This window comes from Triticum aestivum, chromosome 7D (genome assembly GCF_018294505.1).
Source record: "Triticum aestivum cultivar Chinese Spring chromosome 7D, IWGSC CS RefSeq v2.1, whole genome shotgun sequence".
Taxonomy (NCBI): domain Eukaryota; kingdom Viridiplantae; phylum Streptophyta; class Magnoliopsida; order Poales; family Poaceae; genus Triticum; species Triticum aestivum.
Window position 1 is genome coordinate 464,588,024 of NC_057814.1, and position 144,179 is coordinate 464,732,202.

The following is a 144,179-nucleotide window of genomic DNA, read 5'->3' on the forward strand; positions in this document are numbered from 1 at the left end:
TGATATCCGCCACGAGCCTCAATATTCATCGGACCACATACATCTGTATGTATGATTTCCAACAAATCTGTTGCTCTCTCCATAGTTCCGGAGAACGGTGTTTTGGTCATCTTGCCCATAAGGCACGGTTCGCAAGTACCAAGTGATTCAAAATCAAGTGATTCCAAAATTCCATCAGTATGGAGTTTCTTCATGCGCTTTATATCGATATGACCCAAACGGCAGTGCCACAAATAAGTTGCACTGTCAGTATTAACTCTGCTTCTTTTGGCTTCAACATTATGAATATGTGTATCACTACTATCGAGATTCATTAAAAATAGACCACTCTTCAAGGGTGCATGGCCATAAAAGATATTATTCATATAAATAGAACAACCAATATTCTCTGATTTAAATGAATAACCGTCTCGCATTAAACAAGATCCAGATATAATGTTCATGCTCAACGCTGGCACCAAATAACAATTATTTATGTCTAAAACTAATCCCGAAGGTAGATGTAGAGGTAGCGTGCCGACGGCGATCACATCGACTTTGGAACCATTTCCCACGCGCATCGTCACCTCGTCCTTAGCCAAACTTCGCTTAATCCGTAGCCCCTGCTTCGACTTGCAAATATTAGCAACAGAACCAGTATCAAATACCCAGGTGCTACTGCGAGTATTAGTAAGGTACACATCAATAACATGTATATCACATATACCTTTGTTAACCTTGCCATCCTTCTTATCCGCCAAATACTTGGGGCAGTTCCGCTTCCAGTGGCCAGTCTGCTTACAGTAGAAGCACTCAGTTTCAGGCTTAGGTCCAGACTTGGATTTCTTCTCCTGAACAGCAACTTGCTTGCTGTTCTTCTTGAAGTTCCCTTTCTTCTTCCCTTTGCCCTTTTTCTTGAAACTAGTGGTTTTACTGACCATCAACACTTGATGCTCCTTTTTGATTTCTACCTCCGCTGCCTTTAGCATTACGAAGAGCTCGGGAATCGTCTTATCCATCCCTTGCATGTTATAGTTCATCATGAAGCTCTTGTAGCTTGGTGGCAGTGATTGAAGAATTCTGTCAATGACGCAATCATCCGGAAGTTGGACTCCCAGTTGAATCAAGTGATTATTATACCCAGACATTCTGAGTATATGCTCACTGACAGAACTGTTCTCTTCCATCTTGCAGCTATAGAACTTATTGGAGACTTCATATCTCTCAATCCGGGAATTTGCTTGAAATATTAACTTCAACTCCTGGAACATCTCATATGCTCCATGACATTCAAAACGTCGTTGAAGTCCCGGTTCTAAGCCGTAAAGCATGGCACACTGAACTATTGAGTAGTCATCAGCTTTGCTTTGCCAGACGTTCATAACTTCTGGCGTAGCTCTTGCAGGAAGCCTGGCACCTAGCGGTGCTTCCAGGACGTAATTCTTCTGTGCAGCAATGAGGATAATCCTCAAGTTATGGACCCAGTCCGTGTAATTGCTACCATCATCTTTCAACTTAGCTTTCTCAAGGAACGCATTAAAATTCAACGATACAACAGCACGGGCCATTTATCTACAATTAACATAGACAAGCAAGATACTATCAGGTACTAAGTTCATGATAAATTTACGTTCAATTAATCATATTACTTAAGAACTCCCACTTATATAGACATCTCTCTAATCATCTAAGTGATTACGTGATCCAAAGCAACTAAACCATGTCCGATTAACACGTGAGATGGAGTAGTTTCAATGGTGAACATCACTATGTTGATCATATCTACTATATGATTCACGCTCGACCTTTCGGTCTCTGTGTTCCGAGGCCATATCTGTATATATGCTAGGCTCGTCAAGTTTAACCTGAGTATTCCGCGTGTGCAACTGTTTTGCACCCGTTGTATTTGAACGTAGAGCCTATCACACCCGATTTACACGTGGTGTCTCAGCACGAAGAACTTTCGCAACGGTGCATACTCAGGGAGAACACTTTTGTCTTGAAATTTTAGTGAGAGATCATCTTGTAATGCTACCGTCAATCAAAGCAAGATAAGATGCATAAAGGATTAACAGCACATGCAATCAATATAAGTGATATGATATGGCCATCATTATCTTGTGCTTGTGATCTCCATCTCCGAAGCACCGTGCTCGTGATCTCCATCTCCGAAGCACCGTCATGATCACCATCGTCACCGGCTCGACACCTTGATCTCCATCGTAGTATCGTTGTCGTCTCGCCAACTTATTGCTTTTACGACTATCGCTACCGCTTAGTGATAAAGTAAAACTATTACATGGCGATTGCATCTCATACAATAAAGCGACAACCATATGGCTCCTGCCAGTTGCCGATAACTCGGTTACAAAACATGATCATCTCATACAACACATTATATCACATCATGTCTTGACCATATCACATCACAACATACCCTGCAAAAACAAGTTAGACGTCCTCTACTTTGTTGTTGCATGTTTTACGTGGCTGCTACGGGCTTAGCAAGAACCGTTCTTACCTATGCATCAAAACCACAACGATAGTTTGTCAAGTTGGTGCTGTTTTAACCTTCGCAAGGACCGAGCGTAGCCACACTCGGTTCAACTAAAGTGAGAGAGACAGACACCCGCCAGTCACCTTTAAGCAACGAGTGCTCGCAACGGTGAAACCAGTCTCGCGTAAGCGTACGCGTAATGTCGGTCCGGGCCGCTTCATCTCACAATACCGCTGAACCAAAGTATGACATGCTGGTAAGCAGTATGACTTATATCGCCCACAACTCACTTGTGTTCTACTCATGCATAGCATCAACGCATAAAACCAGGCTCGGATGCCACTGTTGGGGAACGTAGTAATTTCAAAAAAATTCCTACGCACACGCAAGATCATGGTGATGCATAGCAACGAGAGGAGAGAGTGTTGTCCACGTACCCTCGTAGACCGACAGCGGAAGCGTTATCACAACGCGATTGATGTAGTCGTACGTCTTCACGATCCAACCGATCAAGTACCGAACGTACGGCACCTCCAAGTTCTACACACGTTCAGCTCGATGACGTCCCTCGAACTCCGATCCAGCCGAGTGTTGAGGGAGAGTTTCGTCAGCATGACGGCGTGGTGACGATGATGATGTTCCACCGATGCAGGGCTTCGCCTAAGCTCCGCAACGGTATTATCGAGGTGTAATCTGGTGGAGGGGGGCACCGCACACGGCTAAAATATCGTATATCAAGTGTGTTCTTAGGTGCCCCCCTGCCCCCATATATAAAGGAGCAAGGGGGAGGCCGAATGCCCTAGGCGCGCCAAGGAGAGAGGGGGAGTCCTCCTCCTAGTAGGAGTAGGACTCCCCTTTCCTAGTCCTACTAGGAAAGAAGGGGGGAAGGAAAGAGAGGGAGAGGGAAAGGGAAAGGGGGCTGCGCCCCCCTCTCCTAGTCCAACTAGGACTCCCCTTGGGAGGGGGCGCGCCACCTCCTGGCTGCTGCCCTCTCTCTCCCCTCAAGGCCCACCAAGGCCCAATACTTCCCCGGGGGGTTCCGGTAACCCTCCGGCACTCCGGTTTAATCCGAAACTTCTCCGGAACACTTCCGGTGTCCGAATATAGTCGTCCAATATATCAATATTTACGTCTCGACCATTTCGAGACTCCTCGTCATGTCCGTGATCACATCCGGGACTCCGAACAACCTTCGGTACATCAAATCACATAAACTCATAAGATAACTATCATCGTAACTTTAAGCGTGCGGACCCTTTGGGTTCGAGAACTATGTAGACATGACCGAGACACCTCTCCGGTCAATAACCAATAGCGGGACCTGGATGCCCATATTGGCTCCCACATATTCTACGAAGATCTTTATCGGTCGGACCGCATAACAACATACGTTGTTCCCTTTGTCATCGGTATGTTACTTGCCCGAGATTCGACCGTCGGTATCTCGATACCTAGTTCAATCTCGTTACCGGCAAGTCTCTTTACTCGTTCCGTAATACATCATCCCGCAACTAACTCATTAGTCACAATGCTTGCAAGGCTTATAGTGATGTGCATTACCGAGTGGGCCCAGAGATACCTCTCCGACAATCGGAGTGACAAATCCTAATCTCGAAATACGCCAACCCAACAAGTACCTTTGGAGACACTGTAGAGCACCTTTATAATCACCCAGTTACGTTGTGACATTTGGTAGCACGCAAAGTGTTCCTCCGGTAAACGGGAGTTGCATAATCTCATAGTCATAGGAACATGAATAAGTCATGAAGAAAGCAATAGCAACATACTAAACGATCGGGTGCTAAGCTAACGAAATGGGTCAAGTCAATCACGTCATTCTCCTAATGAGGTGATCCCGTTAATCAAATGACAACTCATGTCTATGGCTAGGAAACATAACCATCTTTGATTAACGAGCTAGTCAAGTAGAGGCATACTAGTGACACTCTGTTTGTCTATGTATTCACACATGTATTACGTTTCCGGTTAATACAATTCTAGCATGAATAATAAACATTTATCATGATATAAGGAAATATATAATACTTTATTATTGCCTCTAGGGCATATTTCCTTCATTTGTATGAGTAGTTTATCTTGTGAGAGAAAAGGTTGAACGAGGGAAGGCCTTATTTGCGAACGTGGAGAGACGTGTGGGTATATTTTTGCAAAATTGCCATAGTTTCTTTCCTATCCGTTAGATATAAATCCGACGGCCTATATTGCAGGATGGCACGCACACCAGCATCACCAACTCTGTTTTCTACTCCCTCCGTCCGAAAATACTTGTCATCAAAATGGATAAAAAGAGATGTATCTAAAACTAAAATACGTCTAGATACATTTCCTTTTATCCATTTTGATGACAAGTATTTCCGGACAGAGGGAGTATTTGTCTTTTTAGAGATCTCAACAAGTGACTATGACCGGACCTTACCAACATACTCAAAAAAGTAGTCCATAATTTTGATGTTACCCTCTTTTCTTGGCGGTGAAGTGCCATCTGGATACCTCATAAATAAATCAAGGACAAATCTGACCCCTTCCTGAAAAGACATACGGAGCAAAATGAGTGAATCTACACTCTAAAATATGTCTACATACACATCCGTATGTGGTAGTCCATTTGAAATCTGAAAAAGACAAATATTTAGGAATGAATGGAGTATATATAAGAGTAGACATGGAGATATATCTCCAGCATGGTCTACAACAAAAATGTGCTGGGCTGGTTAGCGCCGGATGCTCGCAACGCGATGACATGAGTTCGAATTATGTCTTTTAACTTTATATTTTTATATTATATATTACTCTACTTATTTAATATATACTTCTTTCGCTACTGTACTGACAGTGGAACCCACAGAGTACTTAGAATACAAGATTAAGGATGGACTTGTTTCTTTTAAACTTTCTGTACGAAGCTGTAGCCACCCTGCAAGTCATGTGTACACTGTACATGCAATTAACTTTTTATAGAGGGACAATCATACAGGCAATTAACTCAAATGGATTGGATGTCACTCTATTATTTCTAGCATAAAGAGCATCTCCAATGGCAGCCAGCAAATTTCCTCCCGCTTCCTTAAGCGGAGGACGACATCAAACGCCAGCGGCATACATTTTTACAACTCTAACCAACCAGATGAAATTCGTGCAAACACGGACTGATTTCATATAAGCATGAAGGATTTCGTATAAAAAAGCCGGATCTTCATATAAACATGATGGATTTCATTACATTTACATGAACTAAGAGGTGCCAATCCGGCTCTCTTGTATAATTAATACTCCCTCCGTCCGGAAATACTTGTCCTAGAAATGGATGTATCTAGACTTATTTTAGTTCTAAATGACCGCCCGCGGATCCCTTTGTCTTCCTCATGTCCGTCAGACACTTGCGAGGTCGACGAAGGTCCTCGGAAGAGACGAAGCAGCAAAGAAACCACCTGAATCCGCGGTCGTCGCCTCGGCGGTGGCCTTCATGGGTCCCAAGTGGCGGCGGCCTCCCGTGTTCTACTTCTCCTCGATGATGGCGGCGGACATGGAGAAGCTGGCCACCGACTCATTGCTCTCCACGCACCCGGCTTCTGTATCTGCCTGCATGGCGCTGCCGTAGGCACGGGAGCCGCGCCCACAGACACGGGAGGCGGGGCCACCGCTGACACAGGTGGCGCGGTATGACGCGGCAGCGACGACGCCCGTACCGGCGTGCTAGCCGCCGTGCCGGCGTGGAGCAACTCGCCACTCCTCATCGAGCTGAACTGGAGCGGGAGTTGCTGAACCACGCGCCTGCTTGGGGCGGCAACTGGCTCCGTCGGGCCAAGCGAGGTTGGTGAAGCACCGAGCTGCCTCGCCCGTATCCGGAGGGCTCGGCGGGCCACCCAGCCGGGTAATATGCCGGAGAACGGCTCATCGGAAGCCATCGGAAGAGTGGAGAAAATGGTGAAGGAGGAGATGGGGGAGCGGCAGAGGGGTGCGATTCTTGCCTGCCGTCTGTCTGGCCTCGTGTAAATAGAGGGCGGACGGTAGGAGCTTGGCCGGCGTCTGGCCTCGTTTAAACTGAGGGCGGACGGGAGGAGCTCGGCCGGTGTTGCGCTTAATTCCGGCCTGCTCATGAACAGACGTGTGGCAGGAGTAGGATTCTCGGTTTGCATGCGGGTTTAACGGAGGGGTTTAATGGAGGCACCGGGCGTGCAGCGGGCGGCGCAGTACTATTCGATTTGACAGCAGTAATGAGCCGTCAAATCGCAAAGGCCCTCGCCTCTCATGAAACCGACCGAGCTAGACTGCCCCGCCCTCTAGCCTTTAAAAAAATGTATATACTCCACTTTGTACAGTAGTAGTATCGATGGATTGCGCCATGGAGCAAAACTTGAAATTACAAAAAAGGTGGTACATATAGAGAGCGCTCGTCGCCAAATTATGCATATAGTACTATTAAAAAGGCTTGTCACAATAATGGTGTCCAGCACAAGTGCACAACCCACCCCTCAAATAAAACTAAGCACCCTGGTATTCTTTGACAAAACTAAGCACCCTAAAATTCTTTGACAACTAAACTGCTGGCTATATGATGTTGGCCATATATATTGTACGTATATAATGTGAAGAAACGAGTGGTAGTACTATACCAACTAAAAGATGAAATGTAAGAAATACTAGTATGTACGTACTGAAGAGTTAAAGTAACAAGAAGAAACATAACATAGTTCTGCTGGGGGCTCAGCACAACACACCCCTCGAATTAAATTAAGCACGCCTGAAATTAAACTTTGCAACTATTCCGGTAGACACTGCATTAGAACCACCATGAGCAACGACACTGCCACCTTACTCGGAGTCCTCGTCCACGTCCTCGACTTCGTGCTTGTCCCTCTTCCTCTTGGCCGATACTTCTTTGCTTGAACCGCACACTTGGCTGTTGCTCTTCATCCAACCCTTGTAGATATTGAAGCAAAGGTAGCCATCCATTGCAGCATAGTGGATGTGGTCTATATCTAGTACATTCCGCTGCCATGCATGACGATGAAACATGTATGGAGGTTTCTCCAGTTTACCGTACGAAGGATGAACCATGGCTCCTGCCAGGGTCAGCATTGAAGGCTGACGAGAGGACACCAGGCGATTCTTCTGGAGGTCGAAGGTGTTGCCTACAACGAGGCCTATCCGATGCAGGACTTCTTTGTCGTTACCAAAGTCTACAGTAACGAATTTGACAAGGTTGCTCTCGAGGAAGTCCTTAAAATCCTGGCACTCAACGTCGGCATGGCATATGTGGTAGACCAAGCATAAGTCATGCACGCAAACCTGGATCACGGCGGGCTTCTTCCTCTCTTCGTCCTTTAGATCCTTCTCTCGTCCCAGGACTGTGGTGTACTCAACATCTAGCCCAGCGACCCACTCATCATCTGAGTCTTCAAACATGCGTCTGAAGCGAGAAAGGCATCCTTTCACCGTCGCGGAAGAATGGGTGTAGATGACGTCGAACTCATCGCTGGTGATGGTTCTAACCTTGTACTCACCGCCGGTCGGGGATATTTGGGACGCCATGGATTTGGGAGGAGGGTTAGGATTAGTGGAACTGCCGTAATGTGAATGGACGGGACGACTAGGAGCGAATCGTCGTAGTATTGAAGGACGTGCGGGGATGAGTAGGAGCGAACTGCCAGCGTGCGAACGGCAGGGTAGTGGCTTTTCATTCTCCCATGATACAGGCTTCCGAGAGCCCTTGGATCTGAGATCGAACGGTTGCATGGCGTGATTCTAGTCCTATGGGTGAATATCCTATCCTGGAGGGTTATTCTGCAAATTTTCAGCAACTTAGCATGCGACCGTTTGATCTCAGATCCAAGGGCTGCCAGCAGCCCGTATCGTGGTCGCGCCTACCACGACCGTCGCGTCGCTCGTGCGGTCGCGCCCTTGGAGATTTAACACGGTGCGTTAGGCTATCTGATGTTGGCATGTCATACATAGTCATCACTTAGTCACTCATACTACAACAAGGTTTTGGCTATAAGGTTGGCTATAAGTGTATTTTTTTTTACTTCTCTCTATCTCTTTCTTCATACTCCCTCCGTCCCATAATATAAGAACGTTTTTGACACTAGTGTAGTGCCAAAAACGTTCTTATATTATGGGACACAGGGAGTACTAGTATTTATTTCATTGCCAAGGAGTGACCTCTTCCAATGAAATGGTGTTGCTATGTTTGCTTCATTTAATTAGCTATAGACTCAAAATTGTCTTTTCACCTAGGTACACGCACTTAGCACCGTTTCTTCCTTGGGTCACCAAACTAGTCTCTCTCTTCTTGATTAACTTGCCACATCAGACTTTATGCCTATGTGGCAAGCTTATGCACCTGTAGGAGCAAGTAAGTACAATAGTGCGCTTTACATGGCATTTTTGCATATGTGGAGGAAAGAGAGGCAAGGAAAAAGTGGAGAAGTGGGCTCTCATGCAAGAGCCAGCCTCTACTACATGGTGGAGCATTGGGAGAGGCACCTGTATGGAGGTGGTCAGGAATCAGGAGACTCACGCCGGTCGTAGCACCGCAGTTAAAATGATAATGGCAAGTCAAATCACGGGTCCCCACCTGTCCAGCAGTAACTCGCTGTCAAATCACACAGCCCTACGTTTGCAGCAGCCTACTCCCTCGTCTTCTCGCGTCTCTGTCGAACCGACTAGGCGGAACTGCCCCGCCTACCGCGCAGGAAAAGCCCGCGCAGTATACTCTCTCTATCTAGGTGACCAAGGTGGAGAGGAAAACGAGAGAACTTAATGTTTAGTATTTGCTAAGGCTGGTTGTAATGGTACTAGCCTTAGCAATTTTGATGAGGTATCATAGAATTAAATGAAGAATGAGAGAGAGTTGAGTACTATGTGTCATACATGGCAATAAATAAAGTACTACATGATACTAATATATGATACATGGCGCAGGAGTACTAAGTATTATTAATACAGTTTTTCTAGAACTCATCTAGATGAGATATAATTTGGTCTCATTTATCTTTTATAGCCATTGGATGTGATGCTATATAAGATGCGTGTGTGCTGACGTGGGTTGTATTTGTTCTTGTGCAACGAACTGACCACTGCATGTCATGTTTGATAGTCTCAAGTCATTAAAAGCATACAAGCCCCACATCTCTTCTTGGTTGATTCCTCTATTTATGTCAAAAAATAAGAAACAACGTGAGAGTTAATGCACCACGCCTATGTGTTTACTATTTGGTTTTCGTAAGATGACTTAATACTCACCTAGACGGAGGGAGTATTCGATTTGACAGCGGGCGGCGTAGTTCCCGATACGACTTTAATGCAGACGAGGGAGGGAGTAGCGGTTCCCGATATGTTGAACGGCCAATGCATCCTCCTTCAATTAATGCATGAGGGAAGTAATGGGAGGATGTCCGGGAAAAGAGGTTGCACGATGTGAATGCAACGCAGTTTGCCCTCATTGCCCTCATATAAAGGCGCCCCTCCATTCCAATGCATCTACCACATCGTACGCACCTAAGCATTTGCCTAAGCACCTACACTAAGCGCAAAAGAGCTCACTCCAGACCCATGGCGGCGATGCGCGTGAGCAGCCAGCGGCTGCACCAGATGGTCCATGACGCCGGCCTGCTGCATGCCGCCGAGGATCGTCTCCAGACGGTGTTGGAGACCGGCTGGTGGATGGCCGCCGTCGACGCCAACTACGACTCTCAGTTGGACCAGATGATCGTTGCCACCAGCAACAAGTTCACCATCCTCAAGAAGCTCGCGGACGACATCGCCGTACTCCTCCAGCCCGCGCACCCGGGCTCCTCATTGTCTGCCACCCTAATCGGCCTCCATGGCCGGAACCTCTTTCAAGCACTGGTGGCCCTACGACTGCCCGCCGATGCCACGAAGAATGTCCACCTGGAGGTCGCGCTCGCCGCGAGGCACCTCGCCCTGCAAGAATTCGTCGACCTACACATCCACGTGTACGAGCAAATCATGTACATAGGTATCTACAAGGCCAGTGAGGACGCTACGACGTTGGCCTTCCTCAACTGGCTGGAAGCCTTGGATGCCTTTGCTGAGAAGCACCTCGACCTCGCCACAAAAGTCGCCGCTCCTTAGCCGCCGGTCGGTGGCCCGGCGCACTAAGTTGAGGAGGAGGAGGTCGTACGTTCGTGGATCCATCTTTCTTCTTGCCTTCTGTAACCACCACTGCGATCGCATCATCGTGGCCTTAATTCTTATTGTGTTGTTGCATTCTCGTTCCAGTCAATACCGACATGTGCGTTCCCTTTGCTTAATTATATGCATCACTGTAACTAGTACTCCATCCGTCAATTTATAAGTTGTGCTTACCTTTTCCATCAACTTCGTGCAAGCGCGGGCATCTTGCTAGAAACACTAGAATATGTCTATATAATCCGTATGTGATAGTCCATTTGAAATCTCAAAAAAGACAAATATTTAGGTACGGAGGGAGTAATATATTAGGAGTATATCAAAACAATAGTGATTTCTTTCAAGTTTGTGAACAAATACTACTATTCTACTACTTTGGATCCGTCGCAATGCACGGGCACATTGCTGGTAAAAGGAAAAGGCATGCCGCATTCGCGTCGCACCCCCACACGCCCGGGAATCGGGAGTACAACACGGCCACGTCCGGCACGACACATAGCTTAGGGAAGGCGTGTTGCCTAGAATTTTCACTTTCATGTGGGATCGCCGTTGAGCAAACCAACACCCCGCCCGCCGCCAGGTTGGAAAACAGAAACGAGGGGAAGATCTAGCTGTAGCACGAAAGCCAGGAAATTTGGTGTCAGACGGGGCTCGTTGATAGAGTAGGAGCATTCCCTACTAGTACTACTCCTACTAGTACCAAGTTTGTACTCCTAATACTATATTACTAGTACTACCACTATACAACTAGTAGGTACATGCACGGCACAACATCGTAGGAACAAAAAACGGGAAGATCTTGTTTTGGGTGATTTATCTTTTTTTCAATCAACGTAGTATGAATAATATGATGTGGGGGGCACCCATGAAGCTTATGTGGCTTGGTTGCATGGCTACGGAAGGTTAGAGAAAAATAAATAGATAATGTGTTTAGAGTGCACTCCACTAAATAGATATACTTTGGATCCATTGCAACGGACCGGCACATCTATATCTATACCCCCTATATAGTGTGTGAAAAACTTTGAAAGTTGGTCGTTGGATGAAGCCAATCCGACGGTACAAAGATGGCAAATCCGAGCACTACTGGCCGTTGGATATCATCCACCAGATTCTGCCACATGTATAATCTAGAAGACTCCATGGTTGAACTTAATTCATGACTAACTTTGCCACAACTAAGCTTAGGCAAAGTTATTAGTTCTTCAAAATGAGAGCCACAAGTTGGCAAGCCTAAGGGAATCTTGCCACATTTTGTGTGTGTATCTCATGTGGGGCCTTAGTGTGGCTTGCCTAAGGTGTGGCTTGAACCAAACACTCACCTAAGTTAATCAAACTTGCCTAACCTTACATTCCACCGGATTTTGCCACATGTTAGAATCCAGAAAGCTCCACATGTAGAAGCATAATGCACAAACCACCAGAATCTCATGCGTGCAATGCACGTGTACCTTACTAGTTCTAGTTGGTAGTAGTAAGAAACAAATTCCAGTTTTGGCACGAGCTCGTACTGCGGGAGCACCACAAGGCCTGCTGCAGGAGTTAAATTTCCCTCTCGGGGCCCACGGGACCGAACTTCAGTGGCTTAGTGCCCGGCCTATGAGTCAATGACATGCGGACCTTAAATGCGGCTGGCCCACATGTCATTCTCATGGTGGTGGCGTGGTTCGAGACTCACTCGTTCGAGATGAACCGGCCGGTGGTGGCGTGGCCGTGGCGAGGGTGCCACAGCTAGGCGTCGGGGCGTTACGAGGCGTAGATGGCCACACTGGCAGGTACTACCTGTAGTACATAAGTACTCCAGCTGAGGATTGATGACCGGGACGAAATGTGTCACAGCCGCTGGATGAAAATTCGATGGCGCGGGAGTACGGATCGGAGCACAGCAGCGGAGCAGGCAAACCGCGTCCAATCAGGTGTGTCTGTGGTAGAAAGTTGATGGTCGCCGCAGTTCAGCTGGCCCGCATGTCATGCACACAAAGGCAGAGGAGCGGTGGGGCCGAGAGGGATGAGGGGCACGTCGGGGGGATGAGGATCCCCTGACGCGAACAATCCTACCATTCTGTCACTGACATGTGGGACCCATAAGTGTGGGTCCCACCTGTCAGCGAAGGAAAGGCAGGGCAAGGCAGTGATAGCCATGTCAGAGGATCCATGTCCACGTCGGGGGACGTCGTGCCGTGGGTTGGAGCGGCGTCGTGGGAATCGCGTGTGGGTGTGGCAGTGGTAGAAACAAGAAACGTGATGGTCGCCGTGGTTCAACTTCCATGGACAAGCTGTCATGTCTGCTGACACATGTATATCAAAACTAGAGTGTTTATATTTCAAGCACGTGAACAAGTATTATTCTACTACTTTGGATCCATTGCAACGCACTGGCCAGCACATTGGTAGTAGTAGTGTCCATCTCTATCTCTAGAGGCCTTCCCTCGTTCATCCTTTTCTCTCACAAGATAAACTACTCATACAAATGCATCTTGACGTTCCATGGAACACACGAGGATGTTTCCTTGGGGGTCTCTCCAGCGCAGCGTGGCCGTAGTTGCAAGTTGACGCCCCTTGAGATGCCGACGTTGAGGGGCACTCGGATTTCCTCCGATGAGCAGGTAAGTTGAGTTTGATCACGTAGTAAATGCATTCTAAAGACTACTTCCGTGTCCATTTCCTAATTCTCCCCCTGCCCACTGTTTCACAGGTTAGGCTCGGTGCGAGTGGAGATTGGCTTGCATATGTATGGGAGGGTACCAACATCAATTTGCACAACATTTACAACAGTGACACCGTTCCCGTAGAACCTTTGTCCAACATTGGGATCATCCATGCAACGGGCCACCGCATGAATTGGTACGATGGAACCACGGTGAGATTGAATAAGATAGCACGAACCTTACACATGGCGGTCAAAGGCGGACCATGCTGTCTGCGGCTGATTTGTTGTCGTACGAGTAGGAAGACGTTGTGCTCCTTTCTAACCGCATCTTCGCGGTGACAAACCAGGGGACTTATTTTGTATGGGACACATCCTACGATATACTCCCTCTCTCCCAGTTTATTTGTTTTGAATCTTTTTGTTTTATAAGTTTCAAATTCAAATTTAGAGCTCCCCATCCCATGTTGAGATTACAATGTCCATTAAATCGTTGCGTGCATGTATAGTAAATATACAAATCTCGAGTTTGGCACGAGTTCATGCTGCGGGAGCACCACAAGCCCTGGCGCAGGAGTTACATTTCCCTCTCAGGGCCGTCGGGACTGAGCTTCAGCGCCTTACTACACCTACCTTTGAGTCAATAACATGTGGACCCGATAGGTGACTGGTCCACATGTAATGCTCCCGTAGGCAGAGGGGCAGTGGGGCCAAGAGGGGTGATCCGCAGGTCGGGGGACGTGTGGTTTCATGGGTTCGAGCGGCGTCGTGGGAATCGCGGGTTGCTGTGGTAGAAAATTGATGCCTGCCGCATTTTAGGTGGCCCACATGTCATGCACACAAAGGCAGAGGGGCGGTGCGGCCGAGAGGGGTGAGGCGCACGTTGGGGGGCGTGGTGTCGTGGGTTGGAGAGGCGTCGTGGGAATCGCGAGATGAAATGTGATGGTCGTCGTAGTTGAACTTCCATGGACAAGCTGTCATGTCTGCGGACACATGCACTGCATACCGATCACTGGAAGGAGTAGCAGAGAAAGCTATATATGCAGATAAATAGTTCCTTATAGTCGGACCCACGCTACTACTCTGTTCCAAAGACATGCACACCATCGAAATAGTCCATCTATATCAATATACACCGAGAGGGAATAAATTTTTTTACAAGAGAGGAAATAGTTCATCCATCCATAATGCCCTCCTGCTGGTGCAGCCTTTTCTTCTTCTTCTTCTTCTTCTTCTTCTTCTTCTTCTTCTTGTTCTCATTCTCTATGGGAGACGGCTTCGCAACAAGCTCTTTGGACCTTGCAGCTATCTCGAAACTCACACGGGCATCGAGGGCAGCATATTTTATCCGCTCGTACATCAAGGGATAATTCTCCCATCCAGACGACCTTAATGCCACCGTCTCATCACCCTTCTGAAGATTTGTACCGAGCACAAAATTTGCTATGTCGAATAGGGATGGTGTCTGTTTATCACAATCTTCTACAGGAATTTTGATTCTGGTTTGTAGGTCAGCGATGCTTTTCAAATCAAGGTTGTACGGCTCCAGCTTCTGTTTGTCCCCTTCGATGGCTGCCCCACAGAAGTATACATCCTCCCGAGACAAGAAATCGTGAAGCTCACCTGGTATGGAGGGCGAGTGTATGATGTGGTACACCAAAACATCATCTTCGAGGCACAACTGAAGGACGGCGGCGCGCTGGATCTTCCCAGGGGCACGCTCCGTGTACTCTGTGTCGAGACCGATGACCCTCGTCTCTACCTTTTTGAGGGAGTTGGATACATTGTTGATCCACTGCCGAACAACCCTTGGGTGGACGGTGATGGTGGCAACGATGCGCATCGAGCCTTCGACGAGGACATGTTGGACGCTAAAAACCTGCATCTCGATCTCTTTCACCATTTGGAACCGCTGGAACGGAGGGCTATGGTTTGGAGAATTAGGATTAGATGGCTAGTCTAACTGAAGTAGTAGATGATTATTTAAAGAGGTTAAAACAATGTGAACACAGTGGGGTTTGGATGCAAATGAAGACGAAGGGGAGGTGAAGAAGCCGAGGAGAATTGGTTCCCGATGGAGAAGTAAATGGGAGAAGTGGCGTGCAGGCAGTTGATTAGACGGCTAGGTAGACTAAACGAAAAGGCTATGTGGGTAGACTGATGAGTCGTACCTGTTCGTGTACGTGCCCATCCTTCCTGATAGGTGGGACCTATGCAAACAGATAAAAAATGTGTCGTAGTTTTTTTTGAGCGCGTGAGTGGGAGACACAACATTCTCTGGTTAAGGAATACTCCCTCCGTTTAGGTGAGTATAAGTCACCTTATGAAAATCAGGTTTTCCCAAAACCTTTAGGCGTGGAGCATTAACATCCTGCTCGATCCCCTCCCAGCCTCGTTAGCCAGCATTCTCTTCCTCTGCTGCCGTGTTCTACCTTTCCATTTTTCCTCTTCTCAAGTGTGGAACGATCTGCATGCCGTCCTTGATGCACCAGAACGACCACTGCATGCATCACGGTAGGGCGTTGATTGGGCATGCACGAGAATTTGGTTCTGCTCGCAATATGGATGATACCTGAACGATGAAGTGAACAGGCATGCTAGCACAGGAGACCTATTTCCGCTATACAATACTGGAGTACTCATGTTCCTACTACTACTAGTAGTAGTAGTAGTAGTACAACTGTGGTACACTTGATGGTCAAAATACTATTCATCCGGTCCTCACAGTGAAGTGACAACACCCTGCGCCTCACACTAGTCCAAGCGGCGTGTTCGGGTTACCAAAGTCAGCCTCACCCTATGCACTGTGCAGTCTGTCACCGCCGCTGTACAGCACATTGGCGCCTCGCCTCGTCTCCCTCTCCGCTCCCATAGCACCACTCCATCTCCATCTCCTTCTCCGTCTCCGTCCCCGTCTCCATCTCACTGTGCACCCGTGTACCGTCGCCTCACTCGCCTCCCCCAGTACCACTATTCCCTCGCTAGCCGCTCCAGCACCGACATCCTTCTCCCCCGTAAATCAAGCCCCCTTCCAAACTCCACCATGGCCGAACGCGAACCGTGCAGCATCCATATGAGCCGCGATTGGAGCAATCTCCCCAGTGACATCCTCGACCTCCGTTGTTCGTGTATGGATATGTTGAGTGCCCTGCGGCTGGCTGCATGCTCGAGGGACATGCACGCGACCATCGTCGAAGCGAGGCCTAAGCTTTTCAAGACACCCTGCTTGTTGCTATCTGGTCTTGCGAGATTGGCTCACCATGATACGGAGGCGTGCATGATGCCCCTCGACTTCAATCCGATCTCCATTAGCTGAAACTTCTTTGCAGGTATGTAGTGGGTCACCGTACATCATTTCCCTCGACATCGATCCGATCACCATCGCCCGAAACTTCTTGGCAGGTATGTACTGGGTCGGCATGAACTCCCACTGGATGGCTGCCTTCAGAGAAGACGGTAAAAAGTTGGTACTCGTAAACTTCCAGGCCTCCCATGTGATTATCCTTCCTCCGTTGGATTATATAGAGTATTACCATCGCGGTCCAAGTCATCTAGATTACTACGTCAGTTGGACGGACCTTGTTTTGCAGAAGATTGTAATCTGCCAAGTGCCCACACGACATGCGCATTACGCAGACTTCAAGCTAATTGCCTTGTTCGACCGCGGACTCGCCTATCTTTATGCCGGTGCCTTCTTTAGCTGGAGACAACTTGGCTCGTAGTGGATCATCGTCAAAGCTGATACACACTTCTGTGATGCTATTGAACACAATGGCATCATCTACGCGATCGACAAAGCAGATGGCACCACGTATTGTTGGGACGGCGCGTGTAAGTTGTTTCCGTCTCATGTTAATGATGATGCCATGACACTGTTTGAACTTTTTGTGATGATTGGCATATCCCTGTTTGAGCAGAATTTGAGTAGAACTATGGCAATGTATTAGAGACGCCGTAAATCAGCTATATTTGGAATGAGTTAATTCATGCGATTGTGAGCATGTCATTACAGCCAATTTGTACCTTGAATACTCAAACGGTTAGGAATATATGGATATTATCCTTGTTTTACAGTAATCTATATACTACTACTAAATATGAGTGTGTATCAATGGCCATGTTGGTTTCCTCATTTTCATGATGTAGAAACATGCACCACACTGTTGGTTTCATCTAACCATACATTAGGGAAGTAAATGTGCATATGGAGAACTCTATATTTGGAAGTAGTGAAATCCTGCAATGCTTACCATGTGTACATACCTATATTCGCCCTTCAGCACTAGAATAATATCCTCACAAAAATTTTGCCCACAGAACACGAGTATATAACAATGCATGGTCTGTTAGTTACCTTGAAGAATTTGTTTGTGAGGACAGAACATGATTACTCCCTCCGTTCCCAAATATTTGTCTTTCTAGATATTTTAACAAGTGACTACATACGGAGCAAAATGAGTGAATCTACACTCTAAAATATGTCTACATACATCCGTATGTTGTGTCTATTTGAAATGCCTAGAAAGACAAATATTTAGGAACGGAGGGAGTACATAACATGCGTGACATGGTAGTTTCCTGTGAAGAATCGATTGCGAGATAACATGAGTATAACCATGCATGGCACTTCTATATTTTCGAACCCAGTATACATTTCCCTGTATTTTCCTCCCAGTTCTAACAGGGACATATCAATGTTGTTTCTTGCATTATCCTACTCATACTCTGAACAATGCTGATCTTACATTAACAATCCTGTCCTTTTTGATATGATGCAGTGTCCCTATAGTTACTGCCCTTTGTAATCACACCACCTTTGCCAAAAACAGGGAAGCACAACTGGTTCCTCGCTCGATGAGACGACGGCAAAAGACTGATGATCATTCAAACACATGAGCTGGAAAAGTTATATTGCAAAAACCCCACTGTATACAAGCACCGTGTAATACGTGAGTATCCGGACAGTGGCTGTTACGTCTATGAGTAGGATACCAGCTTGTTGGGGCCTTTAGGATTTTTTAGTTGGAGGCGGGTAAACAGCCTTGGTTCACACTCTCTGTTTCTCGAACTCAATTATCCGATTAACCAGGAGATCACCATTGGCAAGGACCTTGATGGCAGAGAGGCTCTGTTTGCTATGGAAAACTGTGTCTACACGGCGAGCCCTAGGAGTTCGGGAGCAAACTCCCCTGATTGTCAACGATACAGCCTGCAGCCAAAAGAAGGTGAGAATGACAAAGGCATCCAGATTAACTTTGATCCTTGGATGTCTCAATTACGACAGACAGTGATGTGGTTCAAGCCTTCAGGTTGATAGGTAATTGGGTTGTTGCATCGAAAGGGTGGAGTACTGGTGTCTCCGGATCACTAGTCACTGAAGCGGGGCTGCAAATTATGATGGTGTTGGATCATCTCTTCGAATGACTTTGTTGTCTTTGCTGCTGGTTCTGGATGGGTAGTTCTTTCTTTTGTTATGCATATTCCTTGTCATTTGGTCATCCTCGTCTATGTCACTCTTACTATGTAATAGTTGCTTCTGTTTAGAATGTCATTCTCGTCTGGATCACGAGAGTCTGAGCGCTGCAGATGGGTACGTTTTGGTGGTGTAGTGTCGGAGTAAATGGCCACGGGTAGCCTAGCCGACTACCCCTGGCTCTTCAGAAAATTTATCAGGCCTTTGGGCCTTCAAGCACTCCAAGCATTTGGGCCGCCTTCCCCGGCCGGCTACCACTAAAGCCGACTCCCGGAAGGCGACCCAGCCTCACCGACTCCAAGAAGCTGGCCAAGAAGGACGCCGACTCGTAGGAGCCAGCCAAGACCACAACCACTCCTACATAACGGCGACGTGACGGGGTGTGGCCACAGTGCGGCCCACGACCCCCGAAGCCCGATGCGGGCATGGCTACAGGAGGCCGTACGGGAGGGACGTCTCCCGTGCGGCTCGGCACTGTAGCCACGCTAGCCTCGACGTCATCCACGACCCACTCCTGTACGGCCCAAGGACTGTGGGCCCCTTCAGCCAGAGAGAGGCGTGAAGGCGGCCCGGCTTTTCCTAGTCGGCCAGGAGTATAGCCGGCCTCCAGAAGCCGGCTACTCCCTTCCTCGAAGCAGGAGCCCCATTAAGGAGACAAGACGAGGTGAGGCTACAGTGATAGCCCCCGAGGCGGCCCACTGTAGCCACGCTCACCTCGACAAAGCCCTCATCATCAGAGGCGCGGCTACAGTAAGCAGCCGCCGACAAGACCCTAGGCGGTGGGACCGGCCTGTCGACCAAGTAGCCGGCAGCCGGCAGGACCCACCAGCCGGCGGGACCCAGCAGCCGGCGGAGAAGCCGGCGAGCGTAGACACTGACGGCTGGGACCAGTTCCCAGTCGGATTACCATTGTACCCCCGGGGGGTAGGCCTATATAAACCCCCCGGAGCACCCATGCAAAGGGTTCGCTTCTGGATTGGCCACTGAGCATAGTTGGCTTCTAGGTTAACACCCACACATAGCACACACACCATAGATAGAGAGAAGCAAGAGCTAGCCTTGTTCTACTTCTCCCTTGATCCCAACAGCTCTAGGAGCGATTGTAGCTACCCTTTACCGATCTAGTGATCATGCGGAGACCCCGCAGAGCAGGACTAGGGGTGTTATCTCCTTGGAGAGCCCCGAACCTGGGTAAGATTCGCCGGCGTGCATGTCTTCACCTCATCTCGTTTCCAGGCACCGGCGACGTTTTATTGGCTCCCACAATGATAAGCCATCCCTTGGCATATGTCGCACCAACCACCCGACATTTGGCGCCCACCGTGGGGCGAGGTGCACCGTCATCCGGAGACCTGTTCTGGACGGGAACCCTCTTCCTTCCCCGCGAGCGCAGCCAGCCTGCTGCGCCCGATGGCGTTTGCCCCGACGCGCTGCAAGGCGTCGACGACGCCTGCGCAGCGAGCCGCCTCGCCGATCTGCTCGGCGAGACTCGCATCTCCGACGAGCCTGCGTCCGACGCAGGCACCGACTACCCCGAGAGCCGCCTCGTCAGCCTCCTCGACCAACTTCACGTCTCCAGCGAGCCTGCTGCGGACATGGAGTCGGTCGGCTCCACCGACCCGATGCTCATCGACTCCGACACCGCGTCGCTCGACGCCTACCCCTCCGACGTGGTGGTCTTCGACGACCCCCTCCCTCGAGCTGACAGCGGCAGCAGCGCTGTCACCGAAGTGCTGGTCATCAGCCACGTCTCCAACTCGGGCGAGAACGCCCGCGACGCTCAGCAAGCGGCGATGCACGACCTCTCCGTCCCCATCCCGGCCGACGCCGACGCCGAGACCCTGGAGGCACGCCGCCTTGCCCTCATCGCGGAGGGCAAGAAGATAGCCTCGATGAGACGCCTCACCGAGGCCCACCAGCGCGAAGTCGACCGCGCCGCCTTCGGGACGCCGCCGCCTAGCGGCCCGAGCCGAGCCGGCTTCGTCCAGAAGCGCGGCGCAGCCGTTGCCAGCATGCTGGGCGCAGATCGCCCCGTCTACGCCACCCCGCTCGAGAATCTGCGAGCCGCTCAGGCGGCTGCAGAGGAGCTCAATGGGCTGGGAGCCGATGAGCTCCCCTACATGACAAGACGGATCCAGCAGCTGATCGACGCGGCTGCAGAACGGCACGAAGCCGGCGCCCGAGCTGATAGCCATCCCCCGCGCCGGGAGCACGCTGCGACGTCCCGCTCGCCGACTGCGAGCGGTGCGCGCCAGAAGAAAGACAAGGAGCCGGCTGCCAGCCGCAGCCGGACTCGCATTACCATCGAGCGCGACGCGGATGGCCGCCCTCGAGCTGTAGAGCACCAGGGAAACCTGCCTCCTCCCCCGCCTCGAAGAGAAAGACGCCTCACTCCACCGCCTGTCACCCATCCGACTCTTGGCGACCGACTCGGCCGCCGAGAAGGAGTCGGCGAGAACGACGCCCGCCACAGGATCGACCGCCTTGCTCGATCCTTGGCGTTAGAAGAAGAAGACGATGTCGGCCCGCCATGCTTTGGCCCCCGCATCCGCGACGAGCCCTTCCCCAAAGGGTTCTCGCTCCCCAGAGACACGCCCAAGTACAACGGCTCAGTGAAGCCGGAAGATTGGCTCATCGACTACTCCACAGCCGTCAGCATCGCCAACGGCAATCGGCGCGTCGCCGTGAAGTACGTCCCCTTGATGCTGCAAGGCACGGCGCGCACATGGCTCAACAGCCTCAAGCCCTACAGCATCAACAGCTGGCTGGACTTCACCGAAGTTTTCGTCCGCAACTTCACCAGCACCTACAAGCGGCCTCCCAAGCCTCGCCAGCTCTCCCTCTGCGTCCAAGGGCCCAACGAGTCGACCCGCGACTACCTCACGCGATGGGCCGAGCTCCGCAACTCCTGCGAGGGAGTGCACGAGGTCCAGGCCATCGAGTATTTCACCGCCGGGTGCCGAGAGGGCACCCTCCTCAAGCACCGACTCCTCTGCGACGAGCCGGCTACCCTCGATGAGTTGCTGATCACCGCCGACAAGTATGCCACTGCCGACTCCTCCATGAAGACCGAGCTCCGAGTGGACGCCTCGGGGAAAGTAGTTGCTCCGGCTCCCAAGACGCCGGCTGGCGACCCTAACCGGCGCCCCTACCAGAACGACCACAAGCGCAAGGGCCCCATGCCGACTTCCTCCAGTCGGCAGGTGGCCACCATTGAAGACGAGCAGCCCGAAGAGCGGCCCGCTCCCAAGAAGAAGGGTGGCCGGCCGCCTTGGCAGCCGTCTTTCTCCTACGAACAAGCACTCGATGCTCCCTGCAAGTTCCACAGCGGCGCGAAGCCGTCCAACCATACGACACGGAAATGCCACTGGCTCACCCGCATCACCAAGGGCGAAGGGATGGTGCCGCCTCCGCCTCCCGGCCCGCCGCCTCCAGCTCCCCAGCAGCCGGCGGCCCGGCCGGCAGTCGGCGCCATCCAAGACGAGTTCCCCGAAGCGCACGACGCCTACGTCGTCTTCACAAGTCAAGTCGACGACAAGCGCAGCCGACGCCGGCAGCACCAAGAAGTAAACGCAGTCGCCTCTAGCACCGCCGAGTTCATGCACTGGTCGGAAAAGCCCATCAGCTGGAGCCAGGCCGACCACCCAGAGGTGATGCCTTCGCCTGGCTCCTATGCTATGGTCTTGGACGTCACCCTTGCGACGGAGAGGCGAGCTGCCAGATTTTCCCGCGTCCTGATAGACGGCGGAAGCAGTATCAACATACTGTACCGCGATACCATGGACAAGCTGAACATCAAAGCAAAGCAGCTCATGCCGAGCCGCACCGTCTTCCATGGTATCGTACCCGGCCTATCTTGCTCTCCAATCGGCAAGATCAAAATGGATGTTCTCTTCGGAGACAAAGATCACTTTCGCCGGGAAGCAATATGGTTCGAGGTGGTGGATTTGGAGAGCCCCTATCATGCACTACTTGGCCGACCTGCTTTGGCCAAGTTCATGGCTGTGCCCCACTATGCCTACCTGAAGATGAAGATGCCGAGCTCGAAGGGGATCATCACGGTAGCCGGCGACTACAAGAAGTCCATCGAGTGTGCCATGGCCAGCAGCCGGCTGGCCGAGTCCCTCGTGGTGGCAGAAGAGAAGAAGATGTTGGAACGGGTTGTGGCCATGGCCGGCAAGCAGCCGGCCTTGTCCCCCAACCCCAAGGACTGTGATGCGCAGGGCTCCTTCCAGCCTGCCAAAGAGACGAAGAAGATACCTCTAGACCCGGAGCACCCGGAGAGGTTCGCCGTGATTGGGGCGAACTTGGACAGTAAATAGGAAGGCGAGCTCGCCGACTTCCTCCGTGAGAATCGAGACATCTTTGCATGGTCCCCAAAGGACATGCCGGGTGTCCCGAAGGATTTCGCCGAGCACAAATTACATGTCCGAGCTGATGCGAAGCCGGTCAAGCAACCCCTCCGCCGACTATCAGAAGAGAAGCGAAGAATCGTGGGAGAAGAGATAGCCCGGCTCCTTGCAGCCGGCTTCATCATGGAAGTGTTCTTTCCAGAATGGCTTGCCAATCCAGTTCTGGTTTTGAAGAAGAATAACAAGTGGCGCATGTGTATAGACTACACAAGTTTGAACAAGGCCTGCCCAAAGGATCCGTTTGCTTTGCCACGGATTGACCAAGTGATAGACTCCACAGCCGGATGCGAGCTGTTAAGTTTTTTGGATGCATACTCAGGGTATCATCAGATCAAGTTGGACCCGGCTGACCGCCTGAAGACTGCCTTCATCACACCCTTTGGAGCTTTCTGCTACCTGACAATGACATTCGGCTTGAGAAACGCCGGTGCCACTTTTCAGCGTTGCATGCAGAAATGTCTCTTGAAACAACTCGGCAGAAATGCCCACGTCTACGTAGACGACATTGTGGTGAAGACAGAGAAGCGCGGTACCTTGCTGGAAGACCTGAAGGAAACATTTGCCAACTTGCGCCGATTCCAGATCAAGCTCAACCCCGAGAAGTGCGTGTTCGGAGTGCCAGCCGGCCAGCTGCTAGGCTTCCTGGTCTCCGAACGCGGCATTGAGTGCAACCCTGTCAAGATCAAGGCCATCGAGAGGATGGAGATTCCCACCAAGCTGCGAGATGTGCAGAAGTTCACTGGCTGCTTAGCCTCCCTGAACCGTTTTATCAGCCGACTAGGAGAGAAGGCTCTCCCCCTGTACCGACTCATGAAGAAGTCCACTCACTTTGAGTGGAATGATCAAGCCGACCAAGCCTTCCATGAGTTGAAGAAAATGTTGACCACTCCGCCTGTCCTGGCTGCGCCGACTGAGAAGGAGCCCATGCTCCTCTACATCGCCGCGACAAGCCGAGTCGTCAGCACTGTTGTTGTGGTCCAGCGCCCGGAGGAAGGCCGAGCCCAGCTGGTCCAGAGGCCGGTCTACTATCTCAGCGAAGTACTGTCCAGCTCAAAGCAAAACTACCCGCACTACCAGAAGATGTGCTATGGGGTGTACTTCGCTGCCAAGAAATTGAAGCCCTACTTCCAAGAGCACCCCATCACGGTCGTGTGCACTGCCCCGCTCGCCGAGATCATAGGCAGCCGGGATGCATCCGGCCGGGTGGCCAAATGGGCCATTGCCTTGGCGCCCTACACGATTTTCTATCAACCCCGCACCGCCATCAAGTCGCAAGCATTGGCCGACTTCCTCGTCGACTGGGCCGAGACCCAGTACTTACCGCCGGCTCCCGACTCCACCCATTGGCGGATGCACTTTGACGGGTCCAAGATGCGCACCGGCTTGGGAGCCGGCATCGTCCTCACCTCTCCCAAAGGCGACAAGCTCAAGTACACGCTGCAGATCCACTTCGCCGCCTCCAACAACGTGGCCGAGTACGAGGCGCTCGTACATGGGCTCCGGCTAGCCAAAGAACTCGGCATACGCCGGATCCTGTGCTACGGCGACTCAGACTTGGTGGTCCAGCAATCATCTGGCGACTGGGACGCCAAGGACGCAAACATGGCAAGCTACCGTTTCCTCGTCCAGCAGATGAGCGGATACTTCGAAGGGTGCGAGTTCCTTCACGTGCCAAGGGCCGACAACGACCAAGCAGATGCCCTAGCACGGATCGGCTCCACCCGACAAGCCATACCGACTGGCGTCTCCCTCCAGCGCCTCCTCAAGCCGTCCATCAAGCCGTCTCCAGAGTCGGATTCCATCTTCGTACCGCCTGCGCCAGAAACAGCCGGATCCGGCTCAAGAAATCCCGCAGGCGGCACGGGGACTTCGACGACTGCCCCGGGGACTGACGTAGTCGCACCCGGCCCAGGGACTTCAGAACCCGGCCCGGGGACTGCAGCAGTCGGCCCGGGGACTGCAACGACACAAGAAGCGGTGGTCGACTCCAATGCAACACCCAACCCACCCACCCGAGTCATGGTGGCCACATTAACAGCAGAAGAAGTCACAGCTCCCTCATGGGCCCAGCCCATCCTCAAGTTCCTAGTCAGCAGAGAGCTGCCGGCTGATGAGATCGCAGCAAGACTAGTGCAACGACGAGCCGCAGCATACACAATAATCAACAGGGAGCTTGTGAAGCGCAGCGTCACTGGAGTCTTCCAGCGTTGCGTCGAGCCAGAAAAAGGAGTGGCAATCCTCAAAGACATCCACCAAGGCGAATGCGGCCATCACGCCGCCTCAAGATCCCTCGTGGCCAAGGCTTTCCGCCATGGGTTCTTCTGGCCGACTGCCTTGGAGGATGCTAAAGAAATAGTCAAGAGCTGCAGAGGATGTCAAGTCTTCAGTTCCAAACAACACCTGCCGGCTTCTGCCCTCAAGACCATTCCCCTCACCTGGCCTTTTGCCGTCTGGGGACTGGACATGGTGGGCCCTTTCAAGACAGCCCGCGGTGGCTTGACACATCTACTCGTTGCTGTGGACAAGTTCACAAAGTGGATTGAAGCCAAGCCAATTAAGAAGCTGAACGGGCCGACTGCCGTGACATTCATCACCGACATCACTACTCGGTACGGCGTGCCGCACAGCATCATCACCGACAACGGCACGAACTTCGCCAAAGGCGCACTGGCACGTTTCTGCGCGACACAGGGCATCCGACTGGACTTAGCGTCCGTTGCCCACCCGCAGTCAAACGGCCAGGTCGAGCGAGCAAATGGACTTATCCTCTCCGGCATCAAGCCCCGACTGGTTGTACCACTGGAGCGATCGGCCGGCTGCTGGCTCGAAGAGCTGCCGGCTGTCCTCTGGAGTCTGCGCACTACACCCAACAAGTCAACCGGCTTCACTCCATTCTTCCTTGTGTACGGTGCCGAGGCTGTCATCCCAACAGACATCGAGTTCGACTCGCCTCGGATCACCATGTACACGGAGGAGGAAGCCAAAGAAGCAAGAGAAGACGGCGTCGACCTACTGGAAGAAGGCCGGCTGTTAGCCCTCAGCCGGTCCGCCATCTACCAGCAAGGCCTGCGCCGCTACTACAACCGCAAGGTCAAGCCAAGATCCTTCCAAGAGGGCGACCTTGTGCTCCGGCTGATCCAGCGAACAGCCGGCCAGCACAAGCTCTCGGCCCCTTGGGAAGGCCCCTTCGTCGTCAGCAAGGCACTCGGCAACGACTCCTACTACTTGATCGACGCGCAAAAGCCAAGAGCACGCAAGAGAGACGACTCCGGCAAGGAGTCGGAGCGACCATGGAACGCAAACCTCCTAAGACGATTTTACAGCTGAAAAGCAGTATGTATCACGCTACCCCTTTTGTATTAAGTTACAAACCAACAGGCCCCCCGAACAGTACTCGGGGACTGCCTTTTATTTATCTATGAATGACGAGTGTCATATCCATGAATGTATTATTACATTTTGAATTCTTGTCCGGCACCGGGTCCGACTAGTCGGCCCGGGGACTGGCCGCCTTGAGCTATATTCTAAGTTCTTCCCGAAGTCAGCAAAGTAGTGCGCCGGCTCCCAAGTCCTCTCTTGTTGAAAGTCGCAGCTCAAAGAACTGACTGTCCGACTAGCAAGAGAGAAGACAGAAAGGACGCCCACACGAAAAACGGCTAAGGAACAACTAACCTATATGGCAAAAAGACGGCCTCCATATATGCCTGCCGGCTGTCACAGCAGCCGGCTGGCCGGCTTCCTAAAAAACTTAGCTTAAGTCCGGCAGAGCTAAAAGTACTTCCCCCTCCCCAATCGGCCAGGCACTCCCCGGCTACAGATTGCAGAGCAACTGTTTGACTAGGGAGGCGGCAACCAAGGGAGGGCGGCAAAGGAAAAAAAGCAGAAGGACAAAAAGCAAAAGTACAAGGAAAGACCGATTGCATAACTTATATACATAAAGCCGCCCACAGGCCGGCAACAGACTTAAGTTTGAATACACCCAGTGGGTGGAATTGTGCAGACTTAACCAAACATTGTTCAAAAGTAACAAGACAGGAAAACAAAAGAAAGAAGACTAAGGCGCGACTTGGAGGCCGAGCTGGTCGGTGAAGGCAGCTCGCCGGCTGAAGGAGTGGCCGCCTAGCTGGTCCCGGCTTGACCACCTCCCGCGGCAGGAGACGCACTCGCACGCGACGTAGTGCTGGAGGCGTTGTCAGGCTGGCCGGCTACTCCACCAGCCGGTTCGGCGTCTTCACCCTTCTCCTCCTCCTCTTCGCCCTCGTCGCTGGAGTCGATCTCCTCCGCCGAGTCCTCGCCGTACGCCGGGTCCAGCCCGAACCAATCTTCCGGCTGGGCGACTCCATTGTCGTCCACCTCGGGGGTGAAGACGTTGGTGTCGGTGTAGTCGGCGATCGCTGAAGCCCGCCGAATGATGGCCGGCCGCACCGGCTCCAGCTCCGTGTCGGCTTGCTGCCGCCAGGTCGCCAGCTGGTCCAGGTTCAGGCCGGGATACCAGGCCCTGGCGCCGGAGCGAGCCACTGACGCCTTCCAAGCCTCGAAGCGGCCGACTGCCACCTCCAGCCAGTCGGCGGTCCGACTGGGGGTGCGAGGGACCACTTGGCCGGGCCAGAGGGCGGCCAAGACCTGCGATCCCGCGCGCTGAAGCCGGCGGAGTAGCCTGTGAGCCGGCTGGATGTGAGCCTGGATCGCCAGAAGCTGTTCCTCCAGCGAGTTGCCGGCGGTTGGAGAGATCTCGAAGCCGGCTTGCCTCTTCGCCTGGCGACGGGCTTTGATGGCCTGGCTGGCGGCAGTGGAATAGCCGGGGAAGTACTCTGCGCGAAGAAGAAAAGGAAAGAAAAACACCAAAATCAGAAAAACGAGTCAAAATGGCAGATGGCAAGAAAGGACGAAGGGGTAGACGACTTACCGGCAACCAGATCCTCGATCTGGCCATAGCCGGAGACCAGAGTCTGCCTGGCCTCTGCCCAGCCGGCTGCCTCCGTCTCGAACTCGTCCTGGAGGGTGGCTTCGCGATCCTGCGCCGCCTGGTGGCCTTCCTCCTGGTCGGCCAACTTCTTGACCAGGCGGTCGCGCTCCTGCACCAAGGTGGCGAGCTCCGCCTCCTTGGCACGAAGAGCAGTCTGGGACTCCCCCAGCTGTGCCCTCAGACTGGCGTTGGCCGCTGCAGAGATAGAAGAAGAAGAAGAAGAAGAAGAAGAAGAACAATGAGAAATCATCAAGGAAGATCCGAGCCGACTGCTCAGCAGTCGACCCGAATCTCGGGGACTACACCCAGTGGGTGCGCTGACGCGCCCCCACATGAGATAAAGATCAAGTCACATACCTCGGCTTTCAGTGAGATCGGCGGTCTTCTGAGTCAGCTCCCGAGCCTGGGAGTTGAAGGCGGCCGCTCGGAGGTTGTGGTAGTCCTGCAAGACGGACAGAAGACCGAAGTGAGAACAAAAGCAGCAAAAACAAAATCTCCAAGAAGTTCCAAGCCGCCTGCTCATCAGCCGACTCGGAACTCGGGGACTACACCCAGTGGGTGCGTTGACGCGCCCCCACGAGAGAAATCAAGATCAAGAAAGAACAAGATGAGAATACTAACCCGGATGGCTGCCCGCGTGGCGAGGAATTCGTCGGTGAACTGCCTCAGCGCCGCGGCTTGGCTTTGGAGCCGGGTCCGGACGTCTTGTGCAGCGACGTTCACCACGGCTGTCCCTCCGCCTGGTGTCCACCCCGAGGTAGCGCTGGCCGCCTCCGCGTCTCGGGCCGACGAGCTGGAGCCCACGGCCGGCTGTGGCTCCGACGCAGCCTTCTGCGGTTCAGACGCGGCCTTCCCTGCACGCCGGCTTGGCGGAACCCGGACCGCCACCTCAGCCCCCTCGGCCGGCTCGCCCTCCGCCGACTGTGCGGGCGCAGGCTCAGGCTGGCGGCCTTGGGTCGCCCTAGTCGGAGGAGTCGCCCCCGGCGCCTCCCCCAAGATGACGACGTCGTCGCTGCTTCCTCCCAGCCCCGGCTGGGAACCGCTGGCTCCCCCTGGCGAGGGATCCACGTCCCCGGGCGCCATGGTGCGCAGGGGGGTGACCATCAAAGCCTCCCCTGCCGCCGCTTCGGCCTCGGCCTCTGCCTGGGCCTTGGCTGCGGCCTCGGCGAGCGCCTTCGCCGCCTCCTCCTCCCGAGCTGCCTGGGCGGCGGCTGCCCTTCGTACCTCCGCCTCCCGCGCTTCCTGCTCCTCCCGCGCCTCCCGCACGTTCCTTTCCGTCGCCTCCGATCATGTAGCAAGACTTCTTATGAACTATCATGTCTTGTTGTTTATGTCAGTAGTAGTCACTAGTCAGTGTTTGAATGTTGTATATATCGTTGTTTCGAACTGTTTATTGTCTCGAACTACTGGTGGGCTAAATGAGGGCATCACCATTCTCCAGTGTTCAGAGTATATCTCCTTTTTTCAAGTTATATAATTTGAGCTCGGTGTCTTTTCGATGATGTACACTGGTTTGGGCCAGTGAGGTGTCGTTGAATATGGGCCGAGTAGTAACGCAATGCCAAACAGGTCAATTGTGACTCTCAGGCCGGGCTCTCAAAAGATCCTGAAAAAAAAGAGGTCGGGCTCTCCAAAAAAGAAAGAATAAGGACTCTTAGGCCGACATGTGGGCGCCACCGGTGTTTTCGTGCGCTTGCACGCCGAGAGCATATTGGCGCGTGCTCGAAATTCATGCTACCTTTTCATCCCCAGTCTCCCGCCCCTCCCCCACCTCTGGAATCTTGATTCCTACTCCAGTTCTCCCAAATCCCCCTCCTGTACTCCCTGTACTCAAGCGCACTATCATGTCGCCGGTCAACGCGGATCTTCGAGCCGGAGATCCTGAGGTCCGTCCTGCCTTTGGTCGCTGCGTGTTGTCGCTCAACAGTGGCATGGCGGCGCTTGACGACCAGTTTGCCGGCAAAGTGCTGATGGTAACCATCAACGGCGACCGGCCTCCCGTCTCGCCGGACGACCTTGTCAAAGCTTTTGGCATTGCGCACGGCATCCAAATAAGTGACTTGCTCGTCGAAGTTTGTCCGCCACCGGCTGATTTCTTCGTCAGGTTCCGGACAACTTTCGAATGCAGTCGTGTGTTCGAATCTTCCCGGCGTTTGTTCTGCGATGGCGCGCTGGTGAGCTTTGATCGGTGGCACCCAGGATGGGGCTCGGTGCCCTCTGAGCTTGAGTTTTTAACAAAGCTTACCTTCCACGGCATGCCTCGACGTGCTTGGAACAGCGAGTCCATGAACGAGCTTATCAACAACCTTGGATGTGAGCTCGTAAGTATGTTTGTTCCTCCAGACTGCTGGGCTCTGACGGTTATGGCATGGATGAAGAAGCCGTCCACCATACCGAAGGTGATTGGTGTTGAGACACCGGTGCAGGAACCGGGGTTGTACTATTCATCGCCACCAAGGCCGCCGCGGACCACGTTAGGGATGTACCTATATCGAGTGTTCATGCATGTCGAAGAAGTGGTCAATCCATCAATCGAAGTCCTGCTGCCGCCGCTGGTGCCAGGGTCCGTCGACGACGTCCATTACAGGAGTCAACGCCAGACTTTCCCCGTGTTGCTCGGAATGATGAATGGCACAGGGCCTACTCCATCGCGCGGCGGAGGCCACTGCTTCTTTGGGAGAAGAGGCAGGGCTGGCTGCCTGTGTGCTCTAATTTGAGGTAACAACTGAATCTTGTCAGATACTAGTTAAATCCGAGCTATGGTTGTGAAGCACTGATATGCCAGTACATTTGATTGTGACCTGTTCTAATTTTGTACCTGAACTTTTTTTAGAAAGGGCTGTACGTCAACTTAATGTGCTAGCAGAACTTATTGTGTTGTCTGTCTGTTTTCTTTGCACAACATTCAAGATATTTCCCCGTCATTGATAAAGACGATGAACCGTTATGTACAACTTCGTTGGTTTCAACATAGCCCTTCCCGTAGCGATCCACTGCTTCCATCCTGATTGTGCCGCCTGCGTGAAATTTTTGTATGCAAGTTCAGTGTGCTATGATGTTCTATATGATTGTGTCAACTATATAAGTTTTTACTGAGCATCAGCAATGCATATGGCTGAAAGATGTATTTACGAGCATCGACCGATGGGTCTCTCTCTATCTCTCTCTCTCTCACACACACACACACACACGCGCGCGCACACACGCGCACACGCACAAGTGGGACCCGTTGAATTATTTATTTGCTCGTGACAGCTTTTAATTAGGTTCCACTGTAATCTAACTTTTTTCTTAAGTTATTAATTGAGCTCAGTGACTTCAAAAAGTTGTACAGAAGCCTTGTTTGGGCCTTTCCGGCGTCGCTGAATGTGGCCTGAGTAACCATGTTAGGTTGTACTTTACTACACAGGCCTTTTTTCAACATCAGCAATGCAACTGGGCCGACAGTTGTACACAATATCCGGGTCAACTTGTTATTCTCCGCCCCGCTGGGCTGCAAACTTTCCTAGGAGGTATGCATTAGGCTTAACAAGAATATGGACTTTAAGAAATAATAAATGGGATGTAATTATAATAACTGGACAGTTACTATGCACCAAACACGTAATTAGTTTGAAAAATATATTATTTTTGGAACTTGAAATTTTTAATTTCATTACTTGTTGCGCGCGCAATATTTCGCTGGATTTTAACGTAATACAACTTTATTTTGAAATTATATTTAACCTGACTAGAAATTTCGGATAAACATATTTCGGATCCCATCAAAATGTGGGAATTTTTTTTTAATTCTGTTTTGAGCAGTTGTTTGAAATTATTAATCGTTGTCCTAGCTAGAAGTTGGGCTGTACTTTTAACAGACTGTAAATGGGCTGTAGTAAATTCCATTAGAATTAAAAATGGGTTGTACATTCTTACAAATCGCAAATGGGCTATATGTTCTCTGCCAAATCCGAGCTGTGGGCCTACTAAGTTGACGCGTACCAAGGGCTTTGTCAACTTAGTCAATATAAACGATTCTAGCTGCAGTGATCATACGATGTCCATCCAACGGCCGTAGTGCTTCCTCAACCTCTGGTCTTCTTGCTCCAGCCGCCCAAAGCAGCGCCGGTCGTGTCGCGTGCTCCTGCCTCCCGTGGCCGGCTGTGATGCCGCGGAGGCCCCATCGCCCCGTACTACTCCCACCGCTGGCCAGGCCATCCCTCTACTCACCCACACCCCTGTTATTCTGTGGCGACGGCAGCCTCACACCACAGCCGAACCAGTGAACCCTCATACTCCTCTCCGCGCGGGCTTCCACTGCTGCGTCTTCCCCGGCTCCGTGTCATCCCCTTCCTAGGCCTCGCCGTCGTCCAGACCACCGCCCTGGTCCTCTCGGCGCGGCGTGGTCAACGTGGTCAACGACCGACTTCCATCGAAAGAGTACTGTACGTGGAGAGGCTGACAGCTGGGTCCAGGCGGCCGCAAGGAAGTGCCTCCTTATTACGCGCAAAATAATTATTCCTCCACCTCACAGCAGGGACCCACCGGACGGGCCACCTTATTTTGCGAAAAAACATTTCCCCCTGACTGCTGGGACCCACCGGACGGGCCAGCGTATTTCGCGAAAAAAACGTTCCCCCCGCTGTCAGCTCGGACCCACCGGAAGTGCCTCCTTATTACGCACAAAAAAATGAATACTCCCCCTGCTAGCTGGGACCCACCATGGTGGGAGGCTGACTTGTGGGCCTACTAAGTTGACTGGGACGGGGGCCTTTGTCAACTTTAGTCAATATGAACGATTCTAGCTCCAGTGACCGTACGATGTCCATCCAACGGCCGTAGTGCTTCTTCAACCTCTGGTCTTCTTGCTCCAGCAGCCCAAAGCAGCGCCGGTCGTGCCGCATGCTCCTGCCTCCCGTGGCCGGCTGTGCTGCCGTGGAGGCGTCACCGCCCCCTACTATTCCCACCGCTGGCCACGCCCTGCGACGACGGCAGCCTCACAGCGCATCCGAACCAGTGAACCCTCGTACTCCTCTCCGCGCGGGCTTCCACTGTCGCGTCTTCCCCGGCTCCCCGTCGTCCCCTTCCTAGGCCTCGTCGTCGTCCACAGCCCTGGTGCTCTCGGCGCGGCGTGGTCAACGTGGTCAAGGAACGACTTCCATCGGACGTGGAGTGTACGTGGAGAGGCTGACAGCTGGGTCCACGGCCGCAGCAAGGAAGTGCCTCCTTATTACGTGGAAAATAATGGTTCCTTCACCTGACATCGGGGACCCATCGGACGGGCCACCGTATTTCGCGAAAAAACGTTTCCCCCTGACTGCGGGGACCCACCAGCTACATCTTCGCGCGCAAGGAAGTGCGTCCGGGCAAAAAAACGATTCGCCCCCCTGACTGCTGGGACCCACCAGCTACATCTTCGCAGGCAAGGAAGTGCCTGACAGTTGGGACCCACCTGGTCGAAGCGTACGTAGCATTGTCATTCTGGTCACGAACATGTACGTACATACTGGTCGATGTAGAGGCGCGCACGTGTCGTAGTAGAGGCACGCACGTAGCATTTACACGTATGTACAGCGGCCAGTGTGCAAGAAAGAAAATACGGCCACGTACGTACATACGGGCAGGGTCTCGAATGCCTACTCGCGCATACGTACGGCCAGGGCTCGTGTACATGGCTGGGTCGGAACGGAGAAACAGCGTCGTCGTCGTGTTCATGGGGAGCCAACCGGCTGGGTCGGAACGGAGAAACAGCGTCGTCGTCGTGTTCATGGGGAGCCAACCGGCTGGGTCGGAATGGAATGCGTCGTCGTGTTCATCGGGAGGGCTTGGACGGAACAGCCGATGGAAACGAGGCCTGGTGTACCGCAGAACGGAGGAAACGGCCTTGTGTTCGACCGGCCACGTTTGAAACGGGATCCTGTTCATTGGGAGGGGTCTGGCGTACCGCAAACGGAGGAAACGGACCTCCTACGGTCGAAACGGGGGTCCTGTTGATCGGGAGGGGTGTGGCATACCGCAAAACGGAGGAAACGGACTTGTGTTGGAGCGCTACGGTCAAAACGGGAGTCCTGTTCATCGGGAGGGGTGTGGCGTACCGCAAAACGGGACTCCACGGGACACTGTTCATCTCCACCGTCGACCCCCTCCAGCCTCCACGGGCTACTGTTCATCCACCGTCGACCTCCACCTACGACTGTTCATCCACAGGCTCCTGTTCATCTAGCCTCCACCACGCGCTACTCCACCGGCTACTGTTCAACCAGCCCTCTCCACGGGCTCCTGTTCAACCACCCCTCCACGGGGTGGTCCTGTTCATCCTGCCCTCCACGGGGTCCTGTTCATCCAGCCCCAACCGGCTCGATCGATCGGGGTCCTGTTCATCCAGAGGCAACACCACGGGGTCCTGTTCATCCACCCCCACCGGGAACTGTTCATCCAACCCCCCCCCAGCAACGCTCACTGTTCATCCAGAGGCAGCATCGATCGGCTTCAGTTAGCAGCAGTAGCGAAGGAATCGCTTGATCGGGTTCAGTTAACAGCCATCGATCGGTCGCTCGGGTTCAGTAACGCGTAGCCTGCAGTGCAATCACTCGGGTTCAGTTAGAGCCCAACGCCTCGCTCGGGTTCAGTTAGATCCAACGCCTCGCACACACGCGCGTACGTGTACGAGAGAAACGCGCATCGCTCGGCCCCCGACCTCCCACCGTAACCGGGAACTCCCCGAAATTTTCCTCGCCCTTGCTTCTACCACATTTTTTTCCGTCATGGACGGCCCAAAGAATGTCATGCAGCTGCGTCTCCGGCCCGCCCAGGACGAAAAGCCCATTTTCTGTCATGATTTTTTGTCATAGAAGTAGGAGCCCACCACATCTATGATGATACCGGGTTTTGTCACAATTATCGTCATAGAAGTGTCATATGTATGACAGAAAAAAATTCGTTCGGCCCAAAATGTCACGGATGTGTCTTTTTTTGTAGTAATAGGATAAATTTTTTGGTGGAAATCCAATTTCAAACGATTCCAATTCCATGATCCAATATCATCACATAGCCTATACCATGCCAATGCTTTTCCCTTCAAAGATAAAGGGAAAACCTTTTTCATCACTTCATCCCTGGGTAAACCTGCAAGCTTAAACAATCCACAAATTTCTTCCACATATATCAAGTGCATATCAGGATGTTCGGTTCCATCTCCTGCATAAGGATTAGCTAGTAGTTGTTCTATCATACTCGAAGGAATTTCATATTCAATATTTTCAGTAGGTGCAGTAGGTTGAGGGGTAGCTAATTATGGTTCCGGACAAGGTGAAGATACCCCGAACAAACCCCTCAAAGGATTGTTTTCCATAGTAACAAGTGACAATAAATTTCAGCACACTATATAAATGTTTCCTTACCAAAGGCGCTTCACTCCCCGGCAACGGTGCCAGAAAATAGCCTTGATGACCCACAAGTATAGGGGTTCAATTTTAGCTCTTTTCGATAAGTAAGAGTGTCGAACCCAACGAGGAGCAGAAGGAAATGACAAGTAGTTTTCAGTAAGGTAATGTCTGCAAGTGCTGAAATTGTAAGTAGCAGAGTAGTTTGATAGCAAGACAATTTGTAACGAGCAAGTAATGGTAGTAGGAACAAAAGTTCAGCAAGGTAGCCCAATCCTTTTGAGGCAAAGGACAGGCCAAAACGGTCTCTTATGATAAGCAAAAATTCTTGAGGGTACACGGGAATTTCATCTAGTCACTTTCATCATGTTGGTTTGATTTGTGTTCGCTACTTCGATAATTTGATATGTTGGTGGACCGGTGCTTAGGTGCTGTTCTTACTTGAACAAACCTCCTACTTATGATTGACCCTCCCGCAAGCATCCGCAACTACGAGAAAAGTATTAAGTATAAATTCTAACCATAGCATTAAACTTTTGGATCCAATCGGTCCCTTATGAAATAGCGCATAAACTGGGGTTTAAGCTTCTGTCACTCTCGCAACTCACCATCTAATGCCTTCTCCACAATGCATTCCCTTAGGCCCAAATATTGTGAAGTGTCATGTAGTCGACGTTCACATGACACCACTAAGGGAATAACAACATACATACTATCAAAATATCGAACACATATCAACTTCACATGATTACTTGCAACATGATTTCTCCTGTGACCTCAAGAACAAAAGTAACTACTCACAAATGATAAACATGTTTATGATCAGAGGAGTATTAAATGGCATAATGGATCTGAACGTATAATCTTCCAGCAAATAAACCATATAGTAATCAACTACAAGATATAATCAACACTACTAGTCACCCACAAGCACCAATCTATAGTTCCGGTAACAAGATTGAACACAAGAGATGAACTAGGGTTTGAGAGGAGATTGTGCTATTGAAGATGTTTATGGAGATTGCCCTCCCCAAGATGGGAGATTTGTTGGTGATGATGGTGACGATGATTTCCCCCTCCGGGAGGGAAGTTCCCTCGGCGGAATCGCTCTGCCGAAGGGCAAAAGTGCTCCTGCCCAAATTCCGCCTCGAGGGGGCGGCACTCCATCCCGAAAGTCTCCCCCTTATTTTTTTAGGTCAAATGACTTGTGTACCAGAAGATGGGCACTGGAGGTGGGCCGAGGAGGCCACAACCCACCAGGGCGCGCCTGGGGGGCCTAGCGCGCCCAGGTGGGTTGTGCCCACCTGGTGGCCCCCCTCTGGTGTTTATTGGCTCAAATATTCCTCAAATAATCCATAAAAATTCTCCGTAAAGTTCCAGCTAATTTGGGGTTGTGCAGAATAGGTGACCTGATGTAGCTTTTCCAGGTCCAGATTTCCAGCTGCCGGAATTCTCCCTCTTGGTGTGTTCCTTGCAAATTATGAGAGAAAAGGCATTAGAATTACTCCAAAAAGCTTTATTATTGATAAAACATTATAAATAACAATAAGGAAACATGATGCAAAATGGACGTATCACTATGTCACAGGTTAAGTGGCCCACCCCCAACCCCTCGGGTTCAACCAACGTCGATCTCATCCATGGCCCCGCCGCTGATCTCCTCTGGCTCGTTCTCAACAATTTGCCAGCCTACATCGCCATCGAGCCCCTTTTGTCATTTCTGAAGGACACGATCTGCGACACTGGCTTGGGATCCACAGCTTCCAAGTCAGACCTCATCGACGGCGACCACGAGGAGGGCACCCTCTCCGGCTCTTCCAAGGGGAAAGCACCCGTCTGAGACATCAGGGAGGGCACCCTACAACTGTGCTCTTCCAAGGGGAAGGAGCCCATCTGCGACAACATGGAGCGCATCCAGGGTCCGTGCTCTTCCCACAGGAACGAGCCCATCTGTGAGAAGTGAGGAAACCCATGGTTTGTTTTGCCATGCCTCTTCACAGGGGGAATCCATGATTTGTTTTGTCGAGTCCCTTTTGTAGTGTCATGAGAATATGTCCAGTTTTAATTGCTATATCTGGTTGTTTGCAGTATGCCTTGTTTATTTCAGTTGTTCACAATGTGATGCTCTATATGTGCAATTATTTACTGTGCAGTACATTTCATCAATCCAGTTGTAAACATACCAATTGGAATGCATATATTTGCTTGCCATTAAGCCTGTTATAGCTAGCATATGCCTCTTTTAAAGTTTTTTGATTGTTCGATTGTTTGTAGTTAGCATATGTCCAGTTTCAAATGCTATCTTTGGTTGTTCGTAGTATGCCTTGTTTGTTCCAGTTATTCACAACGTGATGTTCTATATGTGCAAGTATGAACTGTGCAGTTCAATTTCATCAGTACCAGTTTCAACAATACCACTATGAATGACTACATTTGGTTGCTGCATCTTGTAGTTAACACGCCTTTCCATTTTTATTTAACAATAACCAGTGTACTTAGACTGGCACAATACCAGTTTGAATGACTATGTTTGCTTGTTGTTAAATGTTAGGCCTGTTGCAGTTAACACACCTTTCCACTTGTTTTGCTTTACTAGCATGCTTAAACCTGCACACTGAAGCTATCTTTTGGAGATTATTTTGTCTGCCATGGATAATTTTGGTTGATGTTTAGCCTGTTGTGCTTAACATGCTTCTCGATGTACCTACACAGGACAATTTTGGGAACGACTGCTGTTTTCCATCGAGGTTAGTTTCATCCCATGGCTTATATCTACTCACTGTTCAGGATATCGGTAGCTGGTACTATATAGGCCGGGGGCTGATAAGGGACTAATCGGTGAATCGGACTTTTAACTATACATATCTGCAACCCATTTATCGTTGGGTTAACTAGGGCCATATGTAATATATCTGAGGCTACATAGCAACATGCACTGTACTTAATGTCTAAATATGCAATCCTAGGCTACATAGCAACAAGGAAGAGTATTACATTAATGTTCTAATGATGTCTAGATATATGTAGAAGAGCAGCAACAACAACAACAACAACAACAACAACAACAACAACAACAATAGCACAACCATGTTTGGATACTCAACTTAGCTAGAGGTTAGAGTTAGTTTCTAGCTCATGACTAACCCTGAACTAACTCCATCCAAAGAGTTGTTTGGATGGCAGGGTTAGATTGACAATAAATGCACTAGGAGAACTAGCTCCAATTAGCACCTCTTGGGTTGGATAGTTTTTTTGGGTGGGTTATAGATGCAACTAGCTCAAACTAGCCCTCATGTTTAGATATACTTTAGGGCTATTTGAGCCCGAACTAGCTCAAACTAACTGTAACCCATGGACACAGCAGCAGTTAATCAGCCGATAATTTGTAAGAATGCACTAAACTCCTTCCGGCCCATAATATAATATGTTAATTCATCTAATATGTGAGTATATTGGATGTTATAAGATACTCCCTCTGTTCCTAAAATTATCTTTTTAGAGATTTCAAATGGACTACCACATACGGATGTATATAGACATATCTTAGAGTGTAGATTCACTCATTTTGCTCCGTATGTAGTCACTTGTTGAAATCGCTTGAAAGACAAATATTTAGGAATGGAGGGACTATTATAAAAGAGTGTTGTACTGCATCATTGTGCAATTGCTGTTTAGCTTCTAATATTAACTTGGTGCTTTTAGGTACATATGTCATTGGTAAAGATCCACGCTTCGACCCTTTCTGCGTATGGGGCAATGAGATATCGATGAACCAGCATCAAGTGAGGAAGCTGATAAAGATTGTTAGTAAAATGGGTCCAAGGATGGCAATTAAACTATTTGTTTACACTTTATCCAAGACAATAGTGAACTACAGGATGGTAAGTAAGAACTCTGCAGCCTTCTTTTTACCGGCCATAATGAGTTGTGTTAGAGACAATGTCTGAATCTTTTTCTTTGCAGTGGTTGCCAAAGCAGTTTACTCAACATTACCTCTCAAACTACATGATTGGTGGGCATGCATAGGTTAAAGTATTTCTACCAGAACACGATGATTATCTAGATGTTGTCATGAAGACTGTGAAGTATGGGCGGTCGGCCATCACAAGGGGTTGGATTAGAGTCGTGCGTGCCTTCTGCATGGAGGAGGGCACAATATGGGCATTCCGCTTCACCTTGTTCAGCAACCAGAATGTATTTCGCCTCTTTCTTTACCGTCTTTAATAGTACAAGTATACAACTGTGGTTCATCATTCTTTATTTCGTTCTTATGCAATTCTTGAACATATGTACCTATGAATCAAATAATGCATTGGTTGTTTGAACATATGTACCTATGAATCAAATAATGAATTGGTTCTTAGGCTCGACAAGTTTAACCCGAGTATTCCGCATGTGCAAAACTGGCTTGCACCAGTTGTATGTGAACATAGAGCTTATCACACCCGATCATCACGTGGTGTCTCAGCACGATGAACTGTCGCAACAGTGCATACTCAGGGAGAACACTTATACCTTGAAATTAGTGAGAGATCTTCTTATAATGCTACCGCCGAACTAAGCAAAATAAGATGCATAAAGGATAAACATCACATGCAATCAAAATATGTGACATGATATGGCCATGTTCATCTTGTGCCTTTGATCTCCATCTCCAAAGTACCGTCATGATCTCTATCATCACCGGCATGACACCATGATCTCCATCATCTTGATCTCTATCAACATGTCGTCACATGGTCGTCTCGCCAACTATTGCTCTTGCAACTATTGCTATCGCATAGCGATAAAGTAAAGCAATTATTTGGCACTTGCATCTTATGCAATAAAGAGACAACCATAAGGCTTCTGCCAGTTGCCGATAACTTCAACAAAACATGATCATCTCATACAACAACTTATATCTCATCACGTCTTGACCATATCACATCACAACAAACCCTACAAAAACAAGTTAGACGTCCTCTACTTTGTTGTTGCAAGTTTTACGTGGCTGCTACGGGTTGTGAAAGAACCGATCTTACCTACGCATCAAAACCATAACGATTTTTTGTCAAGTATGTGTTGTTTTAACCTTCAACAAGGACCGGGCATAGCCACACTCGATTCAACTAAAGTTGGAGAAACTGACACCCGCCAGCCACCTGTGTGCGAAGCACGACGGTAGAACCAGTCTCGCGCAAGCGTACGCGTAATGTCGGTCCGGGCCGCTTCATCCAACAATACCGCCGAATCAAATTATGACATGCTGGTAAGCAGTATGACTATTATCGCCCACAACTCACTTGTGTTCTACTCGTGCATATAACATCTACGCATAAACCTGGCTCGGATGCCACTGTTGCGGAACGTAGTAATTTCAAAATTTTCCTACGTACACGCAAGATCATGGTGATGCATAGCAACGAGAGGGGAGAGTGTTGTCCACGTACCCTCGTAGACCGAAAGCGGAAGCGTTATGACAACGCGGTTGATGTAGTCGTACGTCTTCACAATCGACCGATCCTAGTACCGAACGTACGGCACCTCCGCGATCTGCACACGTTCAGCTCGGTGACGTCCCACGAACTCAAGATCCTGCAGAGTGTCGAGGGAGAGCTTCGTCAGCACGACGGCGTGATGACTGTGATGATGAAGCCACCAGCGCAGGGCTTCGCCTAAGCACTACGACGATATGACAGAGGTGGATTTATGGTGGAGGGGGGCACCGCATACGGCTAAGAGATCAATGATCAACTTCGGTGTCTATGGGGTGCCCCCTGGCCACGTATGTAAAGGATGGAGGGAGGAGGAGGCTGGCCCTCATAGGGCGCGCCCAAAGTGTGGAGTCCTACTAGGACTCCCTAGTCCTAGTAGGATTCCACCTCCCACATGGAATAGGAAAAAGGGAAGGGAGAAGGAGAAGGAAGGAAGGGGCGCCCCCTTTCCCTAGTCCAATTCGGACCAGTCCATGGGGAAGGGGCGGCCACCCTTGAGGCCTTTCTCTCCTTTCCTGTATGGCCCATTAAGGCCCAATACGAATTCCCGTAACTCTCCGGTACTCCGAAAAATACCCGAATCACTCGGAACCTTTCCGATGTACGAATATAGCCTTCCAATATATCGATCTTTACGTCTCGACCATTTCGAGACTCCTCGTCATGTCCCCGATCTCATCCGGGACTCCGAACAAACTTCGGTCATCAAATCACATAACTCATAATACAAATCGTCACAGAACGTTAAGCGTGCGGACCCTACAGGTTCGAGAACTATGTAGACATGACCGAGACACATCTCCGGTCAATAACCAATAGCGGAACCTGAATGCTCATATTGGCTCCTACATATTCTACGAAGATCTTTATCGGTCAAATCGCATAACAACATACGTTGTTCCCTTTGTCATCGGTATGTTATTTGCCCGAGATTTGATCGTCGGTATCCTCATACCTAGTTCAATCTCGTTACCGGCAAGTCTCTTTACTCGTTCCGTAATGCATCATCCTACAACTAACTCATTAGTCACAATGCTTGCAAGGCTTATAGTGATGTGCATTACCGAGAGGGCACAGAGATACCTCTCTGATACATGGAGTGACAAATCCTAATCTCGATCTATGCCAACTCAACAAACACCATCGAAAACACCTATAGAGCATCTTTATAATCACCCAGTTACGTTGTGACATTTGATAGAACACAAGGTGTTCCTCCGATATTCGGGAGTTGCATAATCTCATAGTCTGAGGAACATGTATAAGTCATGAAGAAAGCAGTAGCAATGAAAGTGCAACGATCATAATGCTAAGCTAACGAATGGGTCTTGTCCATCACATCATTCTCCTAATGATGTGATCCCGTTCACCAAATGACAACACATGTCTATGGTTAGGAAACATAACCATCTTTTATAAATGAGCTAGTCAAGTAGAGGCATACTAGGGACACTTTGTTTTGTCTATTTATCACACATGTACTAAGTTTCCGGTTAATACAATTCTAGCATGAATAATAAACATTTATCATGAAATAAGGAAATAAATAATAACTTTATTATTACCTCTAGGGCATATTTCCTTCAGTCTCCCACTTGCACTAGAGTCAATAATCTAGTTCACATCGCCATGTGATTTAACACCAATAGTTCACATCACCATGTGATTAACACCCATAGTTCACATCGCCATGTGATCAACACTCAAAGGGTTTTACTACAGTCAGTAATCTTAGTTCACATTGACATGTGATTAACACCCAAAGAGTACTAAGGTGTGATCATGTTTTGCTTGTGAGAGCAGTTTAGTCAATGGGTCTGCATATACAGATCCGTATGTATTTTGTAAATTTCTATGTCAACAATGCTCTGCATGGAGCTACTCTAGCTAATTTCTCCCTCTTTGAATATGTATCCAGATTGAGACTTAGAGTCATCTGGATCAGTGTCAAAACTTGCATCGACGTAACCTTTTACGACGAACCTTTTGTCACCTCCATAATCCAGAAACATATCCTTATTCCACTAAGGATAATTTTGACCGCTGTCCAGTGATCTACTCTTAGATCACTATTGTACTCCCTTGCCAAACTCAGTGTAGGGTATACAATAGATCTGGTACACAACATGGCATAATTTATAGAACCTATGGCTGAGGCATAGGGAATGACTTTCATTGTCTTTCTATCTTCTGCCGTGGTCGTGCTTTGAGTCTTACTCAATTTCACACCTTGTAACACAGGCAAGAACTCTTTCTTTGACTGTTCCATTTTGAACTACTTAAAAATCTTGTCAAGGTATGTACTCATTGAAAAAACTTATCAAGTGTCTTGATCTATCTCTATAGATCTTGATGCTCAATATGTAAACAGCTTCACCGAGGTCTTACTTTGAAAAAATCCTTTCAAATACTCCTTTATGCTTTCCAGAAAATTCTACATTATTTCCGATCAACAATATGTCATTCACATATACTTATCAGAAATGTTGTAGTGCTCCCACTCACTTTCTTGTAAATACAGGCTTCACCGCAAGTCTGTATAAAACTATATGCTTTGATCAACTCATCAAAGCGTATATTCCAACTCCGAGATGCTTGCACCAGTCCATAGATGGATAGCTGGAGCTTGCACATTTTGTTAGCACCTTTAGGATTGACAAAACCTTCTGGTTGCATCATATACAACTCTTCTTTAAGAAATCCATTAAGGAATGTAGTTTTGACATCCATTTGCCATATTTCATAAAGTGTGGCAATTTGCTAACATGATTCGGACAGACTTAAGCATCGTTACGAGTGAGAAAATCTCATCATAGTCAACACCTTGAACTTTGTCAAAAACCTTTTTCGACAAGTCTAGATTTGTAGATAGTAACACTACTATCAGCGTCCGTCTTCCTCTTGAAGATCCATTTATTTTCTATGGCTTGCCGATCATCGGGCAAGTCAACCAAAGTCCACACTTTGTTCTCATACATGGATCCCATCTCAGATTTCATGGCCTCAAGCCATTTCGTGGAATCTGGGCTCATCATCGCTTCCTCATAGTTCGTAGGTTCGTCATGGTCAAGTAACATGACCTCCAGAACAGGATTACCGTACCACTCTGGTGCGGATCTCACTCTGGTTGACCTACGAGGTTTGGTACTAACTTGATCTGCAGTTACATGATCATCATCATTAGCTTCCTCACTAATTGGTGTAGGAGTCACAGGAACAGATTTCTGTGATGAACTACTTTCCAATAAGGGAGCAGGTACAGTTACCTCATCAAGTTCTACTTTCCTCCCACTCACTTCTTTTGAGAGAAACTCCTTCTCTAGAAAGGATCCATTTTTAGCAACAAAGATCTTGCCTTAGGATCTATGATAGAAGGTGTACCCAACAGTCTCTTTTGGGTATCCTATGAAGACACATTGCTCCGATTTGGGTTCGAGCTTATCAGGTTGAAGCTTTTTCACATAAGCATCGCAGCCTCAAACTTTAAGAAACAACAACTTGGGTTTCTTGCCAAACCACAGTTCATAAGGTGTCGTCTCAACGGATTTAGATGGTGCCCTATTTAACGTGAATGCAGCTGTCTCTAATGCATAACCCCAAAACGATAGTGGTAAATCGGTAAGAGACATCATAGATTGCACTATATCCAATAAAGTACGGTTATGACGTTCGGACACACCATTATGCTGTGGTGTTCCAGGTGGCATGAATTTGTGAAACTATTCCACATTGTTTTAATTGAAGACCAAACTCGTAACTCAATATTCGTCTCCGCGATCAGATCGTAGAAACTTTATTTTCTTGTTACGATGATTTTACACTTCACTCTAAAATTCTTTGAACTTTTCAAATGTTTCAGACTTATGTTTCATCAAGTAGATGTACCCATATCTGCTCAAATCATCTGTGAAGGTCAGAAAATAACGATACCCACCGTGAGCCTCTACACTCATCGGACCGCATACATCAGTATGTATTATTTCCAATAAGTCAGTTGCTCGCTCCATTGTTCCGGAGAACGAAGTCTTAGTCATCTTGCCATGAGGCATGGATCGCAAGCATCAAGTGATTCCAAAAACCCATCAGCATGGAGTTTCTTCATGCGCTTTACACCAATATGACCTAAACGGCAGTGCCACAAATAAGTTGCACTATCATTATTAACTTTGCATCTTTTGGCTTCAATATTATGAATATGTGTATCATTACGAACGAGATTCAATAAACCATTTATATTGAGTGTATGACCATAGAAGGTTTTATTCATGTAAATAGAACAACAATTATTCTTTGACTTAAATGAATAACCGTATTACAATAAACATGATCCAATCATATTCATGCTCAACGCAAACACCAAATAACATTCATTTTAGGTTCAACACTAATCCCGAAGGTAAAGGGAGAGTGCAATGGTGATCTTATCTGTAAGTGCATCTAGTGCCACCCCTAGTTGGTTTTGGAGTATTGACGACAAACCTGGTTGAGGGACTAATGTGTTTGTGAGAATTGCAGGATAACACAGGTAGTAGTCCCTAATTGATTCGGTTTACCTACCGGAGATGACCCCTAAAAATGTGTGAAGACATTGAAGACAATGGTGGTATGTGAAGATATTCACAACGAAGATTATGACTCGAGAAGACATTCACGTGAAGACTATGGAGTGCGAAGACATAGCTATTTTGTAGTTTCCTTTTCTTCTTTGTTGAATCATAGGAACCACCGTACTGTTAAGTGGGGTCCAAGTGAACAAAGTCAGAGTGACTAAAGTGATGTTCAACCAAATCCTAAATCTTCGAGCGAAGACAATGAGAGCAAATCTTATCCAGAGCTGGATGAGTCAGCTTTACTTGTAGCCCAAGTCAAGCTGCCGCGTGTGTTTGTAATCTGACCGTTGGACACGTGTCAGTTCCTTAGTGACCCAGGGTCATTTCGGACAAATCAGGTCGGGTTGCCTAGTGGCTATAAATAGCCCACCCCCTACACCATAAATTGGTGGCTGCTCAGAGTTAGTGCACGGCTTTTGTCATTTGAGAGCAACCCACCTCGAAGCCTTTGAGAGAAAGATTCTTGCGAGGACAAAGCCCAAAACACCCAGAGCCAAAGAGTGTTAGGCATCACTGAAGTCTTTCTGTCTGCGTGACCTGAAGACTTGTTACACTTGAGGACTGTGAATCCTCCAGCCGGTTAGGCGTCGCGTTCTGAGCATCCAAGAGTCATTGTTGATTGCCGGTGAACGAAGTCTGTGAAGGTTTGGAAGTCTACCTTGAAGACTTACCAGAGTGATTGGGCGAGGACTAAGTGTCCTTAGCTCAAGGGGAATAAGGTGAAGACGCGGTCTTCTGAGTTGAATCTTAGCCTCCCTAACCAGACATACAGTTGTCACAGCAACTGGAACTGGTCCAACAAATCCTTCTCCTCACCAAGCAACTGGTTCTGTCTCTTCCCTCACTTATTTACAGTTTGTCTTCGTGAAGTCATCTGCTTGCTTGCCTTATCTGTTTGAGTTTACTATGTGACGACTATTGTTGTTTGGCTTCATACTATCTTCCATCTTGATCCATACTACCTAGTTGCTAATAGTCTTCGTGCTTTAGCTTCATTACTTGATTGACAATGGCTTGTCTAGTGTAGTCTACCTTCCGCTGCATGTCAATAGGTTCATTTCTATTGTTTGTCTTCAAATCTCCCATGTTTTTAAGACTTTCATTAAAATCGCCTATTCACCCCCCTCTAGTCGATAACTAGCACTTTCATTATCAACCTTGGAATCACTTCCAACACACATCATCACCTCACCTTTAACTAGTCTCTGTTTATTTTGCAACTCCCATTTCGAGTTTCTACTCTTAGCAACTGAACCAGTATAAAATACCGAGGGGTTGCTATAAACACTAGTAAAGTATACATCAATAACATGTATATCCAATATACCTTTGTTCACTATGCCATCCTTCTTATCCGCCAAGTATCTAGGGCAGTTCCACTTCCAGTGACCATTTCCTTTGCAGTAGAAGCACTTAGTTTCAGGCTTGGGTCTAGCTTTGGGCTTCTTCATGGGAGTGGCAACTTGCTTGCCATTCTTCTTGAAGTTCCCTTTCTTTCCCTTGCCCTTTTACTTGGAACTAGTGGTCTTGTCAACCATCAACACTTGATGCTTTTTCTTGATTTCTACCTTCGCTGATTTCAGCATCGCGAAGAGCTTTGGGAATCGTTTCCGTTATCCCTTGCATATTATAGTTAATCACGGAGTTCTAGTAACTTGGTGATAGTGACTAGAGAACTCTGTCAGTCACTATCTTATCGGGAAGATTAACTCCCACTTGATTCAAGTGATTGTAGTACTCAGACATTCTGAGCACATGCTCACTCATTGAGCTATTGTCCTCCATCTTGTAGGCAAACTACTGTCAGAGGTCTCATACCTCTTCACACGGGCATGAGTATGAGATACCAATTTCAACTCTTGGAACATCTTATATGCTCCGTGGTGTTCAAAACATTTTTGAAGTCCCAGTTCTAAGCCGTAAAGCATGGTGCACTAAACTATCAAGTAGTCATCATACCGAGCTTTTCAAACGTTCATAACATCTGCATCTGCTCCTGCAATAGGTCTGTCACCTAGCGGTGCATCAAGGACATAATTCTTCTGTGCAGCAATGAGGATAATCCTCAGATCATGGACCTAGTCCGCATCATTGCTACTCTCATCTTTCAACATAGTTTTTCTCTAGGAACATATCAAAATAAATGGGGAGCTACATCGCGAGCTATTGATCTACAACATAGTTATGCAAATACTATCAGGACTAAGTTCATGATAAATTAAAGTTCAATTAATCATATTACTTAGGAACTCCCACTTAGATAGACATCCCTCTAGTCATCTAAATGATCACGTGATCCAAAACAACTAAACCATGTCCGATCATCACGTGAGATGGAGTAGTTTTCAATGGTGAACATCACTCTGTTGATCATATCTACTATATGATTCACACTCGACCTTTCGGTCTCCAGTGTTCCGAGGCCATATCTGCATATGCTAGGCTCGTCAAGTTTAACCCGAGTATTCCGCGTGTGCAAAACTGGCTTGCACCCGTTGTATGTGAATGTAGGGCTTATCACACCCGATCATCACGTGGTGTCTCGGCACGACGAACTGTCGCAATGGTGCATACTTAGGGAGAACACTTATACCATGAAATTTAGTGAGAGATCTTCTTATAATGCTACCGCCGAACTAAGCAAAATAAGATGCATAAAGGATAAACATCACATGCAATCAAAATATGTGACATGATATGGCCATGATCATCTTGCGCCTTTGATCTCCATCTCCAAAGTACCGTCATGATCTCTATCGTCACCAGCATGACACCATGATCTCTATCATCTTGATCTCTATCAACGTGTCGTCACATGGTCGTCTCCCAACTATTGCTCTTGCAACTATTGCTATCGCATAGCGATAAAGTAAAGCAATCATTTGGCACTTGCATCTTATGCAATAAAGAGACAACCATAAGGCTTCTCCCAGTTGCCGATAACTTCAAAAAAACATGATCATCTCATACAAAAACTTATATCTCATCACGTCTTGACCATATCACATCACAAAAAGCCCTGCAAAAACAAGTTAGACGTCCTCTACTTTGTTGTTGCAAGTTTTACGTGGCTGCTACGAGTTGTGCAAGAACCGAACTTACCAACGCATCAAAACCACAACGATTTTTTGTCAAGTATGTGTTGTTTTAACCTTCAACAAGGACCGGGCGTAGCCACACTCGATTCAACTAAAGTTGGAGAAACTGACACCCGCCAGCCACCTGTGTGTGAAGCACGTCGGTAGAACAAGTCTCGCGTAAGCGTACGCGTAATGTCGGTTCAGGCCACTTCATCCAACAATACCGCCGAATCAAATTATGAGATGCTGGTAAGCAGTATGACTATTATCGCCCACAACTCACTTGTGTTCTACTCGTGCATATAACATATACGCATAAACCTGGCTCGGATGCCACTGTTGCGGAACGTAGTAATTTCAAAAAAATTCTACGCACACGCAAGATCATGGTGATGCATCGCAACGAGAGGGGAGAGTGTTGTCCACGTACCCTCGTAGACCGAAAGCGGAAGCGTTATGACAACGTGGTCGATGTAGTCGTACGTCTTCACGATCGACCGATCCTAGTACCGAACGTATGGCACCTCCGCGATCTGCACACGTTCAGCTCGGTGACGTCCCACGAACTCACGATCTAGCAGAGTGTCGAGGGAGAGCTTCGTCAGCACGACGGCGTGATGACGGTGATGATGAATCCACCGGCGCAGGGCTTCGCCTAAGCACTACGACGATATGACCGAGGTGGATTTATGGTGGAGCGGGGCACCGCATACGGCTAAGAGATCAATGATCAACTTCTGTGTCTATGGGGTGCCCCCTGGCAAGGTATATAAAGGATGGAGGGAGGAGGAGGCCGGCCCTCATAGGGCGCGCCCAAAGTGTGGAGTCCTACTAGGACTCCCTAGTCCTAGTAGGATTCCACCTCCCACACGGAATAGGAAAAAGGGAAGGGAGAAGGAGAAGGAAGGAAGGCGGCGCCCCCTTTCCCTAGTCCAATTCGGACCAGTCCATGGGGAAGGTGCGCGGCCACCCTTGAGGCCTTCCTCTCCTTTCCCGTATGGCCCATTAAGGTCCAATACGAATTCCCGTAACTCTCCGGTACTCCGAAAAATACCCGAATCACTCGGAACCTTTCTGATGTCCGAATATAGCCTTCCAATATATCGATCTTTACATCTCGACCATTTTGAGACTCCTCGTCATGTCCCCGATCTCATATGGGACTCCGAACAAATTTCGGTCATCAAATCACATAACTCATAATACAAATCGTCACAGAACGTTAAGCGTGCGGACCCTACAGGTTCGAGAACTATGTAGACATGATTGATAACCCAAAAGTAAGAGTGTCGAACCCAATGAGGAGCTAAAGGTAGAACAAATATTCTCTCAAGTTCTATCGACCACCGATACAACTCTACGCACGCTTAACGTTCGCTTTACCTAGAACAAGTATGAAACTATAAGTACTTTGTAGGTGTTTTTGGATAGGTTTGCAAAATAATAAAGAGCGCATAAATAAAAATTAGGGGCTGTTTAGATAAAGAAGCAATAAAGTTAGTATAGAGAGTGTGTAAAAGTGGTGGTAGGAGTTGCGAAATTGTCCCTAAGCAATTGACTACTTTACTAGACCGATAGCAAGTTTTATGTGGGAGAGGCCACTGCTAGCATGTCATCCCTGACTTGGAATTCTATGCACTTATGATTGGAACTATTAGAAAGCATCCGCAACTACTAACATTCATTAAGGTAAAACCCAACCATAGCATTAAGATATATTGGTCCCCCTTCAATCCCGTATGCATCAATTTCTATGCTAGGTTGAAGCTTCTGTCACTCTTGCCCTCCAATACATAGTCCTATCAACATACAACTAACCCTATGGTGTGATCCACGCCCGCACTCATATGATGGGCACCAAAGGACAACAACATAACCACAAGAAAATTAAATCAATCATAGAAATTCACCAATTACCGATAGGACAATGAAAATCTACTCAGACATCATAGGATGGCAACACATCATTGGATAATAATATGAAGCATAAAGCACCATGTTCAAGTAGAGGGTACAGCGGGTTGCGGGAGAGTGGACCGCTGTAGATAGATGGGGGAAGGTGATGAAGATGTTGGTGAAGATGACGGAGGTGTTGGTGTAGATCGCGGTGACGATGATGGCCTTGGCGGCGTTCCGGCGCCACCGGGAGAGAGGGGGAGAGGGCCCCCTTCTTCTTCTTCCTTGAACTTCTCCCTAGATGGGAGAAGGGTTTCCCCTCTGGTCCTTGGCTTCCATGGCATGGGAGGGGCGAAAGCCCCTCCGAGACTGGATCTGTCTCTCTATCTCTCTCTGTTTCTGCCTCCCTGATTCCGCCCTTTCACCGTTTCTTATATTCCCGGAGATCCGTAACTCCGATTGGGTTGAAATTTGGACACGATTTTTATATGGATATTAGCTTTCTTGCGGCAAAAGAAGGGCACCAACCGCCTTACGGGGTGGCCACGAGGGCCCAAGGCGTGCGTGACCCCCTGGGGCGCGCCCCTCACCCTCGTGGGCCCCTCGGGCATCGTCTCGCATTGATTCCACTTCCCAAAATTCACATATATTCCAAAAAAAATCTCCGTCAGTTTTTATCCCGTTTGGACTCCATTAGATATGGATTTTCTGCGAAACAAAAACATGCAACAGACAGGAACTGGCACTGGGCACTGGATCAATATGGTAGTCCCAAAAATAGTATAAAAAGTTTCCAAAAGTATGTAAAAGTTGTAGAATATTGGCATGGAACAATCAAAAATTATAGATACAACGGAGACGTATCAGCATCCCCAAGCTTAATTCCTGCTCGTCCTCGAGTAGGTAAATCATAAAAAAAGATATTTTTTGATGTGGAATGCTACCTAGCATAATCTTGATCATGTAATCTAATCATGGCATGAATATTAAGACACGAGTGATTCAAAGCAATAGTCTATCATTTGACATTAAGACAATAATACTTCAAGCATACTAACCAAGCAATTATGTCCTCTCAAAATAACATAGCCAAAGAAAGCTCATCCCTACAAAATCATATAGTTTGGCTATGCTTCATCTTCGTCACACAAAATGCTCCCATCATGCACAACCCCGATGACAAGCCAAGCAATTGTTTCATACTTAGCCTTTTCAAACCTTTTCAACTTTCACGCAATATATGAGCGGGAGCCATGGACATAGCACTATGGGTGGAATAGAATATGATGATGGAGGTTGTGTGAGAAGACAAAAAGAGAAAATCTCACATTGACGCGGCTAATCAACGAGCTATGGAGATGCCCATCAATTGATGTCAATGCGAGGAGTAGGGATTGCCGTGCAATGGATGCACTAGAGCTATAAGTGTATGAAAGCTCAAACTGGAAACTAAGTGGGTGTGCATCCAACTTGCTTGCTCATGAAGACCTCGGGCATTTCAGGAAGCCCATCATCGGAATATACAAGCCAAGTTCTATAATGAAAATTCCCACTAGTATATGAAAGTGATAACTCAAGATTTTCAGATTTATAAAGAGTAGCATCATACTTTCCAATCAAAGAAGCAATTTCATAAGCACCCTTAAAAGCAACAAATTCTTCAATTTGTTGAACATCATAGTAATTATAAACACCCTTAGCATACGAAGATACGATTCCATTATCACTAAACTCACATTGGTAGGGAAGGTGTTTCTTAGGGTCTTCAGAACAACAAGTAAAATCATATATTTCACATAAATTCCAAGCATAGCATTGCAAACAATGAATTTGATCCAGTAAAAGTTTCCCTTTTTCAGATATGCGGTGTCGCACATAACAAGCATGCTCATCTAAAGATTTGCCCTCAACTAAGCTAGTTGGGGTTTCAGCCCGAGCACATAGGGATCGAAGATGATCCAAGTAAAAAGCTTCAGTAGTGTGATAGATTTTGAGTGGTTCTTCAACCATTGGTTCAGTAGGTACCACTAATTTTTTTGGTATTTTGCGTTTCCAACCCATAACTAAAGATAGAAAACAAGAGCACAAAATTAAAACTACTTAGTGATAAAGCAAACAAGCACACATGAGAATATTCACCCCACGCTATAACTCCTCGGCAACGGCGCCAGAAAAAGGTCTTGATAACCCACAAGTATAGGGGATCAATTGTAGCCTCTTTCAATAAGTTGTCGAACCCAAGGGAGCTAAAGGTAGAACAAATATTCCCTCAAGTTCTATCGACCACTGATACAACTCTACGCACGCTTAACGTTCGCTTTACCTAGAACAAGTATGAAACTATAAGTATTTTGTAGGTGTTTTTGGATAGGTTTGCAAGATAATAAAGAGCGCATAAATAAAAAGTAGGGGCTGTTTAGATAAAGAAGCAATAAAGTTAGTATAGAGAGTGTGGAAAAGTAGTGGTAGGAGTTGCGAAACTGTCCCTAAGCAATTGACTACTTTACTAGACTGATAGCAAGTTTTATGTGGGAGAGGCCACTGCTAGCATGTCATCCCTGACTTGGAATTCTATGCACTTATGATTGGAACTATTAGCAAGCATCCGCAACTACTAACGTTCATTAAGGTAAAACCCAACCATAGCATTAAGATATATTGGTCCCCCTTCAATCCCGTATGCATCAATTTCTATGCTAGGTTGAAGCTTATGTCACTCTTGCCCTCCAATACATAGTCCTATCAACATACAACTAACCCTATGGTGTGATCCATGCGCGCGCTCATATGATGGGCACCAAAGGACAGCAATTTAACCACAAGCTAATTAAACCAATCATAGCAATTCACCAATTACCGATAGGACAATGAAAATCTACTCAGACATCACAGGATGGCAACACATCATTGGATAATAATATGAAGCATAAAGCACCATCTTCAAGTAGAGGGTACAGCGGGTTGCGGGAGAGTGGACCGCTGTAGATAGATGGGGGAAGGTGATGAAGATGTTGGTGAAGATGACAGAGGTGTTGTTGTAGATCGCGGTGACGATGATGGCCCCGGCGGCGTTCCAGCGCCACCGGGAGAGAGGGGGAGAGGGCCCCCTTCTTATTCTTCCTTGACCTTCTCCCTAGATGGGAGAAGGGTTTCCCCTTTGGTCCTTGGCTTCCATGGCATGGGAGGGGCGAGAGCCCCTCCGAGATTGGATATGTCTCTCTGTCTCTCTCTGTTTCTGCCTCCCTGATTCTGCCCTTTCACCATTTCTTATATTCCCGGAGATCCGTAACTCCGATTGGATTGAAATTTGGACACGATTTTTATACGGATATTAGCTTTCTTGCGGCGAAAGAAGGGCACCAACCGCCTTACAGGGTGGCCACGAGGGCCCAGGGCGCGCTTGACCTCCTGGGGCGCCCCCTCACCCTCGTGGACCCCTCGGGCATCGTCTCGCGTTCATTCTACTTCCCAAAATTCACATATATTCCAAAAAAATCTCCGTCAATTTTTATCCCGTTTGGACTCCGTTTGATATGGATTTTCTGTGAAACAAAAAAATGCAACAAACAGGAACTGGCACTGGGCACTAGATCAATATGTTAGTCCCAAAAATAGTATAAAATGTTGCCAAAAGTACGTAAAAGTTGTAGAATATTGGCATGGAACAATCAAAAATTATAGATATGAGGAGATGTATCAATGACCGAGACACATCTCCGGTCAATAACCAATAGCGGAACCTAGATGCTCATATTGGCTCCTACATATTCTACGAAGATCTTTATCGGTCAAACCGCATAACAACATACGTTGTTCCCTTTGTCATCGATATGTTACTTGCCCAAGATTCGATCGTCGGTATCCTCATACCTAGTTCAATCTCATTACCGGCAAGTCTCTTTACTCGTTCCGTAATGCATCATCCTGCAACTAACTCATTAGTCACAATGCTTGCAAGGCTTATAGTGATGTGCATTACCGAGAGGGCCCAGAGATACCTCTCCATACACGGAGTGACAAATCCTAATCTCTATCTATGCCAACTCAACAAACACCATCGGAAACACCTGTAGAGCATCTTTATAATCACCCAGTTATGTTGTGACGTTTGATAGCACACAAGGTGTTCCTTCGGTATTCGGGAGTTGCATAATCTCATAGTCTGAGGAACATGTATAAGTCATGAAGAAAGTAGTAGCAATGAAACTGCAACGATCATAATGATAAGCTAACGAATGGGTCTTGTCGATCACATCATTCTCCTAATGATGTGATCCCGTTCATCAAATGACAACACATGTATATGGTTAGGAAACATAACCATCTTTGATAAACGAGCTAGTCAAGTAGAGGCATACTAGGGCTCTTTGTTTTGTCTATGTATTCACACATGTACTAAGTTTCCGGTTAATACAATTCTAGCATGAATAATAAACATTTATCATGAAATAAGGAAATAAATAATAACTTTATTATTGCCTCTAGGGCATATTTCCTTCATGGAGTCCCGGATGAGATCAGGGACATGACGAGGAGTCTCGAAATGGTCGAGAGGTAAGGATTAATATATTGGACGATAGTATTCGGACACCGGAATGGTTTCGGAGAGTTTCGGATATTTATCGAAGTACCGAGGGGTAACCAGAACCCCCCGGGGAAACTAATGGGCCACATGGGCCATAAGGGGAGAGAGAGGGCAGCCCACAAGGGGTGGCGCCCCCCCATGGGTAGTCCGAATTGGACAAGGGGAGGGGGCGCGGCCCCCCTTTCCTTCTCCCTCTCCTCTCCTTTCCCCTTTCCCCTTCCGAAAGAAGGAAGGGGGAAATCGACTAGGACTAGGAGTCCTAGTGGGTTCCTCCCCCCCCCACTTGGCGCGCCTCCTAGGGTCGGCCTCCTCCCCTCTCCTCCTTTATATATGGGGGCAGAGGGCACCCCAAAGCACATCAATTGTTTCTTAGCCGTGTGCGGTGCCCCCCTCCACCGTTTACTCCTCTGATCATATTGTCGTAGTGCTTAGGTGAAGCCCTGCGCGGATCACATCACCATCACCATCACCACGCCGCCGTGCTGACGAAACTCTCCCTCGACACTTTGCTGGATCAAGAGTTCTAGGGACGTCATCAAGCTGAACGTGTGCAGAACTCGGAGGTGTCGTACGTTCGGTGCTTGATCGGTTGAATCGCGAAGACGTTCGACTACATGAACCGCGTTAAGCTAACGCTTCCGCTTTCGGTCTACGAGGGTACGTGGACACACTCTCCCCTCTCGTTGCTATGCATCTCCTAGATAGATCTTGCATGATCGTAGGAATTTTTTTAAAATTCCATGCTACGTTCCCCAATAATTACGTATGTTGTAATAACAGTTCGACCGATAAAGATCTTCGTAGAATATGTAGGAGCCAATATGAGCATCCAAGTTCCACTATTGGTTATTGACCTAAGAGGTGTATCGGTCATGTCTACATAGTTCTCGAACTCATAGGGTCCGCACGCTTAACGTTCGTTGACGATATAGTATTATATGAGTTATGTGATTTGGTGACCGAATGTTGTTCGAAGTCCCGGATAAGATCATGGACATGACGAGGAGTCTCGAAATGGTCGAGAGGTAAATATTGATATATATATATATAGGACGATGGTATTCGGACACCGGAAGCGTTCCGGAAGGTATCGGGTATTTATCGGAGTACCAGAGGGGTTACCGGACACCCCCTAGGGAATATATGGGCCATGAGTGTGGAGCACACCATCCCACAAGGGGAGGCGCGCCTCCCCTATTGCAGGAGGCCGATTGGGAGAAGGAAAAGAGGGGGCTCCCCACCCCCTTCTTCTCTCTTCCCCCTTCCCTTTTCTCTCTGGTGTTTTATGGAAGGGGGTTGCGCTACTTGGGGAAACCCCAAGTAGGATTCGGATCCTACTTGGGGCGCACTCTGTATGCCTCCCTGATAACCCACAAGTATAGGGGATCGCAACAGTTTTCGAGGGTAGAGTATTCAACCCAAATTTATTGATTCGACACAAGGGGAGCCAAAGAATATTCTCAAGTATTAGCAGTTGAGTTGTCAATTCAACCACACCTGGATAACTTAGTATCTGCAGCAAAGTATTTAGTAGCAAAGTAGTATGGAAGTAACGGTAACGGTAGCAAAAGTAATATTTTTGGGTTTTGTAATGATTGTAACAGTAGCAACGAAAAAGTAAATAAGCAAAGAACAATATGTGAAAAGCTCGTAGGCATTGGATCGGTGATGGAGAATTATGCCGGATGTGGTTCATCATGTAACAGTCATAACATAGGGTTACACAGAACTAGCTCCAATTCATCAATGTAATGCAGGCATGTATTCCGAATATAGTCATACGTGCTTATGGAAAAGAACTTGCATGACATCTTTTGTCCTACCCTCCCGTGGCAGCGGGGTCCTAGTGGAAACTAAGGGATATTAAGGCCTCCTTTTAATAGAGTATCGGACCAAAGCATTAACACATAGTGAATACATGAACTCCTCAAACTATGGTCATCACCGGGAGTGGTCCCGATTATTGTCACTTCGGGGTTGCCGGATCATAACACATAGTAGGTGACTATAGACTTGCAAGATAGGATCAAGAACTCACATATATTCATGAAAACATAATAGGTTCAGATCTGAAATCATGGCACTCGGGCCCTAGTGACAAGCATTAAGCATAGCAAAGTCATAGCAACATCAATCTCAGAACATAGTGGATACTAGGGATCAAACCCTAACAAAACTAACTCGATTACATGATAAATCTCATCCAACCCATCACCGTCCAGCAAGCCTACGATGGAACTACTCACGCACGGCGGTGAGCATCATGAAATTGGTGATGGAGGATGGTTGATGATGACGACGGCGACGGATTCCCCTCTCCGGAGCCCCGAACGGACTCCAGATCAGCCCTCCCGAGAGAGTTTAGGGCTTGGCGGCGGCTCCGTATCGTAAAACGCGATGAATCTTTCTCTCTGATTTTTTTCTCCCCGAACACGAATATATGGAGTTGGAGTTGAGGTCGGTGGAGCTCCAGGGGGCCCACGAGGCAGGGGGCGCGCCCCCACCCTCGTGGCTAGCGTGTGCGCCCCCTGGCCTTGATTCTTTCGCCAGTATTTTTAATATTTTCCAAAAATAAGTTCCGTGGAGTTTCAGGTCATTCCGAGAACTTTTGTTTCTGCACATAAATAACACCATGGCAATTCTGCTGAAAACAGCGTCAGTCCGGGTTAGTTCCATTCAAATCATGCAAGTTAGAGTCCAAAACAAGGGCAAAAGTGTTTGGAAAAGTAGATACGACGGAGACGTATCAACTCCCCAAGCTTAAACCTTTGCTTGTCCTCAAGCAATTCAGTTGACAAACTGGAAGTGATAAAGAAAAACTTTTACAAACTCTGTTTGCTCTTGTTGTTGTAAATATGTAAAGCCAGCATTCAAGTTTTCAGCAAAGATTATGCACTAACCATATTCACAATAACTCTTAGGTCTCATGTTTACTCATATCAATGGCATAATCAACTAGCGAGCAATAATAATAAATCTCGGATGACAACACTTTCTCAAAACAATCATAATATGATATAACAAGATGGTATCTTGCTAGCCCTTTCTGAGACCGCAAAACATAAATGCAGAGCACCTTTAAAGATCAAGGACTGACTAAACATTGTAATTCATGGTAAAAGAGATCCAGTCATAGTCATACCCAATATAAATTAATAGTAATGGATGCAAATGACAGCGGTGCTCTCTAGCTGGTGCTTTTTAATAAGAGGGTGATGACTCAACATAAAAGTAAATACATAGGCCCTTCGCAGAGGGAAGCAGGGATTTGTAGAGGTGCCAGAGCTCGGTTTTAAAGTAGAGATAAATAATATTTTGAGCGGCATACTTTCATTGTCAACATAACAACCAAGAGATGGCGATATCTTCCATGCTACACACATTATAGGCGGTTCCCAAACAGAATGGTAAAGTTTATACTCCCCCTCCACCAACAAGCATCAATCCATGGCTTGCTCGAAACAACGAGTGCCTCCAACTAACAACAGTCCCGGGGGAGTTTTGTTTGCAATTATTTTGATTTGATTTGCATAAAGCATGGGACTGGGCATCCCGGTGACCAGCCATTTTCTCATGAGTGAGGAGAGGAGTCCACTCCTCTTGAGAATAACCCGCCTAACATGGAAGATACGAACAGCCCTAGTTGATACATGAGCTATTCGAGCATACAAAACAGAATTTCATTTGAAGGTTTAGAGTTTGGCACATACAAATTTACTTGGAACGGCAGGTAGATACCGCATATAGGAAGGTATAGTGGACTCATATGGAATAACTTTGGGGTTTAAGGGATTGGATGCACAAGCAGTATTCCCGCTTAGTACAAGTGAAGGCTAGCAAAAGACTGGGAAGCGACCAACTAGAGAGCGACAACAGTCATGAACATGCATTAAAATTAATAAACATTGAGTGCAAGCATGAGTAGGATATAATCCACCATGAACATAAATATCATGAAGGCTATGTTGATTTGTTTCAACTACATGTGTGAACATGTGCCAAGTCAAGTCACTTGAATCATTCAAAGGAGGATACCACCCTATCATACCACATCACAACCATTTTAATAGCATGTTGGCACACAAGATAAACCATTAAAAATTCCTAGCTAATTAAGCATGGCATAAGCAACTATAATATCTAATTGTCATTGCAAACATGTTTATTCATAATAGGCTGAATTAGGAACGATGAACTAATCATATTTACAAAAACAAGAGAGGTCGAGTTCATACCAGCTTCTCTCATCTCAATCAGTCCATCATATATCGTCATAATTGCCTTTCACTTGCATGACCGAACGATGTGAATAATAATAATAGTGCACGTGCATTGGACTAAGCTGGAATCTGCGAGCATTCAATAAACAGGAGAAGACAAGGCAATATGGGCTCTTGGTTAAATCAACAATAATGCATATAAGAGCCACTTCAACAATGTAATCATGGTCTTCTCCTATCGACCCCCAAAGAAAAGAAAAGAAATAAAACTATTTACACGGGAAAGCTCCCAACAAGCAAAAGTAGAACGGGAAATCTTTTTGGGTTTTCTTTTAATCATTACTACAGCAAGAAAGGTAAACTAACTAAAAGCTACAACTAATTTTTTTCTTAATGTTTTTCAAACACACAAGAAGAAAGCAAGAAAAAGAAAATAAACTAGCATGGATAGTACAATGAAAGAGTATGAGCACCGACAACTAGCATGAGTGTGTGAACATAAATGTAATGTCGGTGGGAAATACGTACTCCCCCAAGCTTAGGCTTTTGGCCTAAGTTGGTCTATTGCCACGGATGGCCTGGCGGATATCCAAAGTTATAACTGGGGTCGTACTGAGATGCATCGGCTATCGCATCGTGGGCTGCAGCTTGGAGACGAGCTGCCCTCGTCCTCCTTTCTTACTCATTTGCCTCCTCCCTAGTTATAAAATGTCTCCCCTTTTCCTGAAAGTCAAAGAGAGTAGGGGCAGGGAGAACAATATTGACGGCGTGACGCCTGTCAAAGACTAGTCGGTACTGGAGAGGTGGTTCATTCCTCTCGACAACCTGATGGTGAACCATAGCATTAAAGTCTAGATAAGTAGGAGGCAATTCAATATCATCATCGCGTATGGTTACACCAAGAAAATCAGCTAAGCGGGTTGCATAAATTCCACCAAAGAAATCTCCATTAAATCTATTATTATGCAACCTACGTGCAACAATGGCTCCCAAATTATAACGTTTATCTCCTAACACAGCGCTCCTGAGAACACTGAGGTCAGGGACACACATATGACATGCTTCATCTTTACCATTTATGCACCTATCTATAAAAAGAGCAAAATAATGTATAGCAGGAAAATGAATGCTCCCTATGGTAGCTTGTGCTATATCTCTAGATTCCCCCACAGTTATACTAGCAAGAAAATCTATAAATTCAGATTTGCGAGGTTCACTAGTACTACCCCATTGTGGAAGTTTGCAAGTAGTGGTAAAATCATCTAAGTCCATAGTATAAGAATTTTCATAAAGATCAAACAGGACAGTTTGAGAATTGCGTGAAGATGAAAATTCAAACCTCCTCACAAAGGAACTAGTGAGATAGTGGTACTGACGGCACTTTTCTGCCTCGAAGCTCACAAGATCAGCGTTACGCAAATATGCGTTAAATTCTTCCTTGATTCCCACTCGATCCATAAAGTCTTCTGAAGGCCATTCACAAGGCCGCACTGGAGCATCCCTTGGTGGTTCATCATCGGCATCGCACATTGCGAGCCTGAGTCCTTGCTTCCTTGAAGGGACACCTTGGTACATTTTCCTAAACATATTTCTTCCTCTGAAAAATTTCTGAAATTTTTAGTAACTTCAAATAAAAGTGAACCAAGCTCAACAAAATTGATAGCAACTACTCCTACAAGTGCCTAGAGCCTATATCATGCATTAGAACTACTTGGAACCATATAAATTTGACATGCAAGCTCAAGAACATGGTCACCTAGGCAGCACAAATTTGCAATGAATAAAGCACTAGAACAAAAACTAATTGGACCAATGGAGGAGTCACATACCAAGGAACAATCCCCCAAAGCAGTTTTGTGAGAGGTGCTTTGAGCAAGGAGATCGAAAATCGCAGCAAAATGAGCTAGAACTCGTGCTTGAGATGGATGGTGATTTTTTTGGGAGGAAGAAGAAGTGTGTGGGTGCAGGAATAAGTGGAGGGGAGCCACCGTGGGCCCACGAGGCAGGGGGCGCGCCCTGGACCCTCGTGGCCAGGTGCTTGCTCCCCCTGCTGTGTTCTCAGTGCCAGATATTCTCAAATATTCCAGAAAAAATCATATTTCAATTTCGGGGCATTTGGAGAACTTTTATTTTTGGGGTATTTTTATAATGCACCGATAATTCAGAAAACAGACAGAAAATACTATTTTTACTTTATTTCAACTATATAACAGAAAGTAGAGAGAGGGTACAGAAGGTTGTGCATTCTAACTTCATCCATCTCATGCTCATCAAAAGGAATCCACTAACAAGGTTGATCAAGTCTTGTTAACAAACTCATTTCGAGTAACATGAAACCAGAGAAATTTCAAATAACACTATGTTACCTCAACGGGGATATGCACATCCCCAATAATAAGAATATCATATTTCTTCTTAACAGTAGGAAGAGGAAATTCAAAACCTCCAAAAATAATCGATGGAATTTTTCCAATAGAATTGATGCTGTGGACTTGAGGTTGTTTCCTCGGAAAGTGTACCGTATGCTCATTACCATTAACATGAAAAGTGACATTTCCTTTGTTGCAATCAATAACAGCCCCTGCAGTATTCAAAAAGGATCTTTCAAGAATAATAGACATACTATCGTCCTCGGGAATATCAATAATAACAAAGTTCGTTAAAATAGTAACGTTTGCAACCACAACAGGCACATCCTCACAAATACCGACAGGTATAGCAGTTGATTTATCAGCCATTTGCAAAGATATTTCAGTAGGTGTCAACTTATTCAAATTAAGTCTACGATATAAAGAGAGAGGCATAACACTAACACCGGCTCCAAGATCACATAAAGCAGTTTTAACATAGTTTCTTTTAATGGAGCATGCTATAGTTGGTACTCCTGGATCTCCCAGTTTCTTAGGTATTCCACCCTTGAAAGTATAATTAGCAAGCATGGTGGAAATTTCAGCTTCCGGTATCTTTCTTTTATTAGTGACAATTTCTTTCATATATTTAGCATAAGGATTCATTTTGAGCATATCAGTTAATCGCATACGCAAGAAGATAGGTCTAATCATTTTAGCAAAGCGCTCAAAATCCTCATCATCCTTTTTCTTGGATGGTTTGGGAGGAAAAGGCATGGGTTTCTGAACCCATGGTTCTCTTTCTTTACCGTGCTTCCTAGCAACAAAGTCTCTCCTATCATAACGTTGATTCTTTGATTGTGGGTTATCAAGATCAACAGCGGGTTCAATTTCTACATCACTATCATTGCTAGGTTGAGCATCGACATGAACATCATCATTAACATTTTCACTAGTTTCATGTTCATTACCAGATTGTGTTTCAGCATCAGAAATAGAAATATCATTGGGATTCTCAGGTGTGTCAGCAACAAGTTCACTAGAAGCATGCAAAGTCCTATCATTTTTCTTTTTCTTCTTTTTAGAAGGACTAGGTGCTTCTATATTATTTCTCTAAGAATCCTGCTCAATTCTCTTAGGGTGGCCTTCAGGATACAAAGGTTCCTGAGTCATTTTACCAGTTCTAGTAGCCACTCTAACAGCATAATCATTATTCTTACTATTCAATTCATTGAGCAAATCATTCTGAGCTTTAAGTACTTGTTCTACTTGAGTGGTAACCATAGAAGCATGTTTACTAATGAGTTTAAGTTCACCTTTAACTCTAGACATATAATCACCCAAGTGTTCAATCATATAAGCATTTTGTTTTAATTGTCTACCAAAATAAGCATTAAAATCTTCTTGCTTAACCATAAAGTTATCAAACTCATCCAAACATTGGCTAGCAAACTTAGTAGGAGGGATTTCAGCTTTATCATATCTATAGAGAGAATTTACCTTTACTACCTGTGTCGGGTTATCAAGACCATGTGTTTCTTCAATAGGTGATGGATTAAGATCATATATTTCTTCAGCAGGCGGTAAATTAAGACCATGTATTTATTCAATAGGAGGTAAATTCTTAACATCTTCAGCTTTAATACCTTTTCTTTCATAGATTTCTTTGCCTCTTGCATATCTTCAGGACTGAGAAATAGAACACCTCTTTTCTTCGGAGTTGGTTTAGGAATAGGCTCAGGAGCTGGCTCAGGAAGTGTCCAATTATTTTCATTTGTCAACATATTATTCAATAGAATTTCAGCTTCATCCGGTGTTCTTTCCCTGAAAACAGAACCAGCACAACTATCCAGGTGGTCTCTGGAAGCATCGGTTAGTCCATTATAAAAGATATCAAGTATTTCATTTTTCTTAAGAGGATGATCAGGCAAAGCATTAAGTAATTGGAGAAGCCTCCCCCAAGCTTGTGGGAGACTCTCTTCTTCAATTTGCACAAAATTATATATATCCCTTAAGGCAGCTTGTTTCTTATGAGCAGGGAAATATTTAGCAGAGAAGTAATAAATCATATCCTGGGGACTACGCACACAACCAGGATCAAGAGAAACCATATCTTAGCATCACCCTTTAATGAGAACGGAAATATTTTAAGGATATAAAAGTAGCGAGTTCTCTCATCATTAGTGAACAGGGTGGCTATATCATTTAATTTAGTAAGATGTGCCACAACAGTTTCAGATTCATAGCCATAGAAAGGATCAGATTCAACCAAAGTAATTATATCAGGATCAATAGAGAATTCATAATCCTTATCAGTAACAAAGATAGGTGAAGTAGCATAAGCAGGATCATATTTCATTCTAGCATTCAGAGTTTTTTGTTTAAGCTTAGCTAATAATTTCTTAAGATCACTTCTATCATTGCAAGCAAGAAAGTCTCTTTTAGTTTCTTCATCCATAACATAGCCCTCAGGCACAACAGGCAATTCATATTTATTGGGAGAGCCTTCATCATCACTTTCATCAATATTATCAGTTTCAATAATTTCATTCTCTCTAGCCCTAGCAAGTTGTTCATCAAGAAATTCACCAAGTGGCACAGTAGTATCAAGCATAGAAGTAGTTTCATCATAAGTATCATGCATAGCAGAAGTGGCATCATCAATAACATGCGACATATCAGAATTAATAGCAGAAGCAGGTTTAGGTGTCGCAAGCTTACTCAAAACAGAAGGTGAATCAAGTGCAGAGCTAGATGGCAGTTCCTTACCTCCCCTCGTAGTTGAGGGATAAATTTTTGTTTTCTCGTCTTTCAAGTTCCTCATAGTGACCAGCAGATATAAATCCCAAGTGACTCAAAGAATAGAGCTATGCTCCCCGGCAACGGCGCCAGAAAATAGTCTTGATAACCCACAAGTATAGGGGGATCGCAACAGTTTTCGAGGGTAGAGTATTCAACCCAAATTTATTGATTCGACACAAGGGGAGCCAAAGAATATTCTCAAGTATTAGCAGTTGAGTTGTCAATTCAACCACACCTGGATAACTTAGTATCTGCAGCAAAGTATTTAGTAGCAAAGTAGTATGGAAAGTAACGGTAGCAAAAGTAATATTTTTGGGTTTTGTAGTGATTGTAACAATAGCAACGGAAAAGTAAATAAGCGAAGAACAATATGTGAAAAGCTCGTAGGCATTGGATCGGTGATGGAGAATTATGCCGGATGTGGTTCATCATGTAACAGTCATAACATAGGGTGACACAGAACTAGCTCCAATTCATCAATGTAATGTAGGCATGTATTCCGAATATAGTCATACGTGCTTATGGAAAAGAACTTGCATGACATCTTTTGTCCTACCCTCCCGTGGCAGCGGGGTCCTAATGGAAACTAAGGGATATTAAGGCCTCCTTTTAATAGAGTACCGGACCAAAGCATTAACACATAGTGAATACATGAACTCCTCAAACTATGGTCATCACCGGGAGTGGTCCCGATTATTGTCACTTCGGTGTTGCCGGATCATAACACATAGTAGGTGACTATAGACTTGCAAGATAGGATCAAGAACTCACATATATTCATGAAAACATAATAGGTTCAGATCTGAAATCATGGCACTCGGGCCCTAGTGACAAGCATTAAGCATAGCAAAGTCATAGCAACATCAATCTCAGAACATAGTGGATACTAGGGATCAAACCCTAACAAAACTAACTCGATTACATGATAGATCTCAGCCAACCCATCACCGTCCAGCAAGCCTACGATGGAATTACTCACGCACGGCGGGGAGCATCATGAAATTGGTGATGGAGGATGGTTGATGATGACGACGGCGACGGATTCCCCTCTCCGGAGCCCCGAACGGACTCCAGATCAGCCCTCCCGAGAGAGTTTAGGGCTTGGCGGCGGCTCCGTATCGTAAAACACGATGAATCTTTCTCTCTGATTTTTTTTCTCCCCGAACACGAATATATGGAGTTGGAGTTGAGGTCGGTGGAGCTCCAGGGGGCCCACGAGGCAGGGGGCGCGCCCCCACCCTCATGGACAGGGTGTGGGCCCCCTGGCCTTGATTCTTTCGCCAGTATTTTTAATATTTTCCAAAAATAAGTTCCGTGGAGTTTCAGGTCATTCCAAGAAATTTTGTTTCTGCACATAAATAACACCATGGCAATTCTGCTGAAAACAGCATCAGTCCGGGTTAGTTCCATTCAAATGATGCAAGTTAGAGTCCAAAACAAGGGCAAAAGTGTTTGGAAAAGTAGATACGACGGAGACGTATCACTCCCCTCTCCTTCCCACATATATATATGAGGGGGGTGCCCCTTGCACACCCCAGACAATTGCCTAGCCGTGTGCGGCGCCCCCTCCACCTTTTACGCCTCTGGTCATATTTTCATAGTGCTTAGGCGAAGCACTGCGGAGATCACTTCACTGTCACCGTTACTACGCCATCGTGCTAAGGGAACTCATCTACTACCTCGACGTCTTGCTGGATCAAGAAGGCGAGGGACGTCACCGAGCTGAACGTGTGCAGAACTCGGAGGTGCCGTACGTTCGGTACTTGATCGGTCAGAGCTAGAAGAAGTTCGACTACATCAACCGCGTTGTCAAACGCTTCCGCTTACGGTCTACGAGGGTACGTAGACACACTCTCCCCCTCGTTGCTATGCATCTCCATGGATAGATCATTGCGTGTGCGTAGAAAAAAAATTTGTTTTCCATGCAACGATTCCCAACAAGATGTTGTAGTATTTTGAGGGGAGGAGTATTCCGAGGTGCCCTATCTGTATACCGATGTGGATCTTGGGATGGCCCATCTGTCAGTGAGCTCGGGGTACCCCGGTTTTTATTATCCTAGCGGATTCCTCCACTTGTCCGTCTTCATGGCCGCCACGTCGTGGGTCATGTTCATCAGTGCCTCCTCCTCATCCGTCGTCACTCCTGGTTGAGAGTGAAGGAAATATGCCCTAGAGGCAATAATAAAGTTGTTATTTATATTTCCTTATATCATGATAAATGTTTATTATTCATGCTAGAATTGTATTAACCGGAAACTTGATGCATGTGTGAATACATAGACAAAACAAAGTGTCCCTAGTATACCTCTACTTGACTAGCTCGTTAATCAAAAATGGTTAAGTTTCCTGACCATAGACATGTGTTGTCATTTGATGAACGGGATCACATCATTAGGAGAATGATGCGATGGGCAAGACCCATCCGTTAGATTAGCATAATGATCGTTAAGTTTTATTGCTATTGCATTCTTCATGACTTATACATATTCCTTTGACTATGAGATTATGCAACTCCCGAATACCGGAGGAACACCTTGTGTGCTCTCAAACGACACAACGTAACTGGGTGATTATAAAGATGCTCTGCAGGTGTCTCTGAAGGTGTTTGTTGGGTTGGCATAGATCGAGATTAGGATTTGTCCCTCCGAGTATCGGAGAGGTATCTCTAGGCCCTCTCGGTAATGCACATCATGATAAGCCTTGCAAGCAATCTGACTAATGAGTTAGTTGCGGGATGATGCATTACATAACGAGTAAAGAGACTTGCCGGTAACGAGATTGATCTAGGTATGAGGATACCGACGATCGAATCTCGGGCAAGTAACATACCGATGACAAAGGGAATGCCGTATGTTGTCATTACGGTTTGACCAATAAAGATCTTCATAGAATACATAGGAACTGTCGGGTGGTTGGTGCGACATATGCCAACGGGTGACTTATCATTGTGGGTGCCAATAAGACGTCGCCGGTGCCTGGAAACGGGATGAGGCGAAGACATGCACGCCGGCGGATCTTAGCAGGTTCGGGGCTCTCCGAGGAGATAACACCCCTAGTCCTGCTCTGCGGGGTCTCCGCATGATCACTAGATCAGTAAAAGTAGCTACAATCGCTCCTAGAGCTGTTTTGGGTTCAAGGGAGAAGAAGAACAAGGCTAGCTCTCACTTCTCTCTCTCTATGGTGTGTGTGCTATGCTCAGAAGCCAACCCTTTGCATGGGTGTCCCGGGGGGTTTATATAGGCCTACCCCCCGGGGGTACAATGGTAATCCGGCTGGGCACTGGTCCCAGCCTTCAGTGTCTAAGCTCGCCGGCTTCTCCGCCGGCCGTTGGGGCCCACCGACTGGTGGGTCCCGCCGGCTGCCGGCCTCTTGGTCGACAGGCCGGCCCCACCGCCTAGGGTCTTGTCGGCGGCTGCTTACTGTAGCCTCGCCTCTGATGACGAGGGCTTCGTCGAGGTAAGCGTGGCTACAGTGTGCCGCCTCGAGGGCTCTCACTGTAGCCTTACCTCGTCTTGTCTCCTTAATGTGGCTCCTGCTTCGAGGAAGGGAGTAGCCGGCCTCTGGGGGCGGCTATGCCCTTGGCCGACTGGGGGAAGCCGGGCCGCCTCCGCGCTTCTCTCTGGCCGAGGGGACCCGCCGCCCGTGGGCCGTACGGGAGTCTGTTGTGGATGACGTTGAGGCTAGCATGGCTACAGTGCCGAGCCGAACGGGAGACGGCCGTCCCGTACGGCCTCCTGTGGCCATGCCTGCCTCGGGCTTCGGGGGTAGTGGGCCGCACTGTGGCCACACCCCGTCTTGTCACCGTTATGTGGGTGTAGCTTTGGTGGTTGTGGTCTCGGTCGGCTTCTTGGAGTCGGCGCTCTTCGAGGCCGGCTTCCTAGAGTCGGCCACCCCGCGGATATCCTGGGGGGGAGGTTGCTGAGGCTGAGCCGCCTCCCGTGAGTCGGCTTCGGGGGTAGCCGGCCAGGGGAGGTGGTCCAATAGTTGGAGTGCTTGGAGGCCCAAAGGCCTGGTAATTTTTCAGAAGAACCAGGGGCAGTCGGTTAGGCTACCCGTGGCCATTTACTCCGACAGGAACCAACATGAGCATCCAAGTTCTGCTGTTGGTAATTGATCGGAGATGTGTCTCGGTCATGTCTACATAGTTCTCGAACCCTTAGGGTCTGCACGCTTAACGTTCGATGAGGTTTTGTATTATGAGTTATGTGTTTTTGTGACCGAAGATTGTTCGAAGTCCCGGATGAGATCACGGACATGACGAGGAGTCTTGAAATGGTAGAGAGGTAAAGATTGATATATTGGACGATAGTATTCGGACACCGGGATGGTATCGGAGTGCTTCAGATATTTATCGGAGTACCGAGGGGTTACCGGAGCCCCCGGGGGAAAGTAATGGGCCTCATGGGCCATAGGGGATAGAGAGGGCAGCCCACAAGGGGTTGGCGCCCCTCCCCATGAGAAGTCCGAATTGGACAAGGGGAGGGGGCACGGCCCCCTTTCCTTCTCCCTCTCCCTCTCCTTCCCCCTTTCCCCCTTTGAAAGAAGGAAGGGGGGCGAATTGGACTAGGAGTCCAAGTGGGACTCCTCCCACTTGGCGCGCCCCCTAGGCCGGCCCTCTCCCTCCTTTATATACGGGGGCAGGGGGCACCCCAAAGCACATCAATTGTTTCTTAGCCATGTGCGGTGCCCCCCTCCACCGTTTACTCCTCCGGTATATTGTCGTAGTGCTTAGGCGAAGCCCTGTGCGAATCAGATCACCATCACCGTCACCACACCGTCGTGCTGACGAAACTCTTCCTCGACACTTTGCTGGATCAAGAGTTCGAGGGACTTCATCGAGCTGAACGTGTGCAGAACTCGGAGGTGTCGTACGTTCGGTGCTTGATCGGTTGGATCGCCAAGATGTTCGACTACATCAGCCGCGTTAAGCAAACGGATCCGCTTTCGGTCTACGAGGGTACATGGACACACCCTCCCGCTCTCGTTGCTATGCATCTCCTAGATAGATCTTGCGTGATCATAGGAATTTTTTTTGAAATTGCATGCTACGTTCCCCAACAGTGGCATCAGAGCCTGGTCTATGCGTATATGATATGCATGAGTAGAACACAAAGAGTTGTGGGCGATCATAGTCATACTACTTATCATTAACGTCTTATTTTGATTCGGCGGTATTGTTGGATGAAGCGGCCTGAACCAACGTTACATGACCACGTTCATGAGACCGGTTTCACCGACATAAATGCAACTTGTTTTGCATAAAGGTGGCTGGCGGGTGTCTGTTTCTCCAACTTTAGTTGAATCAAATTTTACTACGTCCGGTCCTTGTTGAAGGTTAAAACAGCACACTTGACGAAACATTGTTGTGGTTTTGATGCGTAGGTAAGAACGGTTCTTACTAGAAGCCCGTAGCAGCCACGTAAAACTTGCAACAACAAAGTAGAGGACGTCTAACTTGTTTTTGTAGGGCATGTTGTGATGTGATATGGTCAAGACATGATGTGATATACGTTATTGTATGAGATGATCATGTTTTGTAAAAGTTATCGGCAACTGGTAGGAGCCTTATGGTTGTCGCTTTATTGTATGAAATGCAATCGCCATGTAATTGCTTTACTTTATCACTATGCATTAGCGATACTTGTAGAAGAAATAGTTGGCGAGACGACGACGACGCTACAATGGAGATCAAGGTGTCAAGCCGGTGACGATGGAGATCATGATGGTGCTTTGGAGATGGAGATCAAAGGCACAAGATGATGATGGCCATATCATGTCACATATTTTGATTGCATGTGATGTTTATCTTTTATGCATCTTATTTTGCTTAGTACGGCGGTAGCATTATAAGATGACCCCTCACTAAAATTTCAAGGTATAAGTGTTCTCCCTGAGTATGCACCGTTGCAACAGTTCATCGTGCCGAGACACCACGTGATGATCGGGTGTGATAAGCTCTATGTTCACATACAACGGGTGCAAGACAGTTTTGTACATGCGCAATCGGGTTAAACTTGACAAGCCTAGCATGTACAGACATGGCCTCGGAACACTGAGACCGAAAGGTCGAACGTGAATCATATAGTATATATGATCAACATAGAGATGTTCACCATTGAAAACTACTCCATCTCACGTGATGATCGGACATGGTTTAGTTGATATGGATCACGTGATCATTTAGATGACTCGAGGGATGTCTATCTAAGTGGGAGTTCTTAAGTAATATGATTAATTGAACTCAAATTTATCATGAACTTAGTCCTGATAGTTTTTGCATATCTATGTTGTAGATCAATGGCCCGTGCTACCGTTCCCTTTAATTTTAATGCGTTCCTAGAGAAAGCTAAGTTGAAAGATGATGGTAGCAACTACACGGACTGGGTCCGTAACTTGAGGATTATCCTCATTGCTGCACAAAAAAAATTACATCCTTGATGCACCGCTAGCTGCAAGGCCTGCTGCAGGAGCAACTGCTGACGTTATGAACGTCTGGCAACTAAATCTGATGACTACTCGATAGTTCAGTGTGCCATGCTTTACGGCTTAGAATCGGGACTTCAAAGACGTTTTGAACGTCATGGAGCATATGAGATGTTCCAGGAGTTGAAGTTAATATTTCAAGCAAATGCCTGAGTTGAGAGATATGAAGTCTCCAACAAGTTCTATAGCTACAAGATGGAGGAGAATAGTTCCGTCAGTGAATACTCGGAATGTCAGGGTACCATAACCACTTGACTCAGCTGGGAGTTAATCTTCCGGATGATAGTGTCATTGACAGAGTTCTTCAATCACTGCCACCAAGCTATAAAGGCTTCATGATGAACTATAATATGCAAGGGATGAACAAGACAATTCCCAAGCTCTTCACAATGCTCAAGGCTACGGAGGTAGAAATCAAGAAGGAGCATCAAGTGTTGATGGTTAACAAGACCACTAGTTTCAAGAAAAAGGGCAAAGGAAAGAAATGGAACTACAAGAAGAATGTCAAGCAAGTTGCTGCTCCCGGGAAGAAGCCCAAGTCTGGACCTAAGCCTGAAACTGAGTGCTTCTACTGCAAAGGGACTGGTCACTGGAAGCGGAACTGCCCCAAGTATTTGGCGAATAAGAAGGATGGCAAGGTGAACAAAGGTATATGTGATATGCATGTTATTGATGTGTACCTTACTAATGCTCGTAGTAGCGCCTGGGTATTCGATACTGGTTCTGTTGCTCATATTTGCAACTCAAAACAGGGGCTACGGATTAAACTAAGATTGGCTAAGGATGAGGTGACGATGCGCGTCGGAAATGGTTCCAAGGTCGATGTGATCGCCGTCGGCACGCTACCTCTACATCTACCTTCGGGATTAGTTTTAGACCTGAATAATTGTTATTTGGTGCCAGCGTTGAGCATGAACATTATATCTGGATCTTGTTTGATGCGAGACGGTTATTCATTTAAATCAGAGAATAATGGTTGTTCTATTTATATGAGTAATATCTTTTATGGTCATGCACCCTTCATAGTGGTCTATTTTTGTTGAATCTCGATCGTGGTGATACACATATTCATAATATTGATGCCAAAAGATGCAAAGTTAATAATGATAGTGCAACATATTTGTGGCACTACCGTTTAGGTCATATTGGTGTAAAGCGCATGAAGAAACTCCATGCAGATGTACTTTTGGAATCACTTGATTATGATTCACTTGATGCTTGTGAACCATGCCTCTTGGGCAAGATGACTAAAACTCCATTCTCCGGAACAATGGAGCGAGCCACTGACTTACTGGAAATAATACATACTGATGTATGCGGTCCGATGAGTGTTGGGCTCGCGGCGGGTATTGTTATTTTCTGACCTTCACAGATGATTTGAGCAGATATGGGTATATCTACTTAATGAAACACAAGTCTGTAACATTTGAAAAGTTCAAAGAATTTCAGAGTCAAGTGGAAAATCATCGTAACAAGAAAATAAAGTTTCTACGATCAGATCGCGGAGGCGAATATTTGAGTTACAAGTTTGGTCTTCATTTAAAACAATGTGGAATAGGTTCGCAGCTCACGCCACCTGGAACACCACAGCGTAATGGTGTGTCCGAACGTTGTAATCGTAATTTATTAGATATGGTGCGATCTATGATGTCTCTTACCGATTTACCACTATCGTTTCAGGGTTAGGCATTAGAGACAGTTGCATTCACGTAAATAGGGCACCATCTAAATCTGTTGAGACGACACCATATGAACTGTGGTTTGGCAAGAAACGTAAGCTGTCGTTTCTTAGTTTGGGGTTGCGATGCTTATGTGAAAAAGCTTCAACCTGATAAGCTCGAACCCAAATCGAAGAAGTGCGTCTTCATAGGATACCCAAAAGAAACTGTTGGGTACACCTTCTATCACAGATCCGAAGGCAAGATATTTGTTGCTAAGAATGGATCCTTTCTAGAGAAGGAGTTTCTCTCGAAAGAAGTGAGTGGGAGGAAAGTAGAACTTGATGAGGTAGTTGTACCTTCTCTCGAGTTGGAAAGTAGTTCATCACAGGAATCAATTCCAGTGATGCCTACACCAATTAGTGAGGAAGTTAATGATGATGATCATGAAACTTCAGATCAAGTTACTACCGAACCTCGTAGGTCAACCAGAGTACGTTCCGCGCCAGAGTGGTATGGTAATCCTGTTCTGGAAGTCATGTTACTAGACCATGACAAACCTTCAAACTATGAGGAAGAGATGATGAGCCCAGATTCCGCGAAATGGCTTGAGGCCATGAAATCTGAGATGGGATCCATGTATGAGAACAAAGTATGGACATTGGTTAACTTGCCCGATGATCGGCAAGCCATAGAGAATAAATGGATCTTTAAGAAGAAGACTGACATTGATGGTAATGTTACTGTCTACAAAGCTCGACGTGTTGCGAAAGGTTTTCGACAAGTTCAAGGAGTTGACTACGATGAGACCTTCTCACCCATAGCGATGCTTAAGTCTATCCGAATCATGTTAGCAATTGCCGCATTATATGATTATGAAATTTGGCAAATGGACGTCAAAACTGCACTCCTTAATGGATTTCTTAAAGAAGAGTTGTATATGATGCAACCAGAAGGTTTTGTCGATCCTAAAGGTGCTAACAAAGTGTGCAAGCTCCAGCGATCCATTTATGGACTGGTGCAAGCATCTCGGAGTTGGAATATACGCTTTGATAGTGTGATCAAAGCATATGGTTTTATATAGACTTTCGGAGAAGCCTGTATTTACAAGAAAGTGAGTGGGAGCTCTGTAGCATTTCTAATATTATATGTGGATGACATATTATTGATTGGAAGTGATATAGAATTTCTGGATAGCATAAAAGGATACTTGAATAAGAATTTTTCAATGAAAGACCTCGGTGAAGCTGCTTATATATTGGGCATCAAGATCTATAAAGATAGATCAAGACTCTTAATTGGACTTTCACAAAGCACATACCTTGATAAAGTTTTGAAGAAGTTCAAAATGGGTCGGTCAAAGAAATGGTTCTTGCATGTGTTACAAGGTGTGAAGTTGAGTCAGACTCGATGCCTGACCACTGCAGAAGATAGAGAGAAAATGAAAGTCATTCCCTATGCCTCAACCATAGGTTCTATCATGTATGCAATGCTGTGTACCAGACCTAATGTGTGCCTTGCTATAAGTTTAGCAGGGAGGTACCAAAGTAATCCAGGAATGGATCACTAGACAACGGTCAAGAACATCCTAAAGTACCTGAAAAGGACTAAGGATATGTTTCTCGTTTATGGGGGTGACAAAGAGCTCGTCGTAAATGGTTAGCTTTGACACTGATCCGGATGAATCTAAGTCGCAAACCGGATACGTATTTATATTGAATGGTGGAGCTGTCAGTTGGTGCAGTTCCAAGCAGAGCGTCGTGGCGGGATCTACGTGTGAAGCAGGGTACATAGCTGCTTCGGAAGCAGCAAATGAATGAGTACATATCCGATCTAGGTGTAATACCTAGTGCATCAGGTCCAGTGAAAATCTTTTGTGACAATAATGGAGCTATTGCCTTAGCGAAGGAATCCGGATTTCACAAGAGAACCAAACACATCAAGAGACGCTTCAACTCCATCCGTGATCAAGTCAAGGAGGGAGACATAGAGATTTGCAAAATACATACGGATCTGAATGTTGCAGACCCGTTGACTAAGCCTCGTCCACGAGCAAAACATGATCAACACCAAGACTCCATGGGTGTTAGAATCATTACTATGTAATCTAGTTATTGACTCTAGTGCAAGTGGGAGACTGAAGGAAATATGCCTTAGAGGCAATAATAAAGTTGTTATTTATATTTCCTTATATCATGATAAATGTTTATTATTCATGCTAGAATTGTATTAACCGGAAACTTGATGCATGTGTGAATACATAGACAAAACAAAGTGTCCCTAGTATGCCTCTACTTGACTAGCTCGTTAATCAAAGATGGTTAAGTTTCCTGACCATAGATATGTGTTGTCATTTGATGAACGGGATCACATCATTAGGAGAATGATGTGATGGACAAGACCCATCTGTTAGCTTAGCATAATGATTGTTAAGTTTTATTGCTATTGCTTTCTTCATGACTTATACACATTCCTTTGACTATGAGATTATGCAACTCCCGAATACCAGAGGAACAACTTGTGTGCTATCAAACGCCACAACGTAATTGGGTGATTATAAAGATGCTCTACAGGTGTCTCTGAAGGTGTTTGTTGGGTTGGCATAGATCGAGATTAGGATTTGTCACTCCGAGTATCGGAGAGGTATCTCTGAGTCCTCTCGGTAATGCACATCATGATAAGCCTTGCAAGCGATGTGACTAATGAGTTAGTTGCGGGATGACGCATTACAGAACGAGTAAAGAGACTTGCCGGTAACGAGATTGAACTAGGTATGAGGATACCGACGATCGAATCTCGGGCAAGTAACATACCGATGACAAAGGGAATGGCGTATGTTGTCATTACAGTTTGACCGATAAAGATCTTCGTAGAATATGTAGGAACCAATATGAGCATCTAGGTTTCGCTGTTGGTTATTGATCGGAGATGTGTCTCGGTCATGTCTACATAGTTCTCGAACCCGTAGGGTCCGCACGCTTAACGTTTCATGATGATTTGTATTATGAGTTATGTGTTTTGTTGACTGGAGATTGTTCGGAGTCCCGGATGAGATCACGGACATGACGAGGAGTCTCGAAATGGCCGAGAGGTAAAGATTGATATATTGGACGATAGTATTCGGACACCGGAATGGTTTCGGAGTGCTTCAGATATTTATCGGAGTACCGAGGGGTTACCGGAACCCCCCGGGGAAAGTAATGGGCCTCATGGGCCATAGGGGAGAGAGAGGGCAGCCCACAAGGGGGTGCCCCCCCTCCCCCGCACGGGGAGTCCGAATTGGACAAGGGGAGGGGCGCGGCCCCCCTTTCCTTCTCCCTCTCCCTCTCCTTCCCCCTTTCCCCTAGGCCGGCCCCCTCCCTCTCCCTCCTTTATATACGGGGGCAGGGGGCACCCCAAAGCACATCAATTGTTTCTTAGCCGTGTGCGGTGACCCCCTCCAGCATTTACTCCTTCGGTCATATTGTCGTAGTGCTTAGGCGAAGCCCTGCGTAGATCACATCACCATCACCACACCGTCGTGCTGACGAAACTCTTCCTTGACACATTGCTGGATCAAGAATTTGAGGGACATCATCGAGCTGAACGTGTGCAGAACTCGGAGGTGCCGTACGTTCGGTGCTTGATCGGTTGGATCGCGAAGACGTTCGACTACATCAACCGCGTTAAGCTAACACTTCCGTTTCGGTCTACGAGGGTACGTGGACACACTCTCCCCCTCTCGTTGCTATGCATCTCCTAGATAGATCTTGCGTGATCGTAGGAATTTTCAGAAATTGCATGCTACGTTCCCCAACAGAGAGATGCCGGCAAATAGAGAATGCGCATCGAGTGGAAAGGGAGGCACAACCATCATCCGCAAATGGACAAGCGCTGACGACTACTACTGAGGCTCCGTGAAGGTGTACTCCCCGTTGAGGTCGACGATGAACGACACTTGATGGCAGACGATGACGGTGGATGCGGACTGTAGTTGTGGACCGGGATGCTGGGTGGTGTAGTAGTATGACGGATACAGCTACGTCGACCAAGGCAGCGGCGATTGCGCGGTCGATGTTTGCATGACAGTGACCCGTCGGGCCACACGCTTCAGCGGAGGAGGTACTAGGTGACTGGCCGCCGCCAAAGTTTCCTTCCTCTTCTTCTGTTTATGGCAGCGGGCGTGGTGTGACGCCGTGTTGGCCTTGCGGGTGGTCATCACCAATAGGTCTTCTGACTTTGCCGTGATGACTAACATCTCGATCGGCTCCAACGCGTTGATGGGCGGTGAAACTGGTGAGAACTGGGCGGTGGGCGGCGGCGATCGGTGCCAGGAGAGTGAGAAAAGGGCAGGCTTTCACGCGAAGACGGTGTTCGAGTTGTCCGAATGTGCGGGTTCCGGCTCCGTTTGGCTGGGTCTAGGGTGTTGGACACCTATATGAGTGATGTCCGGATGCTCACAGTCCTCCTCAACTTTGGAATTCGGAGGTCTAGACCAAGCCGTGGACATTCGATGATCGACATTGCATGACAAAAAGTGTTTGAACCACGTTGTTCCGACTTTTACGCGTTTTGATCCACGGCGTTGGAGTTGCCCTTAGAAAGCACTTTGGCTCTAGGTACTGGCACTTGCCAAATGCAGCGTCCTTCGCCAGCAGGTCAGGTGAAATTAAGGTGAGAAGACGTGGTGGGTACATTCACCTTCCATGGATCGACCTGCATTCGCATTTATCATTTACTCACACTGCCTCATCACTACCCAACTCCCTCTTGCGTGAGTGGGCCAATCTGGTCACTTGCTTTCTCTGTCGCCCTCCTATATATTGTCTCCACACGGACATACACTCTCACCAAAGCAGCTCGCTTGGCTACCAAGTGTACACTCGATCTCCTCTCATTGGGAGGGAGCATTTAGTCTAGCTCCTAGTCCTAGCTAGCTTGCTTGGCGGAGCAACAATGGCCAGCCTCTCCATGCTCCCGGCCATGGCGCTGCTGCTCCTGGCAATGGCGGTGGCCTCATCCGACGCGCAGCCTTCTCCCGGCTACTACCCGAGCTCGAGGTTCCGGCCAGTGGCGTTCAACCGCGGGTACCGCAACAAGTGGGGCCCGCAGCACCAGACGCTCTCCGGCGACCATTCAGCCATCACCATCTGGCTCGACAAGACCTGCGGTATGTGCATTTTTTTTTCTTTGCGCATCTCTGGAAAGACTGCGAATTGTTTTTTAATTCTAGTTTAGGTGCATGCATATGCATGTACTCCTATATACTTGGCTCTTGTTTTTTGTCAACAGTGTCACCGACGCACGTACTACGTGAATTCACTATTCAGGCTTGTGTTGTAGCGAAAGAGACATCACTAGCGCCATGTTGAATCGTCGGTGTCACTTATGTCGAATCTGAAACACAGACACAGTGCGTTTTTCTTTTTGGTACTGGGGGAGCCCCCGGCCTGTGCATCGCGCAGCGATAGACACAGTGCGGTTCGGGCCCACGTACGTGGCAGCAGTGATAGATTACTGTTGTTAACTCTCATGCTAATCTATATGAATTTTGATTTTGCTAACCACATGTCCCATGCGGTAACTCTCATGCTAATCCGTGGACTTGATTATGTTGGTGCACATTCCCTCACCTCACATCTGATCTATGCAGGGAGCGGGTTCAAGTCGAAGCATGCGTACAGGAACGGCTACTTCGCCACCCGCATCAAGCTCCCCGCCGGCTACACCGCCGGCACCAACACCGCCTTCTACGTAAGCACTGCTACAAATATTCTCTAAATAACGCAGCGTTAGTTAGTACCAGTAGTAACAGGTTAATTGATACGCGCGCACAGCTGTCCAACAACGAGGCACACCCGGGGTTCCACGACGAGATCGACATGGAGTTCCTGGGCACCATCCCCGGCGAGCCCTACACGCTGCAGACCAACGTGTACGTCCGCGGCAGCGGCGACGGGCGGATCATCGGGCGGGAGATGCGGTTCCACCTCTGGTTCGACCCCGCCGCCGGCTTCCACAACTACGCCATCCTCTGGAACCCGGACGCCATCACCTTCTTCGTGGACGACGTGCCCATCCGGCGGTACGAGCGCAAGACGGAGCTCACCTTCCCCGACCGCCCGATGTGGGCGTACGGCTCCATCTGGGACGCCTCCGATTGGGCCACCGACCACGGCAGGTACAGGGCGGACTACCGCTACCAGCCGTTCGTGGCGCGCTTCGACCGCTTCGTGGTCGCCGGGTGCGGGCCCGGCGCCCCGCCCTCTTGCCGCCCGGCCCGGGCGTCCCCCGTCGGCACGGGGCTCACGCGGCAGCAGTACGCGGCGATGCGGTGGGCGCAGCAGCGCCACATGGTCTACTACTACTGCCAGGACTTCCGGAGGGACCGCTCGCTCACGCCGGAGTGCTGAAGAGCCCGTGAACCAACGGTGGCGCGCGTGTCTTGATTAATTTCGTCGTGTGTTTTGCTTGCTACAGTGCTCCTACTACGAGCTCCTGCCTACACTTTGCTTCTTCTTTTTGGTTTGGATCTCAAAGAGTAAAGGGTGTGGCTGCCCTACCGCTGCTGCCTGCCTGCCTGTGGCTGAGCATGAGCTAGGCTGGTGGTTGAGGCGTTGGTCGTTGGCATATTGCCAAAAAGGGTCTCGTGTCTTCCCATCTCTTTCGTTTTGGTTGGTGCCTGCTTTTCGTTTCACATGTATGTATGCCCCGAAGGGGCAAAGGCGCATGATTCATGACATACTGTCGTGCATGCCCACTGTAATACAGACTGCTCTAATATGTTCTCCATATTTGTGATTTATTTATACGATTGCTTCAAAGACATGGTTTGATCGAGTCCAAAGCCGGTGGGTGTAAGCGTGGGCGGGTCAATTCGTCGAAAATATGCAATCACATAAGCACGAGCAACGACATCAAAATTTGTTAACAAGGTTCAACAACATGGCTATATCTTTGAGGCATATGACTATGGACGATCTTCGTCATGTACTAAATCAATGCAGTCGACGGCAAGCCCGCCGAGGCCATCAGACAGGCCTTTGACCACTCGTCACGATTGGTCCGGCCACCCCTACCACATGTGATGACCTACCAACTTATGTCTAGTCTAAATAATGGCCTACCAACTTATACCTAGTCTAAATAAGGTTGTAAACAGATCAGCAGCGGCCAAATTTGAGTCGTAGCAAGCGGTTGGCTCATCTGCATCGGCCTGTTACACTCCTCCAAAAAAATCGCGCGTCCGGCCGTATCAAGCAGGCTATATCGACATTATCCAATGCGACCTAGTCCAGCTGGCTCCGCCCTGCCTAGCCCATTGGAGGGAGGGGGCTATTTGCAACCCGCGGCAACTCCCACATGAGGTTCGCAAGCAGGGCCGACCCAAGGACCACGTGGCCTCCTCAAGCGTGTTTTTTCTGTTTTTTGTTTTCATTAATTAAATATTTTACAAAATACATTTATTATGAAAAAAATATTTCTTGGTTTTTTATAGGTATTCATCGCACATTATAAAATGTAGATGTATTGTCAAATGACGTTCGCTCAACATTTAAAACTATGTTTGCCATTAAAAAAGTATATGACATTAGAAAAATCATCACTTGTTTCAAAAAATATACATGAAATTTAAAAATAACGTTATATGATGTAAACAAATGTTCGTGAAATGAAAAAAATATTCGTACCATTCAAAAAAAGTTAAATTTCGAAACAATATTCATGTGTTTGAAACAAAGTATTTGTGAATTTTTAGTTTAGATTTTTTATCCAATTTATAAAAATGTTAACATAGTTGAAAAATAATGTTTGGTATCATAAAAAATTATTTTAATGCATGTTCAAAAAAAATGTTCAGAACAAGTATTTGAAAAAAATGGTAGCCATGTACTTAAACATGTGAAACGTATATAAGAAAATATTTTGGATGTAAACAAAAAATGTACAGCATGTATGGGAAAAAGTAGGTCTCAAAACATCTATTTGAGGAAAATTTAGTCATGAATTAAAAATAGTAAACATTTATAAGAATGCTCCTGACGGATACAAAGAATGTAAAATGTGTATGAAAATTAGATATATGTTGAACCAAAAAAAGAAAAATTGAATAAAACGAGTGAAAAACAAAGGAAAAACAGGAAACCAGAAACCGAAATAGGTAAAGAAAACCCGCGAAATACCGTTCTACAAACAGTGGAAAACATGAAAAAAAAACTCATGCTCTGATACAGTGTTTGGCTGGCAAAATAGCTTCCCTTGTAGGCGATTCATAACAGGAATCGGTATGAGCGATACATAGCCCGACGGTTACTAATAGCCCACCAGCTTATGTCTAGTCTAAATAAGGCCACAACCAGATCGCCTCGGACTGTCAAGCAGTAGTGAATGACATCAAGCAGAAGACTGGAGGATCATATGCTAGTATCATCGGTGAGATTGAAGCTACAACACACCAGTATCATCGGCGCTCCTTCATCTTCGAAGGGCGTAGCACAAATATCGAGGCACATAGCCTTGCTAAACACACTTTTGGTTTAGGGTTAGGTCGCCATCTTTGACTAATCTCTCCTCCGGTCCTATCTTGTATACCCATGAAAATTACTGAGTAATAAATAAAGTGTGTTTGGACTTAAAAGAAAAACCCAGAAACTTCGGCCACCCGTGAAGCTCCTTCCTTTTTCTCATTTTTTTCTTGTTTTGTTCATACGGAGTTTTCACCTTTTTCATTTTAGCAACTTCTTTTATTTTTATTTTCCTTTTTTATTCTTTTGCTTTACTTTTTTCTTTCTTTTCTATTTTCCTTCAAATTCCCTTTAATTTTTTGAATTTTGTGATCATTTTTTTAAATAGTGAAATGTTTTGGAAACATGAACATGTAACAAATTCGGGAATGTATTTTTCCTGAAATCATGAAAAGATTTATACAAATATACACACATCTTATTAAATTTTAAAACAATTTTTGAAACACCTGGGCATTTTTTGAATTGGTGAAATTTTTTTATAAAGATTTATTTTAATTTGGGAACAATTTTTTAAATACGCCAACATTTTTTATCTTTTGCACACATGTTTTAGAAAATCATGAATTTTTTTAATTTACGATTTTCTTCAAATTCATGAACTATTTCTGAGCATGTCAACATTTTTTAGCGAACCTTTTTTTTATCAAATTGAGACCATGTTTTGAATACATGAGCATTTTTTTAGGAATTTGGTAACATTTTTCAAATTCGGGAACATTTGTATGGAAACTCGTGAACAGTTTTAAATATATTAAAAATAAATAAATCACAAACATTTTATAATTCAATGACTTTTTTATGATTTATTAAAAAAACAATTCTCATTTTTGGAATTTTGGTACCTTTTGTAATCATGAATTTTTTAAGAAGAATGAACTTGGGCCCCAGCAAGCATTTGGCCCATTTGCGTTGGCCTGCCACACTCCTCCATTTCCCCCCGAACCCCATTGGGGGTGAGGGGGCTATTTGCCACCCGCGGCGACTCCAACGTGAGGTTCGCATGAAGGGCGGACCCGGGGACCACGTGACATCGTCACGTTTTTTTCATTTTCATTTATTTAAATATTTTTACAAAATAAATATATTATAAAAAATAAATTCTTTTGCTTTTCTATAAGTATTCATTGCACATTAAAAAAATGCAAATGTACTCTAAAATGATGTATGCTAAACCTTTACAAATATGTTTGAACCATTAAAAAAAGTATGTGAAATGAAAAAAACTCTTCACATGCTTAAGAAAATGCATATGCCATTTAAAAATAATGTTATATAATGTAAATAAATGTTCATGAAATGTAAAAAGTGTTCATAGAGTAAAATAAATGAATTATTAAACAATGTTCACGTGTTTGAAACAAAGTGTTTGCGATTTTTTAAAACAATGTTTATCCAATTTATAAAAATGTTCACGTTGTTTAAAAATAATATTTCGTATCATACAAAAATATTTGAACGCCCATGCAAAATACGTTCAGAAGAAATTTTTGAAAGAAATGATAACCATGTACTTAAAATGTTAAATGTATATAAGAATTTTTTTTAGACAAACACAAAAAATGTACAACTTGTATGGAAAAAATTAGGCAACAAAGCGTATATTTGAGAAAAAGTTAGTCGTGTATTGAAAAGAGTAAACATTTATTAAAAAATGTTCCCGGTGTATACGAAAAATGTAAAATGTGTATGAAAATTAGATATATTTTGAACCAAAAAAAGAAAAAAACTGAAGAAAATGAGCGAAAATCAAAGAAAGAAAGAAAGAGTTAGCCGATGCTTATTCCTCGGACACCGTCATTGTTTCTTATCAGAGAAAAGATGTTGACGACCCATAGGCGTTCCACCTCCACGCGGCATTGCTCCGTCAGGCTTTCGCCCGTTGCGAAAAATTCCCCACTGCTGCGTCCCGCAGAAGTTTGGGTCGTTCTCAGTCTCAGTGTGGCTGATCATCCTCTCGGACCAACTACTGATCATCGCCTTGGGAAGGTCGAAACCGGAAACCAAAAATACCAGAGGAAAAACCAAAGAAAACCCGCTAAAAACAATTCTACAAACAGTGGAAATAGGAAGAAAAACTCAAGCTCTAATACATTGTTGGGCTGGTCCGATAGCCGTTCACTGTAGGTGATGCCTAATAGGAATCGGTATGGGCGATACATAGCCCTTGCGTTAACTAATGGCCCACTAGCTTATGTCTATTTTAAATAAGACCGCAACCAGATCGCCACACCGAACATGAGCCACCTGCCACGCTCCTCCTCTTTTTCATGAAATCGCTAATTGAGGAATACTCTTTGCAAAGGTCACTCCCAACTTTTAAGGTTGCGACAAGTGACGTACATGGTTGCGACAAATCGCGCACAACATATGCATCACTTGTCGCATCCTGAGAGTTTTCCCTTTTTCGTAGATAAGTTTATTCAAAACATTTTATCTCTTAACCCGTGCATCCAAATCTCAAACCGTTTTCACCATTGGATTCCTCGCCTTGAGATCTTCAAAACTAGATGCCATATTGATAGGTTTTAACGATTTTTCTCTCTCGAAAAAACTAACAAAAAAATTGAACCAGAAGCACGTTTTTCCCCTTTCCAAGAGGCACGACCGTGCGTCCGTGCCTCTCGCGGAAGCTAAATCCATGCCTCCACAAGAAGTATGTGCCTCTCGCAGAAGGAGAAAAGAAATGGAAATAAGTTTTTTTTCCTTTCCGAGAGGCACGACCGTGTCTGTTGCGTAAGCAAATCCGTGCCTGAACGAGAAGTAAATGGGTCCCTCTCATGGAAGAAGAAAAAAAAACTTGTTTTTATTTTTATTTTTCGAGAGGCACGGCCATGCCTCTCGCGGAAGCAAATCCGTGCCTTCACGAAAAATAAATTCGTGCCTCTCGTGGTAGCAAAAGTTTGTGCCTCTCACGTAAGCAAATATGTGCCTCTCGCGTTTATTTTTCCTTTTATGGGAGGCACGACCGTGCCTCTCGCGTAAGCAAATCCGTGCTTCTCACGAAAAGGAAAAAATTAAAACGTTTTTTTCTTTTCCGAGAGACATGACAGTGTCTCTTGCGGAAGCAAACTCGTGCCTCCACGAGAAGTAAATTTGTGTCTCTCGTGAACGAAAAAAAGAGAAAATGTGTTTTCCCCCTTTTGCAAGAGGCACGCCCGAGCCTCTCGCGCAAGCAAATCCCTGTCTCCACGTGAAGTAAATTTGTGTCACTCGCAGAATGAAAAGAAAACACGTCTTTTACACAAAAAAATTATATATATTTTTGGTCCAAAAGCCAACAAAAACTTGGGGAAAACCTCTGAAAACTGAAAACACGTAAAGAAAGAAAATCCGAAGGAGCCTCTAGAATGCAACACATGACGACGGCTTAGAGCACATGAAGTGACGTGCTGCCAGCCCACCCCAAATGACTGTTGCAGGGATCGCGAAGAAGTAATCCTTCATTAGTTGCTCTTTTTTTGCATGTCGGGCCGTATCGATCTAGCTATATAGGCGTTACCAAAAGCAGTCCAGTCCAGCCCGCTGTGCCCTGCCCAGGCCATTTGGGGCTCCGCAGCGACGAGTGCTCCATCTAGATCCTCCTCGCGCAGCCCGCACCCCTCCGCTCCGGTGCGCCCCCTAGTGGGCCACCCATGAGCGGGGCTGAACGCCCCAATTTTAATTTGTTTTTTTTGCTTTTTGTTTTTCCTCAAAATAATTCGTAATTTAGAAAAGTTCCAAATTTCAACAAAGTGAATTTTGTAAAAAAATATTCGGGATTCAAAATAATGAATTTTTTTGAATATTAATTAAAATTTATTTATTTTGATGAACAAATTTATATGAGCATTTTTTGAATAATGATGAACATTTTTATATTTGATGAAAAAAAATTAATACGATGAACATTTTTTAAACTTGATGAACAAAATTGGTATTCAAGAATATTATTTCAAAAAAATGGATGAACAAATTTTGAATTCATTGAACACCTTTTGAATTTCATGAACAAATTTTGAAATCGATGAACAAATTTTGAATTTTGTGAACAAAAATTAAAATCGATGATGAATAATTTTGAAGTCGATGAAACAATTTTGAATTTGGTGAACAAATTTTGAAATCGTTGGAAAATTTTCGAATTTGACCAAATTTTGATGAACATTTTTTCAATCCGATGAACAAAAAAGGAATTTTATGAACATTTTTTGAATCTTGAGCATTTTTACACATTGACGAACATTCTTTGAATTTGATACAAGAAATGTTCACGAATTTGGAAAGAAAAGAACAATAGAAAAAGAAAAAAGTAAAAGGGAAACAGAAAAGAAGAAGAAAAAGGGAACTAAAGGAAAATGAAAAGAAAAATAACCGGGATATGCGCGGGCCCATACGAACGCTCCGCGCGCCAGGGGGCGCGCACCAGGTCGCTCGGCGGCGCCCTATGCGCCATATAGGAACACGCCGCAGCGATTTTTCCCTCTCGTTAGGGTTTTCTTTTCTCCCGGAGGCGATTCCCACGCTGCCGTCGAGACCTTCTCTCCCCTTCCCTGACCTCGCCTGTGGAACAACTCAGGCTGATCAAGGGGTGATCTGGAATCACAGCCCGGCCTTGGTGATCTTCACAGGTAGGGTTGGGGTTTAGGGTCCTTACCAATACTTGGTTGGCTCTCAAATCGGGTTAGGGTTTCGAGTATGGCAGCGAATAGCTCGGCATCGGCAAGGGCGTCCGGTGCTGACACCGCTGCGGAGATGGAGAGGATGATGGCAGAGCTTGGGCTGCGCGAGGAGGATCTAGATGACGTGGTATACGATGAGAAGGAGGCGCCGCCGGACTCTGCTAGATGGATTGCTGTGGCCCGGGTGCATATCAAGAAATCATACAGTCAGTATTGGTTCTTTAAAAACATGCGGGCTGCTTGGGATCTTGCCCAGGACTGCAAGTTCCGTCCGTTGGAGGATAATCTTTACACAGTTCAGTTCTTTTGCCTGGGAGACTGGGAACGGGTGATGCAGGAGGGCCCTTGGAACTTCCGTGGGAACGCAGTCATCCTAGCACAGTATGATGGCATAACACAACCCTCCATGGTACCTTTGGACATGCTAGACATTTGGATTCAAATCCATGACGTGCCGGACAAATATGCACACCTGGTTGATGCTCTTGCTAGTAGGGTGGGGGAAGTTCTATTCTCAGAAAAGCTTTCCCAAGATTTTGCAGGCAATTTTTATCGGGTGTGGGTTAGAATCAACGTGCTAAAACCTTTGAAGAATGCTGTCACCATGGTGAGAGATGGCACACGTCAGATTTATAGAGTGCGGTATGAAAAACTACCGGACTAGTGCGCGGTATGCGGGCATCTTGGCCATGTTTTCAAGGAGCACGGGGATGGGATCCACCCACCGTCGTCCATGTACTTCAAAGATCTGCGTGCGTCGTGGGCAATGCGGACTGGAATAGGCCCTGGAGGGGGTCGTGGTCGCAGGGGGGGCAGAAGTGCACGAGGAGGACGGACAGCAGCCGAGCCAGCTAAGAAACCGTGGTCAATGGAAGTGGAAATTGCAAAAATAGAACAGACGGGGTTGGAGGGGGATGTTGACATGCCTGAATCGAACAGGAAGCGAGGCGACAGGGAGGACGCAGGCCAAGGCAGCGGTATCCAACACCAGCTCAAAAATTTTGACAACCCTCTGGCGATTGTGCCATCAGCTACAAACCCTACAAGTCCCCCTCCCAAGAGGGAGCCGAAGAGAGTTAAAGCTTCTGAAGGAGTCGACGGAAACAACGGAACATGAGGCGGGCCCCAATGACGGGCGCCGCTGGGCCCAATGAGTATCCTCATGTGGAACTGTCGTGGTCTGGCAAACCTGCGGCAGTTCGAGAGCTTCGCAATATGGCGAAGTAGTTTGCCCCCTCTATTGTATGCATTGTTGAAACTTAGTTAGAGGGTAGTCGTGTTGAAAATTTAGGTGACTTGGTTATGATAAAGGTTTTGCTGTTAGAATCTCTGGCAGGAGCGGTGGTTTAGGCGTGTTTTGGAACGATTCAATAAAGGTTGAAATTATTGGTTATTCGGAGTATCATGTGGATGTTGAAGTGGATTCCTTATTAGGTGTTCACGCAAGATTTACTTTTGTATACGGTGAGGCCCAGGTAAACGAGCGTTTCAAAACTTGGAACATGATGAGAGGCATTGCTAGCTCGAGCTCTCTGCCTTGGGCGGCCTTGGGAGATTTTAATGAAGTCCTAAGAGCAGATGAACATGATGGTGTAGGCAACAGAAGTCAGGCCCAAATGGATGCATTCCGGGACACAATCGACACTTGTGGTTTAGCAGATATTGGATATCAGGGGACTCCGTGGACGTTTGAAAAGAGGGTCACAGGTGGCACCTATACCAGGGTAAGGCTGGATCGGTGTGTTGCTTCGCCAGAGTGGTCTTTGGCTTTCCCATCAGCAAAGCTTGAACACAAGAACACGGCCAGCTCGGACCATGCAGCAACCCTCCTAACTTTGGCTGATGATGCTTTTAATGTTCGGCCACGATCGTTTAGGTACGAGCTTATGTGGGAGCGACACCCAGATTTTATGGATATGGTAAATGAGAATTGGAACAGATCCGCACAGTGGGGGAGCTGCAAGGAAAATTGAAAAACCCTCTCTAAACGGTTGTTAGCCTGGGACAGAACGGAGTTCGGATCAGTTTTGGCAGTGATAAAAAACTAAAAACTGAACTTGATGCATTGCATGCTCAGCCAGGCAGGTCAGGGCCGAATCATCTGGAGACGAAGGTGATGGATCGATTGGTGGAACTCTACCACCGTGAAGAGATCTTATGGCGCCAGCGGGCTAGAATTGAGTGGTTATCTCATGGGGACAAAAACACTTACTTCTTCCACTTGAGAGCGAGTAGAAGAAGAAGGAAGAATAAGATTAAGGCACTCCAACATCCTGACGGCGGCCTCACGGAGGACACTGGAGAGATGGAGGATATGGTAAATTCGTTCTACCAACACTTATACAACTCTGAGGGAGTTCATGACATGGAGAGAGTAATCGGGACCGTATCACGGAAAGTCATGGATGAGATGAATGCTCAGCTTGATGCGCCCTACTCACAGCAAGAGGTGAAGGACGCCCTGTTTTAGATGTTCCCCACGAAATCACCTGGCCCTGATGGCTTTCCCGCTCATTTCTTTCAGAGACATTGGGGTGTGTGTGGGGAAGAAGTCACTAAGATGGTGATGAGTATAGTTGAAGGCAATGAGTCCCCCGAGTGCATCAACGAGACTATCTTAGCTTTGATCCCAAAGGTAAAGGAGCCGAACTAGTTAACTCAATTTCGTCCAATTAGCTTATGCAATGTCCTATATAAAATTGCTTCAAAAGTGATCTCGAACCGTCTGAAAGTGGTCCTTCCTGAGATTATCTCCCCGGAGCAGTCGGCCTTTGTCCTGGGCAGGCTTATCACTGACAATATAATTGCAGCTTATGAATGCCTACATTTCATGAAGAGAAATAAAGCGAAGAAAAATCAGCATTGTGCTTTGAAACTGGATATGATGAAAGCCTATGATAGGGTCGAGTGGGCTTACCTTTGAGCTATTATGATCAAACTCGGCTTTACATAGAGATGGGTGGATATCATCATGGGCATGGTCACGTCGGTGAAATTTTCGGTAATGTTTAATGGTAAGAAGTTGGAACAATTTATCCCTTCACGAGGTATTAGACAGGGAGACCCAATCTCTCCATACTTGTTCTTGTTAGCAGCAGGGGGCCTTTCGTGCCTGTTAATATCTCGAGATGAGTCATCAAACCTTAACGGAGTACAAGTGGCACCCTCGGCGCCGCATGTAAACCATCTTCTTTTTGCAGATGACAGCCTACTGTTTTTCAAGGAAAATAGTGTGGGAGCGAATGAGGTTAACCAAGTCTTGGATATTTATTGTCAAGCAACGGGCCAACGTATAAACTATGAAAAATCTGTTGGGGAACATAGTAATTTCAAAAAAAATCCTACGCACACGCAAGATCATGGTGATGCATAGCAACGAGAGGGGAGAGTGTTGTCCACATACCCTCGTAGACTGAAAGCGGAAGCGTTAGCACAACGCGGTTGATGTAGTCGTACGTCTTCACGATCCGACCGATCAAGTACCGAACGCATGGCACCTCCGAGTTCAGCACACGTTCAGCTTGATGACGTCCCTCGAACTCCAATCCAGACGAGCTTTGAGGGAGAGTTCCGTCAGCACGACGGCGTGGTGACGATGATGATGTTCTCCCGACGCAGGGCTTCGCCTAAGCACCGCTACGATATTATCGAGGTGGATTATGGTGGAGGGGGCACCGCACACGGCTAAGAGATCAAGAGATCAATTGTTGTGTCTATGGGGTGCCCCCTTGCCCCCGTATATAAAGGAACAAGGGAGGGAGAGGCGGCCGGCCAGGAGGACCTAGTTGGAGTAGGAGAAGGGGGAAGGAGGAGGGAGAGAGGAAGGAAAGGGGGGCGCCGCCCCCCCTCCTTGTCGAATTCGGACTAGAGGGGGAGGGGGCGCGCGGCCTGCCGTGGCCGCCCCTCCTCTTCTCCACTAAGGCCCATGTAGGACCATTAAACCCCCGGGGGGGGGGGGGTTCCGGTAACCCCCGGTACTCCGGTAAAATCCCGATTTCACCCAGAACACTTCCGATATCCAAATATAGGCTTTCAATATATCAATCTTTATGTCTTGACCATTTCGAGACTCCTCATCATGTCCGTGATCACATCCGGGACTCCGAACTATCTTCGGTACATCAAAACACATAAACTCATAATATAACCGTCATCAAACTTTAAGCGTGCGGACCCTACGGGTTTGAGAACTATGTAGACATGACCGAGACATGTCTCCGGTCAATAACCAATAGCAGAACCTGGATGCTCATATTGGCTCCCACATATTCTACGAAGATCTTTATCAGTCAAACCGCATAACAACATACGTTGTTCCCTTTGTCATCGGTATGTTACTTGCCCGAGATTTGATCGTCGGTATCTCAATACCTAGTTCAATCTCGTTACCGGCAAGTCTCTTTACTCATTTCATAATACATCATCCCGCAACTAACTCATTAGTTACAATGCTTGCAAGGTTTATAGTGATGTGCATTACCGAGTGGGCCCAGAGATACCTCTCTGACAATCGGAGTGACAAATCCTAATCTCGAAATACGCCAACCCAACAAGTACCTTCGGAGACACCTGTAGAGCACCTTTATAATCACCCAGTTACGTTGTGACGTTTGGTAGCACACAAAGTGTTCGTCCGGTAAACGGGAGTTGCATAATCTCATAGTCATAGGAACATGTATAAGTCATGAAGAAAGCAATAGCAGAATACTAAACGATCGTGTGCTAAGCTAACGGAATGGGTCAAGTCAATCACATCATTCTCCTAATGATGTGATCTCGTTAATCAAATGACAACTCATGTCAATGGCTAGGAAACATAACCATCTTTGATCAACGAGCTAGTCAAGTAGAGGCATACTAGTGACACTCTGTTTGTCTATGTATTCACACAAGTATTATGTTTCCGGTTAATACAATTCTAGCATGAATAATAAACATTTATCATGATATAAGGAAATAAATAATAACTTTATTATTGCCTCTAGGGCATATTTCCTTCAGTCTCCCACTTGCACTAGAGTCAATAATCTAGATTACACAGTAATGATTCTAACACCCATGGAGCCTTGGTGCTGATCATGTTTTGCTCGTGGAAGAGGCTTAGTCAACGGGTCTGCAACATTCAGATCCATATGTATCTTGCAAATTTCTATGTCTCCCACCTGGACTAGATCCCGGATGGAGTTGAAGCGTCTCTTGATGTGCTTGGTTCTCTTGTGAAATTTGGATTCTTTGCCAAGGCAATTGCACGAGTATTCACAAAAGATTTTCATTGGACCCGATGCACTAGGTATCATACCTAGATCGGGTATGAACTCCTTCATCCAGACTCCTTCATTTGCTGCTTCCAAAGCAGCTATGTACTCCGCTTCACACGTAGATCCCGCCACAACGCTTTGTTTAGAACTGCACCAACTGACAGCTCCACCGTTCAATGTAAACACGTATCCGGTTTGCGATTTAGAATCGTCCGGATCAGTGTCAAAGCTTGCATCGACGTAACCATTTACGACTAGCTCTTTGTCACCTCCATAAACGAGAAACATATCCTTAGTCCTTTTCAGGTATTTCAGGATGTTCTTGACCGCTGTCCAGTGATCCACTCCAGGATTACTTTGGTACCTCCCTGCTAAACTTATATCAAGGCACACATCAGGTCTTGTACACAACATTGCATACATGATAGAGCCTATGGCTGAAGCATAGGGAACATCTTTAATCTTCTCTCTATCTTCTGCAGTGGTCGGGCATTGAGTCTTACTCAACTTCACACCTTGTAACACAGGCAAGAACCCTTTCTTTGCTTGATCCATTTTGAACTTCTTCAAAACTTTGTCAAGGTATGTGCTTTGTGAAAGTCCAATTAAGCGTCTTGATCTATCTCTATAGGTCTTGATGCCCAATATATAAGTAGCTTCACCGAGGTCCTTCATTGAAAAACTCTTATTCAAGTATCCCTTTATGCTATCGAGAAATTCTATATCATTTCCAATTAGCAATATGTCATCCACATATAATATCAGAAATGCTACAAAGCTCCCACTCACTTTCTTGTAAATACAGGCTTCTCCAAAAGTCTGTATAAAACCAAATGCTTTGATCACACTATCAAAGCGTTTATTCCAACTCCGAGAGGCTTGCACCAGTCCATAAATGGATCGCTGGAGCTTGCACAGTTTGTTAGCTCCCTTTGGATTGACAAAACTTCCGGTTGCATCATATACAACTCTTCTTCTAGAAATCCATTCAGGAATGCAGTTTTGACATCCATTTGCCAAATTTCATAACCATAAAATGCGGCAATTGCTAACATGATTCGGACAGACTTAAGCATCGCTACGGGTGAGAAAGTCTCATCGTAGTCAACTCCTTGAACTTGTCGAAAACCTTTTGCAACAAGTCGAGCTTTATAAACAGTAACATTACCGTCAGCGTCAGTCTTCTTCTTGAAGATCCATTTATTCTCAATGGCTTGCCGATCATCGGGCAAGTCAACCAAAGTCCACACTTTGTTCTCATACATGGATCCCATCTCAGATTTCATGGCCTCAAGCCATTTTGCGGAATCTGGGCTCACCATCGCTTCTTCATAGTTTGTAGGTTCGTCATGGTCTAGTAACATAACCTCCAGAACAGGATTACCGTACCACTCTGGTGCGGATCTTACTCTGGTTGACCTACGAGGTTCAGTAACAACTTGATCTGAAGTTTCATGATCATCATCATTAACTTCCTCACTAATTGGTGTAGGTGTCACAGGAACCGGTTTCTGTGATGAACTGCTTTCCAATAAGGGAGTAGGTACGGCTACCTCATCAAGTTCTACTTTCCTCCCACTCACTTCTTTCGAGAGAAACTCCTTCTCTAGAAAGGATCCAAATTTAGCAACAAAAGTCTTGCCTTCAGATCTATGATAGAAGGTGTACCCAACAGTTTCCTTTGGGTATCCTATGAAGACACATTTCTCCGATTTGGGTTCGAGCTTATCAGGTTGAAGCTTTTTCACATAAGCATCGCAGCCCCAAACTTTAAGAAACGACAACTTTGGTTTCTTGCCAAACCACAATTCATAAGGCGTCGTCTCAACGGATTTCGATGGTGCCCTATTTAACGTGAATGCAGCCGTCTCTAAAGCATAACCCCAAAATGATAGCGGTAAATCAGTAAGAGACATCATAGATTGCACCATATCTAGTAAAGTACGATTACGACGTTTGGACACACCATTACGCTGTGGTGTTCCGGGTGGCGTGAGTTGCGAAACTATTCCGCATTGTTTCAAATGAAGACCAAACTCGTAACTCAAATATCTCCTCCACGATCAGATCGTAGAAACTTTATTTTCTTGTTACAATGGTTTTCAACTTCACTCGGAAATTCTTTGAACTTTTCAAATGTTTCATACTTATGTTTCATTAAGTAGATATACCCATATCTGCTCAAATCATCTGTGAAGGTGAGAAAATAACGATACCCGCCGTGAGCCTCAACGTTCATCGGACCACATACATCTGTATCTATGATTTCCAACAAATCTGTTGCTCGCTCCATAGTTCCGGAGAATGGCGTTTTAGTCATCTTGCCCATGAGGCATGGTTCGCAAGTACCAAGTGATTCATAATCAAGTGGTTCCAAAAGTCCATCAGTATGGAGTTTCTTCATGCGCTTTACACCAATATGACCCAAATGGTAGTGCCACAAATAGGTTGCTCTATCATTATCAACTCTGCATCTTTTGGCTTCAATACTATGAATATGTGTATCACTACTATCGAGATTCAACAAAAATAGACCACTCTTCAAGGGTGCATGACCATAAAAGATATTACTCATATAAATAGAACAACCATTATTCTCTGATTTAAATGAATAACCGTCTCGCATCAAACAAGATCCAGATATAATGTTCATGCTCAACGCTGGCACCAAATAACAATTATTCAGGTCTAAAACTAATCCCGAAGGTAGATGTAGAGGTAGCGTGCCGACCGCGATCACATCGACTTTGGAACCATTTCCCACGCGCATCGTCACCTCGTCCTTAGCCAATCTTCGCTTAATCCGTAGTCCCTGTTTCGAGTTGCAAATATTAGCAACAGAACCAGTATCAAATACCCAGGTGCTACTGCGAGCATTAGTAAGGTACACATCAATAACATGTATATCACATATACCTTTGTTCACCTTGCCATCCTTCTTATCCGCCAAATACTTGGGGCAGTTCCGCTTCCAGTGACCAGTCTGTTTGCAGTAGAAGCACTCAGTCTCAGGCTTAGGTCCAGACTTGGGTTTCTTCTCCTGAGCAGCAACTTGTTTGCTGTTCTTCTTGAAGTTCCCCTTCTTCTTCCCTTTGCCCTTTTTCTTGAAACTGGTGGTCTTGTTGACCATCAACACTTGATGCTCCTTCTTGATTTCTACCTCCGCAGCCTTTAGCATTGCGAAGAGCTCGGGAATCGTCTTATCCATCCCTTGCATGTTATAGTTCATCACGAAGCTCTTGTAGCTTGGTGGCAGTGATTGAAGAATTCTGTCAATGACGCTATCATCCGGAAGATTAACTCCCAGTTGAATCAAGTGATTGTTATACCCAGACATTCTGAGTATATGCTCACTGACAGAACTATTCTCCTCCATCTTACAGCTGTAGAACTTATTGGAGACTTCATATCTCTCAATCCGGGCATTTGCTTGAAATATTAACTTCAACTCCTAGAACATCTCATATGCTCTATGACGTTCAAAACGTCGTTGAAGTCCCGGTTCTAAGCCGTAAAGCATGGCACACTGAACTATCGAGTAGTCATCAGCTTTGCTCTGCCAGACGTTCATAACATCTGGTGTTGCTCCTGCAGCAGGTCTGGCACCTAGCGGTGCTTCCAGGACGTAATTCTTCTGTGCAGCAATGAGGATAATCCTCAAGTTACGGACCCAGTCCGTGTAATTGCTACCATCATCTTTCAACATTGCTTTCTCAAGGAACGCATTAAAATTCAACAGAACAACAACACGGGCCATCTATCTACAATCAACATAGACAAGCAAAATACTATCAGGTACTAAGTTCATGATAAATTTAAGTTCAATTAATCATATTACTTAAGAACTCCCACTTAGATAGACATCCCTCTAATCCTCTAAGTGATCACGTGATCCAAATCAACTAAACCATGTCCGATCATCACGTGAGATGGAGTAGTTTCAATGGTGAACATCACTATGTTGATCATATCTACTATATGATTCACGCTCGACCTTTCGGTCTTAGTGTTCCGAGGCCATATCTGCATATGCTAGGCTCATCATGTTTAACCTGAGTATTCCGCGTGTGCAACTGTTTTGCACCCGTTGTATTTGAACGTAGAGCCTATCACACCCGATCATCACGTGGTGTCTCAGCACGAAGAACTTTCGCAACGGTGCATACTCAGGGAGAACACTTATACCTTGAAATTTAGTGAGAGATCATCTTATAATGCTACCGTCAATCAAAGCAAGATAAGATGCATAAAAGATAAACATCACATGCAATCAATATAAGTGATATGATATGGCCATCATCATCTTGTGCTTGTGATCTCCATCTTCGAAGCACCGTCATGATCACCATCGTCACCGGCGCGACACCTTGATCTCCATCGTAGCATCGTTGTCGTCTCGCCAACTTATGCTTCTACGACTATCGCTACCGCTTAGTGATAAAGTAAAGCATTACAGGGCGATTGCATTGCATACAATAAAGCGACAACCATATGGCTCCTGTCAGTTGCCGATAACTCGGTTACAAAACATGATCATCTCATACAATAAAATATAGCATCATGCCTTGACCATATCACATCACAACATGCCCTGCAAAAACAAGTTAGACGTCCTCTACTTCGTTGTTGCAAGTTTTACGTGGCTGCTACGGGCTGAGCAAGAACCGTTCTTACCTACGCATCAAAACCACAACGATAGTTCGTCAAGTTAGTGATGTTTTAACCTTCTCAAGGACCAGGCGTAGCCACACTCGGTTCAACTAAAGTTGGAGAAACTTACACCCGCCAGCCACCTGTGTGCAAAGCACGTCGGTAGAACCAATCTCGCGTAAGCGTACGCGTAATGTCGGTCCGGGCCGCTTCATCCGACAATACTGTCGAACCAAAGTATGACATGCTGGTAAGCAGTATGACTTGTATCGCCCACAACTCACTTGTGTTCTACTCGTGCATATAACATCTACGCATAAAACCTGGCTCGGATGCCACTGTTGGGGAACGTAGTAATTTCAAAAAAAATCCTACGCACACGCAAGATCATGGTGATGCATAGCAACGAGAGGGGAGAGTGTTGTCCACGTACCCTCCTAGACCGAAAGCGGAAGCGTTAGCACAACGCAGTTGATGTAGTCGTACGTCTTCACGATCCGACCAATCAAGCACCGAACGCACGGCACCTCCGAGTTCAGCACACGTTCAGCTCGATGACGTCCCTCGAACTCCGATCCAGCCGAGCTTTGAGGGAGAGTTCCGTCAGCACGACGGCGTGGTGACGATGATGATGTTCTACCGACGCAGGGCTTCGCCCAAGCACCGCTACGATATTATCGAGGTGGATTATGGTGGAGGGGGGCACCGCACACGGCTAAGAGATCAAGAGATCAATTGTTGTGTCTATGGGGTGCCCCCTTGCCCCCGTATATAAAGGAGCAAGGGAGGGAGAGGCGGCCGGCCAGGAGGAGGCGCGCCAGGAGGAGTCCTACTCCCACCGGGAGTAGGACTCCCTCATTTCCTAGTTGGAGTAGGAGAAGGGGGAAGGAGGAGGGAGAGAGGAAGGAAAGGGGGGCGCCGCCCCCCTCCTTGTCCAATTGGGACTAGAGGGGGAGGGGGTGCGCGGCCTGCCTGGCCGCCCCTCCTCTTCTCCACTAAGGCCCATGTAGGCCCATTAAACCCCCGAGGGGGGGTTCCGGTAACCCCCGGTACTCCGGTAAAATCCCGATATCACCCGGAACACTTCAGATATCCAAATATAGGCTTCCAATATATCAATCTTTATGTCTCGACCATTTCGAGACTCCTCGTCATGTCCGTGATCACATCCGGGACTCCGAACTATCTTCGGTACATCAAAACACATAAACTCATAATATAACCGTCATCAAACTTTAAGCGTGCGGACCCTACGGGTTCGAGAACTATGTAGACATGACCGAGACATGTCTCCGGTCAATAACCAATAGCGGAACCTGGATGCTCATATTGGCTCCCACATATTCTACGAAGATCTTTATCGGTCAAACCGCATAACAACATACGTTGTTCCCTTTGTCATCGGTATGTTACTTGCCCGAGATTCGATCGTCGGTATCTCAATACCTAGTTCAATCTCGTTACCGGCAAGTCTCTTTACTCGTTCGTAATACATCATCCCGCAACTAACTCATTAGTTACAATGCTTGCAAGGCTTATAGTGATGTGCATTACCGAGTGGGCCCAGAGATACCTCTCCGACAATCGGAGTGACAAATCCTAATCTTGAAATACGCCAACCCAACAAGTACCTTCGGAGACACCTGTAGAGCACCTTTATAATCACCTAGTTACGTTGTGATGTTTGGTAGAACACAAAGTGTTCCTCCAGTAAACGGGAGTTGCATAATCTCATACTCATAGGAACATGTATAAGTCATGAAGAAAGCAATAGCAGAATACTAAACGATCGTGTGCTAAGCTAACAGAATGGGTCAAGTCAATCACATCATTCTCCTAATGATGTGATCCCGTTAATCAAATGACAACTCATGTCAATGGCTAGGAAACATAACCATCTTTGATCAACGAGCTAGTCAAGTAGAGGCATACTAGTGACACTCTATTTGTCTATGTATTCACACAAGTATTATGTTTCCGGTCAATACAATTCTAGCATGAATAATAAACATTTATCATGATATAAGGAAATAAATAATAACTTTATTATTGCCTCTAGGGCATATTTCCTTCAAAATCATCAATATTTTTCAGCAAGGGTGTTCCGGAAAGTGTTCGAGATGAGATCAAGCAAACACTCCAAGTCCCTAATGAATCTCTAAATGAGAAATATTTGGGTATGCCTTCAGAGGTGGGATCTTCAAAGAACGGTGCCTTTAAGTTCTTGAAAGACATATTATGGAGTAAAATACAAGGTTGGATTGAGAAGACTCTATCCACGGCAGGCAAGGAAGTACTGGTAAAATCTGTGGCGCAAGCTATTCCTGTTTTCTCCATGTCTTGCTTTAAACTTCCTCGGGGATTATGTGAACATCTCAACATGTGGATAAGGAAGTTCTAGTGGGGCAGCAAAGAGGGGCACCGGAAACCTAGTTGGGTTTCATGGGAGGCGATGACACAACCCAAGGCTATGGGTGGATTAGGTTTCAAGGACTTTGAACTTTTTAACCTCGCAATGTTAGCTAAATAGGGCTGGAGGATCTTGCAATAGCCACACTCGTTGAGCGCTCGGATTCTAAAAAGTGTGTATTCCCAAATACAACAATACTTCAAGCCGAGCTGGGCTCCCGGCCAAGTCAAGTATGGAGAGCGCTTAAAGAAGGTGTTGATGTTTTGAAACTTGGACTGATAAAACGCATCGGTAATGGTAACAGTACCGATGTATGGCTGGACAACTGGATACCCCGAGATGAAATGTTGCGCTCTCATGGAAGCAAGATTGTTAATCCACCCAGGTTAGCTTCAGACTATTTCAACTTAAGCACCGCTTCATGGGACAAGCAAAAAGTCGAACAGACCTTTATGCCTATGGATGTTGAAGCTATCCTAGCGATTCCTATATGCACCCGCAACTTTGATGATTACTGGGCTTGGCACTTTGAACCGGCAAAAATCAGGATGTTCCTATGGCGATTAGCAAGACAATCCCTCCCCACTGAGGATGTTCGAGCTCACCGTAATATGTCAACTACTAGCTCCTGTAGTTTCTGTGGCTCGCACGACTCGTGGAGACACTCCCTCCTTGAGTGTTCAGTTGCACGGTGTGTATGGGCCTTGGAGGACGGCGAAATGGTGGATCGGTTGATAGCTATGATGGACCCAAATGCAAAACAGTGGCTCTTTACCCTCATGGCGTCCTTGACTCATAGCAGCTTCGTTCGAGTGGTGGTGACTTTGTGGGCCATCTGGACGGCTCGGCGAAAATATATACACGAAGGAATCACCCAAAGCCCGCAGGCCATCTTCTTGTTCGTCGGTAGTTTCATCCGAGAGCTAGAATTGGTTCATGCAAAACCACAGCGCAATTTGCAGGGAGCCCCTCGAACAACTCCGGCGGTACATGCAAGACCAAAAGCACCTCCGGAGGGATTTGTGAAGATCCATGTGGACGGGGCGGTCTACCGAAATCGACGTGGGACGGCGGCAGCGGTATGCCGTGACCAGGCGGGCAATTATCTGGGAAGTTCGGCGTTGGTCTTACCAGGGATCACCGACCCACCCACATTGGAGGCGATTGCTGGTAGAGAAGGACTGGCTTTGGCGGATGATCTTCTCTTGGGGAACCTAATAGTCGCGTCCGACTGCAAGCAGGTTGTTGATGATATCAAGCTTCGTAACGAGGGTTCTTATGGTTCGGTGATTACAGAAATTTTACTTCGCTCTTCGGACTTTAATTGTAATTTTGTTTTTGAAAGCCGTTCTTCAAACGGCGATGCTCATAGGTTAGCTAAGCATGCACTATCTCTCGGTGTGGGGCGCCATGTTTGGTTGGCCAACCCTTACAATCCGAATTGTATACCACTCCATGTGGAATTTGATCAATAAAGCTTAGCTTTTGCCCTAAAAAAAAGGATCACGCCCGCAGCGACCCCTACTTGACCACGTGGCCACGTCACGCGTATTTTTTTGCTTTTCTAAGAAAATACTAAATACACATATTATGAACAGATAAATTGATTGATTTTTTATATGTGTTCATCGCACATTAAAAACCTAAATGTACGTTAAAAATGTTAGCTTAATCCTTTTTAAAAAATTATGCCATTATAAAAATATGTGACATTACAAACATGTTCATGCTTTCATAAAATGCACGTGACATTTTAAAAGAATCTTGTTATATAATGCAAAAAAATCATTTAATTCAAAATACATTTCGTACCATTAAAAAAGTTTCATTTTTTAGAAAATGTTCACTTGTTTCAAATAAAGTGTTTGTGAAATTTTAAAAAAATGTTTATCCAATGTATAAACATTTTCACATAGTTTAAATATAATGTTTCATATCATACAAAAAATGTTTCAACGTGTATCCCAAAAAAATGTTGACGACTGGGTATTTGAAAAGAATGTTAACCATGTATTTAAAAATGTTAAACATACATAATAATTTATTTTAGATGTATACAAAACATTACAATATGCGTGGGAAATAGTAGGCATCAAACATATATCTGAAATAAATATTAATCATGTGTTTGGAAAATCTTCAACATTTATAAAATGTTCCTAATGTATGTGAAAAATGTACAATGTGTATGAAAAAATTATATGTTGGACAAAAAATAGAAAAAATAAAGAAAACCAGTAAAAACCGAAGAAAAATGCGAAGAAAAAAGGAAAAGATACCGCAAAAACTCATGCTTGATTACAGTGTTGGACCCGCCCGATAGCCAGTCCTTGTAGGGGATTCCAAATAGGAATCGGTACAGTAGACAACCCTAGCGCTAAAATTTTGTGGTTGAGGTTAATTAGAGACTTTATTTAAAACTCAATAGTGTCTGGAATACAAGCAATGTCTCGTAAAATCTCTAGCCACAAATGACGGCCTACTGATAAAGAAGAAGAAGCCTTAGCTAAGCCATGGGATTCAAAATTGTACTCCACTCAAAAACAAGCTAACATTCATAAACTCTTTGCTCCTATGTTTAATCTTGTTGAGCAATGAAGCATAAATAGTAGCTGCTCCCTTCTTAATATTTGATACAACCTTAAGGCAATGCGAGGGACGCTAACATTGAGCAATTGCAAGCGTCTCATTGCACGCATGGGCTACCAAATATGCTGGATCAACTAGGCCATCAAAAACATTTGCTGAAGCGCCCAAATAATTTGTTGTCTTGTCCGTGCAGACTACAACAACAACGCCCCATTCACCATGAAGCAAAATCCAAAAGAAAATTGTGCGACAAAACGTGTTTTTTGCTTCAGTGAGAGGCACAGTTTTGCTTCCGCGAGAGGCACGTCCGTGCCTCTCAGAAACGAAAAAAAACACGCTTTCTTTTTTTGATTCCATGAGAGGCACGATTTGCTTCTGCAAGACGCACGGACATTCCTCTGGGAAACGGAAATGTTTTTTTTCTTCCGCGAGAGGTACGGCCGTGCCTCTGGAAATGGAAAAACGCATTTTTTTTCTTTCGTGAGAGGCACGATTTTGCTTCCGCGAGAGGCACGGCCGTGCCTTTCGGAAACGGAAAAAAACACATTTTCTCTTTTTTTTTCTTCCGTGAGAGGCACGGATTTGCTTCCGCGAGTGGCACGGCTGTGCTCTTCGGAAACGGCTTCCGGAATGGGAAAAAAACATGCTCCCGGTTAGCGCCTGGTTTCTTCGCGAAAAAAAAGTTCGTCAAAACCTATCAACATGGGATCTAGTTTTGAAAAAATCTTGACGCAAGGAATCCAAGGGTGAAACGGTTCGAGATTTGGACGCACGGTTTTAGAGATAAAACGTTTTGAATAAACAGATCTACGAAAAAAGGGAAAAGTCCCTGGTTGCGACAAGTGGTCCACATGCACTGTCTCACTTATCGCACATGCAGTGCGCCACTTGTCGCAACCTGGGGAGGGTGGGAGTGATCTTTGGAAGGAGTACTCCTCATATCTTGCTATCACCTAGTTGTTTATCTTGCTTAGCATAAGTTGTTGGTGCACATAGGTGAGCCTAGTCGTTTTAGGTTTTCTGCTTCACAACTTAAACGCTAGTTTTATTCCGCATTTGTTCAAGCCTAAACCGTAATTATTTTAAAGCACCTATTCACCCCCCTCTAGGCGACATCCATGATCTTTCCTATGTGATAAGCAAGAGCTCCCCTAAATTTGTGCATTATTAAAAAAATGCATTTGAATGCAAATGCACAATCAATTAGGATCATGAGTTACTCTTCTATGTCACATACATATTGGTGGAGCACACAAAATGATAAGATTGCAATGTAATAAGCACTCATCACCAATCAAACAAGTGAATGATCATACAAAGAGCATATGAATAGATATCCAAGCAAGCATAGCATCAAAGTATGATATGATCAAGCACACAATAACATAGTCTCATACATGCATCAAACAAAAGTAACCAAAGTAGCAATAAACTCTCAAAGAAACCAAACGAGAAAAAGGCAAAGCACTCTCTCACGAAGCCTAATTATCTATACTAATCCCCCCTTTGGCAACAAGTACCAAAAAGTTTGAAGAAGTATAAAGCTAAATGTCGCTCTAGGCCTGATCTCCGGTGGCTCCTGGGGAAGAAGTCCTCTGACTTGCAGCGCCGGTGTGCGCAGACGTCAGAGTGGAGATAAGTGCATCAGCGAAGCGCTCTGGAGAAGTCTGATGTGCTAGAGGAGTGGAGAGGGTAGGAGGCACTGAAGGGGCAACCGTTGGTGCAGCAGGTGGAGCTGAGACAGTAGCTCTGGAAGTGACTGGAACTGCAGCTGATCTGGGCATCGTCTGAAACTGAGTGATCGTTGGAATGCATGCGCCCTGGTGCTCATCATCATCACTAGAAGACCGTGCTCTGGCTTCATCCACGTCTCTCTTCAGGTTCTCAACTGTGGTCTGAACCTCTGTCACCTTGACATTTAGATCATGGAATTTTGTCTCAACAATCCTTTCAAGACTCTTCTGGTTCTCTACGAGGTTGGCCAAACTTCGCTCGATCCTCCGAGTAGCTTGAATGAGATAGAGCATCTGGCCAGTCTAGGTTTTCAGCACTGGAGTGGTGGAAGCACTCGGTCATGTAGTCCTTGTAGCCTCTGCTTCTGCCTGTGTTGCCGCCGAGGTAGGATGGGGTGGATCCATCATCACACTGTTATCCTCGAACTCCGGCATTATTGGCATATGACCGTGCTCACGGTCCAACAAAAAAGACTTGTTTGCACCCTTCGAGTTGATAAGCACCTGAATGTGTGCAAAAACCACAAAATCTCTTCAGGTCAGCAGATGTTCTCTTCACGATTTCCACTATGAGATCCATTACCTTGAACTTCGGATGTTGGTCAATATGATGCATCATGTTAATGGAGTGACCACGAATCATCTTCTCATCACCTGACTTGGGCATCAAAGTATGCCTCATGATGGTATTGGAGGTAGCAAGACATGCCAATAAGTGATAAACTGAGCCAAGCTTGTGAGAATCCTTGTACTTGTTAGGAATCTATGTGTACATATTAGCCATGGAATTGTGGTCCATCTTTGGCTTGGCATACACATCGATATCGTCCTCATTAGCCTCAGGCACACCTAACAAAGTGGCCCACTCAAGTACACTGGACTAGTACCTGACTCGTTCGGTAATCCAGACTGTCCTTCCATTTGGATAGAAGTGAGCTGTCGAGTAAAATTGCATGATCATCTCATCTTACCATGCAGTCAGCTTCTTCCCAATGAACTCATTGATCCCAACTATGTTGAAGTCCTCATGAACGTGGGGGCAGTGGTCCTCATGCTTGTCAATGTATTTCCAGTCATCCCACCTCATGTCACTAACCACAGGCTTCTTGTTAAGAAGCACTGTCTCATAGAAGTCCTACTGCTCCTAGGTGTAGAAGTGGTAGTCCACAACAGTCCTTCTCCTGATGGAATATGGGTCAGACTCTCTCCATATTGTTGGGGAACGTAGTATTTCAAAAAATTTACCTACGATCACGCAAGATCTATCTATGTGATGCATAGCAACGAGCGGGAGAGTGTGTCCACGTACCCTCGTAGACCGAAAGCGGAAGCGTTAAGTAACGCGGTTGATGTAGTCGAACGTCTTCATGATCCAACCGATCAAGTACCGAACGCACGGCACCTCCGCGATCTGCACACGTTCAGCTCGGTGACGTCCCTCGAACTTCTAGATCCAGCTGAGGTCGAGGGAGAGTTTCGTCAGCACGACGGCGTGTTGACGGTGATGATGAAGTTACCGACGCAGGGCTTCGCCTAAGCTCTACAACGATATGACCGAGGTGGAAATATGTGGAGGGGGGCACCGCACACGACTAAGATCAACTTGTGTCTATGGGGTGCCCCCTCCACCGTATATCAAGGAGTGGAGGAGGGGGAGGGCCGGCCTCCTATGGCGCGCCTCAAGGGGGGATTCCTACTCCTACTAGGAGTAGGTTTCCCCCCTTCCCTAGTCCAACTAGGAGGGGGAAGGAAGGGAAGAGGGAGAGGAAGGAAAGGGGGGGCGCCCCCCTCCCAAATTCGGATTGGGCTTGGGGGGGCGCCCCACCACTTGGCCGCCTCCTCCTCTCTTCCTCCTGGCCCATCAAGGCCCATTAACTCCCCGGGGGGTTCCGGTAACCCCCCCGGTACTCCGGTAAATGCCCAAACTCATCTGAAACCATTCCGGTGTCCAAACATAACGTTCCAATATATCAATATTCATGTCTTGACCATTTTGATACTCCTCGTCATGTCCATGATCACATCCGGGACTCTGAAATACCTTCGGTACATCAAAACACATAAACTCATAATACCAATCGTCATCGAACGTTAAGCGTGCGGACCCTATGGGTTCGAGAACTATGTAGACATGACCTAGACTCACTTCCGGTCAATAACCAATAGCGGAACCTGGATGCTCATATTGGTTCCTACATATTCTACAAAGATCTTTATCGGTCAAACCGTATAACAACATACGTTGTTCCCTTTGTCATCGGTATGTTACTTGCCCGAGATTCGATCGTCGGCATCATCATACCTAGTTCAATCTCGTTACTGGCAAGTCACTTTACTCGTTCTGTAATGCATCATCCCGTAACTAACTCATTAGTCACATTGCTTGCAAGGCTTATAGTGATGTGCATTACCGAGAGGGGCCAGAGATACCTCTCCGACAATCAGAGTGACGAATCCTAATCTCGATCTATGCCAACTCAACAAACACCATCGGAGACACCTATAGAGCATCTTTATAATCACCCAGTTACGTTCTGACGTTTGATAGCACACTAAGTGTTCCTCCGGTATTCGGGAGTTGCATAATCTCATAGTCATAGGAACATGTATAAGTTATGAAGAAAGCAATAGTAGTAAACTAAACGATCATAGTGCTAAGCTAACGGATGGGTCAAGTCAATCACATCATTCTCTAATGATGTGATCCCGTTCATCAAATGACAACTCTTGTCCATGGCTAGGAAACTTAACCATCTTTGATTAATGGGCTAGTCAAGTAGAGGCATACTAGTGACACTCTGTTTGTCTATGTATTCACACATGTACTAAGTTTCCGATTAATACAATTCTAGCATGAATAATAAACATTTATCATGATATAAGGAAATATAAATAACAACTTTATTATTGTCTCTAGGTCATATTTCCTTCAGTCTCCCACTTGCACTAGAGTCAATAATCTAGATTACATTGTAATGATTCTAACATCCATGGAGTCTTGGTGCTGATCATGTTTTGCTCGTGAGAGAGGCTTAGTCAACGGGTCTGCAACAGTCAGATCTGTATGTGTTTTGGAAATCTCTATGTCTCCCTCCTTGACTTGATCGCGGATGGAATTGAAGTGTCTCTTGATATGCTTGGTTCTCTTGTGAAATCTGGATTCCTTTGCCAAGGCAATTGCACCAGTATTGTCACAAAAGATTTTCATTGAACCCGATGCACTAGGTATGACACCTAGATCGGATATGAACTCCTTCATCCAGACTCCTTCATTTGTTGCTTCCGAAGCAGCTATGTACTCCGCTTTACACGTAGATCCCAACACGATGCTCTGCTTGGAACTGCACCAACTGACAGCTCCACCATTCAATAAAAATACGTTTCCCGTTTGTGACTTAGAGTCATCCGGATCAGTGTCAAAGCTTGCATCGACGTAACCATTTACGACGAGCTCTTTATCACCTCCATAAACGAGAAACATATCCTTAGTCCTTTTCAGGTATTTCAGGATGTTCTTGACCGCTGTCCAGTGATCCACTCCTGGATTACTTTGGTACCTCCCTGCTAAACTAATAGCAAGGCATACATTAGGTCTGGTACACAGCATTGCATACATGATAGAACCTATGGCTAAAGCATAGGGAATGACTTACATTTTCTCCCTATCTTATGCAGTGGTCGGGCATTGAGTTTGACTCAACTTCACACCTTGTAACACAGGCAAGAACACTTTCTTTGCTTGATCCATTTTGAACTTCTTCAAAACTTTATCAAGGTATGTGCTTTGTGAAAGTCCAATTAAGCGTCTTGATCTATCTCTATAGATCTAGATGCCTAATATATAAGTAGCTTCACCGAGGTCTTTCATTGAAAAATTCTTATTCAAGTATCCTTTTATGCTATTCAGAAATTCAGTATCATTTACGATCAACAATATGTCATCCACATATAATATCAGAAATGCTATAGAGCTCCCACTCACTTTCTTGTAAATACAGGCTTCTCCAAAAGTCTGTATAAAACCATATGCTTTGATCACACTATCAAAGCATATATTCCAACTCCGAGAGGCTTGCACCAGTCCATCAATGGATCGCTAGAGCTTGCACACTTTGTTAGCACCTTTTGGATCGACAAAACCTTCTGGTTGCATCATATACAACTCTTCTCTAAGATATCCATTAAGGAATGCAGTTTTGACATCCATTTGCCAAATTTCATAATCATAAAATGCGGCAATTGCTAACATGATTCGAATGGACTTACGCATCGCTACGGGTGAGAAGGTCTCACCATTGTCAACTCCTTGAACTTGTCGAAATCCTTTCTCAACAAGTCGAGCTTTATAGACAGTAATATTACCATCAGCGTCAGTCTTCTTCTTGAAGATCCATTTATTCTCTATGGCTTGCCGATCATCGGGCAAGTCAACTAAAGTCCATACTTTGTTCACATACATGGATCCCATCTCAAATTTCATGGCCTCAAGCCATTTCGTGGAATCTGGGCTCATCATCGCTTCCTCATAGTTCGTAGGTTCGTCATGGTCAAGTAACATGACTTCCACAATAGGACTACCGTACCACTCTGGTGCGAATCTTACTCTGGTTGACCTACGAGGTTCCGTAGTCACTTGATCAGAAGTTTCATGATCATCATCATTAGCTTCCTCACTTACTGGGGTAGGAATCACTGGAACTGATTTCTGTGATGAACTATTTTCCAATAAGGGAGCAGGTACAATTACCTCATCAAGTTCTAGTTTCCTCCCACTCACTTCTTTCAAGAGAAACTCCTTCTCTAGAAAGGATCCATTCTTAGCAACGAATATCTTGCCTTCGGATCTGTGATAGAATGTGTACCCAACAGTCTCCTTTGGGTATCCTATGAAGACACATTTCTCCAATTTGGGTTCGAGCTTATCAGGTTGAAGCTTTTTCACATAGCATCGCAGCCCCAAACTTTAAGAAACGACAACTTGGGTTTCTTGCCAAACCACAGTTCATAGGGTGTTGTCTCAACGGATTTAGATGGTGCCCTATTTAACATGAATGCAGCCGTCTCTAAAGCATAACCCCAAAACGATAGCGGTAAATCAGTAAGAGACATCATAGATTGCACCATATCTAATAAAGTACGATTACGACGTTCGGACACACCATTACGCTATGGTGTTCCGGGTGGCGTGAGTTGAGAAACTATTGGCATTGTTTCAAATGAAGACCAAACCCATAACTCAAATATTCTCCTACACGATCAGATCGTAGAAACTTTATTTTCTTGTTGCGATGATTTTCCACTTCACTCTGAAATTCTTTGAACTTTTCAAATGTTTCAGACTTATGTTTCATCAAGTAGATATACCCATATCTGCTCAAATCATCTATGAAGGTCAGAAAATAACGATACCCGCCGCGAGCATCAACACTCATCGGACCGCATACATCAGTATGTATTATTTCCAACAAGTCTGTTGCTCACTCCATTGTTCCGGAGAACGGAGTCTTAGTCATCTTGCCCATGAGGCATGGTTCGCAAGCATCAAGGGATTCATAATCAAGTGATTGCAAAAGCCCATCGATATGGAGTTTCTTCACGCGCTTCACACCAATATGACCTAAATGGCAATGCCACAAATAAGTTGCACTATCATTATTAAACTTATATGTTTTGGCTTCAATACTATGAATATGTGTATCACTACTATCAAGATTTAGTAAAAATAGACCACTCATCAAGGGTGCATGACCATAAAAGATATTACTCATATAAATAGAACAACCATTATTCTCTAATTTAAATGAATAACCGTCTCGCATCAAACAAGATCCAGATATAATGTTCATGCTTAACACTGGCACCAAATAACAATTATTCAGGTCTAAAACTAATCCCGAAGGTAGATGTAGAGGTAGCATGCCGACGGCGATCACATCGACTTTGGAACCATTTCCCACGCGCATCGTCACCTCGTCCTTAGCCAATCTTCGCTTAATCCGTAGCCCCTATTTCGAGTTGCAAATATTAGCAACAGAACCAGTATCAAATACCCAGGTGCTACTGCGAGCATTAGTAAGGTACACGTCAATAACATATATATCAAATATACCTTTCACTTTGCCATCCTTCTTCTCCGCCAAATACTTGGGGCAGTTCCGCTTCCAGTGACCAGTCCCTTTGCAGTAGAAGCACTCAGTCTCAGGCTTAGGTCCAGACTTGGGCTTCTTCACTTGAGCAACAACTTGCTTGCCGTTCTTCTTGAAGTTCCCCTTCTTCCCTTTGCCCTTTTTCTTGAAATTAGTGGTCTTATTGACCATCAACACTTGATGCTCCTTCTTGATTTCTACATCCGCAGCCTTTAGCATTGCAAAGAGCTCGGGAATTGTCTTATCCATCCCTTGCATATTATAGTTCATCATGAAGCTTTTGTAGCTTGGTGACAGTGATTGAAGAACTCTGTCAATGACACTATCAACTGGAAGATTAACTCCCATCTGAGTCAAGTGATTGTGGTACCCAAACATTCTGAGTATATGCTCACTGACAAAACTATTCTCCTCCATTTTACAACAGTAGAACTTATTGGAGGCTTCATATCTCTCAATCCAGGAATTTTCTTGAAATATTAACTTCAACTCCTGGAACATCTCATATGCTCCATGACGTTCAAAACATCGTTCAAGTCCCGGTTCTAAGCCGTAAACCATGGCACACTGAACTATCGAGTAGTCATCAGCTTTGCTCTGCCAGACGTTCATAACATCTGGCGTTGCTCCTGCAGCGGGTTTGGCACCTAGCGGTGCTTCCAGGACGTAATTCTTCTGGGCAGAAATGAGGATAATCCTCAAGTTACGGACCCAGTCCGTGTAATTGCTACCATCATCTTTCAACTTAGCTTTCTCTAGGAACGCATTAAAATTCAACGGAACAACAACACGGGCCATTTATCTACAACAACATAGACATGCAAAATACTATCCGATACTAAGTTCATGATAAATTAAAGTTCAATTAATCATATTACTTAAGAACTCCCACTTAGATAGACATCCCTCTAATCATCTAAGTGATCACGTGATCTATATCAACTACACCATGTCTGATCATCACGTGAGGTGGAGTAGTTTTCAATGGTGAACATCACTATGTTGATCATATCTACTATATGATTCACGCTCGACCTTTCGGTCTCAGTGTTCCGAGGCCATATCTGCATATGCTAGGCTCGTCAAGTTTAACCCGAGTATTCTGCGTGTGCAAAATTGGCTTGCACCCGTTGTATGTGAACATAGAGCTTATCACAGCCGATCATCACGTGGTGTCTCGGCACGACGAACTATAGCAACGGTGCATACTCAGGGAGAACACTTATACCTTGAAATTTAGTGCGAGATCATCTTATAATGCTACCGTCGTACTAAGCAAAATAAGATGCATAAAGGATAAACATCACATGTAATCAATATAAGTGATATGATATGGCCATCATCATCTTGTGCCTTTGATCTCCATCTCCAAAGCACCGTCATGATCACCATCGTCACCGGCTTGACACCCTGATCTCCATCGAAGCATCGTTGTCGTCTCGCCAACTATTGCTTCTACGACTATCGCTACCGCTTAGGCCGTGTAGGAACAAGGTTCAAATCGTTCATTCGTTAGGATGCCTCAGCTGCATACATCACTGCACTTCCACTTGACACCTATTTAAACGGCCCGTGTCGCTGCTACCTTTCTTCTTTGAAACGATCTTCATGAATCTTGAGATGATACTGATTGGCCTGAAATCCTCGATAGTGTTGGCATCTTTTTTCTTTGGGAGAATATGGTCAGAACAGGGTGTTGCGTTTTTAGTACAAACCCTGGAAAGAAAGGGAGTCTAATCCACAGATCTTTTTCTGCTCCCTTTCTACCCAATTAGTTTATGTTTGTTCTAATTAAAAAAAAGAACATACCAAGTTTGTTTATCGGAAAGAGGTCTACGAAGACTTTTGGGAAAACGTCGACGTTTGCTGGCTTATTTGGCAAAGAAAAATAGAGTACGTTATAAGAAATTAATCGGTCAGTTGAATATTCGGGAGCAGTAATTTAATCGTTCAATTTTTTTTCTTGTTTTATTATTTTTTAGTAGTCTTATAGTAGTGTCTTTCAATTCTCGTACTCGTAATTGGAAAGTTATGTAAGGAGACCCATCATTTTGCAATGAAAACAACATATAAAACTCTGGACAATTTTGAAATCAGGCCAAGCGTCTTAATACATATGCAAAGAAATTCATTATTTGCCCACCATTGATTAGAAGATTTAGCTTGTATGAATCACTATTGCCGATAACTGTGTTACAAAACATGATCATCTCATACAACAATTTATATAATCACATCTTGACCATATCACATCACAACATGCCCTGCAAAAACAAGTTAGACGTCCTCTACTTTGTTGTTGCAAGTTTTACGTGGCTGCTACGGGCTTAGCAAGAACCATTCTTACCTACACACCAAAACCACAATGATTTTTCGTCAAGTTTGTTGTTTTAACATTCAACAAGGACCGGGCGTAGTCACACTCGATTCAACTAAAGTTGGAGAAACAGACACCCACTAGCCACATATGTGCGAAGCACGTCGGTAGAACCAGTCTCGCCTAAGCGTACGCGTAATGTCGGTCTGAGCCGCTTCATCCAACAATACCGCCGAATCAAAGTATGACATCCTGGTAAGCAGTATGGCTATAATCGCCCACAACTCTTTGTGTCCTACTCGTGCATATAACATCTACGCATAGACCTGGCTCAGATGCTACTGTTGGGGAACGCAGTATTTAAAAAAAATTACCTACGATCATGCAAGATCTATCTATGTGATGCATAGCAACGAGCGGGAAAGTGTGTCCACGTACCCTCGTAGACCGAGAGCGGAAGCGTTAAGTAACGCGGTTGATGTAGTCGAACATCTTCGCGATCCAACCGATCAAGTACCGAACGCACGGCACCTCCGCGATCTGCACACGTTCAGCTCGGTGACGTCCCTCGAACTTCTAGATCCAGCTAAGGTCGAGGGAGAGTTTTGTCAGAACGACGGCGTGTTGATGGTGATGATGAAGTTACCTACGCAGGGCTTCGCCTAAGCTCTACAACGATATGACCGAGGTGGAATATGTGGAGGGGGGCACCGCACACGGCTAAGATCAACTTGTGTATATGGGGTGCCCCCCTCCCCCTATATCAAGGAGTGGCGAAGGGGGAGGGCTGGCCTCCTATGGCGCGCCTCAAGGGGGGATTCCTACTCCTACTTGGAGTTGATTTCCCCCCTTTCCTAGTCCAACTAGGAGGGGGGAGGAAGGGAAGAGGGAGAGGAAGGAAAGGGGGGCCGGCCCCCCTCCCCAATTCGGATTGGGCTTGGGGGGCGCGCCCCACCACTTGGCTGCCTCCTCCTCTCTTCCTCATGGCCCATCAAGGCCCATTAACTCCCCGGGGGGTTCCGGTAACCCCCCGGTACTCCGGTAAATGCCCGAACTCATCCAAAATCATTCCGGTGTCCAAACATAACCTTCCAATATATCAATATTCATGTCTCGACCATTTCGAGACTCCTCGTCATGTACGTGATCACATCCGGGACTCCGAACTACCTTCGGTACATCAAAACACATAAACTCATAATACCGATCGTCATCGAACGTTAAGCGTGCGGACCCTACGGGTTCGAGAACTATGTAGACATGACCTAGACAGTCAATAACCAATAGCGGAACCTGGATGCTCATATTGGTTCCTACATATTCTACGAAGATCTTTATCGGACAAACCGTATAACAACATACATTGTTCCCTTTGTCATCGGTATGTTACTTGCCCGAGATTCGATCGTCGGTATCATCATACCTAGTTCAATCTCGTTACTGGCAAGTCTCTTTACTCGTTCCATAATGCATCATCCCGTAACTAACTCATTAGTCACATTGCTTGCAAGGCTTATAGTGATGTGCATTACCGAGAGGGCCCAGAGATACCTCTCCGACAATCAGAGTGACAAATCCTAATCTCGATCTATGCCAACTCAACAAACACCATCGGAGACACCTGTAGAGCATCTTTATAATCACCCAGTTACGTTGTGACGTTTGATAGCACACTAAGTGTTCCTCCGGTATTCGGGAGTTGCATAATCTCATAGTCATAGGAACATGTATAAGTTATGAAGAAAGCAATAACAATAAACTAAACGATCATAATGCTAAGCTAACGGATGGGAAGTCAATCACATCATTCTCTAATGATGTGATCCCGTTCATCAAATGACAACTCTTGTCCATGGCTAGGAAACTTAACCACCTTCACATATCCTCACTCCATTGTCTTTCCTCTCTTTCATATTTTCTACCATAGGATGAGTGTCATCGTGTTTTGTCATTTTTGCTCTATGCTTTCGCAGCATTGGGGCTTCATCATCTTTGTAATTGCATATTTCTCCCATGTGGTTTTGGTGATTGATGAGAGTGCATTTGCGGACTAATCGTGTGCATTGAGCATTTCAGATATCTCATGTCTAGGCACAAGATGATTCGGTGCCCCTCAGAGCCTATCAAAGACGGTGGTTCTCTACGTTTCTTTTCGGTGGATCTAAGTCGTAGGAAAGCCGTACTATTAAGATGGGGTCCGCATCGAAAAGGTTGGGTGGAATCAACATGTAGACATCTGTTCCTTTGCACCACATTTCCTTCGCTTCATTGGAGCACCGTCCGTTTATCCTTATCTCTGCGAAATGAAGGCTTTGAAATGCTAGAGTGTTTGTGGCATGCGGTAGTACTGCTCAAGGGAGTGATACGTCTCCAACGTATCTATAATTTTTGATTGTTCCAGGCTATTATATTATCAATCTTGGATGTTTTATAATCATTTTATAGTCATTTTGTATCATTTTTTGGTACTAACCTATTAACATAGTGCCAAGTACCAGTTGTTGTTTTCTGCATGTGTTTTACATCGCAGGAAATCAATACCAAACAGAGTCCAAACGCAACGAAACTTTACGGAGATTTTTTTGGACCAGAAGACACCTAATGGGCCCTGGCTGTGCCTAGGGGGTGCTCCATGGAGAGAACAACCCACCAGGGCGCGCCAGGAGGCCCAGGCGTGCCCTGGTGGGTTGTGCCCACCTCGGGTGCCCCCTGGACCGCCTCTTTGCTCTATAAATACCCCAATATTTCAGAAACCCTTGGGGAGTCTGTGAAAATCAATTCCAGCCGCCGCAGAGTCCAGAACCACCAGATCCAATCTAGACACCATCTCAGATGGGGTTCACCACCTCCATTGGTGCCTCTCCGATGATGCGTGAGTAGTTCTTTGGAGACCTTCGGGAAGGTAGTTAGTAGCTAGATGGCTGATACATCTCCAACGTATCTATAATTTTTGATTGCCCCATGCTATATTATGTACTGTTTTGGACATTATTGGGCTTTATTATTCACTTTTATCTTATTTTTGGGACTAACCTATTAACCGGAGGCCCAGCCCAGAATTGCTGTTTTTTGCCTATTTCAGAGTTTCGCAGAAAAGGAATATCAAACGGAGTCCAAACGGAATGAAACCTTCGGGAACGTGATTTTTAGGAAGAATGTGATCCAGGAGACTTGGACCCTACGTCAAGAAACAAAAGAGGAGGCCACGAGGTAGGGGGCGTGCCTACCCCCCAGGGCGCGCCCTCCACCCTCGTGGGCCCCCTGTTGCTCCACCGACGTACTCCTTCCTCCTATATATACCTACGTACCCCCAAACGATCAGATATGGAGCCAAAAACCTAATTCCACCGCCGCAACCTTCTGTACCGACGAGATCCCATCTTGGGGCCTGTTCCGGAGCTCCGCCGGAGGGGGCATCGATCACGGAGGGCTTCTACATCAACACCATAGCCCCTCCGATGAAGTGTGAGTAGTTTACCTCAGACCTTCGGGTCCATAGTTAGTAGCTAGATGGCTTCTTCTCTCTTTTTGGATCTCAATACAATGTTCTCCCCCTCTCTCGTGGAGATCTATTCGATGTAATCTTCTTTTTGCGGTGTGTTTGTTGAGACCGATGAATTGTGGGTTTATGATCAAGTTTATCTATGAACAATATTTGAATCTTCTCTGAATTCTTTTATGTATGATTGGTTATCTTTGCAAGTCTCTTCGAATTATCAGTTTGGTTTGGCCTACTAGATTGATCTTTCTTGCAATGGGAGAAGTGCTTAGCTTTGGGTTCAATCTTGCGGTGTCCTTTCCCAGTGACAGTAGGGGCAGCAAGGCACGTATTGTATTGTTGCCATCGAGGATAACAAGATGGGTTTTTTATCATATTGCATGAATTTATCCCTCTACATCATGTCATCTTGCTTAAGGCGTTACTCTGTTTTTATGAACTTAATACTCTAGATGCATGCTGGATAGCGGTCGATGAGTGGAGTAATAGTAGTAGATGCAGGCAGGAGTCGGTCTACTTGTCTCGGACGTGATGCCTATATACATGATCATACCTAGATATTCTCATAACTATGCTCAATTCTGTCAATTGCTCAACAGTAATTTGTTCACCCACCGTAAAATACTTATGCTCTTGAGAGAAGCCACTAGTGAAACCTATGGCCCCCGGGTCTATCTTCATCATATTAATCTTCCAACACTTAGTTATTTCCTTTGCTTTTATTTTACTTTGCATCTTTATCACAAAAATACCAAAAATATTATCCTATCATATCTATCAGATCTCACTCTCGTAAGTGACCGTGAAGGGATTGACAACCCCTTATCACGTTGGTTGCGAGGATTTATTTGTTTTGTGTAGGTGCGAGGGACTCGCGCGTAGCCTCCTACTGGATTGATACCTTGGTTCTCAAAAATTGAGGGAAATACTTATGCTACTTTGCTGCATCACCCTTTCCTCTTCAAGGGAAAACCAATGCAGTGCTCAAGAGGTAGCAAGAAGGATTTCTGGCGCCGTTGCCGGGGAGGTCTACGCAAAAGTCAACATACCAAGTACCCATCACAATCCCTTATCTCCCGCATTACATTATTTGCCATTTGCCTCTCGTTTTCCTCTCCCCCACTTCACCCTTGCTGTTTTATTCGCCCTCTCTTTTTCGTTTGCTTGTCGTTATGGCTAGTCCTCTATCTTCTCAGTTGTCTCCTGAGAATGAAGTTCTAAATTTTAAACAAAGGGAGGGAGAAAATCTAAAAGACGCTTGGTATAGAATTTGCAATGCTCAAAATAGATCTACCAGGAAGCAATCTACTTCCGTTCTTCTCCGCAAGTTTTATGTAGGCAATAACCCTTGGTATAGATATATTCTTGATACCATTACCGGAGGGAATTTCTTGGGTAGCCATACTTTTGACTCTTATAATGCTATGATAGATTTATTTGGCTCACCACCTCTTTTGGTTAATGGAACTATGTTAACTTTGGAGCATGTAATGCAAAGACTTGAAATTATTGAAAATAAGGTTGCTACCGTAGAGTTAATTGAAAATTTGGATAAAAAGATCCACAACCGAATCACTCAATATGGGTCTAAAGTAAGAGTCACTTTGAAAAATATTAAAGCAAAGGAACCCATAGTTAATGAGAAAATAAATCAGGATTCCACTAGAATCGATAGACTTGAGGATATCATTACCAACTTGGGAACCGCTTTTTCTTCCGTAATGAATACTCCAAGTCCTCCTACTAAAATTGCCAAGCTTATGTATGTTCCTAAAAATAAGGGTGAATCCTCTAGTAAGGAAACTGCGGATCTCAAATCTATAAGTATTCATCCCAATCTTTTTGCTATCATTAAGGAACCATTTGCTACAAATGAATTTTTCGATCTTGTGCCTAAAAGTTTGATAATTACTAAAAAGAAAGAAATTCCTAAGGATGATAGATGTCTCATTGAAGAATTGCCTACCAAAGATGGCAATACCTAGATCTATCCTTTCTTTTATGCCTAGCTAGAGGCGTTAAACGATAGCGCTTGTTGGGAGGCAACCCAATTTTATTTTTAGTTTTTTTGCTTTTTGCTTCTGTTTAGGAATAAATATTTGTTCTAGCCTCTGGTTAGATGTGTTTTTATGTTTTAATTAGTGTTTGTGCCAAGTTAAACCTATAGGATCTTCTTGGATGATAGTTATTTGATCTTGCAGAAATTTCCAGAAACTTTCTGTTCACGAAAATAATTGTTAAAAATCACCAGAACGTGATAAAATACTGATTCCAATTGCTGCTGATCAATAAACAAATTGTCTAGGTCTTCCTATTTTAGCTGATTTTGTGGAGTTCCATAAGTTTGCGTTAGTTACAGATTACTACAGACTGTTCTGTTTTTGACAGATTCTGTTTTTCGTGTGTTGTTTGCTTATTTTGATGAATCTATGGCTAGTAAAATAGTTTATAAACCATAGAGAAGTTGGAATACAGTAGGTTTAAAACAAATATAAATAAATAATGATTTCATTACAGTACCTTGAAGTGGTCTTTTGTTTTCTTTCGCTAATGGAGCTCACGAGATTTTCTGTTGAGTTTTGTGTTGTGAAGTTTTCAAGTTTTGGGTGAAAGATTTGATGGATTATGGAACAAGGAGTGGCAAGAGCCTAAGCTTGGGGATGCCCATGGCACCCCCAAGATAATCTAAGGACACCATAAAGCCAAAGCTTGGGGATGCCCCGGAAGGCATCCCCTCTTTCGTCTACTTCCATCGGTAACTTTACTTGGAGCTATATTTTTATTCACCACATGATATGTGTTTTGCTTGGAGCGTCTTGTATGATATGAGTCTTTGCTTTTTAGTTTACCACAATCATCCTTGCTGTACACACCTTTTGAGAGAGCCATACATGATTTGGAATTTGTTAGAATACTCTATGTGCTTCGCTTATATCTTTTGAGTTATATAGTTTTGCTCTAGTACTTCACTTATATCTTTTAGAGCACGGTGGTGGATTTGTTTTATAGAAACTATTGATCTCTCATGCTTCACTTAGATTATTTTGAGAGTCTTAAATAGCATGGTAATTTGCTTAAATAATCCTAATATGCTTGGTATTCAAGATTAGTAAAAACTTTCTTATGAGTGTGTTGAATACTATGAAAAGTTTGATGCTTGATAATTGTTTTGAGATATAAAGATGGTGATATTAGAGTCATGCTAGTTGAGTAGTTGTGAATTTGAGAAATACTTGTGTTAAAGTTTGTGATTCCCGTAGCATGCACGTATGGTGAACCGTTATGTGATGAAGTCGGAGCATGATTTATTTATTGATTGTCTTCCTTATGAGTGGCGGTCGGGGACGAGCGATGGTCTTTTCCTACCAATCTATCCCCCTAGGAGCATGCGCTTAATACTTTGCTTTGATAACTTGTAGATTTTTGCAATAAGTATATGAGTTCTTTATGACTAATGTTGAGTCCATGGATCATACGCACCCTTCTTCCTTCCACCATTGCTAGCCTCTCTAATACCGCGCACTTTTCGCCGGTATCATACACCCACCATAAACCTTCCTCAAACAGCCACCATACCTACCTATCATGGCATTTCCATAGCCATTCCGAGATATATTGCCATGCAACTTTCCACCGTTCCGTTTATTATGACACGCTCCATCATTGTCATATTGCTTTGCATGATCATGTAGTTGACATCGTATTTGTGGCAAAGCCACCGTTCATAATTCTTTCATACATGTCACTCTTGATTCATTGCATATCCCGGTACACCGCCGGAGGCATTCATATAGAGTCATATTTTGTTCTAAGTATCGAGTTGTAATTGTTGAGTTGTAAGAAAATAAAAGTGTGATGATCTTCATTTTTAGAGCATTGTCCCAAGTGAGGAAAAGGATGATGGAGACTATGATTCCCCCACAAGTCGGGATGAGACTCCGGACGAAAAAAAAAAAAAAAGAAAAAGGCCATAAAAAGGGAAAAGGCCCAAATAAAAAAATGAGAGAAAAAGAGAGAAGGGACAATGTTACTATCCTTTTACCACACTTGTGCTTCAAAGTAGCACCATGATCTTCATGATAGAGAGTCTCTCATTTTGTCACTTTCATATACTAGTGGGAATTTTCATTATAGAACTTGGCTTGTATATTCCAATGATGGGCTTCCTCAAAATGCCCTAGGTCTTCGTGAGCAAGCGAGTTGGATGCACACCCACTTAGTTTCTTTTGTTGAGCTTTCATATACTTATAGCTCTAGTGCATCCGTTGCATGGCAATCCCTACTCACTCACATTGATATCTATTGATGGGCATCTCCATAGCCCGTTGATACGCCTAGTTGATGTGAGACTATCTTCTCCCTTTTTGTCTTCTCCACAACCACCATTCTATTCCACATATAGTGCTATGTCCATGGCTCACGCTCATGTATTGCGTGAAGATTGAAAAAGTTTGAGAATGTCAAAAGTATGAAACAATTGCTTGGCTTGTCATCGGGGTTGTGCATGATTTAAATACTTTGTGTGGTGAAGATAGAGCATAGCCAGACTATATGATTTTGTAGGGATAACTTTCTTTGGCCATGTTATTTTGAGAAGACATAATTGCTTTGTTAGTATGCTTGAAGTATTATTATTTTTATGTCAATATTAAACTTTTGTCTTCAATCTTTCGGATCTGAATATTCATACCACAATTAAGAAGAATTACATTGAAATTATGCCAAGTAGCACTCCGCATCAAAAATTCTGTCTTTATCATTTACGTACTCGAGGACGAGCATGAATTAAGCTTGGGGATGCTTGATACGTCTCCAACGTATCTATAATTTTTGATTGCTCCATGCTATATTATCTACTGTTTTGGACATTATTGGGCTTTATTATTCACTTTTATATTATTTTTGGGACTAACCTATTAACCGGAGGCCCAGCCCAGAATTGCTGTTTTTTGCCTATTTCAGAGTTTCGCAGAAAAGGAATATCAAACGGAGTCCAAACAGAATGAAACCTTCGGGAATGTGATTTTTAGGAGGAATATGATCCAGGAGACTTGGACCCTACGTCAAGAAACAAAAGAGGAGGCCACGACGTAGGGGGGCACGCCTACCCCCCCAGGGCGCGCCCTCCACCCTCGTGGGCCCCCTGTTGCTCCAGCGACGTACTCCTTCCTCCTATATATACCAACGTACCCCCAAACGATCAGATACGGCGCCAAAAACCTAATTCCACCGCCGCAACCTTCTGTATCCATGAGATCCCATCTTGGGGCCTGTTCCGGAGCTCCGCCGGAGGGGGCATCGATCACGGAGGGCTTCTACATCAACACCTTTGCCCCTCTGATGAAGTGTGAGTAGTTTACCTCAGACCTTCGGGTCCATAGTTAGTAGCTAGATGGCTTCTTCTATCTTTTTGGATCTCAATACAATGTTCTCCCCCCTCTCTCATGGAGATCTATTCGATGTAATCTTCTTTTTGCGGTGTGTTTGTTGAGACCGATGAATTGTGGGTTTATGATCAAGTTTATCTATGAACAATATTTGAATCTTCTCTGAATTCTTTTATGTATGATTGGTTATCTTTGCAAGTCTCTTCGAATTATGAGTTTGGTTTGGCCTACTAGATTGATCTTTCTTGCAATGGGAGAAGTGCTTAGCTTTGGGTTAAATCTTGCGGTGTCCTTTCCCAGTGACAGTAGGGGCAGCAAGGCACGTATTGTATTGTTGCCATCGAGGATAACAAGATGGGTTTTTTATCATATTGCATGAATTTATCCCTCTACATCATGTCATCTTGCTTAAGGCGTTACTCTGTTTTTATGAACTTAATACTCTAGATGCATGCTGGATAGCGGTCGATGAGTGGAGTAATAGTAGTAGATGCAGGCAGGAGTCGGTCTACTTGTCTCGGACGTGATGCCTATATACATGATCATACCTAGATATTCTCATAACTATGCTCAATTCTGTCAATTGCTCAACAGTAATTTGTTCACCCACCGTAAAATACTTATGCTCTTGAGAGAAGCCACTAGTGAAACCTATGGCCCCCGGGTCTATCTTCATCATATTAATCTTCCAACACTTAGTTATTTCCTTTGCTTTTTTACTTTGCTTTTATTTTACTTTGCATCTTTATCACAAAAATACCAAAAATATTATCCTATCATATCTATCAGATCTCACTCTCGTAAGTGACCGTGAAGGGATTGACAACCCCTTATCGCGTTGGTTGCGAGGATTTATTTGTTTTGTGTAGGTGCGAGGGACTCGCGCGTAGCCTCCTACTGGATTGATACCTTGGTTCTCAAAAACTGAGGGAAATACTTACGCTACTTTGCTGCATCACCCTTTCCTCTTCAAGGGAAAACCAATGTAGTGCTCAAGAGGTAGCAATGGCTTCCTCTCTCTTGCTGAATTCTCAATACAATGGTCTCTTGGAGATCCATATGATGTAACTCTTTTTGCGGTGTGTTTGTTGGGATCGATGAACTTTGAGTTTATGATCAGATCTATCTTTTTATATCCATGAAAGTATTTGAGTTTCTTTGATCTGTTTTATGCATGATTGCTTATAGCCTCGTATTTCTTCTCCGACATTTGAGTTTTTTTGGCCAACTTGATCTATTTATCTTGCAATGGGAAGAGGTGCTTTGTAGTGGGTTTGATCGTACGGTGCTTGATCCCAGTGACAGAAAGGGAATTGACACGTATGTATTGTTGCTACTAAGGATAAAACGATGGGGACTATCTCCACATAGATAGATCTTGTCTACGTCATGTCATTGTTCTTATTGCATTACTCCGTTTCTCCATGAACTTAATACACTAGATGCATGCTGGATAGCGGTCGATGTGTGGAGTAATAGTAGTAGATGCATGTAGGAGTCGGTCTACTAATCTTGGACGTGATGCCTATATAATGATCATTGCCTCAATATCGTCATGATTATTTGAAGTTCTATCAATTGCCCAAGAGTAGTTTGTTCACCCATCGTTTGCTATTTTTCTCGAGAGAAGCCACTAGTGAAACCTACGGCCCCCGGGTCTCTTTCTCATATTATTTGCCTCTGCGACTATTTTCCTTGCTTTTATTTTCAGATATATTAAACCACAAATACAAAAATACCTTGCTGTAATTTATTATTATTTATTTTATTTGGCGTTCAATCTATCAATCTACTACAATTGTATTCACGTCCGTTTGCCTATCTTGGGCGCCGTTACCTGGAAGGGATTGACAACCCCTTGAACACGCCGGGTTGCGAGGATTTGTTATCTGTGTGCAGGGGCTGTTTACGTTGTGTTGCTTGGTTCTCCTACTGGTTCGATAACCTTGTTTTCATATCTGAGGGAAATACCTAACGCTGTTGTGCTGCATCATCCCTTCCTCTTTGGGGAAATACCGACGTAGCTTCAAGCCGCATCAAAAGGAATTTTCTGGCGCCGTTACCGGGGAGGCACTTCAACATATACCTGGTTCCTAATCATAAATCTCATCTCCTCGCAATTTACATTATTTGTCATTTGCCTCTCATTTTCCTCTCCCCCACTTCACAAAAATTTTCCGTTTTATTCGGCCCTCTTTTTCGTTCACCATTTTCTCATCAGATCTATCCATGTTTTTGTTTCCTAGTCCTAATGGCTAGCGTTCCAACTCCTCCTTTGTCACCCGATTTTGAAGTTCTTTACTTCAAACAAAAACAAGGGGAAATTTTGAAAGATGCTTGGTATAGGATTATGGAATCTTATCGTATTTGCAATTTAAAGGGGGACGCTAAGATCTTGCTTCGTAATTTTTACATAGGATTGACTTTGCATCATAGACAACTCCTAGATTTTGCCGCTAAAGGGAATTTTATTGAGCTTGGTGCCAATGCTGCCTATGAAATTTTAGAAGGAATTTTGGGAGTTCCACCTCAAAAGAAGGGGTTTTCTTTCACCCCTGAGGGAGTTCAAATGTTGGACAAACTTGGTGATTTGCATAAACATATGGTTGAAATACAGAAATATAATGAACCCCTCAAACACCTCAATGGTAGTGTCAATCGCATGAATACCTTGATTACTCTTTTCAACAAGCGATTGGATATTTTGGATCTAAAGATGGTTTCTTTCCTGGAGAATTTAGGGAAGCGTAAAGAGCCTCCCGGGTTTGAGAAAACCCTTACAAAAGTTGCCAAAACTTTGGAAGACAAAACTTAGATCCTTGCTTTATGCCTAGCTAAGGGCGTAAAACTATAGCGCTTGTTGGGAGGCAACCCAATGGATAAAATTTACTTTTGCTTTTTACTTTCTGTTCTTGAGTGTTAGCACAATTATGCTACTGTTATGATTGTGTTTTTTGTGTTTTAGTTAGTCTTTGTGCCAATTAAAACCTTTAGGATCTTCTTGGGTGATTGTTCTTTGATCTTGCTGAAAAACAGAAACTGTTGCTCTCATGAAAACAATTCTCATTTTTTACCAGAGAATGATAAAATACCAATTCTCTTTGCAGTGGATTAATACACAAATTGCTCAGGTCGTCCTAATTTTCAGAATTTTTGGAGTTCTGGAAGTTTTCGAAATAGTCAGATTGCTACGGACTGTTCTGTTTTGACAGATTCTGTTTTCTTTGCGTTGTATGCTTATTTTGATGGATCTATGGTTTTCTTTGATGAGTTTTTGCAATAGAAAAGTTGTAATACAGTAGATATAATTTTAAAAACAAAATATGAATTGGTTTGGTACAGTACTTATAGTAGTGATTTGCTTTTCTTTTACTAACAGATCTCACGAAGGTTTTGTTGAGTTTTGTGTGATTGAAGTTTTAAAGTTTTGGGTTATCTTACAATGGATGGAGGAATAAGTAGTAAGAAGAGCCTAAGCTTGGGGATGCCCCGGCATCCCAAGCTATTGTCCAAAAGGGAGCAAGCAACTAAGCTTGGGGATGCCCCGAGTGGCATCCCCTCTTTCTTCTAACGACCATCGGTATTTTACTCGAAGCTATATTTTTATTCATCACATACTATGTGTTTTGCTTGGAGCGTCTTGTATGATTTGAGTCTTGCTTGTTTTATTTTGTGTTTTAAGTCTTGATTCCTTGCTGGACACACCTATTTGAGAGAGCCAAAATTATGTCATGACTTGTTAGAATAGCTCTCTATGCTTCACTTAAATTTTTATGAGCTATGGACTTGCTCTAGTGCTTCACTTATATATTTTTTAGCACGGTGTGCTTTAGTTTTTTTTGAAGAAATGCTATCTTGCTTCGCTTAGATTTATTTGAGAGTTAGTAAAAATTTCAAGAAATTCTCTCTTGCTTCACTTAAATTAATTTGAGAGAAAGAGAAAAAAATTATGCTCATGATCTTCACTTATATTTATTTGAGCTTGTCAAAAGCAACATATGAAAATTAGTTCCAAAGTGATAGATATCCAAGAAGGATATAATAAAAACTTTCATGAAGATCATTGGACAAAATAAACTTTATTCTTAGTAATAGTTTTGAGATATGATGATGTGATATATGAGTCATGTTGATGAGTAATTATGCTTTAGTAAGAATATTGGTGTTAATTAAGGTTTGCGATTCCCCATGCAAGCACGAAAGTCAATAGTCATGCAATGAAATTATATCCTACTTGTGGTGCATTATTCGGTGTTAATTATGCTTAATGCTCGCTTATGAGATTATCCGTTTCTTGGTTGGTCGCTTCTCAATCTTTTGCCAGCCTTCATTTTGCACTAAGTATGATCACTACTTGCGCATCCAAAAACCTTTAAACCAGTTTTGCCACAGGAGTCCACTGTATCTACCTAATGCGGTATTCTTTTGCCGTTCTAAGCAAATTTGTATGTTCCATCTCTAATTTTCAAAATAAACATCTCTTTTGTGTGTTCATTTTGCTCGCGGAGCGGTGAGGGGTGGCTAATATTTTCCATGCTAGATGTGCTATTCTCACGATGAGTGTTTATTCACTTGTCATTGCACGAGAGTAAGGCAAAGGTATTAGGGATGCCCATCCTGAAAGGAAAAATGAATTTACTTTATGTTGTCAAATAATAAATTCCTTGGGAAGTGTTGGTATGGAGGGCAACCGTGGATACGGCTAGCCATGGAAAGTGAAAGTATGGTTGAAAAAGGAATAAACTTTATTTTCTGTTTGGGAACCACCTATGACATATCTAGCATGGAAAGTGTTGGGAACTCTAAGTCGTTTTCGTTGGTGGGAAGGATACACCTCCCAAAATGTTTTTATCTCTCAATTTTCGCTTTGAGCTCTAACACCTCTACAAATCCCTACTTCCCTCTGCGAAGGGCCTTTCTTTTACTTTATGCAATTTTTATTTTGAATTTGGGTCTCCATCTTTGTGACGCCCGAATAATTAGGCTACAGTAATCCCACGTTAATGATGCCACATCACCACGGTTACTGTTGTTAATCTCGTGATAGTTCAAAATCGATTCGAAATTCAAACTTAAAATAAAGTCAAACGGTAAAGATTTTCAAATATTGAAACAAAAATGTTCGGAGTGAACCAAATATTGCACAGATAATTATGGTGGAGAAACCACACCTTTATAAAATGTTTAAATACTATGAGATGAATAAAACAGTAGCAAAAACAATTATATAAGTGTTATTAAATATAAACAAATATTAAACTAGTTTATTTAGTCACTAAAAACTTTTTACAACTCCAATTTAGGTGTGGGCTTTAACTTATTATAAAACTATAACTATTAAAGAAATAAAATAAAACAGTAAAGGAAAATAAATAAAAGAAAAGATATAAGATAAATAAAAAGGAAAAATAAAAACAGAAAACTGATAAAAGGAAAAGAGCCCGCCCGGGCCAAACGGCCCAGCTGGCCGACCAGGCCGCCCACCAGGCCGGCCCACGCGGCCCCTTCACCCCTTGGCCTATAGGCCACCCCACCCCGACCGAAAACCTAACCTGCCCACTCCCCACTCTCCCCCCGATCTCTCCCCCTCTCGCTCCCTCGTCTCCTCCCCCGATCCAATCTGGATCGGGCACGACAACGCCGCCCCTCGCCGGACCTTCCCTCCTCGCCGGCCGTCCTCGACCTCCTCCTCGCCGACCACCTCTCCCCCGCCCCAACTCGGATCGATCCCATTTGGATCGAGGGGAGGCAGCACCGACGTCCCCGCCACCCGATGCCGGCGCCCCGACGCCCGCCGTCGCCAACCGCGCCTCCTCTTGCCGGCCTACTTCGCGCCGCCGTCTCCCTCCGGCTGCCCCGAGCTGCTCCTCATCATCGATGTGAGCGCCGCCATATTTCCCCTATCTTCCCTGCCTCGCACGCGTCGCTAGCTAGCCGTGACCGAAGCCGAGAGCCGGTCGTGGCCATGCCGCCGCGGCCAAGCTTGTTGTCGTCGTTGCGTTGACCCCTGGACGAAACACTGCTGCCGTCTTGTTCATGGATGCCCAGGATGTTTTCGCTGCCGCTAGACCTCGTCGCCGGCGTCCATCCCGACACCTCCAGCACCAACCCCTAGCCCAACTCGATGCGCGCCAACGCGCTCGTCCTACTGATGCTCGTGGGTGACCAAATGGTCACCGGAACGCAACTCCGGCGAGCCGCTGCCGTGGTTCCCATTCCCGCACGCCCACACGCCCTCCCCTGGACGCGTCGTGGGCACGACCCTGCCGGCGCCCTCCGTCGCCTCCGCGCGGGTGCGCGGCGCCCGCACCTGACAACGCCAGTGCGCCAGTTTCGCCCGTTAGGCCCCCGTGCCTATGACTAGAGGGGCCCGGCCCCAGGATGTTTAAAGAAAAAAAGGAATTAATAAATAAATAAATAATTTCATTAATTAATTAAGTTAATTAATCATATTTAGATTAATCTAATCAGTAATTAACCTAATCAATTAAATAAACTAATTAAAACCTGATTAGTTAGTTTCACACTATGACAGGTGGGTCCCACTGGACCCACCGGTCAGGTTTGACTCTGGTCAGCGGACCGTTGACCGCTGACGTCACCCCTACGTCATGCTGACGTCACCAAACACTGTTTTGGATAATGTTGAATTAAATAATTAATTAAAATTTAGAAAATGATTAAATCTTTAGAAAATCATATAAAATAATCCATAACTCGGATGAAAATACTTTCTACATGAAAGTTGCTCAGAACGACGAGACGAATCCGGATACGCAGCCCGTTCGTCCGCCACACATCCCTAACATATCGAACTCGCAACTTTCCCCCTCCATTTCATCTGTCCGAAAACGCGAAACAGCGGGAATACTTTCCCGGATGTTCCCCCCCCTTCGCCGGTACCACCTACTGTCGCGTTAGGACACACCTAGCACCGCTCATTGTCATGTCACGCATCGTCATGCTTATGTTTGCATTGTATTTACTGTTTCTTCCCCCCTCTTCTCTCCGGTAGACTACGAGACCGACACTGCTGCTGCCCAGTTCGACTACGGAGTTGACGACCCCTCCTACTTGCCAGAGCAACCAGGCAAGCCCCCCCCTTGATCACCAGATATCGCTTATTCTTCTCTATACTGCTTGCATTAGAGTAGTGTAGCATGTTACTACTTTCCGTTAATCCTATCCTGATGCATAGCCTGTCATTGTTGCTACAGTTGTTACCCTTACCTGCTATCCTACTGCTTAGTATAGGATGCTAGTGTTCCATCTGTGGCCCTACACTCTTGTCCGTCTGCCATGGTATACTACTGGGCCGTGATCACTTCGGGAGGTGATCACGGGTATATACTATATACTTTATATACATGACACATGTGGTGACTAAAGTCGGGTCGGCTCGTTGAGTACCCGCAAGTGATTCTGATGAGGGGGCTGAAAGGACAGGTGGCTCCACCCCGGTAGAGGTGGGCCTGGGTTCCTGACGGCCCCCGACTGTTACTTTGTGGCGGAGTGACAGGGCAGGTTGAGACCACCTAGGAGAGAGGTGGGCCTGGCCCTGGTCGGCGTTCGCAGATACTTAACACGCTTAACGAGATCTTGGTATTTGATCTGAGTCTGGCCATTTGGTCTATACGCACTAACCATCTACGCGGGAGTAGTTATGGGTATCCCGGCGTCGTGGTATCAGCCGAAGCCTTCGTGACATCAGCGACCGCGCGACGCGCACCGGATTGGACTGGAACGCCACTCGGCTAGGTCTGCTTCCGGCCACGTACGCAACGTGCAGGTGTGCAATGGGCGATGGGCCCAGACCCCTGCGCGCATAGGATTTAGACCGGCGTGCTGACCTCTCTGTTGTGCCTAGGTGGGGCTGCGACGTGTTGATCTTACGAGGCCGGGCATGACCAAGAAAAGTGTGTCCGGCCAAATGGGATCGAGCGTGTTGGGTTATGTGGTGCACCCCTGCAGGGAAGTTTATCTATTTGAATAGCCGTGTCCCTCGGTAAAAGGACGACCCGGAGTTGTACCTTGACCTTATGCAACTAGAACTGGATACTTAATAAAACACACCCTTCCAAGTGCCAGATACAACCCAGTGATCGCTCTCTAACAGGGCGACGAGGAGGGGATCGCCGGGTAGGATTATGCTATGCGATGCTACTTGGTGAACTTACCATCTACTCTCTTCTACATGCTGCAAGATGGAGGTGGCCAGAAGCGTAGTCTTCGACAGGACTAGTTGTCCCCCCTTATTCTGGCATTCTACAGTTCAGTTCACTGATATGGCCCTTTACACATATACCCATGCATATGTAGTGTAGCTCCTTGCTTGCGAGTACTTTGGATGAGTACTCACGGTTGCTTTTCTCCCTCCTTTCCCCTTTCTATACCTGATTGTCGCAACCAGATGCTGGAGTCCAGGAGCTAGAGATCCCGAGGATGATTCTACATGGAGTTCGGCTTCGAGGAGTAGTTAGGAGGTCCCAGGCAGGAGGCCTTGCCTTTTCGATCGTTGCTACTTTTGTGCTAGCCTTCTTAAGGCAAACTTGTTTAACTTATGTCTGTACTCAGATATTGTTGCTTCCGCTGACTCGTCTATGATCGAGCAATTGTATTCGAGCCCTCGAGGCCCCTCGCTTGTATTATGATGCTTGTATGACTTATTTATGTTGTAGAGTTGTGTTGTGATATCTTCCCATGAGTCCCTGATCTTGATCGTACACATTTGCGTGCATGATTAGTGTACGGTCAAATCGGGGGCGTCACAAGTTGGTATCAGAGCCGACTGCCTGTAGGAATCCTCCTTTCCAACTCCTTGGCCGAAGTTGAGTCTAGACATTGCAAAACTTTTACTAACATGGCTGTGTGTCTTACGGGCCCACGTCGCCATTGGGTGGTATTAGGATCTTTTACTCCTTGCCTATACTCTGGGACTCTGATCTCTCTTCTATTCGGGTTAAGTGAATTTTGCTAAATCTAACATTAGGATCTCGTTATCACTTTCACCCGGAGAGCCCCTTATTACTGATGATCGTCTGCTGCACGTGAAGACCCTGAAGATACTCTCCGCTGATAACCCGAGAACTTGTGTTCATCGCTTTTGCAATTCCCTTTCATCGATAAACTCCGATGGATAACCACGTATACTCGCCATTCATACAATGTTTCCCAGTTGATCTTGTTATTACAAGATCCCCCAAAATTCTCTCTGTTATTCTGAGAATCCTTTGAGCTTACTGCCTTGTTGTTCTTTGTCACCTGAATACCCCTACGGATAATTCTCGCACTTACAGAGTATCCGCTCATCCCTAGTTGATTCAAGTATTTCACAAGAGTGTTCAAAATACCATTTGATCTTCCGAAAATCCTCAGGAGCCTATTGCTCTTGAAATTCTTGTTTGCTTGCATTATGGTTAATCCCATAAGTCTCGTAATCTTATTGGTACCCTTTGTCATTATCTTTTTGAGTCCATTGATTCAATATGTTGCGAATGCTCGCAATCCTCAATCATATCCTAGAATTCCTCCTTTCGGCTCAGACGTCATTTTAAACGTGAGCTGGATCTCGACCAATCAAATTTGCCATCGATTGTACCCGTAAGTTTACTCGACTTATCCATCCTCAATCAGAGCGTTTGCTTCTGATCCCTTGAATTTGAAATTATAATTCCTTTGCATTGAGCTTTGAGTTAGTCAGTTGTTTCTATAATCTGATCTCCTTGCATTTTTTTCCTCTGGTTGAGTACTGATGCTCACATCAGATCCCTTGTGGACCATCAGACCCTTTTGTCGGATTTTATCCGACAATGTCCTTCATATTAAATAAGCTTGTGAGCTTTTCCTCGGATACCTGATGCCTTTGGTAAATTGTATCCTCTGCTTTGTGAACCATGCTCTACTTTCGAGCTTGTATTATTTACTCCGAAGTTTGTGGTATATGTTCCTAAGATGCCCTGATGGGTTGAACCTACGCCTTCCCTAATCCGTGTGAACCCGAAAGATTTCACGGGTCATACTTATCTGGTATTGCATCAGGTAAAAACTTTCAACAACTAATATCATTTTCGAAATACGAGAGGTAAATGAAAGGTTATGCATTGAACAAGTGGGAGTCGACCTTGAACCCTGTGTTCATGCCCATGGACACGATGTATACCTTATCATGGAAGCTTCTCTTAAAATAATTATCCCCTTGTAATAAGTTCATCTGGTATCCGTGGACGTGGTTCCGACCATGTTCTCCTTTAAATACCATTTCTCGTACAAGTTTAAGCACTTGTCTTCTGTAAGAGCAATAGCCCAATCCAACCTCTACTTTGGTTTGTCGTCGAGTATTACCCCCTGGTATCTCGAGATTATCACGGAACTGCATAACTTCTTATGAGTTCTCCATCAGGTATTACATTCTCATTGATTCCAATTTTTCACGGGCTCCGAGTTATTAAACACTCAAGGACATCGATAACTGAATCGAGTCCGCATCACGATTAAACAACTCTTAGTAATCTCCTTTGCTTACGAGTTCGTACTCGATCGCGCCATCCCTAGCCAGCTCGGCTATGTCATTATCGTGCCGATTTTAACTGTGCTACCTGGTCCTTCCCAGCGCACAAATTTCGACAGTGAGCTAATCTTGCGTCGATCTTCCTAGTCATATCACTTCTCCTTGAACAGCAAACTTGATTTCGAGTTTGTGTCCTACCCATGGTTCCAATAACCTTTCGCTTTCATCATTCCTTTGGCTTGGTGTCATCGTCGATCAATTACATCTTCTTGAAAACCTCTCGACAAATTTGTCGTGATCATTGTCAATAGTTTGACTTCTTCCAAGTTGTGTATCGAAATTCTGGATGAGAAATACCATCCTTGCCCCTCGATGAGTTGTGTTATCATTGACAACATTCTTGCCTCCCCCCAACACAAACTTGTTCATGTTTTGTGTTATACCTTGAGATCCTTGCTATCCAGCATTTGTTCTTCTTTACTTTGGAGTATTACCACCTTTTATATCAAGAATGTCGTGAGAATTTTACCACCTCTTTAGAATTCTTGATATAGTAATACATCTTGCCGTCTACATTCAGTTCTTGGTCCCCATGTTGATTTTAACCGAAGTACCCACAAATGAATTGTGATGTGTAAAATTCAAAACTTCCAGCAACCCTATTGCTTGTAAGTTAATGAACGATAGTTCATTCCTTGTGTATTGGTTATCGAATCACCATTCTAACCTTGATCATGCTACCTAAGACCATATTCGGGTGCACCTTTCAACCAATGTTTAATTGTGTATGTTTTCCTCGAGCATACATCATTAAGTCATTCGATCTAGCTAATGTTATCTCCTTGTTCACATAGTTGTGGAAATCCATCTTTTGGAAATCTCAATGGATTGTCGCTGAGTCAATCAGTCACCTCCTCACCTCTCCTTGATTTAATGATGAACCCTTGTTCGGAACTCGCTTCCATAGTTCATCTCCCGAGAATCTTCGATGTCGTTTCGACAATTTGTGTTGCACCTTTCTTCTCAGGCATCCTGAGTCTGAGTTATCCTGACACCAATCAGATCTGAATCCCGGTCAAATATGATGGTTGGAACATATTTCCAAGAGTTATAACATTGGTCTATTTATGACCCGATAAGGTGATGTCATGCCTAACCCACCTGGTCGGAGGACCTATTGTTATAAGTTTTCCCTTTTTAGCAAGGTTAGCTATTCTTCCATGAGGAAATTGTAAGACTTACTCTATAAGTTGTTCCTGATGGATCCTTTGTGTATCCATAGCCTGATCTTACCTAATGACCATGTCAATGCTATCTCGAAGCATGTCTGTGTTACTCCGATCTTCAATAAAAACATTTGAAGCACAATGCTAAATTTTCGTTATCAATTATTCAAACACCGTTCTTTGGGTAATGTCATGAACTTCCTCTTCCCTAATCTAAATGGTTCTCTTCTAACCATTGTCCTTGGGAAGGATATACCCTTGAAATATGTGTTTAAACACATTTTCCTTTCCATTGTTCTGTTTAATCTGATAATCATATTTTCCTTTCCATTGTTTGGTTTAACCTTTCTGGTGATCTATATGATCTAAGCAGTAGTATTCTCCTGCTTATGTAAACACCTCGGTGTACAATTCTGTCAGTAAGTCCCTGTTACTATTGTCGATGACATTCCGGTAACCACCGATGGACGAGAACTTTGCCTATTGGTCCGCCTCGTTCAACGAGCAGGAAAAATGGTTCTCTTCGTCCCTCGCCCTTGGTATCGACGTTGTTGCCGACATAATCGACAGGCTACCCTCTGACATGTCTTGCTATCATGACCGTGTAAGATGCCAACGACCTTCCTACTTTTAACCACATGGTGGGCCCATAACCCACAGTTCCACAGGATCGAAACCTGACTCTCCTATACTCTCTGTTTCCAAACTTATTCCTCACGCTTGGCTTCGTATGTAATTCACGTGCCACCTTTCGTGGGATCATCAATTTTGGTACCAGACACAATACTTATTCCCGTTGCTCATTCAGGCATCAAACGATTGCCTGCCCGCTCGAAACTTCCCCACGATACCTCCTTACTTTGCTCTCGATATTGTCTTAAATTTCCATTCGAGAGTTACTTTCTGCCACCTTCCCCGATGTTATCAACCAGATAGTCAACCGTTCAGAGGTCTGTTATTCCGAAGTTACCCCTTGTCCTTCGTAAGTACGATGGAGTTCCCGAAGAAAGGATGCCAGCTTCATCATGATGACCTGAAGCAGGAAAATGAAGACATCAACGTAATGGATCAACCGCTTCGAGAAGAGCAACCAAGATCGAGAACGCCCGTTAGAATTTCGTGACCAAATCCCTTTCCCGTCACTTCCCCTCTTAAATCTCAGGACGAGATTTCTTGTAGTGGAGGAGAATTGTGACGCCCGGATAATTAGGCTACAGTAATCCCACGTTAATGATGCCACGTCACCACGGTTACTGTTGTTAATCTCGTGATAGTTCAAAATCGATTCGAAATTCAAACTTAAAATAAAGTCAAACGGTAAAGATTTTCAAATATTGAAACAAAAATGTTCGGAGTGAACCAAATATTGCACAGATAATTATGGTGGAGAAACCACACCTTTATAAAATGTTTAAATACTATGAGATGAATAAAACAGTAGCAAAAACAATTATATAAGTGTTATTAAATATAAACAAATATTAAACTAGTTTATTTAGTCACTAAAAACTTTTTACAACTCCAATTTAGGTGTGGGTTTTAACTTATTATAAAACTATAACTATTAAAGAAATAAAATAAAACAGTAAAGGAAAATAAATAAAAGAAAAGATATAAGATAAATAAAAAGGAAAAATAAAAACAGAAAACTAATAAAAGGAAAAGAGCCCGCCCGGGCCAAACGGCCCAGCTGGCCGACCAGGCCGCCCACCAGGCCGGCCCACGCGGCCCCTTCACCCCTTGGCCTATAGGCCACCCCACCCCGACCGAAATCCTAACCTGCCCACTCCCCACTCTCCCCCCGATCTCTCCCCCTCTCGCTCCCTCGTCTCCTCCCCCGATCCAATCTGGATCGGGAACGACAACGCCGCCCCTCGCCGGACCTTCCCTCCTCGCCGGCCGTCCTCGACCTCCTCCTCGCCGACCACCTCTCCCCCGCCCCAACTCTGATCGATCCCATTTGGATCGAGGGGAGGCAGCACCGACGTCCCCGCCACCCGATGTCGGCGCCCCGACGCCCGCCGTCGCCAACCGCGCCTCCTCTTGCCGGCCTACTTCACGCCGCCGTCTCCCTCCGGCTGCCCCGAGCTGCTCCTCATCATCGATGTGAGCGCCGCCATATTTCCCCTCTCTTCCTTCCTCGCACGCGTCGCCAGCTAGCCGTGACCGAAGCCGAGAGCCGGTCGTGGCCATGCCGCCGCGGCCAAGCTTGTTATCGTCGTTGCGTTGACCCCAGGACGAAACACTGCTGCCGTCTTGTTCATGGATGCCCAGGATGTTTTCGCTGCCGCTAGACCTCGTCGCCGGCGTCCATCCCGACACCTCCAGCACCAACCCCTAGCCCAACTCGATGCGCGCCAATGCGCTCGTCCTACTGATGCTCGTGGGTGACCAAATGGTCACCGGAACGCAACTCCGGCGAGCCGCTGCCGTGGTTCCCCTTCCCGCACGCCCACACGCCCTCCCCTGGACGCGTCGTGGGCACGACCCCGCCGGCGCCCTCCGTCGCCTCCGCGCGGGTGTGCGGCGCCCGCACCTGACAACGCCAGTGCGCCCGTTTCGCCCGTTAGGCCCTCGTGCCTATGACTAGAGGGGCCCGGCCCCAGAATGTTTAAAGAAAAAAGGAATAAATAAATAAATAATTTCATTAATTAATTAATGAATTAAGGAATTAATTAAGTTAATTAATCATATTTAGATTAATCTAATCAGTAATTAACCTAATCAATTAAATAAACTAATTAAAACCTGATTAGTTAGTTTCAGACTATGACAGGTGGGTCCCACTGGACCCACCGGTCAAGTTTGACTCTGGTCAGCGGACCGTTGACCGCTGACGTCACCCTACGTCATGCTGACGTCACCAAACACTGTTTTGGATAATGTTGGATTAAATAATTAATTAAAATTTAGAAAATGATTAAATCTTTAGAAAATCATATAAAATAATCCGTAACTCGGATGAAAATACTTTCTACATGAAAGTTGCTCAGAATGACGAGACGAATCCGGATACGCAGCCCGTTCATCGGCCACACATCCCTAACATATCGAACTCGCAACTTTCCCCCCTCCGTTTCATCTGTTCGAAAACGCGAAACAGCGGGAATACTTTCCCGGATGTTCCCCCCCTTCGCCGGTACCACCTACTGTCGCGTTAGGACACACCTAGCACCGCTCATTGTCATGTCACGCATCGTCATGCTTATGTTTGCATTGTATTTACTGTTTCTTCCCCCCTCTTCTCTCCGGTAGACTACGAGACCGACACTGCTGCTGCCCAGTTCGACTACGGAGTTGACGACCCCTCCTACTTGCCAGAGCAACCAGGCAAGCCCCCCCTTGATCACCAGATATCGCCTATTCTTCTCTATACTGCTTGCATTAGAGTTGTGTAGCATGTTACTGCTTTCCGTTAATCCTATCCTGATGCATAGCCTGTCATTGTTGCTACAGTTGTTGCCCTTACCTGCTATCCTACTGCTTAGTATAGGATGCTAGTGTTCCATCTGTGGCCCTACACTCTTGTCCGTCTGCCATGCTATACTACCGGGCCGTGATCACTTCGGGAGGTGATCACGGGTATATACTATATACTTTATATACATGACACATGTGGTGACTAAAGTCGGGTCGGCTCGTTGAGTACCCGCAAGTGATTCTGATGAGGAGGCTGAAAGGACAGGTGGCTCCACCCCGGTAGAGGTGGGCCTGGGTTCCTGACGGCCCCCGACTGTTACTTTGTGGCGGAGCGACAGGGCAGGTTGAGACCACCTAGGAGAGAGGTGGGCCTGGCCCTGGTCGGCGTTCGCAGATACTTAACACGCTTAACGAGATCTTGGTATTTGATCTGAGTCTGGCCATTTGGTCTATACGCACTAACCATCTACGCGCGAGTAGTTATGGGTATCCCGGCGTCGTGGTATCAGCCGAAGCCTTCGTGACATCAGCGACCGCGCGGCGCGCGCCGGATTGGACTGGAACGCCACTAGGCTATGTCTGCTTCCGGCCGCGTACGCAACGTGCAGGTGTGCAATGGGCGATGGGCCCAGACCCCTGCGCGCATAGGATTTAGACCGGCATGCTGACCTCTCTGTTGTGCCTAGGTGGGGCTGCGACGTGTTGATCTTACGAGGCCGGGCATGACCCAGAAAAGTGTGTCCGGCCGAATGGGATCGAGCATGTTGGGTTATGTGGTGCACCCCTGCAGGGAAGTTTATCTATTCGAATAGCCGTGTCCCTCGGTAAAAGGACGACCCGGAGTTGTACCTTGACCTTATGACAACTAGAACTAGATACTTAATAAAACACACCCTTCCAAGTGCCAGATACAACCCGGTGATCGCTCTCTAACAGGGCGACGAGGAGGGGATCGCCGGGTAGGATTATGCTATGCGATGCTACTTGGTGAACTTACCATCTACTCTCTTCTACATGCTGCAAGATGGAGGTGGCCAGAAGCGTAGTCTTCGACAGGACTAGCTGTCCCCCCTTATTCTGGCATTCTACAGTTCAGTTCACTGATATGGCCCTTTACACATATACCCATGCATATGTAGTGTAGCTCCTTGCTTGCGAGTACTTTGGATGAGTACTCACGGTTGCTTTTCTCCCTCTATTCCCCTTCCTATACCTGATTGTCGCAACCAGATGCTGGAGTCCAGGAGCTAGAGATCCCGAGGATGATTCTACATGGAGTTCGACTTCGAGGAGTAGTTAGGAGGTCCCAGGCAGGAGGCCTTGCCTTTTCGATCGTTGCTACTTTTGTGCTAGCCTTCTTAAGGCAAACTTGTTTAACTTATGTCTGTACTCAGATATTGTTGCTTCCGCTGACTTGTCTATGATCGAGCAATTGTATTTGAGCCCTTGAGGCCCCTGGCTTGTATTATGATGCTTGTATGACTTATTTATGTTGTAGAGTTGTGTTGTGATATCTTCCCGTGAGTCCCTGATCTTGATCGTACACATTTGCGTGCATGATTAGTGTACGGTCAAATCGGGGGCGTCACAATCTTCTCTTATAAAAGCACCAACTAGGAGGCAATATGATCGTACTTGAGTATTGGGTGTAGCTAATATGCGAGTGTGTTTCATGAATGGATCAATGATTGAGCATAATGGGCTAGGGATAACTTATTTTAGCGTTGATATTTTGAAAGGCATGGTTGCTTGTTGAGATGCTTGAGTATTTAAATTATCATGTCAAAACTAGACTATTGCTTTGAACAATATAAAAGTACAATTGTCCATGCTATAAAGAAAAGAAATATGATATGACATGATAGGCAGCATTCCACATCAAAAATTCTGTTTTTATCACTTACCTACTCGAGGACGAGTAGGAGTTAAGCTTGGGGATGCTGATACGTCTCCGACGTCTCTATAAATTTTTATTGTTCCATGCTGTTATATAATCAATCTTGGATGTTTTATAATCATTTTATAGTCATTTTATATCATTTTTGGTACTAACCTATTGACATAGTGCCAAGTGCCAGTTGTTGTTTTCCGCATGTTTTTTACATCGCACGAAACCAATACCAAACTAAGTCCAAATGCAATGAAACTTTACAGAGATTTTTTGGGACCAGAAGACACCTAATGGGCCCTGGCTGCGCCTGGGGGGGGTGCTCCGAGGAGAGCACAACCCACCAGGGCGCGCCAGGAGGCCCAGGTGCGCCCTGGTGGGTTGTGCCCACCTCGGGTGCCCCCCGGGCCGCCTCTTTGCTCTATAAATACCCCAATATTCCAGAAACCCTAGGGGAGTCGACGAAAATCAATTCCAGCCGCCACAGAGTCCAGAACCACCAAATCCAATCTAGACACCATCTCGGATGGGGTTCACCACTTCCATTGGTGCCTCTCCAATGATGCGTGAGTAGTTCTTTGTAGACCTTCGGGTCGGTAGTTAGTAGCTAGATGGCTTCCTCTCTCTCGCTGAATTCTCAATACAATGGTCTCTTGGAGATCCATATGATGTAACTCTTTTTGTGGTGTGTTTGTTGGAATCGATGAACTTTGAGTTTATTATCATATCTATCTTTTTATATCCATGAACGTATTAGAGTTTCTTTGATCTCTTTTATGCATGATTGCTTATAGCCTCGTATTTCTTCTCTGATATTTGGGTTTTGTTTGGCCAACTTGATCTATTTATCTTGCAATGGGAAGAGGTGCTTTGTAGTGGGTTCGATCTTACGGTGCTTGATCCCAGTGACAGAAAGGGAACCGACACGTATGTATCGTTGCTACTAAGGATAAAACGATGGGGTCTATCTCTACATAGATAGATCTTGTCTACATCATGTCATCGTTCTTATTGCATTACTCCGTTTCTCCATGAACTTAATACACTAGATGCATGTTGGATAGCGGTCGATGTGTGGAGTAATAGTAGTAGATGCAGGCAGGAGTCGGTCTACTAATCTGGGACGTGATGCCTATATAATGATCATTGCCTGGATATCGTCATGATTATTTGAAGTTCTATCAATTGCCCAACAGTAATTTGTTCACCCACCGTTTGCTATTTTTCTCGAGAGAAGCCGCTAGTGAAACCTACAGCCCCCAGGTCTCTTTCTCATATTATTTGCCTTTCCGATCTATTTCCTTTGCTTTTATTCTCAGATCTATTAAACCAAAAATATAAAAATACCTTGCTTCAATTTATTCTTATTTATTTTATTTGGGGTTCGATTTATCAATCTACTAAAATTTTATTCACGTCCGTTTACCTATCTTGGGCGTCATTACCCGGAAGGGATTGACAACCCCTTTAACACGTCGGGTTGTGAGGATTTGTTATCTGTGTGCAGGGGCTGTTTACGTTGTGTTGCTTGGTTCTCCTGCTGGTTCGATAACCTTAGTTCATATCTGAGGGAAATACCTACCGCTGATGTGCTGCATCATCCCTTCCTCTTTGGGGAAATACGACGTAGCTTCAAGCCGCATCAGGGAGCAGTAGTACAGTAGGGGCTTGCGGTAGTACCGCTCAAGGTAGCGGTAGTACGGCAGGGACCAGCGGTAGTACCTCTCCTGGTGAGCGGTAGTACCACTGCTTCTGGCCCTGACACTGGCACATGCAGAAGTAGGCGCGGAAGTAATTTTTTACTTCGGCCCTACGCCGTAGTACCGCTCCCTGCGAGCGGTAGTACCGTGCCGGACTTTCGCACGGTCCCAAACTCAGCGGAAGTAGTCACGGACGTAATTTATTTAGTCTGTGATTTTTCCAGCCCAGTAGAGCCCTTCTCTGCGGTAGTACCACAGGGGGCGCGGTCGTACCGCTCCGGCTCAACCCGGCAATTTGACCCATGGGTACGAACGCCCATGGGCACCCGACCCGAATGGGTAGGGTATGGGTGGTCATCTACGCCCATGGGTACAACCCATGGGTAATTCGATTAGTCATGGGTAGGGTATGGGCATAGGTCTATGCCCATGGGTTACCCGATTAGTATGAAATGTGGTTCACATACACACTGTGGTTTAATTTGTACGTGTTTAATCATCATGCACATACGTACAAGCCATGGCATTTTTTGAGCGTACTACAAGCCACAACAAAGAAACGTTGAAAGCAAAAAAAATTGGCAGCTCAGCGGTACACCGGCCACATGCATGCACGTACAAAGAGAAGCATAGCATAGGAAAAAAGGTCAAAACAATTGGCAGCCCAATGATACAACCATATATGGTCCAGCATGAACATGCAAAGAGAAGCACCTGGCCCATGTTTGATGCCTCTTGCTGGCTCCTACATACTGCAGTCCCGCTGTGATGCTGGTAGTATGAGTTAATACCACCTCGTCTAGGGAAGAAGGAATAGAAGGAATGGGTGCCTATAAAAGAGAACCACCACACTCGACAGCTCAATTGTCTCTGTGCCGCAGTACCACTCTGTTTTTTGTCGCGATAATAGCGGAGTCTGTTGCCAATGGAATTAAGAAAAGGTTGTTTACTGCTTTACCTGATGGGTGCCCGACTGTGTAGGGTTGTCCGACGGGTTCGGGCATGGGTGCGATTTAAGACCCATGGATAGGGTCATGGGTCGGTGAGGCACCCGATAGTAGTGTCGGGCATGGGTTTGGTTTAGGTTGACCTGGTCAAACCCGACCCGATTGCCAGGTTGAGCTCCGGCAGTTCTACCGCTCGTTTCCATGCGCAACGGGGCCTCATCTAGTCACTACCGCTTGTGCGGTAGTACAGCAACACCTTGCGGTAGTACCGCAAGCGTGTGCGGTAGTACCGCGTGTCGCGGGCTGAGTGAGGGGGTAACAGTTGGATCTTTTTTTCCACTATATAAAGGGGGTCTTCTTCCCCAAGAAGACCACCTCTTCCCTCCCCAACCTCCATTGTTGCTCAAAGCTTCATTTTCGTCCGATCTCTCTCCCTAGCCAATCAAACTTGTTGATTTTCTAGGGATTGGTTGAGAAGGCCCCGATCTACACTTCCACCAAGAGAAATTTGATTCCCCCCACTAATCCCTGGCGGATCTTGTTACTCTTGGATGTTTGAGCACCCTAAACGGTTGAGGTCACCGCGGAGCCATATTCCATTGTGGTGAAGCTTCGTGGTGTCGTTGGGAGCCTCCGATTAAGTTGTGGAGATTGCCCCAACCTTCTTTGTAAAGGTTCGGTCGCCACCTCAGGACACCAATAGTGGAATCACGACATCTCGCATTGTGTGAGGGCGTGAGGAGAATACGGTGGCCCTAGTGGCTTCTTGGGGAGCATTGTGCCTCCACACCGCTCCAACGGAGACGTACTTCCTCTCAAAGGGAAGGAACTTCGGTAACACATCCTTGTCTCCACCGGCTCCACTCTTGGTTATCTCTTACCTTTACTTGTGCAAGCTTATATTGTGTTGTACCCCTTGCTTGCTTGTGTGCTTGTTGTAGTTGCATCACATAGGTTGCTCACCTAGTTGCATTTCTAGACAACCTACTTTGATGTTAAGTTTAATTTGATAAAGAAAAGCTAAAAATTGTTAGTTGCCTATTCACAACCCCCTCTAGTCAACCATATCGATCCTTTCAATTGGTATTAGAGCCTCGTCTCTTTATTAAGGACTTTGCCGTCCGAAGAGTATGGTTGACACCACGGACGAGGTGGAGGAGCACCCCGGTGCGAGTCCCACCTTGTCTGCGGCTAATACGTCTCCAACGTATCTATAATTTTTTATTGTTCCATGCTATTATATTATCAATCTTGGATGTTTTATAATCATTTTATAGTCATTTTATATCATTTTTTGGTACTAACCTATTGACATAGTGCCAAGTGCTAGTTGCTGTTTTCTGCATGTTTTTTACATTGCAGGAAATCAATATCAAACGAAGTCCAAACGCAACGAAACTTTATGGAGATTTTTTGGGACCAGAAGTAACATAATGGGCCCTGGCTGTGCCTGGGGGGTGCTCCGAGGAGAGCACAACACACCAAGGCGCGCCAGGAGGCCCAGGTAAGCCCTGGTGGGTTGTGCCCACCTCGGGTGCCCCCCGGACCGCCTCTTTGCTCTATAAATACCCCAATATTCCAGAAATCGTAAAGGCATCGACGAAATATTCATCCAGCCGCCGCAGAGTCCAGAACCACCAGATCCATTCTAGACACGATCTCGGATGGGGTTCACCACCTCCATTGGTGCCTCTCCGATGATGCGTGAGTAGTTCTTTGTAGACCTTCGGGTCCGTAGTTAGTAGCTAGATGGCTTTCTCTCTCGCTGAATTCTCAATACAATGGTCTCTTGGAGATCCATATGATGTAAGTCTTTTGCGGTGTGTTTGTTGGGATCGATGAACTTTGAGTTTATGATCAGATCTATCTTTTTATATCAATGAAAGTTATTTGAGTTTCTTTGATCTCTTATATGCATGATTGCGTATAGCCTCGTATTTCTTCTACGATATTTGGGTTTTGTTTGGTCAACTTGATCTATTAACTTGCAATGGGAAGAGGTGCTTTTTAGTGGGTTCGATCTTACGGTACTTGATCCCAGTGACAGAAGGGGAACCGACACATATGTATCGTTGCTACTAAGGATAAAACGACGGGGTCTATCTCTACATAGATAGATCTTGTCTACATCATGTCATCATTCTTACTACATTACTCCGTTTTTCCATGAACTTAATACACTAGATGCATGCTGGATAGCGGTCGATGTGTGGAGTAATAGTAGTAGATGCAGGCAGGAGTTGGTCTACTAATCTTGGATGTGATGCCAATATAACGATCATTGCCTGGATAACGTCATGAGTATTTGAAGTTCTATCAATTGCCCAACAGTAATTTGTTCACCCATCGTATGCTATTTTTCTCGAGAGAATCCACTAGTGAAACCTACGCCCCACGGGTCTCTTTCTCATATATTTGCCTTTGCGATCTACTTTGCATTTGCATTTATTTTTTGATCTACTAAACCAAAAATACAAGAATACCTTGCTGCAATTTATTCTTATTTATTTTATTTGGTGTTCGATCTATCAATCTACTACAATTTTATCTCACGTTCGTTTGCCTATCTTGAGGCGTCGTACCCGAAAGGGGTTGACAACCCCTTTTACACGTTGGGTTGCGAGGATTTGTTATATGTGTGCAATGGCTGTTTACGTTGTGTTGCTAGGTTCTCCTACTGGTTCGATAACCTTGGTTTCATATCTGAGGGAAATACCTACCGCCGTTGTGCTGCATCATCCCTTCCTCTTTGGGGAAATACCGACGTAGCTTCAAGCGACATAAAAAAAAAAATTTGGCGCCGTTGTCGGGGAGGATCTTCAACATATACCAGGTTCCTGATCACAAATCTCATCCCCTCGCAATTTACATTATTTGCCATTTGCCTCTCGTTTTCCTCTCCCCCACTTCACAAAAATTGCCATTTTATTCACCCCTCTTTTTCGTTCGTTGTTTTCTTGCTTTCCAGTCTTGATGGCTAGCGTTCCTACTCCTCCTTTGTCACCAGATTTTGAAGTTCTTTACTTCAAGCAAAGACAAGGAGAAATTTTGAAAGATGCCTGGTATAGGCTTATGGAATCGTATCGTATTTATATTTTAAAAGGGACTGCTGAGGTTTTGCTCTGTAAATTTTACATAGGATTGGCTTTGCATCATAGACAACTTCTAGATTTTGCTGCTAAAGGAAATTTCAATGAGCTTGATGCCAATGCTGCCTATGAAATTTTAGAAGGAATTTTGGGAATCCCACCTTAAAAGAAGGAGCTTCCTTTTACCCCTGAGGGAGCTCAAATGTTGGACAAACTTGGTGATTTGCATAAACATATGGTTGAAATACAGAAATATAATGAACCCCTCAAACACCTCAATGGTAGTATCAATCGCATGAATACCTTGATTACTCTTTGCAATAAGCGATTGGATATTTTGGATCTTAAGATGGTTTCTTTCGCGGAGAATTTAGGGAAGCATAAAGAGCATCCCGGGTTTGAGAAAACCCTTACAAAAGTTGCCAAAACTTCGGATGACAAAACTTAGATCCTTGCGTTATGTCTAGCTAAGGGCGTAAAACTATAGCGCTTGTTGGGAGGCAACCCAATGAATAAAATTTATTTTTGCTTTTGCTTTCTGTTCTTGAGTGTGTTGCACAATTATGCTACTGTTATGATTGTATTTTTTTGTGTTTTTATTAATGTTTGTGCAAGTAAAGCCTTTAGGATCTTCTTGGGTGATAGTTGTTTGATCTTGCTGAAAAACAGAAACTTTTGCGCTCACGAAAACAATTCTCATTTTTTACCAGAGCGTGATAAAATACCAATTCTTTTTGAAGAATATTAATATACAAATTTCTCAGGTCATCCTAATTTTTCAGAATTTTTGGAGTTCCAGAAGTTTTCGAAATAGTCAGATTGCTACAGACTGTTCTGTTTTGACAGATTCTGTTTTCTTTGCGTTGTGTGCTTATTTTGATGGCTCTATGGTTTACTTTGATGAGCTTTTGCCATATAAAAGTTGGAATACAGTAGATATAATGCAAAAATAAAATCTGAATTGGTTTGGTACAGTACTTATAGTAGTGATTTGCTTTCTTACACTAACGGATCTCACGAAGGTTTTGTTGAGTTTTGTGTGATTGAAGTTTTCAAATTTGGGGTTATCTTACGATGGATGAAGGAATAAGGAGTAGAAGAGCCTAAGCTTGGGGATGCCCCGCCATCCCAAGCTATTATCCAAAAATGAGCAACCAACTAAGCTTGGGGATGCCCCCGAGTGGCATCCCCTCTTTCTTCTAACGACCATCGGTATTTTACTCGAAGATATATTTTTATTCGTCACATACTATGAGTTTTGCTTGGAGCGTCTTGTATGATATGAGTCTTTGCTTGTTTTATTTTGTGTTTTAAGTATTGATCCCTTGCTGGACACACCTATTTGAGAGAGCCAAAATTATGTAATGACTTGTTAGAATTGCTCTCTATGCTTCACTTAAATTTTTATGAGCTATGGACTTGCTCTAGTGCTTCACTTATATCTTTTTGAGCACGGTGTGCTTTAGTATTTTTGAAGAAATGCTCTCTTGCTTCACTTAGATTTATCTGAGATTTAGTAAAATTTTCAAGAAATTCTCGCTTTCTTCACTTAAATTAATTTGAGAGAAAGAAAAAA

At 45.6% G+C, this 144,179-nt stretch overlaps 1 protein-coding gene across 1 annotated transcript; it reads left to right on the forward strand.

Moving 5' to 3' along the window:
* The first annotated feature begins 77,489 nt into the window (after window positions 1-77,489).
* LOC123169074 (probable xyloglucan endotransglucosylase/hydrolase protein 32) lies at window positions 77,490-79,477 on the forward strand. The gene is made up of 3 exons (XM_044586922.1): window positions 77,490-77,821; window positions 78,305-78,405; window positions 78,489-79,477. The coding sequence occupies exons 1-3, from the start codon at window positions 77,608-77,610 to the stop codon at window positions 79,062-79,064; spliced, it is 891 nt and encodes a 296-aa protein (XP_044442857.1). The 5' UTR covers window positions 77,490-77,607; the 3' UTR covers window positions 79,065-79,477.
* The last annotated feature ends 64,702 nt before the right edge of the window (window positions 79,478-144,179 follow it).

What these genes read in the sequence shown, in the direction of transcription:
- LOC123169074 (XM_044586922.1), top strand. Translation starts at nt 77,608, where the DNA reads ATGGCCAGCCTCTCCATGCTCCCGGCCATGGCGCTGCTGCTCCTGGCA. An exon ending in CTGGCTCGACAAGACCTGCG is followed by an intron (nt 77,822 to 78,304) that starts GTATGTGCATTT and finishes TGATCTATGCAG; the next exon opens with GGAGCGGGTTCAAGTCGAAG. An exon ending in GCACCAACACCGCCTTCTAC is followed by an intron (nt 78,406 to 78,488) that starts GTAAGCACTGCT and finishes ACGCGCGCACAG; the next exon opens with CTGTCCAACAACGAGGCACA.